The sequence below is a fragment of the Mustela lutreola genome, chromosome 16, assembly GCF_030435805.1.
Source record: "Mustela lutreola isolate mMusLut2 chromosome 16, mMusLut2.pri, whole genome shotgun sequence".
In the NCBI taxonomy this organism is placed as follows: Eukaryota; Metazoa; Chordata; class Mammalia; order Carnivora; family Mustelidae; genus Mustela; species Mustela lutreola.
The window spans coordinates 47,463,359-47,605,405 of record NC_081305.1 but is presented as its reverse complement, the minus strand read 5'-3'; the positions used below and the strand labels follow the sequence as shown (position 1 = coordinate 47,605,405).

General features: G+C 45.4%; 8 protein-coding genes across 24 annotated transcripts in view; 1 reads left to right on the top strand and 7 right to left on the bottom strand.

The window, feature by feature from the left end:
* The window catches only part of LOC131818129 (zinc finger protein 850-like), a 37,337-nt gene extending 10,101 nt beyond the window's left edge, over positions 1-27,236 (bottom strand). Inside the window, exons 1-3 of one of the 8 annotated variants that reach the window (XM_059152244.1) lie at positions 24,190-27,236; positions 21,629-21,755; positions 21,397-21,440 (exon numbers count right to left, since the gene is read on the bottom strand). In XM_059152244.1, coding sequence (XP_059008227.1) covers positions 21,397-21,440; positions 21,629-21,755; positions 24,190-24,282 — 264 coding nt within the window. In that variant the 5' untranslated portion in view covers positions 24,283-27,236. Of the gene's footprint in view, positions 1-13,555; positions 17,874-17,951; positions 19,047-21,396; positions 21,441-21,628; positions 21,756-23,858; positions 24,030-24,189 lie in introns of those variants that run through there. The other 7 variants (XM_059152246.1, XM_059152247.1, XM_059152248.1 and 4 more) reach the window with 7 other exon arrangements.
* Positions 27,237-35,608: 8,372 nt separating this feature from the next.
* On the bottom strand, positions 35,609-39,021 carry LOC131818180 (zinc finger protein 252-like). The gene is given in 2 exon segments (XM_059152425.1): positions 35,609-38,078; positions 38,081-39,021. Coding segments are annotated over 2 exon segments (1,398 nt in total). The 5' UTR covers positions 38,808-39,021; the 3' UTR covers positions 35,609-37,407.
* A 6,225-nt stretch (positions 39,022-45,246) lies between these two features.
* On the bottom strand, positions 45,247-48,435 carry LOC131818204 (zinc finger protein 92-like). Its single transcript, XM_059152467.1, has 2 exons — positions 48,197-48,435; positions 45,247-45,831 (listed from the first exon to the last, which is right to left on the bottom strand). Exons 1-2 carry the CDS (start codon positions 48,227-48,229, stop codon positions 45,487-45,489), a joined length of 378 nt encoding a protein of 125 aa, XP_059008450.1. The 5' UTR covers positions 48,230-48,435; the 3' UTR covers positions 45,247-45,486.
* A 9,728-nt stretch (positions 48,436-58,163) lies between these two features.
* LOC131818140 (zinc finger protein 345-like) lies at positions 58,164-85,431 on the bottom strand. 3 transcript variants are annotated; one of them, XM_059152280.1, is made up of 4 exons: positions 85,210-85,431; positions 82,492-82,618; positions 61,844-62,656; positions 58,164-61,628 (listed from the first exon to the last, which is right to left on the bottom strand). In XM_059152280.1, exons 1-4 carry the CDS (start codon positions 85,240-85,242, stop codon positions 60,328-60,330), a joined length of 2,274 nt encoding a protein of 757 aa, XP_059008263.1. In that variant the 5' UTR covers positions 85,243-85,431; the 3' UTR covers positions 58,164-60,327. The 3 variants fall into 3 exon arrangements, with proteins under 3 accessions (XP_059008263.1, XP_059008264.1, XP_059008265.1); XM_059152281.1 differs by lacking the exon at positions 85,210-85,431 and adding an exon at positions 65,631-65,894; XM_059152282.1 differs by lacking the exon at positions 82,492-82,618.
* LOC131818207 (thymosin beta-4-like) lies at positions 80,192-80,428 on the top strand. The gene has a single exon (XM_059152471.1). It carries the CDS (start codon positions 80,248-80,250, stop codon positions 80,380-80,382), a length of 135 nt encoding a protein of 44 aa, XP_059008454.1. The 5' UTR covers positions 80,192-80,247; the 3' UTR covers positions 80,383-80,428.
* A 4,672-nt stretch (positions 85,432-90,103) lies between the features above and the next one.
* ZNF671 (zinc finger protein 671) lies at positions 90,104-115,346 on the bottom strand. Of its 8 annotated transcripts, none has more exons than XM_059152367.1 (8): positions 115,065-115,346; positions 99,718-99,811; positions 98,845-98,935; positions 98,464-98,509; positions 96,413-96,693; positions 93,834-93,960; positions 92,952-93,074; positions 90,104-92,022 (listed from the first exon to the last, which is right to left on the bottom strand). In XM_059152367.1, the coding sequence occupies exons 5-8, from the start codon at positions 96,644-96,646 to the stop codon at positions 90,815-90,817; spliced, it is 1,692 nt and encodes a 563-aa protein (XP_059008350.1). In that variant the 5' UTR covers positions 96,647-96,693; positions 98,464-98,509; positions 98,845-98,935; positions 99,718-99,811; positions 115,065-115,346; the 3' UTR covers positions 90,104-90,814. The 8 variants fall into 8 exon arrangements, with proteins under 8 accessions (XP_059008350.1, XP_059008354.1, XP_059008351.1 ...); XM_059152371.1 differs by having other exon boundaries at positions 96,497-96,693; positions 115,065-115,345; XM_059152368.1 differs by lacking the exon at positions 99,718-99,811.
* On the bottom strand, positions 104,965-106,257 carry LOC131818201 (ubiquitin-conjugating enzyme E2 G1). The gene has a single exon (XM_059152462.1). The coding sequence runs from the start codon at positions 105,961-105,963 to the stop codon at positions 105,451-105,453; it is 513 nt and encodes a 170-aa protein (XP_059008445.1). The 5' UTR covers positions 105,964-106,257; the 3' UTR covers positions 104,965-105,450.
* A 3,693-nt stretch (positions 115,347-119,039) lies between the features above and the next one.
* Positions 119,040-129,219, bottom strand: C16H19orf18 (chromosome 16 C19orf18 homolog). The gene is made up of 7 exons (XM_059152457.1): positions 128,918-129,219; positions 128,730-128,795; positions 124,785-124,850; positions 124,269-124,361; positions 123,504-123,606; positions 120,960-121,144; positions 119,040-119,358 (listed from the first exon to the last, which is right to left on the bottom strand). Exons 1-7 carry the CDS (start codon positions 128,997-128,999, stop codon positions 119,240-119,242), a joined length of 714 nt encoding a protein of 237 aa, XP_059008440.1. The 5' UTR covers positions 129,000-129,219; the 3' UTR covers positions 119,040-119,239.
* Between the last annotated feature and the right edge of the window lie 12,828 nt (positions 129,220-142,047).

Here is a 142,047-nt window from a genome sequence, read left to right as displayed (position 1 = left end):
TCAAGCAATCACACTGTAAATGTCTGTTGGCTTTGTTCAGTGATTTGTGGATTGGGCAGCATCCCATCTAGCAAGGAGAGGGCAGCTCTTAAGCGCTATAGAAAGGGAAAGTTTTAGGGGTGCCTGGGTGGCTCAGTGGGTTAAAAAGCCTCTGCCTTTGGCTCAGGTTATGATCCCAGGGTCCTGGAATCAAGGCCCTCACCCGGCTCTCTGCTGAGCAGGGAACCTGCTTCCTCCCTTCTCTCTGCCTGCTTCTCTGCCTACTTGTGATCTCTGTCAAATAAATAAATAAAATCTTAAAAAAAAAAAAAAAAGGGAAAGTTTTCTAAAGGTAGTGAAAGACCCTAGAGGACCCGCACCCAAGGACGCACTCACAGACCACTGGATGCAATAAGCAAGAGGATTTTATTCGGGCATGCTCGGACTCCCAGGGACACTTGACCATGAAATCCGCGAGGGATGGGTCAGTGTCTGAGAGCCCTGATCTGTTTCGGGAGTCCCTTAATATAGAATTTTACAGTCCATTACATCAGAGCCCTCACTTTTCTAGCCAGTAATTTCAAAGCATTACAGTAAGGCCTACACATAGGTAGCCAATCCTTTAAAACCAACCATACATTCTGGCCAGTCACCGTTCAGGTAGTGTACAGTAGAGGGTACGTGTTGAATTGCACGTTTCTAACCTTTATCTGTATTCGTGCTGAACCGCACGTCTCCAGCTAGCGTACGTGCTGAACCCTACGTCTCCGGCCTTGGTACGGGAGGCAACCCTTATCAATTTTACTTAGTAGTAGGGGAAATTCTTAACAGGGGAAGGGTATAACTTTATTTGATTACACAGCGAACGAGGGTTTAAGCAATTTTTCATTTCTTAGCAAAGCATTAGAAGCATTATTATACAGAAGCCAGAAACAGCTGGGTTAAACACAGATTTTTGCTATTCGTTATCCTGTTATGCTGCTTGCTGACTCCCTTATCTATGGTCAGCTGGCCACAGTTTCTTAGTTAGCATAAGCTGGTTATAAAAAGAATGTTAAAACTTATAGGCTATACTATAGTTCTGACCTGGGGTCCTTCAGTAGGACAAGACTACTATAAGCAGAAAAAAGGATTAGTTAAGGTGAAGTCACCTTACTGTGGAGACAGAGTCTTATTAGGAGAATGCCTCAACTTTTGGGTGACAGAGAGGGCCCATCAATGTGGCAGATTACCTTTGTGGTGCTGAGTAGAAAATTCCTGACTGAGCAGTGGAATCTGAATTTCTGGAGGAGGTTGAAAGTGCAATGAGCTCAGGTATTATGCCCTGGTTTGGTGACATGGCCTAGCTAAGTGACACTATTTGGGGCCCCTGGTTTCCTTTTTCACACCCTAAACATCTTGGTGACATTAAAGGAGGACGAGGGATGGTGAGTCACCTAGAATTATGGAGATAATGATGATGAGGCACATTTCTGGTTCCACACTCAACCTCTCTTGCTTATATAGTGACTGTGTTGCACCTGTTGAGAAACATTTTTATCCGTGTATTTCTTACTCCGTATTCCCAGGTATATTCATTGCCTTTTAAGAGACTGACATTATCTCAAACACAGAGGTAACTACTTAACTGATGCTAGTTTTGGTACCAAAAGTGTTTGGTACAAAGTGTTTGGTACCACAACACTGCCATTTTTAGTTGGAGCATGTGTGCGAAGGGAGAATCCAAGTCCACTGCTCTCATAGTCTTGCTGGGAAGTAACTCTTCTTTCTTCAGACACTGGCAGTGAAAGACACCCCCCCCCCGTCGTTAACTAATTAACTGCTCTTTTGTTGTGTAAAAGTGCCCCTCCTCCCCTTGCAATGAAAAGACCCCTCCCCCAGGGTTGAATTCAATGTAACTGCTCTTTTGCCTTTCTGTAACCGCTTGGCTTTTAGGGCATGACACTTGACTCCTGTTTGAACAAGATACCCTCTCCTAATAGCCGGGGTATGGTCACGTAGGCAAGGGGGCTGCATGGTCCCGTAGGTCACGTAGGCAAGGGGGGCTGCATGGTCATGTAGGTCACGTAGACAGGGGGCTGCATAGTCAGGTAGGCAGGATGTCTTTCTGCTGAGTAATAAGGTCAAACTTCCCCTCTTTGTTTCCCCTTCCCGCCCTTTTTCTTCGCGCGTGGGGGTCTTCCAGGGCCAATCCGCTAACACCAAGTATGCCTTTTTTCAAATGTTCAAATTGTCAGCCAATCGGCCCCGTCCCATCCGGGACTTGTTTGTACCTGTCTATAAAAATCCTGCACCACCCCAGCCAGGTGTGTTCAGCTAGCAGGAGCTGCTGACCACCCGCAGGCGCGTGCTGACCACCCGCAGGCGCCTGCGTAACAATAAAGAACCTCTTGCTGTTTGCATCCTGTGGCAGTGTTGAATTCTTGGGTAAGGGGATCCGCGGGTCGGGTCTTTCAGCAGTAAGTACTGTTGCTGGAGGAGCTGAAATTATTTCTAAAAAAATTGTGAAATACATATTTAGATGTTTAAAGACAGTAGCAGAAATAGATATGGGGAAACCCACATTCCATCTCCCTACACATCACTAAAGGCTAAAAACAGTTACCAGTTCACAGACCTTTTAGGAGAAGGCTTAGCAAATCTGAGAAAAGATAGAATCAAACGAGCATTCACCATTCTAGACGAATGTGCCTCACATAGTGAGGCTTTTATCTCCAACACATGATTTTTTCATTCCTAAAAACACTGAACTATGCTACTGTCAACCCGAAGGATAAAGAGCCCATTTTGTTTTGTTTTGTTGTTGTTGTTTTTTACAAGCAAACTGAGTTAATTCTAGAATAACAGTGGAATTCCAACTCAGGATAAGCGCACTATAGCAAACCAGGAACAATACAAAGAGACAAGAGGAAAGTCAGCTTTTATTAGGTCTTAGAAGATTGAGGAGGATAACTTTGAATAAATGTCCTTGAAAAACCGGAGATTGAGTTTTGACAGTGTTTCATTGTCTGCATACCAAGGTTAGTGTGTCCTTGCTTCCGCAAGGAGGTATCAATCTTTCTTTTATTAAAAGCAGAAGATTAAAATCCTCCCAGGAATGTATGCTCATTTGTCAAGATAAAAATTACCTTCCTGGGCGCCTGGGTGGCTCAGTGGGTTAAGCCCCTGCCTTCAGCTCAGGTCATGATCTCGGGGTCCTGGGATCGAGTCCCGCATCGGGCTCTTTGCTCAGCAGGAAGCCTGTTTCCTTCTCTCTCTCTCTGCCTGCCTCTCTCTACTTGTGATTTCTCTCTGTCAAATAAATAAATAAAATCTTTAAAAAAAAAAAAAATTACCTTCCTTCCTACTGCTGATTTTGCATGTCCTACCAGTGTGTTCCCTGTGGTTCCTTAATCCATTTTCAATGAATTATCTCATGATTTCCACATTACTTTAGAGAGACTTAAAAGAGGACATTTAGGGTACCTAGAGTTAAAATGAAAGGGAAATTGAAAATGTCATCTTTATTTACTGTTCTAACAAATATGCATTGGGGTTTTCAGGAACTTGGGTAGATGCATGGGAGAAATGCAGGCACAAGACAAGCAGTCCTAGGGATGCCTGAGTGTCTCAGTTGGTGAAGTGCTTGCCTTAGGCTCAGGTCATGATCCCAGGGTCCTGGGATCGAGCCCCTCATTGGGCTCCCTGCTCCAGGAGGAGCCTGCTTCTCCCTCTCTCTCTACCTCTTTTCCTGCTTGTGCATGTTGTGTCTCTCTGACAAATAAAATATTAAAAAAAAAAAAAAAAAAAGACAAGCAGTCCTGTGTTCCTGTGGCACTCATTATGTTTAAGGAAAACACAGGAAACAAAAGCAGAAATACTGAGTTAAACCGCATGGTAGGTTGTAGCAGGAGCAATGGAACAAGGAGAGGTAATGTTGTGAAAAGGGGATTGGATGGAAGAGGCAATAAGGAAGCCCCACTTGGCAGAGCCTTGACAGACAGGATCACAAGTGGGCAGAGAGGCAGGCAGACAGAGAGAGAGAGGAGGAAGCAGGCTCCCTGCAGAGCAGAGAGCCCGATGTGGGGCTCGATCCCAGGACCCTGGGATCATGACCTGAGCCGAAGGCAGAGGCTTAACCCACTGAGCGACCCAGGTGCCCCTAGGCATCCCATTTTTAATGAAGGAAATGAATGTGTTCTGAGGAATTTTGCTGCTGAGGTTACAAGCTCCTGCTGCTGTAGAGCAGGTAAGTGTGAGTGGAGGAGTATCAGGTGCCCATCCCCAAGATGCACAGGAAGGAGATGCAGTGCTATATGTCTGTCTCAGCCAGAGGCTTCTTGAAACACTCACTCTGCGACTACCCCCAGAGTCCCTGAGTCAGTATGTTGTCTTGTGCAGTGAGAATGAGCATTTCTAATGAGCTGGGGTGCAGCTGATGGAGAGGGCAATGCAGAGATGAAACCTTGACAAGAGGGTTTTTTGGGGGGGAAGGCCGGGCGGCCTCCCTCCAGACTCCAGTAGAGGGCGGCTGGGGACCTACAGACTGTGATGAGTGGAAGAGCCCAGGCTGCTAATGCACACCTGCAGAGGGTCCCTGTGCTGAGTGGAGCAGACTGAAGCCTTAAAGGACTGGAGTGCCAGGGTCGCCACTGGGGAAGACTCCACGGGAAGCCACCCTCCACCCCCCTTTCCAGCTTCCTATTGAAATCAACAAGCAGGACATCAGATGCAGGTGACTCTGATGCCCTACCCCCTACACAGGCAAACTGAAACCTAACCTAACCTCCAGCAAATTCTTTTAAATGTCTCAAATGGGGGCGCCTGGGTGGCTCAGTGGGTTAAGCCTCTGCCTTCAGCTCAGGTCATGATCCCAGAGTCCTGGGATCAAGCCCCGCATCGGGCTCTCTGATTGGCGGGGAGCCTACTTCCCCCTCTATCTCTGCCTGCCTCTCTGCCTACTTGTGATCCTGTCTGTCAAAATAAATAAATAAAATCTTTAAAAAAATGGGATGCCTAGAATGTCGGTTTTCTGTTGTTTTTTAACAGATTACTACTCCTCTGTGGACACAGAAAATGAAAAGTCACTAATCACTCTGCTGTGGAGAACGAAGGAGAACAATAAAGTTCCTTACAACTTCCACCCCACTGACAAGTACTTGGGAAAGGCAGGACAACCTTATTCTAGCAACTCAACTCTCTCAGGGTAGTACTTTCCTAAAGGAAAAGGACACCTTAGCTTGACCTTAGCCAGAACTCCAGGATCCTGTAGGTCTTCTTTAACATATGAAAATCTCTTTGGAAACTTCCTTTAGTTCTACCCAGCACCCCCCCCCCCCATGATTAGCAATCATTCTCTAAACAAATAGCCCACTGATACCCATCGGAAGGGTCTCATGACTAAGGTTTTAGTAGAAGTACTAAATGAGATCCTCACAACAGCTATCCCTCAAGGTCCTGGAAACCTTGCTAACAAGATTCTAAGAGACTAATGCTATACCCAAACTTAAAAATATGAGTTACCCCTCATAATCCCAGTGCAACTCTTTCTGACCACAGGTTCTGTTCTGTACTTTAATAAACCACCTCTGTCTTCCAGAAGACATCTCAAGAATTCTTTCTTGACCACGTGATCCCTCACCCCAACATTTCTTTTCTTTTTTTTTTTTTTTGAGATTTTATTTATTTATTTGACACAGAGAGAGAGCACAAGCAAGGGGAGCAGTAAGCAGAGGGAGAAGCAGGCTCCCCACCAAGCAAGGAGATGGATGTGGGGCTCCATCCCAGGGTCCTGACCCAAAGGCAAACCCTTAACTGACTGAGCCACTAAGGAGCCCCTCACTCCAACATCTCACCCAACTCTATGTGATGCAGAAAAACTATTTTTTAAAAAGATTTTATTTTATTTGACACACAGAGAGAGAGACGGCAAGAGAGGAAACACAAGAGCAGGAGAGGGAGAGGGAACAGCAGACCCTGCGGAGCAGGGAGCCCGATGTGGGGCTCCATCCCAGGACTCTGGGATCATGACCTGAGCCAAAGGCAGACTGCTGAGCCACCCAGGCGCCCCAGAAAAATAATTATTTGCAGTACAATATCCTTTTAGAATTTCTCTGGCACATGGAAGGGTTGCTCTGTGTGTGTGAGGGGCTCTTTGTTCAAATATGTTCCTATGTCACAAAAATCCAAGTTTGGTTGCACATGGCTCCAAATCCAATACTCAACAGACAACTACTGACTAGAACAGTGTATGAGCTTTAATCAGGAGACAGGCCACATGGAGAGAAGGCAGACCACTGTACAAAGGTCAACTCCAAAGTTGTTTGGCCTCACCCAAACAGTTTTTATTTTTTATTTTTTGGGGGGTTTATTTACTTATTTGAGAAAGAGAGAACACAAAGCTGGGGTAGAGGCAGAGGGAGAGAGAAAGAAGCAGGATCCCTGCTGATGGTGGACTCTATCTCAGGACCTGGGATCATGACCTGAGTTGAAGGCAGATGCTTCACCGACTGAGCCACCCTGGTGCCCCAGCCAGGGGTTTTTAGAGGAGTTTGGGGCAGTTAAGTAGTAAAGGGTGTACACCTGTCCTTAACACTTCTCAACTACATGTAGACTCCATGATACTACCTATCGATGTCATCACAGTGCTGGTAGGCTGGTTCCTTCCTTAGTGCCTAGAGATTGTGCAAGAGGGTCTGTTCTGCTTTGTGGCAATCACAATGCTCAGCTCCTTCTATGAGAGAAAACATGAACTATAGATAAACGAGAAAGGTTAATCCATCATGTGGGCTAAGGATGCTTCTTTAACCTTAAGATTACTAGGTTGGCCCAAGGGCCTGAGATGAGTCCACATATATATACTGTTTTCTTCGGACTAAAAGAGGACCTTGGCTGCCCCCATTTTGACTTCAAACTTTCTAGTTGGGTTCTTTCCAGTCTGTCTCTTGACAGACGGAAGACCCTGCTAGCAAGGCATCCCCTAATGGGAACCAAAACTATCCCCTTGAGCTCTAAGAATTGTCCTGAGCCAGCAAGTGCCCCACCCATGATTGACTCCAGGAGTGATCTGACTTTCACTGCCTACCTGCATGTACCACCCACCTTTGGTCGAAAATTTCCTTATACAAACCTGAAGCTACTTTTGTCACTTTGGAGTCAGTCTTTGAGAGGTGAGTCCAGGGATCTTCTCTGCACCGGCCTCACTGAGAGAGATTCCTTCCCCGTTTCACCACCACCTCTCCCTCCGCCTTTGGACTTGGTCACAAGGGAGAGGCCAAACCTAGTCTGTTCCCGACCCTCAGGGTAGGTGCTCTTGCACCCCTATGCCCCGATAGTACAACAAAGTCAAAATGAATAAGGGACAGGTGGTGCCTGGTGGGGATATATAGACAGGGGGCTCCATGATCAGGTTCACAGAAATCCCAAAAATGTGGAGATGTAAGGAAACCAGAGAAAAGGGAACACTCCAGACTTCCCTGCCCTAGGTGCCTGAGGGGGATGACAGTCTCCTGTGATCCCAGAAAATAACCAGACCCTAAAAAGAAGTAAGCCACTAAAGATGTTATCACTAGTCCTTAATCAGTGGTGCTGCCAGTAGAGAAGTCAAAAAGATTTAAGTTCCCTGGTTAGCTTTCTATAAAAGACCAACCCTAAAAGCCCTCAGTGGCAACCCAGTCGGGATCCCTCTCGCTCCTGAGAGATTTTTCCGTATTCTTGCTTAATAGACTTCTACTGCTTTACTCACTCTCCCTTTCCGGAGATTCATTCTTCAATTCCGTGAGACAAGAGTCTCTCTCTCGGGCTTCAATTATTTGTTGACCAACCTGCTCCTGAGGCTTTTTTCCCTTAAGATAATCGTGGACAACCTCATCTGGGGAGTTTAGTCCAGACTTCTACACCCTGGCACCGCCAGGAGGCGCCAGAGTGGTCCTGCTGCCGCCAGAGTAATGGAGGACTCTCCTGAAGACGGGGCTGAGTCCCTGAGGGGCCTGCCGGCTCAAGAACGTCAATGGTCCTGGGAAGGCACTGCCTTAAAGATCAGCGGTGGGAACTTCGGCTCCAGAGAAAGTACGGGAACTCAGCCCAGAGGGTCCTTCCTAAATCTTCTACCCAGGGTGCTGATCCCCTCCAGGCCTCTCCTTTGCCCCTGAGCCACCCTGCCCTCCTGCCTGGTATGATTGTCCTCAGGATATCCCACCACGATCTCCACACTCAGCCCCTTTCTCACTGACTCCCCAAGATGACATCGCGCTCACAGGAAGGTCCGCAGAGGAAAAGGCCCCTACAGTTCCCATACTAGCACTCAACCTGGCTACACTCTTCCTTATGAGCCAAGATGGACCTCGCCTGGCCTTCCTTTTCTTTCCTTTCCTTTTCCCTCCCCTCCCTCCTCTTTCTTTCTCTTTTTTTCCTTTTCTTTCCCTCTTTTCCTCCCTCCCTCTCTTCCTTCTCTCTTTCCTTTCTTCTTTTCCTATCTCTCCCTCCCTTTTGCTCTATCCTCTCTCCCTTCCTTCCTCCCTCCCACCTTTTTACTCCTTCCTTTCCTCCTTTCTTTTAAAAAATAAAATTGCTAGTGGGACGCCTGGGTGGCTCAGTGGGTTGAGCCTCTGCCTTAGGCTGAGGTCATGATCTCAGGGTCCTGGGATCGAGCCCCGCATGGGGGGGGGTCTCTGCTCAGTGGGGAGCCTGCTTCCCCCTCTCTCTCTGTCTGCCTCTCTGCCTACTTGTGATCTCTGTCAAATAAATAAATAAAATATTTTTTAAAGATGCTAGTAAGTTAAATGAATTTCTTTTAAGCAATTGACATTACAGCCCACGCATTAAGAGCCTTAAAGAGATTTACACCCTTCCTCCACTCTCTTGCATAGCTGGCAAAAGTCAGTGCCAAACTTCTAGAGTCCCAGAATTAGCACACGTTGGGTGACATGGTCCCCTACTGTAGCCACTTAAGCTCTAGGTGAGAGGAGCTGAAACTGGTCAGAGCTCAGGTGGCAGCTTCATGCTGAACCACGAAACGACCTTCCTGTGCATCCCCCAGCCTGCAGCTACAAAGGATCTGACATGCAAGCCCTCAGGTGGAAGGGTGAAAGTGGATCAGAACAGGCAGAATGTAAAGGCAATAGTTCAAACAAACGGCTGAAGTCACCACCTGGAGGTAACAAGCAAAAGGTGCACCAACACTGACCCCAGATCTATTCTGAGACAGGCCCCATCCCACCTGGCTCCCAGCCCTTCCAGGATAGGGGGCTGGAAATGACGCCAGCGTCCCCCCCGCCCCAAGGCCCAGGAGTCTTCCCCTGAAAAGCTGTCTGGAAACACAGTCCCAGGCTGTGGTGAGATGCGCAGAATATAGACTTCTTGGGGACCAGCAGTCAACTATTACAGAAAGAGAAGGAGGGCGCCTGGGTGGCTCAGTTGTTAAGTGTCTGCCTTTGGCTCAGATCATGATTACAGGGTCTTGGAATCGAGCCCCACAGCTGGATCTCTGCTCAGCAGAGAACCTGCTTCTCCTTCTCCCTCTGCTGCTCCCCCTGCTTGTGCTATCAAATAAATAAAATCTTAAAAAATATATAAAATAAAGAGAAGGAAATGAATCATTTGTTTGGTGCACCAGGGTGAGAAGTTCTTTCAGTCCACTGGGTGGGATGGAAGGAAGCAACTCTGAACCAGGTGGGTGTGCCTGGCAACATTGTCATTACTAGGTTGAGAACCAGCCAGATTTTCAGCCACCCATCAGGCTGTTTAAGGAAGTCCCTCCCCTCAGACCCGTCAGGATTAAAGTTTCCTGCCTATGAGCTCCTGCAGACCTCCAGTCAGCTCCCACGCCCCACAGTGAGCAGTTTTCCACCAAACACCCAAATACAGTTATTCAGCACCTTTTTCTGAGAATATCCCACTCTCACAATGGGAGAATTTACACTCTGGAAAGTGGCAAAAACTACAAAGTGGGGATGAAGTTTTGTTTTCCTGAATGGCTGAAGAAAATTATGACATAAGAATGCACCCTAGACTTAAATCCGTAAGGTATTTTGGGCCATGACATTGTGGACACAAAAAAATCTGAGGATGGCACAAAACAGACTCATACATCAGTGGAACAGAATAGAGAGCCCAGAAATGGACTCTCAACTCTAGGTCAAGAAATGGGCAGAGAACAGGAACAGACATTTCAGCAAAGAAGACATCCAGATGGCCAACAGACACATGAGAAAGTGCTCCACATCACTTGGCGTCAGGGAAAAACAAATCAAAACCACAATGAGATACCACCACACAACAGTAAGAATAGCTAAAATTAACAAGTCAGGAAATGAAAGAGGTTGGTGAGGATGTGGAGAAAGGGGAGCCTCCTACACTGCTGATGAATGCAAGCTGGTGCAGCCACTCTGGAAAACAGCATGGAGGTTCCTCAAAATGTTGAAAATAGAGCTGCCCTATGACCCAGCAATCACACTACTGGGTGTTTACCCTGAAGATACAAATGTGGTGATCCGAAGGAGCATGTGCACCCAAATGTTTATAGCAGCAATGTCCACAATAGGCAAACTAAGAAAAGAGCCTAGATGTCCATCAACCGATGAACAGATAAAGATGTGGTATATATACACAATGAATACTATGCAGCCATCCAAAAAAAAAAAAAAAAAAATCTTGGCATTTGCAACAAAGTGGATGGAACTAGAGGGTATTATGCTGAGTGAAATAAGTCAGTCAGAGAAAGACAATTCCATGTGATCTCCCTGATAAAAGGAATTTGAGAGGCAGAGTGAGGGGGGGTGTGGGGGAAAGGGAGAGAAAAAAATGAAACAAAATGGGACTGGAGAGGGAGACAAACCCCAAGAGACTCTTAATCTCAGGAAACAAATTGAGGGTTGCTGCAGGGGTCGGGGTGGGGGGAAAGATGGGGGGCTGGGTATTGGACATTGGGGAAGGTGTGTGCTATGGTGAGTGCTGTGAATTGTGTAAGCCTGATGATTCACAGACCTGTACTCCTGAAGCAAATAATACATTCTGTTAATAAAAAAAAAAAACTAAGATTCCATATGAAAAAAAAATTTGAGGAACAATACTGAATACCCTTCCAGTATTACTCTGACTCCACAGACAAAAATGTCGCACCATGTGAATGAGGAAGATTCCATCATATACCTTCATTGCATGCATGTATTATTTGAAATTGAAAAAGGAACTAGTCATGGGACACCTGGGTGGCTCAGGGGGTTAAGCCTCTGCCTTTGGCTCTGGTCATGATCTCAGGGTCCTGGGATCGAGTACCGCATCGGGCTCTCTGCTCAGCAGGGAGCCTGCTTCCTTCTCTCTCTCTCTCTCTCTCTCTGCCTGCCTCTCTGCCTCCTTATGATCTGTCAGGTAAATAAATAAAATCTTTTTTTAAAAATATCTTTTTTAAAAAGATTTTATTTACTTGACACACACAGAGAGAAATCACAAGTAGGCAGAGAGGCAGGCAGAGAGAGAGGGGGAAGCAGGCTCTCTGTTGAGCAGAGAGCCCTATGAGGGACTCGATCCCAGGAACCTGAGATCATGACCTGAGCCGAAGGCAGAGGTTTAACCCACTGAGCCACCCAGGCGCCCTGTAAATAAATAAAATCTTTAAAAAAAAAAAAAAAGGGAACTAGTTATAACTCACTTCAAAGAAAATGGGCAAATGATATGAACAGAAATTGTATGACAGAAGACATACAGGTGGTAAATAAACACATAAAAAAAATGCTGAAAGGCAGAAATCCCTAGGAACTGCAGTTACAACACAGCACCACACATGTGTTAAAAGGGCTGACATGAAAGACTGATCTGAGTACGTACTGTCAGGGACGGAAGAAACTGCACCTCTCACATATGTGGGTGGGAATGCGGTGGTGAAGTTTTTTTTTTTTTTTTTTTTTTTTTTTTTTTTTTTTTAAAGATTTTTTTATTTATTCACTTGACAGACAGAGATCACAAGTAGGCAGAGAGGCAGGCAGAGAGAGAGAAAGGAGGAAGCAGGCTCCCCGCTGAGCAGAGAGCCCGATGTGGGGCTCGATCCCAGGACCCTGGGATCATGACCTGAGCCGAAGGCAGAGGCTTTAACCCACTGAGCCACCCAGGCGCCCCGGTGGTGAAGTTTAGATTCCATTTTGGCCCTTGGCCCTTTCAGGGAAATGTTAACACTCACCTGCCTGTGACTTAGCGAATGCACGTTGAGTTTTAACAGAAGAGAAATGAAACCTCTATCCGCGTAAGGAACCATAATGAAAATATATAGAGGGATTCGTTTGTGTAAGTGAAACACTGATAGTAACCCAAGTGCTCCCAACAGATGAAGAGATCGATAGTGTATCCAGAAAAGAAAACAGTACTGTTGACTGAAAGGGACACATATGTAAAATGACCTCAGAGCTGAATGACCAAAGTAAAAAGGTGAGAGGGTGTCTGGGTGGTTTAGTCAGTTAAGCCTCTGCTTTCAGCTCAGATTGTGAGCTCAGGGTCTTGGGATAAAGACCTGCATAGGCTCCCTACTACCGAGTCTGCTTCTCCCTCTGCCCCTCCCCCAGCTCATGCTAACAAGCAAAATCTTAAAAGGATGGAAATCCAGCTTGAGAAGGAATGGTTTATTTATTTTTAAGATTTATCCATTGTCAGAGAAACAGAGAGATAGAGAGAGCGCACAAGCAAAGCAGGGGGAGCTGCAGACAGAAGAAACAGGGTCCCCGCTGAGCAAGAGAAGCCCAATGCAGAGCTTGATCCCAGGATCCTGGAATCATGACCTAAACCAAAGGCAGATGCTTAACCCACTGAGCCACCCACACAACCCAAGGAATGGTTTATAGAAGGCCTTGGGGACACAAGCAAGACTAGGGCAACCTTAGCAGAAGTAGGACTCCACACCACCTCCACCAGTAAGACTTGCTTTTATAGCCCTGGAGGCTGGGGTGTACCTGAGAGACAACCAGGGAGGAAGATGATTCAGAACACGTGTCTGCCATAGCTATACAAGACACTAAGAAGAATGCTCCCTAAGTGGGGTCACAAAGTTACACCCTTGGACTCTGAAATCTCCCGTTTTTGCCATTTTCTGGCCTAAACCACAGTGGCCTTGACATGTAAGCACCACAGAGGACAAAATAATTCAGAGACCTTTGGATTATTTTGACAATGTGTATCTGAAAGTGGAGAATTTCTGTGCACACTGATCCTTCCCAGCCAGTCACTACAACATCTGAGGGCACACTTTAAGATATACATACCGCTTAGGTGGCTAGTGTCTCCTCTACTCCCTAGTTACCCAATCGTCTAGATTACCAATTACAGTCCCCCTGCCCCTGTGCAGCTCCAAGTGGAAACTGCACAGCTGGTCACAAGACTCCTGTGAAGGATGTGGGTAGAGATTCCACTCAACAGTGCCCGGCAGCCTGGGCTATCAGCTATGGACAAGCAAAATATTGGTTTCCACAAGCACTGGAGAAGGTCTCAAGTGCTCCCTCTTCACGGTGACCTCTGGGCACACAAAGCTTCCTGGCACCCAGATCACAAAACCTAGGTGTAGATCTGAGGAGGCTGTATTAGCTAGAACTGATGTAACACAGTACCACACTCTGAGTGACCAGACAAGAGAAATTTATTTCACCCCAATCTGGAGTCTTGAAATTGAACATAAGGTGTCAGCCGGGTTAGTTTCTTCTGAGGCCTTTCTCCTTGGCTTGCAGATGGGGATGCCATCTTCACAATCACCCAGGTGTGCTTGTACCCTCATCTCCTCTTCTTATGACACCAGCCATACCGCATGAGTCCATCCTAATAACCCACTTCAACTTCATGATGTCTTTGAAGATGCTATGTCTAACTATCGTCACGTTGAGAGGTTGGCGGGGGGTTATAACTTCAAAATGTGAATTGTGAGTGCACATTCAGCCCATCAGATAGGTTTTAGAGTTAATGCAAATTAAGGCCCAGGTTGGAGAATAGTAATGTATGCAGGTAGGTAATATCCATTCTGGGACACAATTAACATGGAATGCAATGAAATCTGCTCACTCCTACATGTGGGGAGCCCAATTCTGATTTCAAACCACTCCTTAGAATGAACACAACACCGAAAATTACAGGTAATTAAATAAAAAGGACATATTAATGCATAAAAATTTCCTCTGGAAATGCAGATTGGAAATTGATTGGAAATGCAATTGAAATTGCAGCTTGGAAGCTGCAAAGATTTATCAGAAGCATTATAAGACCAACAACTCCCTACGAGATTTAGTCTTCCTGTGCAACTAACTGCCCAAAACATAGATCAGGTGCTGATGGTCAACACTGGGTTACATGCATGACCAAAATCAGAAGGAAATGAAGAGACCAAATTACCTGTAATTTCCATCAGCAAATGACAAAGGACAGCAGCACTGTTAAGCATGTTGGGTGGTGACTGATCTACATTATTGGGACCATCCAGGTGGCAGAGATGAAATGACTTCTGCCATGCAATCTGGCAGTGACTTCTAGCATTAACTTCAGACACATCAGAACACAATATACACCTTCTGAATTTTTTGCCAAAAGGCTGAACTTATGCAAAGTCATTCCACTGTAGAGATTCAGGTGAACAAAGTTCAATTCAGGAAGGTGGCTTCCTCAAAAAGGTTCTTCTCCAGAGTAAATATTCTAAAGAAGGAAATGTTACATTTTATGCTATTTTTAACTCTTTCTGCAGTGTGAACTCTCAAGTGTGGAATGAATAGATAACCAGCTAAAGGAATTGTGTCATTCACCTACTCATGAAGCCTTGCTCCAGGGCTAATTCAGATTTTCATGAAACGTTATCTATGAATTATCTCCCAAGACATCACATGCTAAACCTACTGCATTAGAGGATAGGGGTTGAACATACCAATTTTTGTGAACATAAACATTCAGTTCATAATATTGCCCATAAGGACTCGATTTCCTGTGTATTTCCTCAGGTTGAAGGAGACTAAAGATTTAGCAAAAAGATTCCCCACAACACCAGCACCCCTAAGGCCTGTTGCTACTGTGAACTCTGTGATGATGACTAAGAGCACCATGACTCATAAAAGATTTCCCACATTAGCTGCAAGCAAAAGACTTTTCTCCTATATGAATTCTCTGGTGTTTTATGAATGTCGACTTACACTTCCAAGATTTCCCACATTCACTACACTTATAAGGCTTTTCACCTGAGTGAACCTTTATGTGTACATTGAGGCTATTTCTTCTGACAAAGGACTTGCCACATTCACTGCACTCATAAGGCCTTTCCCGAGAGTGAACTCTCTGGTGAGAACGGAGGACAGAACGAGCAGTGAAAGATTTCCCACACTGACTGCAATCATAAGGCCTTTCTCCAGTGTGAAGTCTCTGGTGATCACGGAGGACAGAACTAGAGGTAAAAGATTTCCCACATTCACTACAATCATAGGGACTTATTCCAAGGTGACTCTGACGATGATACCGGAGGGCACAGCTATGACTAAAAGATTTCCCACATTCACTGCACAGGTAAGGTTTTTCTCCTGTGTGAATTCTCTGGTGTTGAATGAACGTTGACTTATAGTTCAAAGATTTCCCACATTCATTACATTTATAGGGTCTTTCACCTGAGTGAACCTTGATGTGTACATTAAGGCTATTTCTGTGGAGAAAGAACTTGCCACACTCATGGCACTCATAAGGCCTTTCTCCAGTGTGCACTCTTTGGTGAGAACGGAGGGCAGAACTAGAGGTAAAAGATTTTCCACATTCACTACATTCATAAGGCCTTTCTCCTGTGTGTAGTCTCTGGTGAGAACGAAGGACAGAAGTAGCTGAAAAAGATTTCCCACATTCACTGCACTCATAAGGCCTTTCTCCTGTGTGAATTCTCTGGTGTTGAATGAATGTTGACTTACACTTCAATGATTTCCCACATTTATTACACTTATAAGGCTTTTCACCTGAGTGAACGTTTAGGTGCACGCTCAGGCTATTTCTTCGGACAAAGGTCTTGTCACATTCAGTGCACTTATAAGGTCTTTCTCCAGTGTGGACTCTGTGGTGATAATGCAGGGCAGAACTTGTGGCAAAAGATTTCCCACATTCACTGCACTCATAAGGCCTTTCTCCAGTATGAAGTCTCTGGTGATCACGGAGGACAGAACTAGTGGTAAAAGTTTTCCCACAGTCACTGCATTCATAAGGCCTTTCTCCAGTGTGAACTCTCTGGTGAGAATGAAGCACAGAACTAGTGATGAAAGATTTCCCGCATTCACTGCACTCATAAGGCCTCTCTCCTGTGTGAATTCTCTGGTGTTTAATCAATGATGCCTTACACTTTAAAGATTTCCCACATTCATTACACTTATAAGGCCTTTCACCTGAGTGAACCTTTCTGTGTACTTTGAGGATATTTCTTCGGAAAAAGGACTTGCCACATTCTGTGCACTGATAAGGTCTCTCTCCTGTGTGAATTCTCTGATGATACCGTAGGTCAGTCCTAGAGATAAAAGATTTCCCACATTCACTGCAAGCATAAGGCCTTTCTCCTGTGTGAATTCTCTGGTGTTTAATGAATGTTGACTTCAACTTAAATGATTTCCCACATTCATTACAATTATGAGGTCTTTCCCCTGAATGAGCCTTTATGTGTACATTCAGAGTATTTCTTCGTAGAAAGGACTTGCCACATTCACTGCACTCATAAGGCCTTTCTCCTGTGTGAATTCTCTGGTGTTTAATGAATGCTGACTTACACTTCAAAGATTTCCCACATTCATTACATTTGAAAGGCCTTTCACCTGAATGAAACTTTATGTGTACACTGAGGCTATTTCTTCGGAGAAAGGACTGGCCACCGCACTCATAAGGCCTTTCTCCAATGTGAAGTCTCTGGTGGTAATGGAGGACCGAACTACTGGTAAAACATTTCCCACAATCACTGCACTCATACTGTCTTTCCCCTGTGTGAGATCTCTGATGATATGAAAGGGCAGACATAGACGGAAAAGATTTTGTACAGCAACGACACTTATATAAACGTTCTCCAGACTGAACCCTACGACTAATCAACAATGAGCTCCCACTAAGGGATTCTGCACACTCGCTACAAACATAACTCTTTCCTCCACTGTGCCATCTCTGGATATGAAGGGGGACAGATTTGCCACTGAAGGATTTCCCACATTTGCTGCACATGTACTGCGTAGACCCACGCTGAGTCTTCCTATGTTCATTCAGGGTTGGTCGTTGCCCAAGGGATTTTCCACATGGACCAAACTCATGATGTCGTGCTCCAGTATGGTATCTCTGGTGTATGGCAAATAAGGACTTGTACCTGAAAATTTTCCCACATTCACTGCACACAAAGGACTGTCTACCAAAGTGGACACCCTGCTCCCGAGTATCCGTGTGTTTGGGACCAAAGGCGTTCTCGCATCTACCCCTAGCGCCACGACTGCTTCCGCATTGTAATGTGGCCCTGCACTGGGAGATTCTGTGTGGCTTCTCCACAGTACAAGTGGCCTCTTGCCCCAGAAGCCCCAAGCCAGACAGCAAGTCCTTCTCAACCTCTCCACAGGTAAAGGGCTTTCCTGAACTACCGGATCCCCAGCTCTTGACAGCAGAGGCCCTGTCCACACGGCTTCTGAATGGTTTTGTTCCCGCGGGCTGCTCCTGCTGCTGCTGCTGCTCCAACTTCACACTGAAAGAAAATCGTTTCCCGCAGGCCCCACACCTCAACCGTTTCTGGCTGTTTTCTTTCCCCTGGAGCTCAGCCAAGTGGAAAATGTCTCTCAAGACGGGACCGCACATCTCACAGGGGTGGGTCTTCTGGGAAGACAGAGCAGCCCTGGGCGTCCAGGTCCGTGAAACGCCTACGGAAGCGCTCTGTGCAAAGGGGGCCTCCTCATCCTCTGCTCCACAGCAGCAACCTGAAAGCAGAGAAACGTTGGTGAAACACGTGCTGGCTGTAGCGTGGGGTGAGCCCATCACACATGCACCCGACTCACCTAAGCAGGATGTACACCATGCTTTTCCAGACAAAGGAGACAGAATTCATTTGAAAGACAGGTAGCTGTGCACGACTGGGCACAACCAGTCAGAGTACTGTGGAGAGCACACTAGAAGGACAGAAAACTAGGGTATGACACAAGGAAGACAGCCAGAGCCTACAGCTTATTCTTTGCCCAACGGTTTGTGTAGGTCCATTTCTGCTGCTGAGATTTGGCTGAGTAGAGGCTACAGGAATATCCCACCCCAAGAAATTTACTTGTGGTCAAGGACAGTTGAGGACATGTGAATATGTCATGGTAAAACTTTCAGGGGTGAATGCTGAACCACATGGAAATAGCAGTGAGAGATACGGGTGCCATGTGGAGGCCCGAGAAGCATTAATTACCCCTATACTGGACATCATGGAAGTACCAAAGGGTAGAATTCAGAAGTCCACAAACTGTCAATAGTAAGGAAGGAAAGACAGAAATGGGGTGTGGCCATCTGCGTAGACACCGCAGTCAGGTTGAAGAAATTGAAGAAACTCAGTATGATCTGAACACGGTGCTGGTATCACACTTTTCCCAGCTGCCATCCACCAGAACCAGGTTCCCTATGAGCCCACCTGCTCATGCGTGGAGCACGTCCATGCTATGTATGACACACAACGGACTCTTCCCTGGAAGCCTTCCTGAGCAACCAAAGGGTACCAGAAGCATACCAATACTGTACGAAAACGGGCCAAGGGGACCGCCAGCACTGTCCTAGAGCTACTCAGGACACAACAAAGAAAAACATCCTATGCGACTGTTGGCAGCAGGAAGGTGGCAAAGCAGAAATCATCCCTCACCCCAACAAAAAATCAGTTCGACAGCTGTCTATGAGTGGCCTTAGCCTGAAGTGCCCAAGAGCCCATTAACACTGACTAGAACACAGCAGACCATCAAAGGGGGCACAAGCACACAGAAAGACGGCTGGAGACTGTGTTAGCACAGACATGTGCGACGTGTGAGAAATTAGGCCTGGGCTGGCTCCATCCGGCGCAGGGTGGGTGCGACTGCGGCCCCTGATCACACAGCCTCCAGCTTCCTGCTCCACAGGGGACACTGGAAGCGAGTTAACCCATGTCTGAAGCCAAAGCAATTTGAGAAAGCGAGTTAACCCATGTCTGAAGCCAAAGCAATTTGAGAAAGAGGATCAAGCTGAAGGCAGCACACTTGTGGTTTCAAACTATACTACAAAGCCAGTGTTTTCACAACACTAGGGCACGGGCATCCAAACAGACCAGTGGAACGGAATGAAGAGCCCAGAAGTAAAGCAACACGTCTACAGATGACTAATCTTTGACAATGAGGCCAAGAATCAACCCTGGGGAAGAATAACCTCTTTCATACTGCTGTGGTATCTGACTGTCCAAATGAAAACACAAGGATCCTGGGTCTCCTGCTTGCAGCACTCAAGGAAATGAACTTCAAATTGATTAAGGACCTACACATAGGATCTCAAACCCTAAAATTCCTAGGAAAAAAACATAGGGAAAAGCCTCTGTAACCTTATTCCTGACAATGCTTTTTTGAGTGGGACATCTGAAGCACACACAACGAAAGCAAGCACTCACAAATACCACTACACCAAATTGAAAAGTGCAACTTTTCAGGTGCACCAGAGCCAATGAAACACACCAGAGAGTGAAAAGGATGTACATGTGACTTACACGTGCTCACAATCACCAATCATCAGGGAAACGAAAACCAAAACCACAAGATATCACCTCCTACCTCTTACAATGGCTATTACCAAAAAAGACAAGAGGTAACACCCTGGTCAGGATGTGCAGAAAAAGGAATACTGGAATACCGTTGCTGGGAATGTATACAGGGAAGTCTGTATGGAAAATATTAGGGACACCCAACAAAAATTGAAAATACAACTACCACACAGTCGACCACTGCCATTTCTAGGTATGTATTCTAAGGACACAGAATCCGTATCTCCACAACCTACCCGAACAGGAACATCCACTGCAGTACTATTCACAAAGCCAACATATGGAAACATTACTGTGTGCCAGTGTTTATACTGACAAATCGGGGGCAACCGCCCAGCTCAGTCCATAGAGTACACAACTCTTGATCTCAGGTGGTGAGTTCAAGCCCCATAGCGGGCATGGAGTATATCTTTAAAAAAAAAAAAAAAAAAAAAAAAAAAAGAATAAAAAAATAAATTGTTTCTAGATAGAGAAATAAATAACATGACAAAAAAACATTTAGTACACCCATGTGCAGGAATAGTCAGCCATAAAACTGCAGGCAACCCTGCCACTTGCCACAAACAGATGAATCCGAAAACAAACAAACAAACAAACAAAAAAAACACTCTAAGTCAAATAAGCCACACAGCAAAACACAAACCCTGTATGTGGATACAGGGTACAAACCCACTTATGTGGATATATATATATATATATTTTTTTAAGATTATTTATTTATTTATTTGACAGACAGAGATCACAAGTAGGCAGAGTAGGCAGAGAGAGAGAGAGAGAGGAGGATGCAGGCTTCCCACCAAGCAGAGAGCCCGATGCCGGGGCTCAACCCCACGACCCCGGATTCATGACCTGAGCTGAAGGCAGAGGCTTTAGCCCACTGAGCCACCCAGGTGCCCCTATGTGGATATTTATTAAGAAAAGAAAAAAGTCAAACTCAAAGAAACAGAAAGGAGAATGCCACAAGCTAAAGACTGAGGGAAATGGGGAGATGTTGGTAAGGATACAACTAACATTCACAAGATAACTTCTGAGGCTCTATCATACAGCACATTGACTACAGTTGCCAATATTCTATGGAACACTTGAAATTTGCTATTCGGGTAGATATTAAGCTTCAGAACCACCAACAACAGAAAATGTAATTGTGTCAAGCGATCCTGGACTGATCAGGTTCATTTTGTTAGTAATTTCATAATGTAAGGGCACCTCGATGTCTGGGTCTAGAGATCAAGGCCTGCCTCAGGATCCCTGCTCAGCATAGTCACCACGAGTTTCTCTCAGTCTGCCCCTCCCCCTGGCTCTCCCTCACACACATAACACACACTCTCTCTCTAATAAATAAATAATTAAAAATTCATAATGTATATCAAATCATTATGTAATATAATTTCAATAATACAATTTTATTTGTCAATCATATCTCACAAGGATGAATGGAGGGTGGCAGGTAAAAAAGCGATTTAACACCACAAAAAGAACCATACAGGGCAGTCTTGAGAAGTAACCCATGGTACACATAAGCAGTAAACATGCCCATGCCTCCAATTTCAGGCACAGGCAGGCAATGGAAATGTCACCCCAAGGAAGGGTTCAAAACCCAGGCCACAGAAATGGCACCGATCTGAACACAGAGACCAAGCCAGGGAGAGAGCAAGCAAGGTGCATTCCATCAGCCTCAATGCAGGACCACTGACCTGCGATCTTAGCCGATCAGGGCTCAGCACAGCGGGTACTGGGGCTGCGGGCAGACAGAAGGGCACACCAACAACTCAGGGCCAGCAACAAAAGCAACTGCCCAGAAAGCTAGGGAAGCACCCAGTGAACAGTCCACACCAGAGAAGCACAAACCCTCCCCTGGAGAATGGAAAAGGGGAGTCCGCAGGATACAGAGTCCAGGGCAGGTCAAGGGGACGCCGAGGGCCTTACCCAGTGACGATACAAGTGCAAAGTTCTCCAGCATCACATGGTGGTACAGCCGTCTCTGAGCCTCATCAAGAAGCCTCCACTCCTTCCAGGAGAAGTACACGGCCACGTCCTCAAAGGTCACACCACACTACCACGAAAGGAAAACATGGAACCCTGAGCATTCTCTCTCTGAGAACTCACCAGCCAACCCACACACCCACCCCAGTCTCTCCTGCCAGCCCAGCTCCCCTCCTCAGATAAACACCATGTCCTGCTGTTCCTAATGCTGCTCTCCTCTCACCTTCCCACCAATCACTGTTCAGTGCTCAGCAATAACACACAGGGGACACATGGAAGCAATGTGGCCTGCAAGTCCCATCCCCCTGCCAGGATATTCCCATGGAGTTTCCCAGGGCAAGCCCTTAAGACCGCCAATTATAGTCCCTGCTCTGCGGGGAAGTCTTCAATACCAGGACCCTGAGGCCCTTAGCTCACACTTCCTCTCCAGGTCTACATGATTCTGTAGACTATACTTCTGATGTCTTCAGACCCCACAGATGAAAAAGCTCACACCTTCCAAAGGATTCTCGCTTGATTCACACTTGTCCTTGTCACTTGACAACCAAAGGATGTGTGACAAACACAAAGAGGTTCTACTACCACCCCTATATGACCATGTATCCCAACTGAGGGAAAGCCTCAAATGCTGCTGAGAAGCCTCCTCACCTGCCTCTAATCTTCCCTCCAGTATCACACTCACAACCAGTGTCAACCTAGAATGTTCCCATGTCATCGTCTACTCCCCTACTACCCATGCTGGCCCTCCACAGTTGGGAACCAACCATCCACTATTGGACCTTTCTGAAAACAACCAGCCCTAAGGACCTCTCTGCCAGGCACAGAAAAGCAAACATGACATTTGCCCCAGACCATTTCTGGCAGGAAGACTCCGAAACACTCTGGATGCCATAAAAACTGACCACAAAATTCTGGTGAATTCCTAGAACACTGAAGAGAGAGCAGCTCCAGCCTCTCAAATACTCGCAGGAGGGGCCGCCTGGGTGGCTAAATGGGTTCAGCATCTCACTCTTCATCTCCACACAGGTCTCCATCTCATAGTCCTGAGTTCAAGACTCCTGTTGGGCTCCACACTGGGAATGGAGCCTACATAAACAAACAAACACAATCCCCCCCCATGTCCTCAGCTATCACTTGTCCCAGCATCCCACGGAAGGCTTGTCCATGTATCTGCCAGATCACTGCCTCTCTCCTTCACCTGTGTTCACAACGCCCAGCAACCCCGACCACGAGTTGAGCAGGAAAACCACTCTTCAGCACATGTTACTAGGTCCCTCTGACCTACTAGGAGCATTGCCATGACACTCTGTGATCCCAGTCTCCACCTTGGTCCACACAGCAGCCATCACTTTTCAAACTCTCCATCATGAATCTTTCCCCCAGTTTCCCAAAATTTCCTGTCCAGCTGCCCACTTGATGCCATCACTTACCATTTTCTGAAATATCTAAGTCGCCTAATACAGTGGAAACACGTTCGGACACTCCCAAAGATAAGCAACTTACTGTTAACTTCCATCAGGTTGATGGGACTTTCCCTCCCTTCAGTTGCTAAACGGTGAAAATTAATGAGGGGAAACCTTCCTAAATTGGGGTCGGGAGGTTGCACTGGGGGCAGCTCAAACACTACCATAGTGGGTGGTATCACCTGCGGGTCGCACAGAAAGAGATGGACTTGAACTTATTTGGGGATACTACTTCAATACCCCCCCCCCCCAATGACAGCCTTTTCATGATCGCCTCGCCCAAGAGCTCAGCCAATGAGAAGCCACTATACTTTAACCTTCCAGTTTAGTCCAGTGGACTCGGAGTACACAACAGCTTTAGCTCCTTTCCTTAAGCGGGGGCGGGGAGACGACCTCTCTCTTCTCCACACTGGCTACTGCTTTGACTCGGATTCTTCAAGCGTCACCGACCAAAAGCCCCGGGGTTCCCCTCACTCCCCCCCCGTTCTCCTCTCCCTTGCGAAACCCACAATTCGCCTCAGCCCTTCTCCGAAAACAGACCAACAGGAGCCGGTTCTCCAACATCCAGGGTGGACACGGTGGCGGTCGGGCCACTACCAACGACAACCGCTAGTCCCTCCTGCTGCGCGTCCTGCCTGCGCGCTCACCCCCGGCGGCGGCGCTTCTCCGCGGCCCAAGAAAGCCCCCTGACACCCGCCACCTCCCCTCACCGCCAGCAGACACGGCCTCGGCAGGCAGAGACGGCGCCGGTCTCACCCGCCGCGCCGCACCCTGCTCCTGACAGAACCAATGCAGCCGCGGCGTTCCCCGTTGGTGGCGCGAGCCCCCTGCCGTCCCCTGCCCCGGCGGCACTTCAGCCCGTCAGCCCGGAGCCCGCGCCCGCACTCAGCGCGCCAGCGCTCCCACACGGGCCCCGCCCACCGGCGCCTCATTGTCGCGGACACCCGGGCCTGGGCCGCAGGGCCGCGAGCAGGTGCTCCACTCTCGAGCCTTCGGTCTGGGTGGGGGGCGGCGGGGAGGGCCCGGGGGACGAGCGTTTACCTCAGCCGAGTCCCTGGGCGGGGCTGCCGCTATCGGACTCTGTGGGCGAAGCGGAGCCGGGAGCTGAGGGAGGGGAGCGGACACCCGGGCCATTAGTCTTTGTCTAAGCCCCGGTACGCGGCAACTCGAGAGATGTCACAGAGCCTCGTGCCCCCAGTCTGTCTTGGAGGAAACAGCCTCCCCTCACGTCTTCTCCACTAATCACCCTTCACAAAGTGCGTTTCCGAACCCTCCCAAGTAAACAAACGGGAGAGAGGCCGAACGCCGTAATTGGCAGGAAGTCCCGCCCTAGCGGATGCGCACGCCTAGAAATGTCCCGTCCTGTTCTCTCATTGGCCCCTTGCTTTGTCGTCAGGGCCGACGGTCTTCCGGGTTTTGTGGCTCCCAGAACTTGGGCGGTCTCAGAAAAGGGGTCTTCTACCCTGGAGTTCGGCGCTTCGGTCAGGTCTCACCTTGAAGGATTCCGGAAAGTTCTGCCCCTCCTCAGAGGTACCGGACCGCATTTGGTTCTGATTTAAGGCGGAGAAGACTCCAGGAAGGCCAATCTTCTTCCAAAGGAGAAAACCGTTACGTTAGATACTCCCGAATTCCGTGGCTGAGGTAAATGACAAATCATCCCTTGAGGCGCCTCTGAAATAAATGAGTCTCTCTGTCTACCTGGAAAGTTGTTGTTGCTCTTCATGCTTGCATCCTTCAGCGCGTTAGTCAGTTCATAGTTCGTTAGGAACTTAGAAACCTTCCTGTTAAATCATAAAACTTCAACACGGTGCATTCTGAGGGGCTTTCGGCGCTATTCCTGAGTTTCTGGGTTGGGCAGCACCCCGTCCAGCACGCAGAGGGCAGCTCCAAAGCGCTACAGAAAGGAAAGGTTTTTAAAGGTAGGACAAGGGCGCCTGGGTGGCTCAGTGGTTTAAGCCGCTGCCTTCGGTTCAGGTCATGATCTCAGGGTCCTGGGATCGAATCCCGCATCGGGCTCTCTGCTCAGCGGGGAGCCTGCTTTTCTCTCTCTCTCTCTGCCTGTCTGTCTACTTGTGATGTCTGTCAAATAAATAAATAAAATCTAAAAAAAAATATAAAGGAATAAAGGTAGGACAAGAACATCATAAATAGAAAAAAGGTTAATGTCAGATGAGGTCACCTTACTGTGGGGACAAAAGACTCATTAGGAGAAGCCATCCTCTATCTTTGGGGGATGGAGGGCCCATCCATGTAGATTACCTTTTTGGTGCTGACCGGTGTATTCCTGACTGAGCAGTGGAAACGGAATTTCTGGGGAAGTCAAAAGTGCAGTGAACTTCGGCATTATGCGCTAGTTTGGTGACACGGCCCAGCAGAAGTGACTCCATTTGGCGCCCGTGCTTTCCTTTCTACGTCCCATACAGGTGCATGTCAGGGAGGAACGACAAGGGATGGTAGGCTGCCCCGAATGATGTGGTCAGTGACGTGGTCAGCCTCTGGTTCCACACTTAGCCTCTCTTACCTGTATCGCGATTGCGTCCCATCTATGAAGGAACACTTTTACCCATATATTTCTTCGTCCATAGTCTCAGATATACCCAGTTCCTTTTAGGAGTCCGATATCATCCCAATCATAGTGCAACTTGACCAATGCTGTTTTTGGTACCAAACACATGTTGCCATTTTCAGTTGGAGCCAGTGTGCAAGGGGAGAATCTGAGCCTGAAATGAAGGTTTGTCTGAACCCAATGATCTCACCTTCTTGTGGGGAAGTGACTCTTCTTTCTTCAGGCACTGTAGCAGTGTCGCTTAACAACTGAAGTTATCTCAGAAAACAGTGGTGAAATGCACATTTTGGAAAGCAGTTTCTAACCTTTATCAAGTTGTTTAAAGACAGTGGCAGAAATAGCTACGGGGAAACCCATATTTCATCTCCCTACCCATCACTAAAGTCTTAAAAAATGCTATGATCTCAGAGAACTTTTAGAGAAGGCTCTAAAAAGTCTAAAAAAAGACGGAATAAAATTGAGAACGTGACTCTGCTAGACCAATATACTTATTCATTTTGAGGGCTTCTGTCTCCACAATGTAACTTTTTCATTCCTGAAAATATTAAGCAATGCTGTCATCCTTAAAAAATAAATGGCCACTTATTTTACTAGTAAACAGGATTTTATTCAGGAATTGACAGGAATTTTAACTGGGGATAGGCACAGTAGGGCAAACCACAGGAAAGTCTGAAGAAACAGAAGGAAAGTCTGCTTTTATTAGGTTTTAGGAGACTGGGGAGGTTTGCTTTCAATAAAAGTTCATTGAAGGGGTACCTGGGTGGCTCAGTGGGTTAAAGCCTCTGACTTCAGCTCAGGTCATGATCCCAGGGTACTGGGATCGAGCCCCGAATCAGGCTCTCTACTCGCCAGGGAGACTGCTTCCCCCCGCTGCCCTGCCTTCCTCTCTGCCTACTTGTAATCTCTGTCTGTGAAATAAATAAAATCCTTAAAGAAAATAGTTTCATTGAAGACCAAGAGTTTCCAGTTGTGACAGTTTTCCATTGGCTCTCTGCCCTGGTTAGGGTGTAGTTGCTGGGGCAAGGGGCATTCATTCTTCTTTTTGTTAAAAGCAGGAGATTAAATTACTACTGTGAAAGTTTCCTCCCTTGTCAGGATAAAAATAATCTTCCTTTTTCCTGCTAACTAACCATTCCTGCCTCTGTGAAAGTTTCATTTTACTTTATTTATTTTTATTTATTTTTTTAAACTAAATTCAATTCACTGACATGTAATATATTGTTAGTTTCAGAGTTAGATTTCAGTGATTTATCAGTTTTTTATAATAACCAGTGCTCATTATATCACGTGCACTCAATGTCCATCACCCAGTTGCCCCATCCCCCACCAGGACACCTTCATTTTATTTTATTTTATTTTTCTAAAGATTTTATTTATTTATTTGACAGAGAGAGATCACAAGTAGGCAGAGAGGCAGAGAGGAGGAAGCAGACTCCCTGCTGAGCAGAGAGCCCGATGCGGGACTCGATCCCAGGACCCTGAGATCATGACCTGAGCTGAAGGCAGCAGCTTAACCCACTGAGCCACCCAGGCACCCTATTTTATTTTTTTAAAGGATTTTATTTATTTATTTGACAGAGAGAGATCACAAGTAGATGGAGAGGCAGGCAGAGAGAGAGAGAGAGAGAGAGAGGGAAGCAGGCTCCCCACTGAGCAGAGAGCCCGACACGGGACTTGATCCCAGGACCCTAAGATCATGACCCAAGCTGAAGGCAGCAGCCCAACCCACTGAGCCACCCAGATGCCCCGACACCTTCATTTTAAATGTGGTTTCCTTTACTAATTTTAAGACTACCATGGAGAGAGAAAAGGACATTTAGGGTACCCGTAAGAATTAAAATGAAGAGAAATGGCTATGTCATGTGTATTCACTGTTCCCACAAACGTCCACTGAGCACATACTGGTTTTTTAGGAAATTTGTTCGATGCATGGGAGAAATGCAGGCGCAAGACAAGCAGTCCTGCCTTCAGATGCGTTGTATTATGTTCAAGGAAAACACATGGAACATGAAAACAAAAGTTCAAGTTTACATTCAATGTTAAAATGTGGCAGGTGAGGAGCACCTGGGTGGCTCAGTGGGTTAAGGCCTCTGCCTTCGGCTCACGTCATGATTCCAGGGTCCTGGGATTGAGCCCCGCATCAGGCTCTCTGCTCAGCAGAGACCCTGCTTCCTCCTCTCTCTCTTTGCCTGCCTCTCTGCCTACTTGTGACCTGTCTGTCAAATAAATAGATAAATAAATCTTAAAAAAAAAATGTGGCAGGTGAGATAGAAACAAGAGAGGTGATTTTGTGAGAAAAGAGATGCACTGGGCAGAAAGGAAGACCTCGTTAATAAGAGCACCACTGAGCAAGGATGAGTCCTTCGGGTTTTATTTTTATTTGTTCTGGGTTTTGTTAAGATTTTATTTATTTATTTGACAGAGAGAGAGAGAGACAGCAGGAGAGGGAACACAAACGGGGGCAGTGTGGGGCACCTGGGTGGTTCGGTGGGTTAAAGCCTCTGGCTTCGGCTCAGGTCATGATTCCAGGGTCCTGGGATCGAGCCCCGCATCGAGCTCTCTGCTCAGCAGGGAGCCTGCTTCCCTTCCTCTCTGCCTGCCTGTCTGCGTAGTTGTGATCGCTCTCTGTCAAATAAATAAAATCTTAAAAAAAAAAAAAAAAAAAGCGGGGGCAGTGGGAGAGGGAGAAGCAGACTTCCCACAGAGCAGAGAGCCCAATGCGGGGCTCTGTCCCAGAACCCTTGGATCATGACCTAAGCCAAAGGTAGAAGCTTAGCAACTGAGCCACCCAGGCACCCCTGTTAGTTCTGTTAAAAGATGAAGTGAGCTACATGAAAATTTCGAAGAGCTTATTTGAGCAAACACCAAAACCATTCAGGTAACAGCGAACCAAACTAGGGAAAAGGCTAATCTGTAAAGGGAAGACCGTGAGGCGCTTGGGTGGCTCAGTTGGTTAAGTGGCTGCCTTCTGTTCAGGTGGTGATCCCAGGGGCTTGGGACTGGAGCCCCTGCATCAGGCTCCCTGTTCAGTGGGGAGCCTCCTCCCTCTCCCTCTGCCTGTCTCTGTAGGTGGTAGAACATCTGAGCCACTGGCATCTAGCGGCCTCTTTGCTGATTTGCAGTTCCAAGCAAAAGAAGCCAGTGGCTAGGTGTCTTCCTGGGGCCTCTCTGCCCTGGAGACCCTGGAACTCCAGCCCTTTAAGCCTTTACCCTGCTTGGCTCACTGCAGAGGCACTCAGCAGGTGTGCATGAGAACCCTTCACCCTGCTGCTCCTCACAGTCTGTAGGTCTACAGAGTCCCTGTACTGGAGCATGGAGGGAGGCAGCCTGGCCTTCCCGGAAAAACCTGTTTTCAGTTTCACCTCTGCCCTCTCCATCAGCTTTACCTCAGCTCATTAGAAATGCTCATTCTCAGTCCACAACAGAGACCTCTTGACTCAGACACTTCGGTGGTAGCCCAGGAATCAGTTCTTTAAGATGTCTCTGGGTAAGATAGACAGACAGTTGAATGTTCCATGCTCTCCTTGCGTTCCTGAAGAAGAGAAGTATTGATTGGAAAGGAAAATGAGCTTTATTGGGAAGGCTGGCCATGTGGGGAGAAGGTGGACTCTTGGACAAAGGCCAACTCCAAGGTTTCATCCTCATCCAGGGGATTTTAAAGGAGTTTAGAGCAGCTTACCAGTAAGGGGAGTACAGCAGTCCTTAACACTTTTTGACTACATGCAGACTCGATGGTACTAGCTATAGATGTCATCGCAGTGCTGGGAGATTGTGCAATGGGGTCTGGTTCCTTAGTACCTGGGGGTTGTACAAGAGGGTCTGTTTTGCTTAGTGGCATTTGGAAGTCCCCAGCTGTTTCTAGGAATGAATGTGTGGTCTATAGATAAATAGAAAAGTTAATCCATCATGTAGGCTAAGGATGCTTGTTTAACCTTAAGGTTACTAGGTTGCCTGGGGGCCTGAGTTGGCTTCACCCATACACACTATTTTTCTTAGTACAGAAGAATCTCAGCTTCCCCCAGTTGGAGCTCAAACTTTCCAGGCAGCTTCTTCTTTCCAACTTGTCTGTTGACTCAGATGAAGACCTCGCTGGCAAGGCATGCACTGATGGGAACCAAAACTACCCCCTCAAGGACTTTTTGCCCTGAGCCAGCAAGTCCCCACTCATGACTGACTCCAGGACAATGATCTGTTTGACTTTCACTGCCTTCCTGCGTGTACTCACCCACCTTGGCCCCACATTTTCCTTCTACAAACCCGGAAGCATTCTCCGCTCATTGGAGACAATCTCTGAGCGGTTTGGCCATTGTCTTCTCTGTGCTGGGCTTGCTGAGATGCCTTTTTGCTTTACCACCTCTGCTTTCTCTGTTTGGATTTCTGCACCAGGAAGTGGCCAAACCTAGTCTGTCTGGGACCCCCAGGATAAGTGCTCTTGCACCCCTGTGCCCCAACCCCTACAACAAAGTTGTAATTTGTTTGGGTTTTTTTTTTTAAAGATTTTATTTATTTGAGAGAGAGAGAGCACAAGCAGGAGGAGGGCTAGTGGGAGAGGGAGAGGCAGACTCCCCACTGAGCAGGGAGCCCAAGGCAGGGCTCTATCCCAGACACCCAGATCATGACCGGAGTCTAAAGGCTTAATTGACTGAACCACCCAGGTGCCTCAAAGTCATAATTTGTTGAAAAACCTGCACCTGACATTTTCCCCCATTAAGATAACTGTGGACAACCTAATCCTCTGAGTTTAGGCCAGACTTGTACTCACATCAGCACCAAAGCGGTCACAATGGTGCATGCAAGAGGAACAGAGGACTCACCTGCAGACTCTGCTGTGTCCCTGAGGGGCAAAGGAGGGCCAGGGTAGAGCACTGACTTAAGAATTGATGGTGGGGTGTGCCTGGGTGGCTCAGTGGGTTAAGCCGCTGCCTTCGGCTCAGGTCATGATCTCAGGGTCCTGGGATTGAGCCCCGCATCAGGCTCTCTGCTCAGCAGGGAGCCTGCTTCCTCCTCTCTCTCTCTCTGCCTGCCTCTATGCCTACTTGTGATTTCTCTCTGTCAAATAAATAAATAAAATCTTTAAAAAAAAAAGAATTGATGGTGGGAACGTCCTCTCCAGTGAAGTACAGGTACTCAACCCAGATGGCCCTTTCAGTAACTTCCAAATGTCTCCTCTGTCTCTGCCCTCCAAACTGGCATCAGGCCCCGCTGCAGGCCCCTTCCTGGCATGTCCTCCGAGATGAGACCATGATCCCACATGTGTCCAGGGGTGGGAGGAGGAGTTAAGGCTTCCACAGGTTGCCACACACCTAACCTATGGACCTTCTTACTTCTGGTAGAGGCCCTCCTTCAGGTGGAGAGGGACTCCTGAATCCACCTCCGATCCTCTGGGTGAGGCCCACCGAGGAGAGAATCCCCATCTTTTCCGGGACAGGCCCCACCCCACCTGGTTCCCAGTCCTTCCTGGCCGGGGGAGGCTGGAGGGGCCCAGTGCCCTCAGCCCCTCCCTGGCCCCAGCCCACTTTCCCTGAGACAGATGCCTGGGAACACAGCCCACAGTGGCAGCGAGATGCAGGAATGTTGACTCTTTGGGGACCCGCAGCCAACTATTACAGAAAGAGAAGGAATTACATCACTTGGAGGCTGAGGTTCCATGGTGAGAATCTCCGAAGAAGTGACTCTGAACTGAGTGGGTGGACACGATAACCCTGTTGCTACTAAGGTGAGACGAAAGCTCACCAGTCACCAGTCTGGATGTTCAGGGACGTCCCTCCCCTCTGGCCTGTCAGGGTTAACGTCTCCTGCCTGTGAGGCTCCTGCAGACCTCCAGCCAACTCCCAGCCCCCACAGCCGCTGTATGTCTCGCCTTGTCACATCTCCTGCACATGCCAAGGTTTAGTTTTCCTCCAAACACCCAAGTACAGTTTTTCAGCACCTACTCTGAGCACATCGCTCTCACCATGGGAGAATTTACACTCTAGAAATTGGCAAACGCTACAAAGCTGGGATGGATTGTTTTTCTGAATGCCTGGACTTAGAAAATGATGACATAATGGAATGAATGTGCCCTAGACTTAAACATGTAAGGTGTTTTGGTCCAGGACAATGGGTAGGCCACAAAAACCTAATGTACTTAATGAAAAAATAGCCTTTTAGTATTACCATGACACTACAGAGAAAAATGTAACACCAGGTAAGAATGAGAAAAACTCTAACATTTTTTTGTTTTTGTTGTGTGCCTGGCTTATTTGTAATTGAAAAAGAACTGGCCAGGGCGCCTGGGTGGCTCAGTGGGTTAAAGCCTCTGCCTTCAGCTCAGGTCACAATCTCAGGTTCCTGGGATCGAGCCCTGCATCAGGCTCTCTGCTCTGTGGGGAGCCTGCTTCCCCTCTCTCTCTCTGCCTGCCTCTCTGACTATTTGTGATCTCTCTCTGTCAAATAAATAAATAAAATCTTTTAAAAAAAAAAAAAAAAGAAAAAGAAAAAGAACTGGCCATAACCACATCAAAGAAAGTAGGCAAGTGAAACAAACAGCAATTGTATGAAAGAAGACATACAGGTGGTAAAGAAACTCATGAAATAATGGTGAAAAGTCAGAAATCCCTAGGAAATGCAATTACAACATAGTACTGCACACATACTAAAAGGGCTGACATTAGACGTCCTATGAAGTACTGGGAGCGGCTGGAAAACTAGAACTCTCATACACACCTGGTGGGAATGCAACAGCGAACAGTTTGGAACTCATGGCACCCCTTTGGCACTTTCAGGAAAATGTTAACACTCGCCTACCTGTGCCTAGTCATTGTGCTTTGAGTTTTAACAGAAGTGAAATGAAACAGTTATCTGCATAAGGAACTGAAAGACCCCTCCCCGGGAAGATAGATAAGATAACTAACCGCTTGTTTGCTTTTCTGTAAGCTTGTTTGCTTTTCTGTAAACCGCTGGCTTTTAGATACCCGGGAAGATAGATAGGATAACTAACCGCTTGTTTGCTTTTCTGTAACAGCTTGGCTACTAAGGCATGACACTTAACTCCTGTTTGAACAAGATACCCTCCCCTAATAGCCGGGGCATGGTCACGTAGGCAAGGGGGCTGCATGGTCATGTAGGTCACGTAGACAGGGGGCTGCATAGTCAGGTAGGCAGGATGTCTTTCTGCTGAGTAATAAGGTTAAACTTCCCCTCTTTGTTTCCCCTTCCCGCCTTTCTCTTCGCGCGAGGGGGTCTTCCAGGGCCAATCCACTAACACCAAGTATGCCTTTTTCAAAAGTTCAAACTGTCCACCAATCAGTTGCACCCCACCCAAAACTTGTTTGTACCTGTCTATAAAAATCCTGCACCACCCCAGCCAGGTGTGCTCAGCTAGCAGGAGCTGCTGACCACCCGCAGGCGCGCGCTGACCACCCGCAGGCGCCTGCGTAACAATAAAGAACCTCTTGCTGATTGCATCCAGTGGCAGTGTTGGATTCTTGGGTAAGGGGATCCGCGGGTCTTTCAGAACTATAATGAAAGTATATAGAGGGATTTGTTTGTGAAAGAAAACACTGGAAAATAACCCAAATGCCCAAACAGATGAAGACATCAATAGTGGTATACATCCAGAGAAGAAAACAATACTGTTGAATATAAGGGACAGACCTGCAAAATGACCTCTGAGCCTTCAGACCAAACAAAAAGGCTGAAAAGTCCACCTGGCGGAGAAATGGTTTATTTATGGAATTTGGGACAGAAGATGATCTTGAGCAACCTTAACAGGAGTAGGACTCCGTACCACCTCCTCCAGAAAGATCTGCGTTCTTAGCCCTAGAGGCTGGGAGTACCTGGGAGACTACCTAGGAGGAGGATGGTTCAGAACAAGTGTCTGCTAGTCCTTCAGGATTCCAACAAGTATGCTGGCTGGGAGGGGCCACAAAAGCTACATCCGTAGAAGATAAATTCTCCTTTGTCTTTATCCTTTTTCCTCCTGCACCACTATGGCCTTGACATGTAAGCACCACAGAGGACAAAAGAATTCAGAGACTTGGATTATTTTATGACAGTGACCTCAGCCAACCAGGATATGTGTGTGTGAAAGTGGAGAATTTCTATGCACACTGATCCTTCCCAGCCAGTCACTGCAACATCTGAGGGCATACTTTTTTAAGAAATACATACCACTTAGGTGGCTGGTGTCTCCTCTACTCCCTAGTTACCCAATCATCTAGATTACCAATTACAGTCCCCTTGCCCCTGTACAGTTCCAAGTGGAAACTGCACAGCCAGTCACAAGGCTCCTGTGAAGGATGTGGGTAGAGATTCCACTCAACAGTGCCCGGCAGCCTGGGCTATCCGCTGTGGACAAGCAAAATATTCTTGTTTCTACAAGCACTGGAGAAGGTCTCAAGTGCTCCCTCTTCACGGTGACCTCTGGGCACACAAAGCTTCCTGGCACCCAGACCACAAAACCCAGATGTGGATCCAAGGAGGCTGTATTAGCTAGAACTGATGTTAACATGGTACTACACTCCGGGTGACCAGACAAGAGAAATTTATTTCACCCCAATCTGGAGTCTCGAAATTGAACATGAGGTGTCAGCTGGGTTAGTTTCTTCTGGGGCCTCTCTCCTTGGCTTGCAGATGGGGATTCCGTGTCCGCCCATGGTCATCCCTGGGTGCCAGATTCCTCATCTCTTCTCAGAGCATCAGCCATACTGCATGAATCCATCCTAATAACCCATTTCAACCTCATCATGTCTTTGAAGATGCTCTAACTGTGGTCATGTTGTGAGGTACTGGGGTTACCACATTAAGTGTAGGGTATAGAAATCTCCCCATAACAAAGGTCTTGAGGTTTTTTTTTAAAGTGAAATGTATCACTTTTTTAAAAGACTTTATTTATTTGACAGAGATCACAAGTACGGAGAGAGAGAGAGAGAGAGGAAGCAGGTTCCCTGTTGAGCAGAGAGACCAGTGTGGGGCTCGATCCCAGGACCCCGGGATCATAACTGGAGGCAAAAGCAGAGGCTTTAACCCACTGAGCCACCCCGGCACCCTGGTCTTGAGTTTTTTTTTTTTTTTTTTTTTTTTTTTTTTTAAGATTTTATTTATTTATTTGACAGAAATCACAAGTAGATGGAGAGGCAGGCAGAGAGAGAGAGAGAGAGAGAGAGGGAAGCAGGCTCCCTGCTGAGCAGAGAGCCCGATGTGGGACTCGATCCCAGGACCCTGAGATCATGACCTGAGCCGAAGGCAGCAGCCTAACCCACTGAGCCACCCAGGCGCCCTGGTCTTGAGTTTTAATACAAATTAAAGCCCAAGTTGGAGAGCAGAACTGACCTATGTATTACTTATTTGCAGACATCCTCTCTGAGACACAGTAAGTTTGACGTTGCAATGAAATCTGTTCACTCACTGGCAGAGCCCAATTCCAACTTCAAACCCTTCGTCAGAGTGATTTTAACACCTAAGACCAATGGTAATTGTAAGGACCTATTTAGCAAGACCCTTTCATTAAAGTTAAGCTGCCCCTGCTCCCCTTCCCCCAGGGGACTTACTTAAAAACAAGTCCCGGAAACCAGCTCCAGGTAACAAAGCCCAGATACATGGGTGGGTCAGGCCAGGTGGAGACATCGGTCAGTGGGGGGTTGCATACTGTCTCCCTAGCTACTAACGAGTATGGTCCCCGGCCCTTTGGGAGCCTTTTTGGTGCCAATCCTAATTAAGGTGTGATAGGCTGGTTCAAATGTCTACTAGGGTAAACTGTAATTCAATTGGTCACCTAGCATCACTGTGGAGTTTCCTGTATGTGTTAAAATCTCATTGGCCACCTCTGGGTGGCCAGGCCCCACAGCATGGCCTTTGCCCTTAAAAGGTAGTCTGTGTGGGGCTAAAAAAAAAAATCTTTTTTTTTTTTTTAAAGATTTTATTTATTTATTTGACAGAGAGAGATCACAGGTAGGAAGAGAGGCAGGCAGAGAGAGAGAGGAGGAAGCAGGCTCCCCGCTGAGCAGAGAGCCCGATGCGGGACTCGATCCCAGGACCCTGAGATCATGACCCGAGCCGAAGGCAGCGGCTTAACCCACTGAGACACCCAGGCGCCCCAAATAAATAAAATCTTAAAAAAAAAAAAAAAAAAAAAAACAACTAATCGCAAAACAGAGAAGGGTCGCTCTCTCTTGTAAGAGGTGCAGCCCCCAACGTTCAGTTAGATTCTTGACGCCTGGCGCAAAATAAAGCTTTGCTTGACCTTTGCTTTGTATCAGTCTCACTCCTTTAACCACGGACCCATTATTGGGGCATAACAGTAATTAAACACAAAGGCCTTTAATGCATAAGCGAGAGCAACACACAGCACCCATTTCTTGCGTTACTGACTTAGAAGCTGCAAATATTTATCACAAAACTCAGGAGACCAACAAGGTCCCTAAATCACTTAGTCTTTCTCTGCAAAACATCATCCAGAACTCAAGAGGTATGGAGGGTCAACACTGGGTCATATCCATGCACTAACTTAGACGGCACTGAGGAGATCTCAGTACACATCATGTCCACCAGCGAATGACAAAGTGAAGTGGTCAGCATCACTAAGCCGGGTGGTGACAGATGTTCATTATTGGGACCATACAGATGACAGAGGTGAAATGACTTGTCACAAAATCTGGCAGGGACTCCAGCAATGACCTTGGACACATCAGAACATACAATACAACTTCTGAACATTTCCCAAATAGTTGGAATTTCGGGAAGTAACTCCGCTGTGGATGTGCAGGTGAACAAAGCTGAATTCAGGAAGGTGGCTGCCTCGTAAGGTTCTCTGCAGCATAATTACACGAAAGAAGGAAATACCATGTTCTCTACCATTTTAAAGTCTTTCTGCAGTGTGAACTCTCAAGTGTAGAATGAAGACAGATGTCTGGCTAAAGGACTAGTGTCCTTCAGCTCACCCATGTGGTCATGCTCCGAGGTGACCTCCGATTTTTATGAAAAAGTATTTTGCCCAAAACATTACCTACACTATTCACGTGTTTCTTAGCTCAGGCTGCTCTAACAAAATACGATATACAGGGTGGCTTGTAAGCAACAAAAATTTCTCACTTCTGGAGGCTGGCTATCTCCCATTACATTCTCCATATAGCCTGGTTTTGTCTCATAAGGACCAGCTTCCTGATTTATAGAAGATCTCAAAGGGTCCTCACACAATTGACAGGGGAAGCAGGCTGTCTCAGAATACTTCCAATACATTAACACCATTCATTAGGAATTGACATACATGATCCATTCTAGTTATCAATTACCTCCCAAAGACATCATCTGCTACTCCTACTGCATTAGAGGACAGGAGTCAACATAGCAACATTACAGAACAGAACCCTTTAGTTCATGTTTTCACCCACCCAGACTTTATCTACTGTGTACTTTCTCATGCTGAATGAGACTGGAAATTTAGCTGAAAGATTCCCCACCTCCTAAGGTCTTTTTCCAGTGTGAACTCTGTGATGATAACTGAGCGCACCATAACTGAAAAAAAAAATTCCCACATTCACAGCAAGCATAAGGCCTTTCTCCTGTGTGAATTCTCTGGTGTTGAATGAAGGCTGACTTGTACTTCAACAATTTCCCACATTCATTGCACTTGTAAGGCTTTTCACCTGAGTGAACCTTTATGTGTACATTCAGGGTTATTTCTTTGGAAGAAGGATTTGCCACATTCACTGCACTCATAAGGCCTTTTTCCAGTGTGAAGTCTCTGGTGAGAATGGAGGAGAGAATGAGAAGTGAGAAGTGAAAGATTTCCCACATTCACTGCACTTATAAGGCCTTTCTCCAGTGTGAACTCTCTGGTGATCACAGAGATAAAAACTACAAGTAAAAGATTTCCCACAATCACTACAATCATAAGGACTTACTGCAAGGTGACTCTGACGATGATACCAGAGGGCACGGCTAGAACTAAAAGATTTCCCACATTCACTGCACAGATAAGGTTTTTCTCCTGTGTGAATTCTCTGGTGTTGAATGAACGCTGACTTATAGTTGGAAGATTTCCCACATTCATTACATTTGTAAGGCCTTTCACCTGAGTGAACCTTGATATGTACATTGAGACTACTCCTTCGGGAAAAGGACTTGCCACATTCGCTGCATTTGTAAGGCCTTTCACTATTGTGAACTCTCTTGTGAGAACGAAGGTGAGAAGCAGTGGTAAAAGATTTCCCACAGTCACTGCACTCATATGGCCGTTCTCCAGTGTGAACTCTCTGGTGGGAATGAAGGGCAGATTTCAAAGTAAAAGATTTCCCACAATCACGGCATTCATGAGGATGGTCTCCAGTGTGAATTCTCTGGTGTTCAATGAATGTTGACTTACACTTCAGTGATATCCCACACCATTACACTTGTAAGGCTTTTCACCTGAGTGGACCTTTAGGTGCACGCTCAGGCTATCTTTGGACACAGACTTGCCACATTCACTGCACTCATAAGGTCTTTCTCCAGTGTGAACTCTCTGGTGATCACGGAGGACAGACCTTGTGGTAAAGGATTTCCCACATTCACTGCACTTATAAGGCCTTTCTCTAGTGTGAACTCTCTGGTGACAATGAAGGACAGAACTAGTGGCAAAAGATTTCCCACATTCACTGCACTCATAAGGCCTCTCTCCTGTGTGAATTCTCTGGTGTTTAATCAATGTTGACTTACATTTTAAAGATTTCCCACATTCATTACACTTATAAGACTTTTCACCTGAGTGAATCTTTATGTGTACTTTGAGAATATTTCTTCGGACAAAGGACTTGCCACATTCACTGCATTCATAAGGCCTTTCTCCTGTGTGAACTCTCTGGTGTTTAATCAAAGTTGACTTCCACTTAAAAGATTTCTCACATTCATTACACTTATAAGGCCTTTCACCTGAGCGAATCTTTACATGTACTTTGAGGCTATACCTTCGGACAAAGGACTTGCCACATTCACTGCACTTATAAGGCCTTTCTGCTGAATGAACTCTCTGGTGAGCACGGAGAATCAAACTAGTGGTAAAACATTTCCCACAATCACTGCACTCATACAGTCTTTCCCCTGTGTGAGTTCTCTGATGATGTGAGAGGGCAGACATAGAGGGAAAAGACTTTGCACAGCAACAACACTTATATAACCATTCTCCAGACTGAATCCTATGATAATCAACACAGAGCTACTGCTAACAGATTTTGCACACCCGCTACAAACATAACTTTTCCCTCCACTGTGCCATCTCTGGGGATGAAGGAGGACAGACTTGTGGCCTAAGAATCTCCCACATTTGCCGCACGTGTACTGCCTGGATCCACTGTGAGTCCTTCCATGTTGACTGTGGGTTGACCTCTGCCAAACTGATTTTCCGTATTTCCCAAACTTACAATGTCTTTTTCCAGTATGGTATCTCTGGTATATGGCAAATAAGGACTTGTACCTGAAAATTTTCCCCCATACACTGCACACAAAGGACTGTCCTCCAAGTGGACACCCTGGTCGCGTGTATCTGTGTGTTTGGGACCAAAGGCGTTCTTGCATCCTCCCCAAGCGCCACGACTGCTTCCACGCTGTAATGTTGCCCTGCACTGGGGGATCGTGTGTGGCTTCTCCCCAGTACGAGTGGCCTCTTGCCCCAGATGCCCAGAGCCAGACAGTAAGTCCTTCTCAACCTCTCCACAGGTAAAGGGCTTTCCCAAACCATCGAATCCCCAGCTCTTGACAACAGAGGCCCTGTCCACACGGCTTCTGAATGGTTTTGCTCCCACGGGCTGCTCCTGCTCTAACTTCACAGTGAAAGAAAATCGTTTCCTGCAGGCCCCACACCTCAACCGTTTCTGACTGTTTTCTTTCCCCTGGAGCTCAGCCAAGTGGAAAATATCTCTCAAGACAGGACCACACATCTGACAGGGGTGGGTCTTCCGGGAAGACAGAGCAGCCCTGGGCGTTTTGGTCTGGGACACACCTATAGAAGTGCTCTGTGCAAAGGGGGCCTCCTCATCTTCAGCTCCACAGCAGCAACCTGAAGGCAGAGAAATGCTGGTAAAACATGTGCTGGCTGTAGCGTGGGGTGAACCCATCATACACGCATCTGTCTCACAGGGGCACAAGTGTATAAGATGCTTTTCCAGCAAAGGAGATGCAATTCATTTGAAGGAGTGCTTGCTGTACATTACTGGGCCCCAAAAGTTGTTGAGAGCACACTAGAAGGACAAAAAACTAGGGTATGACACAAGGAGGAGAGCCATGGTTTAAATCTTACTTCTTGTCACACAAGTTTGTGTAGGACCAGTTCTGCTGGCATTATTTGTCTAAGTACAAGGCTGCAGGAATAAATAAATCTGATGATCTTCAATGTCAGTTTAAGGACATGTGAAGGGGGTGCCTGGGTGGGTCTGTCTGTTAAGCATCTGCCTTCAGCTCATGTATGATCCCAAGGTTCTAGGATTGAGCCCCACATCAGGCTTGGGGCTCACAGGGAAGCCTGGTTCTCCCTCCCTCTCTCTCTCTCTGCCATTCCCTTTGCTCATTCTCTCTCAAATTAGTACATAAAATCTGGTTTACGAAATTTAAAAAAAAATAAAGATGTGAGTATCTCATGGTAAAACGTTTGGGGGTGAATGCTGGGGTACACACAAAGCAGTGAGAGTAAGAGGTGAGACACGGAGGCCTGAGAAGCACTGATGATGTCGTGGAATTACCACTGGAGTCGAACCCAGAATCCACAAACTGTCAACAGTAAGAAGGAGAGATGGAGGTAAGATGGGGCCATCAGCATTCACACCAAACTCTGGTTAAACAAACAAAGGTGCCCAGTATGGTCTGAAAACAGTGCTGATATCACACATTCCCCACTTCTATTCCCCAGTGAGTATATCTGGTCATGCTGGAGTATGGCCATACTATGACACACAAAGGACTCCTCCCTTTAAGCCTTCCTGAGCAACTACAAGATGCCAGGAAGATAGAAATAATGAAGGAAAACCAAACTGTCCCAGAGCTCGGGACACTTCAGACACAGGAAAACATCTTATGTGACTGACGTCAGCAGGGTGGGATAATAGAAGATACCATTCTTTTTTTTTAAGATTTTATTTATTTTTTATTTGTGAGAGAGACAGAGAGAGAGCGAGCACGCACGAGTGCACAAGCAGGGCAGAGTGGCAGACAGAGGCAGAGAGAAAAGCATATTCCCTGTAGAGCAAGGAGCCCAATGCAGGACTTGATCCCAGGACCCTGGGATCATGACCTGAGCCAAAGGCAGCAGCTTAACCGATTGAGCCACCCAGGTGTCCCTAGAAGATACCATTCTTCACCCCGAAAAAAATCAATTCAACTGTTGTCTCTGAATGGCATTCCCTCAGAGGGCGCAACAGCGTCACTAAGACTGAGCAGTACACAGTGGAGGTTAAAAAGGCACAAGCACACAGAAAAGACGACTGCAGACTGCTACCAGAGACATGGGGGGTGGCTAAGAAATAAGGGCTGAGATTATCTCTGTCAGCCACACGGTGCGTGCTATGCAGACCCTGCTCAGCAGAGCCTTCAGCTTCCTGCTCCACAGGGGACACTGGAACACCTGCCACCAAGTCAACCAAAGCCTAAAGCCCAAGCAATATTCAGAAAGATCAAAGCTGAAGGCAGCATATTTTAGATTTCAAACTACATTACAAAGCTACTGGATTCAAAATAATAGCACACTGGCTTAAAAAGAGTTCAAGGGAACAAAATATAAATTCCAGAAGTAAACATTCGTATATACAGTCAACTAATCTTTGGCAATTATGCCAAAGGGATATATGGGAAGAATAATCTATTTAATAATGTTGTGAAATCGGGACGCCTGGGTGGCTCAGTTGGTTAAGCGGCTGCCTTCGGCTCAGGTCATGATCCCAGCGTCCTGGGATCGAGTCTCACATCGGGCTCCTTGCTCAGCAGGGAGCCTGCTTCTCCCTCTGCCTCTAGCCTGCCACTCTGTCTGCCTGTGCTTGCGCTCTGTATCTCTCTCTCTCTAACAAATAAATAAAAAATCTTTAAAAAAAAAATAATAATAATGTTGTGAAATCTACCCAGAGTCCCAGGGGGCACATTTGGTTGAACTTCAACTTCAGTGAGGTCAAGATCTCAGGGTCATGAGAGCAATCCTGCATCTGTCAGCTTAGAGCCTGCTTGGGACTATCTATCTCCCTCTCCCTCTGCCTTTCCCCGCCATTATCTCTGTCTCTCTGTAAAATAAATAAATGTTTAAAATACTGTTTTGAAGGGCACCAGGGTGGCCCGCTGTTGAGCACCTGACTCTTGGTTTCACCTCAGGTCATGAACTACCAGTTTTGAGATAAAGCTGGCACCGGACTCCACGCGCACTGCTGAGTCTGCTTTGGATTCATTTTCCCTCTTCCTCAGCCCCTCTCTGCTTGCTCTCTCTCTGAAATAAATAAATAAATAAATCTTTAAAAATAGTAATAAAATATTGCTGTGAAATTTAAATATCTAAATGGAAAAACAATGAAACTTGATCCCTATCCTTTAATACACATGGAAATGAAGTTGAAATTGACTAAATACTTAAACATACGACCTTTAACCCTAAAACTCCTAGAAAAAAAAAAAAAGCCCCCTTAACCTTATTCCTCCCAGTGATTTTTTTTTTTAAGATTTTATTTATTAATTTGACAGAGAGAAATCACAAGTAGACAGAGAGGCAGCCAGAGAGAGAGAGAGATAGGGAAGCAGGCTCCCGCTGAGCAGAGAGCCCGATGCGGGACTCGATCCCAGGACCCTGAGATCGTGACCTGAGCCGAAGGCAGCTGCCTAACCCACTGAGCCACCTAGGCGCCCCTCCCAGTGATTTTTTGAATAGGACATCTAAAACATACTCAACAAAAGCAAAAAACTACAAGTACCACCATACCAAATTGAAAAGTTGTGTCACAGCCAGTGACACCCACAAAAATGAAAAGGATTTACAAGTGGCTAACACATGCTCACAATCACAAATCTTCAGGTAAATGAAAACCAAAACCATGGGAGCCTAGGGGGCTCAGACAGTTAACTGTCTGCTTTTGGCTCAGGTCATGATCTCGGGGTCCTGGGATCAAATCCGATGTAGGGCTCCCTGCTCACTGGAGAGTACTACCTCTCCCTCTATCCCTCCTCCCCGCTCATGCTCTTGCTCTCTCAAGTAAGTATCTTAAAAAGCCAAACCAAAATACCACAAAACCACAAGATATCACCTTGTACCTATTAACATGGCTATTACCAAAAAGACAAGTAACGTGCTGGTGAGGACGTGCAGAAGAAAATGACATTGGAATACTACTGCTGCTGGGAAGGTCAAGAGGGAAGTCATTATGGAAAATATGAGGGAGGGGCGCCTAGATGGCTCAATGGGTTAAGCCTCTGCCTTCAGCTCAGGTCATGATCTCATGGTCCTGGGATGGAGCCCCGCATTGGGCTCCTTGCTCAGCGGGGAGCCTACTTCTCCCTCTCCCTCCGTATGCTTACTTGAAATCTCTGTCAAATAAATAAATAAAATCTTAAAAAAAAAAAAAAAAGAAATATTAGGGAGACCCACCAAAATCTGAAAATATAATTGCACTACAGTCTACCACTGCCATTTCTAGGTATGTATTCCAAAGAAACAGAATCAGTATCTCCACAACCAATCCGAGCATGAATATCCACTGCAGTACTATTCACAAAGACAACATATGGACATATCAGTAGATGTGTATGAGCGTTTAAAGCGACAAAGAAGGGATGCCCTGGCTAGCTTAGCTGGTAGGGCATCCAACTCTTGATCTCAGGATGGTGAGTTCAAACTCTAGACTGGGTATGGAGTCTATGTAAGAAAACAAAATAAAAAAAAAATAAATTGTATTTAAATGAAAAAATAAAGAGACAAAGAACAATTAGGACACACGCGTACATGGGCAGGAATATTCAGCCATAAAAAAGGCAACATTGGCCTTTCCACAGACAAACCTGGAAAACATTATGCAGGGCTAAATCAGCCCCGCAGCAACATACAAACCTTGTATGGTACCACTTATATGAGCATTCCTTAAAAGAGAAAGAAATCAAACTCACTGATACAGAAAATAGAAAGCCAGAAGCTAAGGACTGAGGGAAGTGGGGCAATGCCAGTCAGGGATACACACATCCACTGACAAGATGAGTAAGTACAACAGGTTGATTATAAATGTTAGTATTGTATTCTATACTTGAAATTGGCTAACAGGGTAGATACTAAGTTTCTGAACGACCACCAACAAAAAAAGTAATTATGTCAAGTGACTGTGTGTTTTAATTTCACTTTGTTAATAATCCTATAAAGTAGGGGTGCCTGGGTACTGCACTAGTTCTAGCACCCCACTCATGGTTGTGGCTCAACTTGTGATGTCTGGGTTGTGATACTGAAGCCCCGCCGCAGGCTCCACTCTCAGGAATGTCAGCTTGGGATTTTCTCTTCCTTTCCCCTCCACTCTACTTGTGCACATGTGCACATAAACTCTTGTGCTCACTCTCTCTCAAATACATGAATAAAAAAGAAATTAGGGTGCCTGGGTGGCTCAGTTTTTGAGCATCTGCCTTTGGCTCAGGACATGATCGCAGAGTCCTGGGATGAAGCCCTGCACTGGGCCCCTTCCTTCTCCCTATCTCACTCGCCCTGCTTGTATTCCCTCTCCTACTTTTTCTCAAAATTAATAAATAAAATCTTAAAAAAAAGAAAAAGAAAGAAAGAAATCTTACAGTAATCTGTTTAAAAAATTTTTTAAAAGATTTTATTTATTTATTTGACAGACAGAGATCACAAGTAGGCAGAGAGGCAGGCAGAGAGAGAGGAGGAAACAGGTTCCCTGCTGAGCAGAGAGCCCGATGCGGAGCTCCATCCTGGGACCCTGGGATCATGACCTGAGCCAAAGGCAGAGGCTTTAACCCACTGGCCACCCAGGCGTCCCCTTTTTTTTTTTTTTTTTAATTACACTAATCTCAATGTATATCAATTTATCATGTAATCAAATTTCAATAATATAATCTTATTGGTCAATCATACCTCAACAAAGCTCATGGGATAGGGGCAGGTGGAAGAAGAGATGTAAACACTACTAAAAAAACCAAACAGGACAGGGGCACCTGGGTGGCTCAGGGGGTTAAAGCCTCTGCCTTCAGCTCAGGTCATCATCCCAGGGTCCTGGGATCAAGCCCCACATTGGGCTCTCTCTGTGGGGACCCTGCTTCCTCCTCTCTCTCTGCCTGCCTGTCTGCCTACTTGTGATCTCTGTCAAATAAATAAATCAGGGGCACCTGGGTGGCTCAGTGGGTTAAGCTGCTGCCTTCGGCTCAGGTCATGATCTCAGGGTCCTGGGATCAAGTCCCGCATCGGGCTCTCTGCTCAGCAGGGAGCCTGCTTCCTCCTCTCTCTCTCTCTCTGCCTGTCTCTCTGCCTACTTGTGATCTCTCTCTGTCAAATGAATAATAAAAAATCTTTAAAAAAAAATAAAAAATAAAAAATAAATAAATCAATCAATCTTCAAGAAAAAACCAAGAACAATACAGGGCAGTCTTGATTAGTAACCCATGGTTCACATAAGCAGTAAACATGTACATGCCTCCAATTTCAGGCACAGGCAGGCACAGGGAAATGTCACTTAAGGGAGGGGTCAAAACCTAGGCCATCGATGAGTCATGGACCTAGATACAGGGTCCCAGCCAAGGAAAGGGCAAGCAAGGTGCATTCCATCAGCCTCAATGCAGGACCACTGACCTGCGATCTTAGCCGATCAGGGCTCAGCACAGCGGGTACTGGGGCTGCGGGCAGACAGAAGGGCACACCAACAACTCAGGGCCAGCAACAAAAGCAACTGCCCAGAAAGCTGGGGAAGCACGCAGTGAACACAGTCCACACCAGAGAAGCACAAACCCTCCCCTGGAGAATGGATAAGGGGAGTCCGCAGGATACAGAGTCCAGAGCAGGTCAAGGGGACGATGAGGGCCTTATCCAGTGACGATACAAGTGCAAAGTTCTCCAGCATCACATGGTGGTACAGCCGTCTCTGAGCCTCATCAAGAAGCCTCCACTCCTTCCAGGAGAAGTACACGGCCACGTCCTCAAAGGTCACACCACACTACCATGAAAGGAATACATGGAACCCTGAGCATTCTCTCTCTGAGAACCCACCAGCTTTGCAACCCACACACCCACCCCAGTCTCTCCTGCCAGCCCAGCTCCCCTCCTCAGATAATACCAGGTCCTGGTGCCTCTAATGCTGTTCTCCTCTCACCTTCCCACCAATCACTGTTCAGTGCTCAGCAATAACACGCAGGGGACACATGGAAGCAATGTGGCCTGCAAGTCCCATCCCCCTGCCAGGATATTCCCATGGAGTCTCCCAGGTCATGCCCTCAAGATAGCCAATTATAGGCCCTGCTCTGCCGGGAAGTCTTCAATACCAGGACCCTGAGGCCCTTAGCTCACACTTCCTCTCCAGGTCTACATGATTCTGTAGACTGTACCTTTCTCATGTCTTCAGACCCCACAGATGAGAGCCCACACCTTCCAAAGGATTCTCCCTTGACTCACACTTGTCCTGGTCACTTGACAACCAATAGATGTGTGACAAACACAAAGAGGTTCCACTACCACCCCAGTACTCCCATGGATCCCAACTGAGGGAAAGCCTCAAATGCTGCTGAGAAGTCTCCTCGCCTACCTCTAATCCTCTCTGCAGTACAACACTCACAACCACTGTCAACCTAGGATCCTCCTACACCATCTTCTACTTCTCTGCTGCCCATGCCGGCCCTCGACACTCAGGAACCAACCATTCTCTACTGAACCTTCGTGAAAACCCCAGCACTAAGGGTCTCCTTGCCAGGCACACAGAACCACAAATCACATTTGCCCCAGACCTTTTCTGGCACGAAGACTCTGAAACACCCCAGACACGGTAAAAGCTGACCACAAAATTCTGCTGCAGCCCTAGAACACGGAAGAGAGAACAGCCCCAGTCTCACTGTCATCTTGTCTCAATTTTCAATGTCCTCAGCCATCTCTTCCAATCATCCCAAGCAACCTTGGCCATCATCAGCCAGATCTTTCTCTCTCCTTCACCCATGGTGACAATGCCGGACCACCACCACCACATGCTGCCCAAGACAACCATTCTTCCACACAACGTAGTAGGATACTGAACCTACTAGCAGCTTTGTCATTACACTCTGTGTTCCGTTCCTAAATGTGATCCAAATCTCCACCCGGGTCCACATCACAGCCATCACTTTTCAAACCCTCCATCGGAAACTTTCCCTACTGTCCCAAGCTTTGCCATCCAGCTCCCTAGTTATTCCATGACTCACACTTCTCTGACACATCTGAGATTGTAAACAATGTCAAAACAATGTAGGACATCCCCCAGAAAAATCAACCTACCTACCTTTAATCCAGTTAATGGGAGCTTCCGTTCGTTCAGCTACTAGGAACTGTGAAAATCACTAACTGCAAACTTCACTAAAATGGAGTCAGGAGGTTGCAGCAGAGGGAGCTCTCAGGCACTGTCACAGTGATCAACGGCAAACGGAAGAGGAAGACAGTGACTTGACCTGGAATGGGCACACTCCTTCACTAGCACAGATCCAGAAAGACAGTCTTTCCCGATCACCCACCCAACAGTCAGCCACCGGGAAGACACGACTCCTACCTTACTCCCGTCGCCTCAATGTTGGTAACAGCCTTCCCGACTTCGCCCCTTCCCCCATAAAAAGCATGACCTCCCTCCTCTTCTCCGCACTGGCTACTGCTTTGACTCGGGTTCTTCGGTCCCAATCGCTGTTCCCTGTCGCTCCCACAGAAACAACATCTCTGCGAGTAAAGTGTCTGCAGTTTTCTCTTCAAGCGTCACCGACCAAAAGCCCCGGGGTTCCCCTCACTACCCCCCCCCCCCGTTCTCATCTCCCCTGCGACACCCACAATTCGCCTCAGCCCTTCTCCGAAAACAGACCAACAGCAGCCGGTTCTCCAACATCCAGGGCGGACACGGCGGCGGTCCGGGCCACTACCAGCGACCACCGGGAGTCCCTCCTGCTGCGCGCCCTGCCTGCGCGCTCACCCCCGGCCGCTGCGCTTCTCCGCGGCCCAAGAAAGCTCCCTGACACCCGGGTTAGACCACCTTCCCTCACCTCCAGCAGACACGGCCTCGGCAGACAGCGACCGCGCGGGCCTCACCCGCCGCGCCGCACACTGCTCCGGACATAACCAATGCAGCCGCGCTGTCTCCCTCTGGTGGCGCGGGCCCCCTGCAGCTCCCGTCCCGGCGGCCCCTCAGCCCCGAGCCCGCTCCCGGACACAGCCCGCCGGCGCTCCCACACGGGCCCTCGCCCACCGGCGCCTCCCTGTCCCGGACACCGGGGCCTGGGCCGCAGGGCCGCGAGCAGGCGCCCCGCGCTCGGGCCTTTGGGGCGTGGGGAGGGGGGCCGGCGAGGACAAGCATTTACCTCAGCCGAGTCCCTGGGCGCGGCCGCCGCCATCGGACTCCGTGCGCCGGCAGCGGGCCGGAGGGGAGCGGACACCCGGCCTGAACTGTGTGCGGCGGGGACCACGCCTCCCGTCGCGTCTTCACGACCAGTCACCCAGACCCTGAACCCGCGTTCCGGAACCTGAAGAGAAGAGCAGACGCTAAGAAAGATAAATACATACACAGCAGGGAACGTAGACGGAAGTCCCGCCCCCAGCGCATGCACCCGCCTAAGAGTGCCGCGTCCTGTTCCCTCATTGGCTCTGCGTTCTCCCGGCAAGGGCTCTTCCGGGTGGTGTGACTTCCAGAGCTCCCGGGTCTGGGGTTGGGCGTCCTCCACCGGGAATAAGGGAGCTTTGGTTTCGTGGCACGCTTAGGGATGCTGGGAAGTGAGGCTCCTACCCACAGGGACTTGCGTTGCTCCTCGTCAAAGGCGGAAAAGAGCCCTTTTTTCAGACTCTATGACGGTCAGTTTCCCAGGTAGAAAACTATTATTTTAGGTGCTTCCAGATTCTTTTACTGATTTAAATAGGATATCATTTCGTACAGCGCTTCCAAAAGAAATGGCTTGTGCGTAGCTAGAAAGATGTTGTTCATTGAATACTTCCACCCTGAAACATTGAGTCAGTTTTGGACTGGTTAGGAAGAATTCAAAAAAGTTCCTGTTAAAAAACAAAAATTCAGGGGCGCCTGGGTGGCTCAGTGGGTTAAGCCTCTGGCTTCGGATCAGATCATGATCTCGGGGTCCAGGGATGGAGCCCCACATCGGGCTCTCTGCTCAGTGGGAAGCCTGCTTCCCCCTCTCTCTCTCTGCCTACTTGTGGTCTGTCCGTCAAATAAATAAAATCTTTTTTAAAAAATTTAGCCCAGGGACGCCTGGGTGGCTCAGTTGGTTAAGCAGCTGCCTTCGGCTCAGGTCATGATCCCAGGGTCCTGGGATCGAGTCCCCACATCGGGCTCCTTGCTCGGCAGGGAGCCTGCTTCTCCCTCTGCCTCTGCCTGCCTCTCTGTCTGCCTGTGCTCACTCGCTCTCTCTCTCTCTGACAAATAAATAAAATCTTTAAAAAAAAAAAATTTAGCCCAGTACGTTGTAAACTGTTGGCTTTATTCATCCATTTGCGGATTGGGCAGTATTCCATCTGGCAAGTAGAGGGGAGCTCCAAAGCACTACAGGAAAGGAAAGGTTTTTAAAGGTTGGACAAGAATATCATAAACAGATAAAAAGGGATTATGTCAGATGAGGTCACCTTACTGTAGGAATGAGAGAGTCTTGTTAGAATCCCTCATCTTTCTTTGAGGGGGTGGAGAGACCCCATCTATGTAGATTGTCTTTTTGGTACTAACCAGAAAATCCCTGAATGGGCTCATAAACGATTTCTGGGGGAAGTTAAAAGGGCAGTGTGCTTTGGTATTATGCCCTGGTTTGATGACATGGTCTAGCCGAAGTGACTGCATTTGGGCCAATGGTTTCCTCTTTCACACCCCTTAGAGGTCTGTTGACATTTAAGGACAAGGATGGTAGGTCACACTGAATTTCAAGGACAGTGATGCAGTTAGCCTCTGGTTCCACACTAAAACTCTCTTGCCTGTATTATGATTGTGTCCCATCTATTGAGGAACATTTTTTTTTTTTAAGATTTTATTTATTTATTTATTTGACAGGCAGAGATCACAAGTAGGGGGAAAGGCAGGCAGAGAGAGAGAGGAGGAAGCAGGCTCCCTGCCGAGCAGAGAGCTCCATGTGGGGCTCGATGCTAGGACCCTGGGATCATGACCTGAGTCAAAGGCAGAGGCTTTAACCCACTAAGCCACCCAGGCGCCCCAATTGAGGAACATTTTTTTTTTAAAGATTTTTATGTATTTGTTAGAGAGAAATTGCACATAAGCACAGGGAGCAGCAGGCAGAGGAAGTAGCTGAGCAAGGAGCCCAATGAGGGACTGGATCCCAGGACCCTGGGATCATGACCTGAGCTGAAGGTAGATGCTTAACCAACTGAGCCAACACTTTTATCCATATATTTCCATGTACTCAATTCCTTTCAGGAGTCTGATATCATCCCAAACATAGTGCATTTTAACCAATGCTGTTTTGGGTACTGAACACTTGTTGCCATTTGCAGTTGGAGCAAGTGTGCAAAGGGAGAATCTGAGCCCTAAAATAAAGGGTTATATGGGGGTGCCTGAGTGGCTCAGTGGGTTAAGCCTCTGCCTTCAGCTCAGGTCATGATCTCAGGGTCCTGGGATTGAGCCCCACATCGGGCTCTCTGCTCAGCGGGGAGCTTGCTTCTCCCTCTCTCTCTGCCTGCCTCTCTGCCTGCTTGTGATCTCTTTCTCCATCAAATAAATAAATAAAATCTTTTTTCTTTTTTTAAAGGGGGTTATATGAACCCGATGAACTCACCTCCTTGCTGGGAACTGGCTCTTCTTTCTTGAGGCACTGGCATTAGTGTCACTTTAGGAATTGAAGTTATCTCCAAAAACAGTGGTGAAATGCACATTTTGGGAAGCATTTCATAACATTTATTGAGCTATGCACATTTTGGGAAGCATTTCATAACATTTATTGAGCACTTCAAGACAGTGGCAGGGTAGCTATGGGGAAAGCCACATTCCATCTTCCTACACATTGATAAAAGCTTAGAAACAATCATAATCTCAGAGTACTTTTTAAAATATATTTTATTTATTCATTTGACAGACAGAGATCACAAGTAGGGAGAGAGGCAGGCAGAGAGAGGGGAGGAATCAGGCTCCCTGCGGAGCAGAGAGACGGATGCGGGGCTTGATCCCAGGACCCTGGGATCTTGACCTGAGCTGAAGGCAGAGGCTTTAACCCACTGAGCCACCCAGGCGCCCCTCAGAGTACTTTTAGAAGAAACCTTAAGAAGTGGGAAAGGATAGAATCAAACTGAGCACGTGACTCTGCTAGACTAATGTGGCTGGTCATTCTGTGGCTTTTATCTCCAAATTTTGACCTTTTCATTCTTGAAAGTATTGAACAATGCTGCTGTCATCCTTCAAAGTAAACAACCAGTCATTTTACTAGCAAATTGAGTTTATTCAGGAATGACAGAAGAATTTCAGGACAGCAGGGCAAATCACAAGCAAGTCTGAAGATATAGAAGGAAAGTCAGCTTTTATGAGGGTTTAAGAGAAGCATGGAGAGGTTTGCTCTCAATAAAGGTTTATTGAAAAAAATGAATTTCTAGTTGTGACAATGTTTCATTGGCTGTGTGGTGGCCCTGGTTAGTGTGTGGTTGCTGGGGAACCATCCTTTTGGTTCAAAGCAGATTAAATTCCTACTGAGAAAGCAACCTCCCTTGTCAAGTAAAAATAATATTGCTATTTCCGGCTGCTTATTCATTCCTCCCTGTGTAAATGCTCCATTTTATTTTTTTAATAGTTCTTATTTATTTATTTGGGCGAGAGAGAGAAGTGGGGGAGGGGAGAGGGAGAGACAGGGGCTAGATCTCACGATCCCAAGTTCATGACCTGAGCCAAAATCAAGAGTCAAATGCTTAAGACTGAGCCACCCAGGTGCCCTATTAAAGGTCCATTTTGAATGTGGTTTCCTTCACTAATTTTAACACCACTTTGGAGACTTAAGGAGGAAATTTATGATACCCAGAACAGTTAAAATGAGAGGGAAATTGAAATGTCATGTTTAGGGGCACCTGGGTGGCTCAGTAACCTGGACCAGTTAAGTGTCTGCCTTGGGCTCAGGTCATGACCCTGGGGTTCTAGGACCAAGCCCTGTGTCAGGTTTCCTGCTCAGTGGGGAATCTGCTTCTCCCTCTCCCCCACCCCTCCCCCTGCTTGAGCTCTCTCTCTCTCCCTCTCTCAAATAAATAAAATCTTAAAAGAAGAAATCTTCTTTTAAGATTTTATTTATTTATTTGAGAGAGAGAGGTCACAAGTAGGCAGAGAGATAGGCAGAGAGACGGGGATGCAGGCTCCCCGCTGAGCAGAAAGCCCGATGCAGGGTTCGATCCCAGGACCCTGAGATCATGACCTAAGCTGAAGGCAGAGGCTTAACCCACTAAACCACCCAGACTCTCCCCCTCTCCCTCTCTCAAATAAATAAAATCTTAAAAAAAAAAAAAAGAAAAGAAATGTCAAAAAAAAAAAAAAGAAAAAGAACTGTCATGTTTATTCACTGTTCTAACAAATGTGCACTGAGCACATACTGTTCTAACAAATGTGCACTGAGCACATACTCGTGTCTCAGGAGCTCTAGTATAGGAGAAATTCAGGCACAAGACAAGCAGTCCTGCCTTCAAATGCCTTGTATTATGCTCAAGGAAAACTCAGGAAAAAGGAAAGCAGAATTACTGTTATAGTCTATGTTAGAATGAGGTAGGTACAATGGAAACAAGGAGCACACTTGCACACTTGCTCCAACTGCAAATGGCAATGATTTTGTGAAAAAAGGAGTCCAGGTATAATAACCAACTGGGCAGAAAGGAAGCCCTCGTTAATAACAGCATCACTGAACAAGGATGAGTCCTGCAGTTTTTATTTTTATCAGCTGAAAATTTCAAAGACCTTATTTGTGCAAACACCAAATGCATTCAGATGGCTCCAAACCAAATTAGGTAAAGGCTTTTGTAGACCAGAAGGGAAAGCAAAGCAATACGTTATGTGACTGCCTATTGCTTAAGGAATTGTCTTACTTGGAAAACCAGGTGACTGTTTTGTGTGTATGTGTTTTAGGTAGGCTCCATGCCCAGCACGGAGACCAATGTAGACAGCTTTGCATGACTGGGCATTTGTAGGTCTCACCATTTACGCACTTACAAGACTTTGCTCCAGGTTGGGTTTCAGTTTGCCTCTGTAGGTGTAGAGCATCGGAGCCACTGGCATCTAACGGCCTCTTTGCTGATTTGCAGTTCCAAGCAAAAGAAGCCAGTGGCTGGTGGCTTCCTATGGCCTCTCTGCCCTGGAGACCCTGGGACTCCAGCCCTTTAAGCTTTTACCCTGCTTGGCTCACTGCAGAGGCACTCAACAGGTGTGCTTGAGAACCCTTCGCTCTGCTGCTCCTCACAGAGTCCCTGTACTGGAGCGTGCAGGGAGGTAGCCTGGCCTTCCCGGAAAAACTGGTTTTCAGTTTCACCTCTGCCCTGTCCTCTCCATCAGCTTTACCTCAGCTCATTGGAAATGCTCATTCTCAGGCACCTGGGTGGCTCAGTGGGTTAAGCCTCCGCCTTCTGCTCAGGTCATGGTCTCAGGGTCCTGGGATCGAGGCCCACATCGGGCTCTCTGCTCAGCAGGGACCCTGCTTCCCCCGCTCTCTCTGCCTACTTGTTATCTGTCAAGTAAAAATCTTTTTTTTTTTTAAAGATTTTATTTACTTATTTGTCAGAGAGAGAGAGAGAGAGAGAGCAAGCACAGGCAGACAGAGTGGAAGGCAGAGGCAGAGGGAGAAGCAGGCTCCCTGCGGAGCAAGGAGCCCGATGTGGGACTCGATCCCAGGACGGTGGGATCATGACCTGAGCCAAAGGCAGCTGCTCAACCAACTGAGCCACCCAGGCGTCCCTGTCAAGTAAAAATCTTTAAATTAAAAAAAAAATGCTCATTCTCAGCCCACAGCCGAGACCTCTTGACTCAGACACTTTGGTGGTAGCCCAAGAATTAGTTTTTTAAGAAATGTCTTGATAGAATAGATGCAGAGTAAAATATTCCATCTGCTAGTTGTGGTTCCTGAAGACAGGGCACTTATCTTTGTCATTTACATGAATCTCTTCTATAGTGGCAGGATTTCAGAACAGAGGCTGCAAAATTTATTAGCACACGTTTATTCTCTTAATTAAAATGTAGTGTTTAGAATGTCTGATTGTCGGGGCACCTGGGTGGCTCAGCGGATTAAGCCTTTGCCTTCAGCTCAGGTCATGATCCCAGGGTCCTGGGATCAAGCTTCCCCCTCTCTCTCTGCCTGCTGCTCTGCCTACTTGTGATCTCTGTCAAATAAATAAATAAAATCTTAAAAAAAGAAGAAGAATGTCTGATTGTCTGCTATTAATGGGTTACTACTCCTTTATGAACATTGAAAGTGAAAAGCTTCTAACCACTCTACCTGGTACAGAAAAACAATGTTTGCAGTATGGTATACTTTTAAAATTGCCTTTTCATATGAATGGATTGCTCTGTGTGTGTCTGTGTTCAAATACCTGTTTCCAAAATCCAGTTTTGGCTGCCTAGCACTTCAAAAGTCAATACTGAAGAGACAAGTGGTGATTGGAAATGATCATAATCTTTACTCAGGAGGCTGGCCACCTAGGGAGAAGGTGGGTTCTCATACAAACGCCAGCTCTGAGGTTTCTGCCTTGCCCGCGGGTTTTTAAAGTTAGGACAGTGAACCAGTATAGGGAGTACATTGGTCCACAACATTTCTTGACTACATACAGATTCGATGGTACTATCTATAGATAGGATCACAGTGCTGGGAGGTTGTGCAAGGGGTCTGGTTCCTTAGTACTTACAGGTTGTGCAAAAGGATCTGTATTGCTTTGTGGCATTCACAAGTGCTCAGGTCATCCTAGGAGAGAATGCATGATCTACAGATAAACAGGTGAATCAATCATGTAGGCTAAGGTGCTTGTTAAACCTTCAAGATTAATAGGTTGGCTGGAGGGCCTGAGGTGGCTTCACCCATAGTTTTTCTTACTATTAAACTTTCTAGTCAGGTTCTTCTTTCCAGCTTGTCTCTTCACTCAGATGGAAGACCCTGCTGGCAAGGCATCCCCTGATGGGAACCAAAACTACACCCTGTAGCACTAAGGACTGCCCTGAGCCAGTAAGACCCCACCCATGACTGACACCAGGACAAGGATCTGTTTGAGTTTCTCTGCCTACCTGCAAGTACCCACTTACCTTGGCCCCACATTTTCCTTCTTTAAACCCGGAAGTATTTGGAGCACTTTGGAGTCAGTCTTTGGGAGGTTAGTCCACTGTCTTCCTTCCATTGTCCTCACTAAGATTCCTTTCTTAGCCCCATTTGTTCCTCGGCCTCTGGATTTTGTCATGAGACAGGGACCTAACCTAGTACAATTGGTGCACTAAGGGTAGGTACTCTCGCACCCCTGTGCCCGGACAGCACAACCAAGTCATAATTTGTGGACAAACTCGGGCCTCACGTTTTTCCCTTAAAATGATCACGGACAACCTAATCCGCTGTTTATTCCAGTCTACACCCCGTCACCCTCAAAAGGCGCCGGAGCAGTCCTGAAGGTGCACACGGGAGGAATGGAGGACTCACCTGCGGACTGTGCTGTGTCCCTGAGGGGCACGGATGGCCAGAGCTCTGGACAGAGCACTGCCTTAAGGACTGATGGTGGGAACTTCGCCTCCAGCGAAGTATGGGTACTCAACAACTTCGAGGTGTCTCCTCTGTGCACCACCCCTGCCTCCCAGCCGGTACCAGGGCCTCCCAGCCCGCACCAGGACCCCCCGGCAGACCCCTTCCTGGCATAGCCTCGGAGATGAGACCATGATTCCGCGTGTGTCCGTGGGGTGGGAAAGGCCTCCGCATGTTCCCACACGCCCCCCTTAGGGACCCCCTTCTTTCTGGTAGAGGCCCTATAGGGCCTCGACTCCTCTACTTTGAGTGGAGAGGGAGGCCAGCCCTGATCCGGATGTTCCGGGTGAGCCCCCACCCCCGCCGCCGGGGCGGAAATCCCAGTCTTTTCCGGGAGAGGCCCCGCCCCACCCGGCTCCCAATCCTTCCTGGCCCGGTGAGTGGCGGGAGACCGGAAGTGGCCCAGCGCCCGTGCCCCTTCCCGCGCCCAGCTGGCTTCTCCGTGAGACAGCTGTCCGGAAACACATCCCAGATTGGCTGCGAGATGCACAGAAGGTCGACACTGGGGACCGCAGTCAACTACTACAGAAAGAGATGGAATTAAATCACTTGGAGGCTGGCGTTCTACGGTGAGAATTTCTTCCAGTGTCCTGGGTGGGATCGGAGGATGCGACTCTGAACTCAGCAGGTGGACACGAAAACCTTGTCGCTCTCAGGTGAGACCGTCCAGACAGATCACCAGTCACCAGTCAGGGTGTTCAGGGACGTCCATTCACTCTGGTCTGTCAAGATTAACGTCTTCTGCCTGTGAGGTTCCTGAAGACCTCCAGTCAGCTCCCAGCCCCCACAGCTGCTGTCTGCCTGGCCTTGTCACGTCTCCTGCACACGCCAAGGTTTAGTTTTCCTCCAAACACCCAAGTAGTTTTTCAGCTTCTCAGCACATCCATTCTCACCATGGGAGAATTTAGTTTGTAAATAGGCAAATACTATAGAGTGGGGCTGGATTTTTTGTATTTCTGAATTCTGCACGTAACAAAGTCCCGACGTGATGGTAAGAATGCACCCTAAACTTAAACGTGTGTTTTTTGGCCATGACAGTGCAGGATACAAAAGTACCAGAGGAAAAATAATGAATAGCCTTCCAGTACTCAGAAACAGTTACTCCATGTAGAAAAATGATGATCAATCTATTTAAAACCCAGGACAACTCCAAAATAGCGCTACTAAAAAACCATACCCTTGAACTCTACACCAAAACTAATGTGCTGTATTAGTTTTGGCTAATTGCATTTAAATAAAATTAAATAAAATACTCAACTTAGTAAATCTGAAGATCAGATTGTCTCTACTGAACAGCATCCAAATAGAATGGGAATCAAAGGGCCAGAAAAGTTTTAAAGGCAGGACAAGCAGGACAAGGACGTTATGAACACACAAAAAAATTATTTTGGCAAAGTCACCTCCTTTTAGGGGAAAGTGGAGACTTCTTAGGAGGATTACCTTACCACCGGGACCAGGAAACTTTAGACTGACTGAGGAAAACTGAAAAATTGCAATTACATTAGCTATCAAGTCCCGGTTTGGCGATACACTTGTAGCAAAGTGACTCCATTCCAAGCCTGTGGTTTTCTTTTAAACATGTCTTTGTTTTACTGTCTTATTTGTAAATGAAAAGGAAAATAACTGTAACTCACATACAAGAAAATAGGAAAATGATGTTAATGGAAAAGAAATAAAAACGATTTCCAGCCGGCAAGTAAGACATTAAAAATGCTCAAAATCGGGACGCCTGGGTGGCGCAGTTGGTTAAGCAGCTGCCTTCGGCTCAGGTCATGATCCCAGCGTCCTGGGATGGAGTCCCACATCGGGCTACTTGCTCCGCAGGGAGCCTGCTTCTCCCTCTGACTCTGCCTTCCACTCTGTTTGCTTGTGCTCGCTCTCACTCTCTCTCTCTCTTACAAATAAATAAATAAAATCTTTTTAAAAAAAAATGCTCAAAATCGTGACTCCTTCAGGAAATGCAATCAAAACTATACTACACAGTTACTACGTTGCGCAAAATTAAAGGATGGCCACATCGAATATTGGCAGGGTTGCAGAAGAAGTGGACTTTTCATCCACTGCTGATGCAAATGCAAAAGTGAACAATCATTTTGATTGCAGTGCAGTTTTTTCAAAAGTTAATATTCACCTGTCCTATGACTCAGGTACTGAACATTAAGTTACTGTTAATTTTAGCTAATTAAGTTAACAATTAAATTGTTCTTTTTTTATTTTTATTTTATTTTTATTTTTTTAAATTTTTAAAAAAGATTTTATTTATTTATTTGACAGAGAGAGATCACAAGTAGGCAGAGAGGCAGGCAGAGAGAGAGGAGGAAGCAGGCTCCCTGCTGAGCAGAGAGCCCGATGCGGGACTCGATCCCAGGACCCTGAAATCATGACCTGAGCCGAAGGCAGAGGCTTAACCCCCTGAGCCACCCAGGCGCCCCCAATTAAACTGTTTAGTTAATTTACTAAATTGTTAATTCAGTTAATTTACTAAATTGTTAATTTAGTTAACTGTTAATTTAGTTAATTTAGTTAAGTTACTGTTAATTTTATTTTTCAAAAATAAAAACAGCTTACATCTATATAAAATTACTGACACAAATGTTTTTGACTCCTTTATTTTCAACAGGCAAAATCTAGAAATAACTTAAGTGCCCATAAAAAAGATGAACCAAGTAACAGCGGTATATGCCAACATAAGTGAGCAACTTGCAGAACATCACTGATGAAAAACTAATTACATACCACAAAGGAAATCACAGAGGGGTGGGGAAGAGTAAACAGTTCATTCCAAATATATAAATAACAAAAAGTGGATGGTTCCCATTGTAAAACAAATTACAGTGGTTCCCCGGAGAGGTGGGTAGGGTAAGTAGAGATTGTAGTAGGCCAGAGGTAAATAAAGCATGACATATATGGTCATTATCAGGATTATGATGGTGGCAGATTCATATCCTTGTCAAAATTTATCAATTGTACACTCCTTTTTTTTTTTTAAGATTTTATTTATTTATTTGACAGAGAGAAATCACAAGTAGATGGAGAGGCAGGCAGAGAGAGAGAGAGGGAAGCAGGCTCCCCACTGAGCAGAGAGCCGGATGACCTGAGCCGAAGGCAGCGGCTTAACCCACTGAGCCACCCAGGCGTCCTCAATTGTACACTCTTAAATATATGCAGCTTATTAGCATCTGTAATTTAAACCTTTATATAGTTTTAAAAAATTGGCTCAAAATAAAAATAGATCTGGCAACCTTATGCTGACAGTACCACCCTGTTCCATGTCCTCCGGGCTTCAGTCTTACCTCAGTGTCTGCAGACACAGGCAGCAGTGAAGGATGGTTCGGCTGGTGTTAACAGGAACATTGCCTGGATCTTAAGGGCCACATCAACAAACTACTGACTCCCCCCAGTCCCTTTTACTCTCTTGTATTCCTCTGTGTGTAGTACTGACCTGGACATGGAGAACACACGGGCTAAAAGGATCGCCAATAGCTTCCAATTATTTTCTCTGACAATGACTTTACCTACACAAGATAAATATGCCCGGAGATCCTGAGATTTGTGTACACACTGATCCTAGTCATTGTCACAGAAACTTGTCTGGATCCATTTCTAGAAGAGGCACATTCCATCCAGTTGGCTGCAGCCTCCTCCCCTTCCTGTTAAGTGTTTCTGTACCAATTATGGTTTCTCCTGCCCACTGTGGTCTTTCAACCAGTGACCCAAGCCCAGTGGGTTGTGGACATCAGGGCACATGGCTGCTTGTAAAGCCGAGGTTAATAGTGCTGACATCCCCTGTGAGACCCCCTTCGAGTAGGGAAGAAATTCATGTCACTGGCAGAAGCACTAAGAGTCTCATATCTGCTCCCTCCTGGGGCTCATCACTGAGGCTCCTAAAACACACGTCATCCAGACATGAAACGAAAAACAGAAAGCCCCGCAGATTTTGCTAGGAGGCTGTGAGGCAGCAATCAATGCAAATTTAGTCCAAACTGGCAGGCTACTGGCACAACCTGGCTGGCTCAGTAGAGCTTGATTCTTGATCTTGGGGTTTGAGCCCCAAGTTGGACATAGAGTTTACTTAAAACAAAACAAAACTGGCAAGCTATTTCCTGCCATCCTCCACTTTCTCCTCAAGCACAGCTAGTTTGAGACTCTTAGAAGTTTACCATTTGATGCTTGTTGAGCCCAAATCTATTTATAAACTACTCCTCCACACAGTAAGTAGAACATTCATGATTAAAGACTTAAACAGTAAGGCCTTGATTATCATTTTATCCAAATCAATGTGGAGAAGACAGTTCTCCAGTTTGTGACTTGGAAGCTGGAAAAACTCATCACAAGTATCACATGCGACCAACACGTTCCTGAAAAAAGGTAGCCATTCTCTGTAAGCTGCCGGCCAAACTCATGATGTTCTCTGGGTCATCACTGATGCAAGTCCATGACATGAAGGTATTCAAGGAAGAGGGAAAGCTGACCCCAAAAAGACCTCAAGTTACTGCTAATCTGCTCCAGTTCTAAGAACAGAGGTCAACTTCTCTGAGTATACTGGGGTGAGGACTGATGTGCACTGTGCGGACCTACCAGTTGGCAGAGGTGAAAGGGTCACAGAACTGTCAGTTACAAAAATCTAGAGAGCTCTCTGGACAATTCAGAAAATGCGACATGGCCACACATACTTATAAGATAAATTTAAGGAATTTCCCCACCGTAGAAGATTCAAATCAGGCAAAAGTCTCCTCAAAGAGTTTTCACCAGTGGCATTATGCTGAATAAGGAAATTGCATATTCATTATAGAACCATGCCTTTCTCTAGTGTGAACTCTCCAATGCTGAGAGAGGTTAGATTTTCCCCTAAACGATTTCCCACATTCACTGCACTCATAAGGTCGTTCTCCAGTATGAACCCTGTGATGGTAAGAGAGAGCAGTACGAGTGATAAAAGATTTCCCACATTCACTGCACTCATGAGGCCTTTCTCCAGTGTGAACTCTCTGATGATAATGGAGGGCAGTACTACTTATAAAAGATTTTCCACACTCACTGCATTCATAAGGCCTCTCTCCTGTGTGAATTCTCTGATGATAATGGAAGCTGGAACTAAAAGTAAAAGATTTCCCACATTTGTTGCATTTGTAAGGGTTTCCTCCATTATGAATTCTCTGGTGTATTGAGAGGGAATGTTTTTGTCGAAAGGATTTCCCACATTCACTGCATTCATAAGGCCTTTCTCCAGTGTGACCTCTGTGATGATACCTGAGTGCAGAGCTTGAAGTGAAAGATTTCCCACATTCACCACATTCATAAGGCCTTTCTCCTTTGTGGGATCTCTGATGATAACTAAGGGCAGAGCGAGAGGTAAAAGACTTCCCACATTCACTGCACTCAAAAGGTTTTTCTCCAGAATGAACTCTATAATGATACTGGAGTTCATACCTACAAATAAAAGATTTCCCACATTCATTACACTCATAAAACCTTTCACCTGAATGAACCCTTAGGTGCATATTGAGGCTATTTCTTCGGGTGAAGGACTTGCCACATTCACTGCACTCATGAGGCCTTTCTCCAGTGTGAACTCTGCGATGATACTGAAGAGCACTATGAGTGCTGAAAGATTTCCCACACTCACTGCACTCATGAGGCCTTTCTCCAGTGTGAACTCTCTGATGATAATGGAGGGCAGTACTACTTATAAAAGATTTTCCACACTCACTGCATACATAAGGCCTTTCTCCTGTGTGAATTCTCTCATGATAATGGAAACTGGAACTACAAGAAAAAGATTTCCCACATTTGTTGCATTTGTAAGGGTTTCCTCTACTATGAATTTTCTGGTGTATTGAGAGAGAATGTTTTTGTCGAAAGGATTTCCCACATTCACTGCATTCATAAGGCCTTTCTCCTGTGTGACCTCTGTGATGATACCTGAGTGCAGAGCTTGAAGTGAAAGATTTCCCACATTCACCGCATTCATAAGGCCTTTCTCCTCTGTGGGATCTCTGATGATAACTAAGGGCAGAGCGATAGGTAAAAGACTTCCCACATTCACTGCACTCAAAAGGTTTTTCAGGGGCGCCTGGGTGGCTCAGTGGTTAAGCCGCTGCCTTCGGCTCAGGTCATGATCTCGGGGTCCTGGGATCGAGTCCCGCATCGGGCTCTCTGCTCAGCAGGGAGCCTGCTTCCTCCTCTCTCTCTCTCTCTGCCTGCCTCTCTGCCTACTTGTGATTTCTCTCTGTCGAATAAATAAATAAAATCTTTAAAAAAAAAAAAAAAAAGGTTTTTCACCAGAGTGACTTCTATAATGATACTGGAGTTCATACCTACAAATAAAAGATTTCCCACATTCTTTACACTCATAAGGCCTTTCACCTGAGTGAACCATTAGGTGCATGTTGAGTCTATGTCTGCGGGTAAAGGACTTGCCACATTCACTGCACTCATAAGGCCTTTCTCCAGTGTGAACTCTGTGGTGATAATGGAGAGCAGTATGAGTGCTGAAAGTATTCCCACATTCACTGCACACAAAGGACTGTCCTCCAAGGTGGACACCCTGGTCCTCTGTATCTGTATGTTTGGGACCAAAGGCGTTCTCACATCCTCCCCAAGCACCACGACTGTTTTCACGTTGTAACATTGCCCTGCACTGGGGGATCATGTGTGGTTTCTCCCCAGTACAAGTGGCCTCTTGCCCCAGATGCCCCGAGCCAGACAGCAAGTCCTTCTCAACCTCTCCACAGGTAAAGGGCTTTCCCGAACCACCGGATCCCCAGCTCTTGACAGCAGAGTCCCTGTCCACACGGCTTCTGAATGGTTTTGCTCCCGCGGGCTGCTCCTGCTGCTGCTGCTGCTCCAACCTCACACTGAAAGAAAATGGTTTCCCGCAGGCCCCACAACTCAACCGTTTCTGGCTGTTTTCTTTCTCCTGGAGCTCAGCCAAGTGGAAAATGTCTTTCAAGACGGGACCACACATCTCACAGGGGTGGGTCTTCTGGGAAGACAGAGCGGCCCTGGGTGTCCCGGTCTGTGAAACGCCTACAGAAGCGCTCTGCGCAAAGGGGGCCTCCTCATCCTCTGCTCCACAGCAGCAACCTGAAAGCAGAGAAACGTTGGTGAAACACGTGCTGGCTGTAGCACGGGGTGAGCCCATCACACATGCATCTGGCTCATCTGGGCATGAGTGTATGGCAGGCTTTTCCAGACACCAGAGATGGAACACAGTTGAAGGAGTGGCCGCTGAGCACTCCTGGGCCCCTAAGGCCAAAGTATCGTGGCACGCGCACTAGCCAGAAGAATACAAAACTAAGGTATCACACAAGGGAGAGAGCCAGGATCTACAACTTACTCTCTGTCCATAGCTTCCTGCTGGCCTGTTTGTTGGCTGAGTAGAAGACTGCGGGAAAATCTACTTACAAGAAATTTGCTGCTGTTCAAAGTCAATTTAAGCATATGTCAACATCTCATGGCAAACTGGCCAAGTGTGGATGCTGGGGTACACAGAAAGGAAAGAGCACTGGGAGAAATGGGTGAGATGTAGCAGCCTAAGAAGCTCCGATTAACCCCGCAATGCAAGTCATGGAATTACCAAAGGAGTAGATCCCAGAAGTCCACATATTGTCAACAGTGAAGAAGGAAAGACAGAAACAGGGTGTGGCCACTGGCAATCAAACCAGACTCTGGCTGAACAAAGGTGCCCAGTATGATCTGAACACAGAGCTGATATCACACCTTTCCCAGCTGCCATTCACGAGAAACAGGGCCCTGTGCCTGTGAGCCCACCTGGTCATGCTGGAGCATGTCCATGCTATGACACACAAAGGACTCTTCCCTGTAAGCCTTCCTGAGCAACTACAGGGTACTAGGAGGATTAAAAATACTGTAGGAAAGGGAGTCTAGGTGGCTCTGTTGGCTATCTGACCCTTGATCACAGCTTAGGTCTTGATTGCAGGGTTATGAGGTCAAGCTCTGTGTTGGACTCTGTGCTGGGCTCTGTGCTGGGTGTGGAGCCTACTTAGGAAAAGAAGAAAAAGAAAAGGAAAGGGAAGAAAAAAAAAGGAAAGAAAGGAAAAGGAAAAGGAAAGGAAAGGAAGGAATGGAAAGAAAAGAAATACTGGAGGAAAACAGGCTAAGTGGATGGCCAGCACTGTCCCAGAGCTACTCAGGATACAAAGGACCCAGAGAAGCACCCTATGTGACCGATGTCAGCAGAATGGTATTAGTGGAGATACCATCCTTCACCCCACCAAAAATGAATTCAAGAGCTGCCCATGAATGACATTAGCTTCAGAGGGATCAAAAATCCAGTTAAAACCAATTACTACACAGTGGGGGATAAAAGAGAGCACAAGCATGCAGAAAGGACAGCTGGAGACTTTATTAGCAGAGATGTGGGGACGGGTCAGAAGGGCTGGTTCTGTCTGTATCAGTTACACCAGGCAGGTGCTACTGTGGTCCCTGCTCAGCCGACTCACGCCACCTTCCGCATAGGGGACACTGGCATTCTATGCCACTGAGTTGACCAACATGCATCACTGTCATGGACCCAGTGGCTATAAATCTCCTGCATCCGGCTCCCCCTGCTCCAGAGCTGCTGCTGTGCACCTCCAGGACAAGGACCGTGACTGCGCCCCCCCAAAGCTGCATGTGTCCTGGGCCCCAGATATTCACTCCAGACCCTGACCCCCAGTTGCATCGGGTCCACTGACGACTCAAGGGAGTGGAAATACCCTCTAGATAGGCTAGCCTGATGCCAGGACCTCACAGCCACTGGGTCTCCATGCACACACAGACACCCAACTTCATGGCTGCAACTCACAAAGCAAATGAACACGACTGAGTTGTAATCAGTGTTCCAGGGCCCAAAACTGCTGTCACTCTGAAAAAGCCCACACACCAGACCCTCTTCTGGCGGCTGCTCCATGAGTGCCAGCCCATCAGATGCCAGGGCCGCTGCCACCACCCCAGGGTACCCAAGATTCGGACTCGGCACTGGCCTCAACTCTGCCACGATACTCTCCTGGAAAAAAGCCACCAGGCTTTCCTCAGAAGTCTCCTCTGCTACTTTGGACACTGCAGCCTTGGCCATAAGGCTCTCTCTTCCCGAGGCCTTGCCGGTGCTGATGGGGGCCAGAGAGTTTGTCGTTGGGCCCTCCCCAGGTCCAGAATGGCCATAACCCATGAGGCTGACACCCTTGCACCCACCTGTCAGTGAAGGACCCTCCTGACCAAAAGTACCACAAACTCTGGAAGGAGCGACCACATCATCAAATGTGCAAACATGAACGCAAGGATGTAAGAAACAAAAAATCAAGGAAACAACACCATCAAAGGAATACAGTAATTCATCAGAAAACAGAGTCAAGGAAATGGAGACATGAGACCTATCAGACAAAATTCAAAATAATTGTTTTAACAAAGTTTAGTGAGGCACAAGAAAACACAGGTTGGGGCGCCTAGGTGGTTAAGTAGGTTAAGCCTCTGGTTTCAGCTCAGGTCATGATCTCAGGGTCCTGGGATTGAGGCCCACATCAGGCTCTCTGCTCAGCAGGGAGCCTGCTTCCCCCTCTCTCTCTGCCTGCTGCTCTGCCTGCTTGTGATCTCTCTCTCTGTCAAATAAGTAAATAAAATCTTAAAGAAAAAAAGGAAAAGAAAACAAGGGTAGACGACTCAACAAAAGAAGATAGAAAATAAACAAAATAAACTGTTCAACAAAGATACAGAAATCATAGAAATGGGGGCGCCTGCGTGGCTCAGTGGGTTAAAGCCTCTGCCTTCGGCTCAGGTCATGATCCTGGTATCCTGGGATAGAGCCCCGCATCGGGCTCTCTGCTCAGTGGGGAGCCTGCTTCCTCCTCTCTCTCTCTCTGCCTGCCTCTCTGCCTACTTGTGATCTGTCAAATAAATAAATAGAATCTGAAAGAAAGAAAGAAAAAGAAAGAAAGAAAGAAAGAAAGAAAGAAAGAAAGAAAGAAATTGTAGACACGAACAGAGTGGGCTGGCCAAGGATGCAGTGAAAGGTAGTCACTGGTGGTCAGATGCGGCTGAGCGGAGTGAGCAGCAGACTCACCGGAGAGTTGAATGCTGGAGGCATGCCTTCATCCAGGTGCCTGGATGCCCCAGGGGCTGTCCTGCAGAGGTCCCAGACATCAGCAGAGAGGAGCAGCAGGGTGTGCAGTCACGCCACACTCTATACCCGCAATACAGGAGAGTTCCGGGTGTGCCCACTCTCCAAAAGGAGGGTCAGATATAAGCAGTGACACGTGAATCAATTAATGGTTGGCGACAGTCCACCCAATCACTGATGGGGCTCCTAATATGAGACCACAGGCAGCTGGGAAGACATCAAAATACGAGGACATGGAGCACTACTAGAGCATAATACATAACTGTACAACACTGAATCCTCTTAATGCCACCTCTCTCTTAAGAAGTAGGATGGCAGGTAACGAGTGGGACAGAAGACTGTTTCTGTCTTTCTAAACAGACTATCCTTAAAATGAACTGGTCTTTGTAGCAGAACTGTTTGACTCATTTTTTTTTTTTTTAAGATTTTATTTGTTTATTTGAAAGAGAGAGCATGAGAGGGGAGAGGTCAGAGGGAGAAGCAGACTCTGCTTCTGCTGAGCAGGGAGCCCAATGAGGGACTCAATTGTGATACCCCAGGATCATGACCTGAGCTGAAGGCAGTTGCTTAACCAACTGAGACACCCAGATGCCCCTCAACTCATTCTTTATGTTCGAAAACTTCCCACAGGGCTGCACCAGCATAACCAGCCTGGGCTTTTGAAGTCTCTTCTTACCAGTTACCAGAGTGACTTATGTGACCTTCCACTGTTGGGACTTGATTGGGTGAGTATTAAACTCATCAGGCACGATTCAACCAACCAGAACCAAGATGGTATGTGTATTTGTTTTATGTCTTAGGTGTCTAGCTCTGAGAGATCAACTAGATGGAAATGCTGGAGATCCATTTCATTTGCAGCGAAGATGCTTTGCTTTGCTTCTGTCAAAGGATAAGGACTATGGAAGGCTTAAACCACAAAAGTTTAGTTTCGTTGTACTCTTGTATTACCCTTGTTTTCTGAGGATTCAAACTTACACCTATTCCATCAGAAGAAACATTTCAATAAAATGTCATTTGAATATTAACTACTAAAATCATCTGATGACTTTCTTTTTTTAAAGGTTTTATTTATTTATTTGACAAAGAGAGATCACAAGTAAGCAGAGAGGGTGGGGGAAGCAGGCTCCCCGCTGAGCAGAGAGCCCGATGCAGGGCTTGAACCCAGGACCCTGAGATCATGACCCAAACCGAAGGCAGAGGTTTAACCCACTGAGCCACCCAGGCACCCCCATCTGATGACTTCCTTATCCTCTAACTAAAAGTTATTCATTTGAGATGCTGTTTGATTAGAATCAAGGTCCCTTTTATATTTATGATACAGGTGATGGAAATCATCCCAAAGCAGCTATTTTAGAATACATACAGGGGCAGCTGGGTTAAACGTCTGGTTTTGGCTCAGGTCATGATACTAGGGTCCTGGGATCAAGCCCCACATCGGGCACTATGCTCAACGAAGAGTCTGCTTCTCCCTATCCCTCTGTCCCTCCCCTCTGCTTATGCTCATGCATGCTTTCTCTCAAATAAATAAAATCTTTAAAAAGAGGGAGAGGATACATGTAGAGAAATGACTTTAACTAGTATAATATAAACTACACAATAAAATGGAAATTTCATATATTTGCAAAAATTCTGTGTTGGTAAAAATTAACTTAACCTCCGGTATTAAATGTTTACATTAAAAGAAGATGGTGACACTGTCCGATTAAAAAAACAGGGGTAAAGAGGAAGAGCCCAAGATGGCAAAGGAGTAGAAGACCTTAGATTTGTCTGGTCCCAGGCATTCAGCTAGATAGCTATCAAATTATTATGAACACCTGTGAACTCAACTGGAGATCTAAGGAAAGAACTGCTGCACATCCACAAATAGAAAAGCGACCATTGTCTGTGAGGTAGGAGGTGTGGAGAAGGGAATCCGAGGTAATACATCAGAAGATAAACCATGAAGGTAGGATGCCTCTGGAAGCGGGCCAACGGAAAGTGATATATCAGAAGTATACAAAATCAGAACGTTTAGAAGGCTGTTCCAGTGAGGGATGTCCCTGCATAAAAGGAGCTCAGGTGGCGAGCAAGGTAGAATCCTAGGTGGGACAGTGTAGTCTCAGGATTCCCGGGGGTCACAGAAAGAACTGGGGTGCCTGAGTGCAGCAGAGTTCCCAGGCACTGGAGTGGGGAATCCGGCTGCAATCAGGGAGCCCAAGAGTGGGGTCTCACTCAGTGCTTCCATAAACCATGAACTGCCACACAGTGGGGCAACCACTCTCTGAGCAAGGACTCAGGAAGCAGCAGAGCCCTGAAGAGATCCCTCTTCCTCTCACCGAGAGGAACAGCATGCATGCACACCACAGGAGTCTATAGGGTTTGGAGACTCTGAGCAAGGTCACAAGTGCTTAGTCACAGGCTGGGTGAGCACAGAGTGTGGCTAGAGACCAGGGAAACAGGAGTCATTGCCTGCTTTTCCCTGAGGATGCACTGAGGAGTGGGGGGCATGAGGTTTCAGTTCTGGGTCTGGAGATTGGGAAGCCACCATTTTCACTGCCATCCTCTCAAGCTGCAGGGAAAGCCTTCAGGGAACAAAAGCCACATAGAGCAATCCAGAGCCCCTGACTTAGCCATGCCTTCTGACAAGGCGGTGCAATTCCTCCCAGGGCAGACACCTGAGAATCAGTGCAACAGGCCCCTCCCTCAGATCAGCAAGTTTAATGATCACACAGAACTGCAAAACTCCAGCACTAGGAGAAAACGGTGCATAGAATCCATGATATTTTCTTATCATTCCTTAGCCTTTAGATTTTACTTCTCTTTTCTTTTTCCTTTGAAACAATTTATTTTAGCAACTCTTTTTTAAAAGTCTCTTTTTATTTTCATTCTTAGAGTTACATTCTATCCACTCACTGTATTTAATTTTATTTTCGTATATACATTTTATTTTCTTTACAATTTTGCGATGCAGTTTCTTCTAACAAACTTACCAAAATACACATAGAATCTAATGTATTGCTCTCTTCTCTTTACTTGTCTGATTATATTCTTTTTTTAAGTCTTTTTAAATTTTCATCCTGATAGTTACATTTTATTCCTTCAATGTGTTTAATTTAATTTAATTTAATTTAATTTTATTTTTTTTTTAAAGATTTTATTTATTTATTTGACAGAGAGAAATCACAAGTAGATGGAGAGGCAGGCAGAGAGAGAGAGAGAGAAGCAGGCTCCCTGCTGAGCAGAGAGCCCGATGCGGGGCTCGATCCCAGGACCCTGAGATCACGACCTGAGCCGAAGGCAGCGGCTTAACCCACTGAGCCACCCAGGCGCCCTAATTTTATTTTTGTATAATAAGTTTTTCTTTCTTCACAGTTTTGAGATGTAGTTTCTTCTAACAAAAAGACCAAAATACACGCAGGATATAGTGTATGTCATCTTATCTGTTTATATTCTTTCCATCTTTTTTTAAAAAAAATTGTTTTTTTAAAGTTTTATTTTACTCTTTCATTGATTTTGATTTTTTTTAAATTTTATTTCTGTACATACATGGTTTTTGTTCCTTACACTTTTGCCATCTAGTTTTCTTTTCTTTTTTTTTTTTTTTTAAAGATTTTATTTATTTATTTGACAGAGAAATCACAAGTAGATGGAGAGGCAGACAGAGAGAGAGAGGGAAGCAGGCTCCCCACTGAGCAGAGAGCCCGACGCGGGACTCGATCCCAGGACTCTGAGATCATGACCTGAGCCGAAGGCAGTGGCTTAACCCACTGAGCCACCCAGGCGCCCCTCTTTTTTTTTTTTTTAAAGATTTTATTTATTTATTTGAAAGACAGAGATCACAAGTAGGCAGAGAGGCAGGCAGAGAGAGAGAGAGAGAGAGAGAAGCAGGCTTCCTGCAAAGCAGAGAGCCCGATGCGGGGCTCAATCCCAGGACCCCGAGATCATGACCCGAGCCGAAGGCAGCAGCCCAAACCACTGAGCCACCCAGGTGCCCCACCATCTAGTTTTCTAACAACCAAAATACACACAGGATCCAGTGTACCTCTCTGTTCTATTCACCTGTCTGATTATATTCTCTTTTACTTTTTATTTTTTATTTTATTTCATTATATTTTATTTTTAAAGATTTTATTTATTTATTTGACAGACAGAGATCACAAGTAGGCAGAGAGGCAGGCAGAGAGAGAGGAAAGGAAGCAGGCTCCCTGCTGGGCAGAGAGCCCAATGTGGGGCTTAATCCCAGGACCCTGGGATCATGACCTTAGCCGAAGGTAGAGGCTTTAACCCACTGAGCCACCCAGGTGCCCCTCTCTTTCACATTTTAAAAATGTTTATATATTTTTTGGTTTCGGGTCTCTTCTGATTTGTTTAGTGTATATTTCTAAGGGGCTGTTGTTGTCATTTCAGTATTCTGTCCTCTCGTTCATCTAGTCTTCTCTGGACAGAATGACAAGATGGAAAAACTCACCTCAAAAAAAAAGAACAAGAGGCAGTACTGATAGCCAGGGACCTAATCAGTATGGATATAAGTAAGATGTGGAACTAGAGTTTAGAATAACAATTCTAAAGATACTAGCTAGGCTTGAAAAAAAGCATAAAAGACACTAAAGAATACTTTCTGGAGAAATAAAAGAACTAAAATCTAGTCAAGTAAAAATCAAAACGGCTATTGAGATTCAATAAAAAATGAAAGTTCTAAGGGTGCCTGGTTAAGTGTCTGCCTTCAGCTTAGGTCATGTTCCCAGGGTCCTAGGATCGAGCCCCACACCCGGCTCCTTGCTCAGTGGGAACCTGTTTCCCCCTCCCCCTCTGCCTGCTGCTGCTTGTGGTTGTACTTGCTATCTCCCTCTGTCAAATAAATAAAATCTTAAAAAAAAAAAAAAGGAGGTTCTAACTGCTAGAATAAATGAGGCAGAAGAATTAGTGATATAGAAGACAAAATGATGGATAATAAAGAAGCTGAGAAAAAGAAAGATATACAACTACTGGATCTCAAGGGGAGAATTTGAGAGAAAAGTGATACCATAAAGTGAAACAATATTAAAATAATTGGGATCCCAGAAGAGGAAAGAGAGGGGCAGAGCAGAAAGTATATTGGAGCAAATTATAGTAGAGAACTTCTCTAATCTGGGTCCATCCAGGAAACAGGCATCAAAGTCCAGGAGACACAGAGAATACCCCTCAAAATCAATAAAAATAGGTCAACACTTCAGCATATTAATAGTGAAGATTGCAAACCTCAGAGACAAAGAGAAAATCCTGCAAGCATCTTGGGGACAAGAGGTCCATAATCTTCAAGGATAGAAACATTAGATGGGCAGCAGACCTACGTACAGAGACCTGGCAGGCCAAAAAGGACTGGCATGATATATTTAGGGTGGTAAATGAGAAAAGCAGGCAGCCAAGAATACTTTATCCATCAAGGATGTCATTCAGAATAGAAGGATAGATAAAGAGCTTCCAGGATGAAGAGAAACTAAAAGAATTTGTGGTCACTAAACCAGCCCTGCAAGAAATATTAAAGGGGATCCTTTAAGTGAAGAAAAAGCCTAAAAGAAACATAGACCAGAAAGGAACAGAGAAAATATGTGGAAACTGTAAATATTCAGGTAATAAAATGGCACTAAACTCTAATGTTTCAATAGGTACTCTGAAGGTAAGTGGCCTAACTGCCCCAATCAAAAGACACAGGGTACCAGATCAGATAAAAAAGCAAGACCCACTGATATGCTGTGAGCAAAAGATTCATTCTAGGGACGCCTGGGTGGCTCAGTTGGTTGGACGACTGCTTTCAGCTCAGGTCATGATCCCGGAGTCCTGGGATCGAGTCCTGCATTGGGCTCCCAACTCCACGGGGAGTCTGCTTCTCTCTCTGACCTTCTCCTCGCTCATGTTCTCTCTCACTGTCTCTCTCTCAAAAAAAAAAAAAAAAGATTCATTCTAGACACGAAGACACCTCCAGAGTGAAAGTGAAGGGGCAGAAAACCATTTATCATGCTAATGGACATGAAAAGAAAGCTGGGGTAGCAATCCTTATATCAGACAAATCAGATTTTAAACCAAAGTGTAATAAGAGATGAGGAAGGTCATTATAATATAATTAAAATGTCTATCCAACACGATCCACCAATTGTAAATTTTGTGCCCTCAAGATGGGAGCAGACAATTATATAAACTAATTAGTAACAAAATTAAAGAAACATTAATAACAATACAATTATAGTAGTTTAACACCCCACTCACTGCAATGGGCAGATCATCTAAGAAGATCAAGAAGGAAACAGTGGCTTTTAATGACGCACTGGACCAGATGGACCTCAAAGATATATGCAGAACATTCCATCCTAAAGTAATAGAATACACATTCTTCTCGACTGCACATGGAATATTCTCCAGAACAGATCCATTCTGGGTCACAAATCACGTCTCAACTGGTACTTAAAGATTGGGATCATTCCCTGCATATTTTCAGACTACAATGCTTTGAAATTTGAACTCAATCACAAGAAGAAAGTTGGAAAGAACTCAAATACAGTGAGGCTAAAGAGCATCCTACTAAAGAATGAATTAGGTCAACAGGAAATTAAAGAATTTAAGAAATTCACAGAGACAAATGAAAATGAAAACAGGGAGCACCTGGGTGGCTCACTGGCTTAAGCCTCTGCCTTCAGCTCAGGTCAGGATCCCAGGGTCCTGGGATTGAGCCCCGTATCAGGCTCTCTGCTCAGCAGGGAGCCTGCTTCCCCCCACCTCTCTCTCTCTGCCTGCCTCTCTGCCTACTTGTGACCTCTGTCAAATAAATAAATAAAATCTTTTAAAAAGAAATGAAAATAGAACTGTTCAAAACCTTTGGGATGCAGCAAAGGCAGTCTTAGGAGGGAAGTATAGAGCAATATAAGCCTTTCTCAAGAAAAAAAGAGAGGTCTCAAATACACAACCTAACCTTACACCTAAAACAGCTGGAGAAAAAGAACAGCAAATAAAGCTTAACCCCAGCAGAAGAGAATTAATAAAAGATCAGAAACCAATGAAATAGAAACCAAAAGAACAGTAGAACAGATCAACAAAAGCAGGAGCTGGTTCCTTAAGCAAATTAGTAAGATTGATAAACCCTGGCCAAACTTACCAAAAAGAAAAGAGAAAGGACCCAAATAAATAAAATCATGAATGAAAGAGGAGAGATTACAACCAAGACCGACAAAATACAATTTCGCAAAGAAATGAATGCATTCCTAGAAATGTATAAACTACCAAAACTGAAACAGGAAGAAACAGAAAATTGAACAGTCCCATAACCAGAAAAGAAAATTGCAGCAGGAATCAAAAATCTCCCAAGAAACTAAAATCCAGGGCTGGATGGCCTCCCAGGGGAATTCTATCAAACATTTCAAGATTTAACACCTATTCTTCTGAAACGGTTTCAAAAAACAGAAATGGAAGGAAAACTTCCCCACATCTGACTCTCTCCTCAGCAGGGAGCCTGCTTCCTTCCTCTCTCTCTGCTTGCCTCTGCCTACTTGTGATCTCTGTCAAATAAATAAATAAAACAAACAAACAAATAAAATATTTATTTATTTAAAATAAATAAAAAATAAATAAACAATAAAAAACAAAAACAAAACAATGACAACAAAAAACAAGACCCAACTATGTGCTGTGGATATTTGACTCACTTCAGCGTTAAGAACACAAGAAGGCTAAAAGTGAAGGGAGCAAAAAATGTACTTCTTGTAAATGGAATACAAAAAGCAAGCAAAAATAGCAATACTTTTATCAGATAAAATAGACTTAGAGATAAAGTCATAACATAAGGATAAAGGAGCTAATGTATCGAGAGGATGTAACAACTACAAGTGTATATATGCACCAAACATCAAACTATGGAGCACCTAAACACAGGAAGCAAATATTATCAATCCAAGGCAGATAGACAGTAACAATGTAATAGTAACAGAGGGCCTTCAAGGCACCTGGGTGACTCAGGTGCCTTGATTAAGCGGATTAAGCCTCTGTCTTCAGCTCAGGTCATGATCTGACCATCCTAAGATCGAGCCCCTCATCGGGCTAGCTGCTTGACAGGGAGCCTGCTTCCTCCTCTCTCTCTGCCTGCCTCTCTGCCTACTTGTGATCTCTCTGTCAAATAAATAAATAAAATCTTAAAAAAAAAAAATAAGAGGACCTTCAATATTCCCCTATCAACAATGGGTAGATTATCCAGACAGAAAAGCAAGAATACTTTGTATTTTAACTATACTTTAGATCAAATGGACTAGTAGGTATATAGAGAATATTCAATTCAACTGCAGAATAACACACATTCTCCTCAAGGGAATACAGAAAATTTCTTAGGAAAGATCGTATGTTATAAATCATGAAACCAGTCATAACAAATTTAAGAGGAATCACATCAGTTATCTTTACTGACCACAGTAGCATAAATTAGGAATAAATAATAGGAGGAAAGCTCAAAATTCAAAAATATGTGGATATTAAACAATGCAATCATGAAAAACAAATGGGCCCAATTAAAAAAAATCTTGAAACAAAGAAAGCAAAAACACAAAATAATAAAGCTTATAGAATACAGCAGAAGCAGTTCTAATAGGGAAATTTAGAGCAATAAAGCCCTACATTAAGGCAAAGGTATCATATAAGCAAATTTATAGCTCAAACAAAACAAAAGAACAATTTAAGGCTGATGTTAGCAGAGGGCTAAGATCATAGAGGGCTGCAAAAAGCTTCAGCTCTAGGGAAAAATAGTATCTAGCCTTCCTTTATACTTTTATTCTTTTCTTTATTTAATTTTTTCAATTCTTTACCTTATTAACTTTTTTGCATTTCTATTTTTATACAGATATTTTTCACATTTATTTATTTATTTAACTTTCATTGTATTTTTTATTTATTTATTTGACAGACAGAGATCACAAGTAGGCAGAGAGGCAGGCAGAGAGAGAGAGAGAGAGGGAAGCAGGCTTCCTGCGGAGCAGGGAGCCCGATGCGGGGCTCGATCCCAGGATCCTGAGATCATGACCCGAGCCGAAGGCAGCAGCCCAAACCACTGAGCCACCCAGGCGCCCCTATTTTTTCTTTCTTATTTGGGAATCTAGATACTTTTAACAACCAGACCAAAACAAACACGGAATCTAGTTTGGTGTTGTTATTGTTTTGTTTTTCCTTTTTCTTTCTTCTTTTCTTTTCTGCACAAAATGACAAGATGGAGAAATTCACCACAAAAGAAAGAACAGGAGATGGAGGTAGTACTCATGGACAGTAATTTAATCAATACAGATACAATTAAGATGTCTGAACTAGAATGTAAAATAATTATAAGGATACCAGCTGGGCTTGAAAATAGCATAGAAGACATTAGAGAATTCCTTATTGCAGAGATAAAAAAAAAACTAAAATCTAGTCAGCCCAAAATTAAAAATGCTACAACCATGATGCAACCCCAAGTGGAGGCCATAAAAATGAGGACTGAAAAATGAGAGGAGTCAATCAGTGATACAGAAGATATAATTATGGAAAAGCATGAAGCTGAAAAGAAGAGGGAAAGAAAGGTAATGGACCACATACTTAGACTTAGGGAACTCAAGAGCAAATTATTAAAAGGTGATGACACTTTTAACATTGGAGTCCCAGAAGATGAAGAAAAAGAAAAGGGGGTAGAAAGTTTATTCAAACAAACTATAGCTAGAAACTTTCCTAATCTGAGGAAAGACACAGACATCAAAATCCAACAAGCACAGAGAACTCCCATTAAATTAAAAGCCAGGACACCTTGGTGGCTCAGCTGACTAAGCATCCAACTTTTTTTTTTTTTTTTTTTTTTTTAAAGATTTTTTTATTTTTATTTATTTGTCAGAGAGAGAGTGAGCGAGAGCGAGCATAGGCAGACAGAGTGGAAGGCAGAGTCAGAGGGAGAAGCAGGCTCCCTGCGGAGGGCAAGGAGCCCGATGTGGGACTCGATCCCAGGACGCCGGGATCATGACCTGAGCCGAAGGCAGCTGCTTAACCAACTGAGCCACCCAGGCGTCCCAGCATCCAACTTTTGATTTCAGCTCAAGTCATGATCTCAGGGTGGTGAGATTTAGACCTGCACTGAGCTCAGTGCTGGGCATGGAGGCTGCTTAAGATTGTCTCTCTCCCTCTCCCCTCCTCCAACCTATTTTTATAAAAAATAGATAAATTCAATAAAAGCTGACCATCATCAAGGCATATTATATGTCAAGTTCAAAAAATACACAGGCAAGGAAAGAATCCTGAAAGCAGCAAGGGAAAAGAAAAGTCATTAACCTTCAAGAAGATAGATCAGGTTTGCAACAGACGTGTCTACTGAAATTTGGCAAGCCAGAAAGCCATGGAACTATTCAATGTGCTGAAAGGGGAAAATATTCAGCCAAGAATTCTTTATCCGGCAAGGCTGTCATTCAGAATAGACAAACAAAACAAAAACTAAAGGAGTTCATAACCACTAAACCAGCCCTGCAAGAAATTTTAAAGGGGATTCTTTGAGTGGAGGAAAATAAACAAACAAAAACCTCCCCACCAAAAAAAGCAAACAAAAAACCCCCCAAAAGCAAAAAAGACTAGAAAGGACCAGAGAACATCACCAAAAACACCAACTCTATAGACAATACCATGACACCAAATTCATATCATTCAATAATCACTGTAAATTTTTTTAAAGATTTTATTTATTTATTTGACAGATCACAAGGCAGGCAGAGAGAGGGAGAAGCAGCCTCACTGAGCAGAGAGCCCAATATGGGGCTCAATCCCAGGAACCTGGGATCAATTCACTGTAAATTAAAATGGACTAAATGCCCCAATTAAAAGACTTAAGAATGGATTTAAAACAAGATCCATTAGGGCGCCTGAGTGGCTCAGTGGGTTAATCCTCTGCCTTCAGCTCAGGTCATGATCTTGGGGTCCTGGAATTGAGCCCCGCATCGGGCTCTTTGCTCAGAGGGGAGCCTGCTCCCCCCCCACTCTCTGCCTGCCTCTCTACCTACTGGTGATCTCCCTCTCTCTGTCAAATAAATTAAAAAATAAATAAATAATAAAACAAGATCCATCTATATGCTGCCTAGAAGAGGCTCATTTTAGACTAAAGACACCTGCAGATTGAAAGTGAGGGGATAGGGGCACCTGGGTGGCTCAGTGGGTTAAATCCTCTGCTTTCAGCTCAGGTCATGGTCACAAACCTTTCCAAAAAATAGAAATGGAAGGAGAGCTCCAAAACTCATTCTACAAAGATAGCATTACCTTCATACCAAAATTGGAAAAAGACCCCACTAAAAAGGAGACTTATAGGCCTATATCATGATGAACAGGAATGCAAACACTCTCAATAAAATCCTAGCAAATCAGAGGCGCCTGGGTGGCTCAGTCAGTTAAGAGTCTGTCTTCAGGTCAGGTCATGATCCTGGGGATCCTGGAATCGAGCCCTGTGTCAGGCTCCCTACTCAGCGGGGAGCTTGCTTCTCCCTCTGCCTCTGCCGATACCCTCACTTATGTTTATGTTCTCTCTGTCTCTCAAATAAAGATCTTTTTCAAAAAAAAAAAAAAAAACTAACAAATCAAATCCAACATTACATTAAAGAATTATTCACTACAATCAAGTCGGATTTCTTCCTGGGCCACTATGAGTGGTTCAAACACTGCAAATCAATGCCATATACCACATTAGGAAAAGAAACGATAAGAGACATATGGTCGTCTCCATAGATGCAGAAAAAGCATTCGACACAATACAGCATCCTTTCTTGATAAAAATGCTCAACAAAGTAGGGATGGAGGGAACATACATAAACATCAAAAAGGCCATATATGAAAGAAACACAGCTAATATCATCCTCAATGGGGAAAACAGAAAGCTCTACCTCTATAGTCAGGAACAAGATAAGGATGTCCACTTTCACCATTACTATTAAACACAGTATTGGAATTGTTAGCTTTAGCAATCAGAAGACCAAAAAATAAATAAATACACAAATAAAAGGCATCCCAACTGGCAAGGAAGAAGTCAAAACCTCACTATTTGCAGACGACGTGATACTCTGTAGAAAATCTGAAAGACTCCACGAAAAAACTGCTAAAACCAATACATGAATTCAGAAAAACTGCAAGATACAAAAGTGATGTGCAGAAATCTATTGCATTTCTATATACTGGTTACTTCACCAGTAAAAAAGCAGCAGAAAAAAGAAATCAAGGAATTGATCCCATTTGCAACTGTACCCAAAACAGTAAGATACCCAGGAATAAACCTAACTAAAGAGCTAAAAGATCTTACTCTGAAAACTATAAACTATAGGACACTCATGAAAGAAACTGAAGAGGACACAAAGAAATGTCAAACAGTCCAAGCTCATGGATTGGAAGAACAAATATCATTAAAATGTCTCTACTACTCAAAGCAATCTACAAATTCTGTGCAATCCCTATCAAAATAGCATGTTTCACAAAACTAGAACAAATAATCCTAAAATTAATACGGAAACACAAAATTCATTAAATAGCCAAAGCAATTCTGAAAAGAAACAAAACTGGAGGCATCACAATTCCAGATTTCAAGCTATATTACAAAGCTATAGTCATCAAGACAACATGGCACTGGCACAAAACAGACACATAGATCAATATAGAACCCAGAAATGGACCAACAACTCTATGGTCAACTAATCTCCCAAAAGAAAGAAAGAATATCCAATAGAAAAAAGTCGATCCCTTCAAAAAATCCTGTTGGGAAAACTGGACAGCCACATGCAGGAGAATGACACTGGACCATTTTCTTACACCATACACACAAAAAAACAAATTAAAAATGGATGAAAGACCTAAATATGAGATAGGAAACCATCAGAATCCTGGAGGAGAACACGGGCAGAAACCTCTTTGACTCTGGCTATAGCAACTTCTTATTAAACACGCTGCTGGATGCAAGCCAAAGAAAAGCAAAAATGAACTATTGGGACTTAACCAAGGAAAAAGATTTTGCATAGTGAAGGAAACAATCAACAAAACTAAAAGGCAGCCTACAGAGAATGGAAGAAGATATTTGCAAACAACATATCTGGTAAAGGCTTAGTATCTAAAACCTATAAAGAACTTACCAAACTCAACATCTCAAAACAAATAACCCAGTTAAGAACCAGGCAGAAGGGGGCGCCTGGGTGGCTCAGTGGGTTAAAGCCTCTGCCTTCGGCTCAGGTCATGATCCCAGGGTCCTGGGATTGAGTTCCCGCACTGGGTTCCTTGCTCAGTGGGGAGCCTGCTTCTCCCATTGCCTCCTGTTCCCCCTGCTTGTGCTCATTCTCTCTGACAAATGGATAAATAAAATCTTAAAAAAAAAAAAAAACTTAAAAAAAAAAAGAAGACATCCAGATGGCTAAGAGACACATGAAAATAAGCTTAACATCAAACATCAACAGGGAAATACAAATCAAAACCATTATGATACCACTTCACACCTGAGAGAATGGTTAAAATTAACAACACAGGAGGGGCGCCTGGGTGGCTCAGTCAGTTGAGCATATGCCTTCAGCTCAGATCATGATTTTAGGGTCCTAGCATGTAGCCCCACATCAGGCTCCCTGCTCAGTGGGCTCCCTCTCCTCCCTGCTCCTGCTCTCTCGCTATCTCTGTCTCTCTCTCAAATAAATAAAATCCTTTTATTTTTAAGTGTCTAGAGGCGCCTGGGTGGTTCAATCAGTATCTGTGTTCAGCTCAGGTAATGACCTTGGGGTTCTGGGATTGAGCTCCGTGTCGTGCTTTCTGCTCAGATAGGAGTCTGCTTCTCCCTCTCTCTCTCTCTGTGCTCTCTCTCAAATAAATAAATAAAATCTTTCCAAAATATTAAAAAAAAAATACAGGAAACAACAGCTGTTGGCGAGGATGTGGAAATAGAGGAACACTCATGGACTGTTGGTGGGAATGCAAAACGGTGCAGCCACTCTGAAGAACACTATGGAGGTTCCTCAAAAAGCTAAAAATAGAGCTACCCTACAGGCCAGCAATTGTACTACTAGCTATTTACCCAAAGGATATAAAAATACAGGTAAGAAGTGGTATATGCACCCCGATGTTTAAAGCAGCATCAGCAATAACCAAGTAAGAGAGCCCAAATGTCCACTGACTAATGAATGGATAAAGAAGATGTGGTGTGTGTGTGTGTGTGTATACACACATATATACAATGGAATATTAGCCATCACAAAGAATGAAATCTTCCCATCTGCAACTATGTGGATGGAACTAGAGTATATTATGCTAAGTGAAGTAAGTCAAACAAAGATAGACAAATACCATATGATCTCACTCACTTATATGTGGAATTTAGGAAAGAAAAGAGATGAACATATAGGAGTGGGGGGAGAGAAAAAAGGAGAAAGGGAAACAAGCCATAAGTGCCTCTTAACGATACAGAACAAACTGAAGGTTGATGGCGGGAGGTGGGTGGGCAACAGGCTAGATGGGTGATGGCTATTAAAGAGGACACTTGTGATTCGGCGGCGGCTCCTGAGCAGACCAGTCTTCTCTCGCTCGTGCACCTCCCTCCGCTTCCTCTGCAACCATGTCTGACAAACCCGATACGGCTGAGATTGAGAAATTCGATAAATTGAAATTGAAGAAGACAGAAACACAAGAGAAAAATCCACTGCCTTCAAAAGAAACAAATAAACAGGAGAAGCAAGCGGGCGAATCATAGTGAGGCAGGTGCCACTGATATGCACTGTACATTCCACAAGCATTGCCTTCTTTACTTCTTTTTAGCTGTATAACTTTTAAGATGCAAAGAGGCTGGATCAAGTTTAAATGACTGTGGTCCCCTTGTTCTTATCAAAGAATCTGAGCTACTGACTGGGAAGTCAAACCTCCTATACATCGGCAGGGGAAGGAAAATAACTTGTATGCCGGCAAAGGAAGAAGCGGGGTGGGCACAACTAGTAGAAAAAGCTGGTCCAAGGTGTCTTGCGGGTGGTAAACTGCAGTTTAGTCAGAGTGCCATTTTTTTCTTTGAATGATTTTAAGTATTGGAGTGCACAATTTTTTAATATGCAAATAAAAAGTTTAAATGTAAAAAAAAAAAAAAAAGGACACTTGTTGCGACGCCTGGGTGGTTCAGTGGGTTAAGCCGTTGCCTTCGGCTCAGGTCATGATCCGGGGCTCATGGGATCGAGCCCCACATCGGGCTCCTTGCTTGGCAGGGAATCTGCTTCTCTCGCTACCTCTGCCTGCCTCTCTCCCTGCTTGTGTGTACTCACTTGCGCTCGCTCTCCCTCTCTCTCTCTGGCAAATAAATGAAATCTTAAAAAAAAAAAAGAGGACACTTGTTGTGATGAGCACTGGGTATTATATGCAAGTGATGAATCACAAAATTCTACTCCAGAAACCATTACTACACTGTATGTTAACTAACAAAATTTAAATTAAAAAAAAAGAGGGGGTGCCTGGGTGGCTCAGTGGGTTAAGCCGCTGCCTTCAGCTCGGGTCATGATCTCAGGGTCCTGGGATCGAGTCCCGCATCGGGCTCTCTGCTCAGCAGGGAGCCTGCTTCCTCCTCTCTCTCTCTCTCTCTGCCTGCCTCTCTGCCTACTTGTGATCTCTCTCTGTCAAATAAATAAATAAAATCTTTAAAAAAAAAAAAAAAGGGCTACCATATGGACTACCATTGCCATTTCCAGGTATTTACCCAAGAAAACAAAATCAGTATCTCCACAAAATATCTCCACTCAGAGATATCCACTGAAGTATTATTCACAATAGCAAATATATGGAAACATCAGTAAGTGTGACTGAGTGTTTAATGTGACAAAGAACATTTAGTAGACACACACATGCAGGAATATTCAGCCACATAAAAGAAAGCAAAACTGCCACTTGCATAACATGGTTGAACCTAGAAAAGACTATGCTACGTCAAACCGCACAGAAAAGACAGCTAGTGTACGGTACCACATATAGAGAAACTCTGGAACAAACAAACAAAAACCCCAGAAACAGACTAGAATGCCAGAAGCTAAGGACTGGGGCACAGGGGAAAATGGTCAGGGATACACACTTTCACTTACAAGAGGAGTAAATTCTGAGGGTTTAATGTTGAGTACAGTTGTTAATACTGTACTGTACACTTGAAATTTGGTAAGAGAATAGATATTAAGCTTTCTCACCACCAACAACAAAAAGGTAATCTTAACAAATGATACGTGAATTGATTACCATCATTTAGGTAATAATTTCATATTGTATATCGAGTCATCATGTAATATACTTGCAATAATGTAATTCTATTTGTCAATCGTATTTCATCAAAGTTGAAGGAAGGGAGGGCAGGTGGAAGAAGAGATGTAAATACTACCCAAAGAACCATACAGGACAGTCTTGAGAAGTAGTCCATGGTATACCTACACAGTGGCCCTGCCAATGCCTCCAATTTCAGGCACAGGCAGAAATGAGGAAATGTCACCCCAAGGAAGGGTTCAAAACCCAGGCCACAGAAATGGCACTGATCTGAACACAGAGACCCAGCCACAGAGAGGGGAAGCAAGGTGCATTCCATTAGCTTCACTCATGACCACTGGCCTCCGATCTTAGCCGATCAGGGCTCAGCACAGCGGGTACTGAGGCTGCGGGCAGACAGAAGGGCACACCAACAACTCAGGGCCAGCAACAAAAGCAACTGCCCAGAAAGCTGGGGAAGCACACAGTGAACACAGTCCACACCAGAGAAGGACAAAACCCTCCCCTGGAGAATGGAAAAGGGGAGTCCGCAGGGTACAGAGTCCAGGGCAGATCAAGGGGACGCTGAGGGCCTTACCCAGTGACGATACAAGTGCAAAGTTCTCCAGCATCACATGGTGGTACAGCCGTCTCTGAGTCTCATCAAGAAGTCTCCACTCCTTCCAGGAGAAGTACACGGCCACGTCCTCAAAGGTCACACCACACTACCATGAAAGGAATACATGGAACCCTGAGCATTCTCTCTCTCTGAGAACCCACCAGCCAACCCACACACCCACCCCAGTCTCTCCTGCCAGCCCAGCTCCCCTCCTCAGATAATACCAGGTCCTGGTGCCTCTAATGCTGCTCTCCTCTCACCTTCCCACCAATCACTGTTCAGTGCTCAGCAATAACACGCAGGGGTCACATGGAAGCAATATGGCCTGCAAGTCCCAAACCCCTGCCAGGATATTCCCATGGAGTCTCCCAGGTCATGCCCTCAAGACAGCCAATTATAGGCCCTGCTCTGCTGGGAAGTCTTCAATACCAGGCCCAAACCTGAGGCCCTTAGCTCACACTTCCTCTCTATGTGTACATAATTTTGTAGACTGAACCTCTCTCATGACTTAGGACCCCACAGATGAACACCCACACCTTTCTGCTCCACAACAAAGGATCCTCCCTTGACTCACACTTGTACTTGACACAAACAAGTATTTGTTTGTTTAACAAACACAAACAGGTTCCACTACCACCCCAGTACTCCCATGGATCCCAACTGAGGGAAAGCCTCAAATGCTGCTGAGAAGCCTCCTCACCTACCTCTAATTCTCCCTGCAATACGACACTCACAACCACTGTCAACTTAGTATATTCATAGACCCTCTTCTATTTCTGTGCCACCCATACTCTCCCTCAACAATCAGAACCCTCTACTCCAAACTGAACCTCTGTGAAAACCCCAGCACTAAAGGTCTCCCTGCCAGGCACAGCGAACCACAAATGACCACATTTGTCCAGACCTTAACAACCAGCAAGACTTTGAAACACCCCAGGCACTGTAAAAACTCATCATAAAATTCTGTGAAGCCATACATCATCGAATAAAGAGCAGGCCCAACTTCACTCTCGGCAAAATTACTCTTGCGTGTTCTAGCTATCACTTGTCCCATCATCCCAAGCAAGGCTTGTCCATGTATCTGCCAGATCACTGCCTCTCTCCTTTACCTGTGTTCACAATGCCCAGCAACCCCAACCACGTGCTGAGCAGGAAAACCACTCTTCAGCACACGTTACTAGGTCCCTCTGACCTAAGAGGAGCATTGCCATGACACTCTGCATTCCCTTCCTAAATGTGATCCAAGTCTCCACCCTGGTCCACACAGCAGCCATCACTTTTCAAACTCTCCATCATGAATCTTTCCCCCAGTTTCCCAAAATTTCCTCTCCAGCTGCCCATGTGATGCCATTAATCACACTTCTCTGAAACATCAGAGATTGTAAACAATGTCAAGACAACTTAGGTATCCCCAAAGACAGTTAACCTACTGCTGACTTCATCAGCTGATGAAAGCTTTCATATTTTCTGCTACCAGGACCTGTGAAAACTAACAATGGAAAATATCACAAAATGGTATCAGGAGGTTGCAGGCTTGAGGGGAGATCTCAAACAGTATCACAGTGATCAACTGCAGACCAAAGAGGAAAAGACAAACTTGGCCTTATATGGGACACTCCTTCATTACCCCAAACCCAGAAAGACAGTCTTTCCCGATCACCCACCCAACAGTCAGCCACCGGGAAGACACGACTCCCACCTTACTCCCGTCGCCTCAGAGTTGGTAACAGCCTTCCCGACTTCGCCCCTTTCCCTTAAAACGCACGACCTCCCTTCTCTTCTCCACACTGGCTACTGCTTTGACTCGGATTCTTCGGTCCCAATCGCTGTTCCCTGTCGCTCCCAGAAACAACATCTCTGCGGGTAAAGTGTCTGCAGTTTTTTTTTTTTTTAAGATTTTTATTTATTTATCAGAGAGAGAGGGGGAGAGAGCGAGCACAGGCAGACAGAATGGCAGGCAGAGGCAGAGGGAGAAGCAGGCTCCCTGCCGAGCAAGGAGCCCGATGTGGGACTCGATCCCAGGACGCCGGGATCATGACCTGAGCCGAAGGCAGCCGCTTAACCAACTGAGCCACCCAGGTGTCCCTCTGCAGTTTTCTCTTCAAGCGTCACCGACCAAAAGCCCCGGGGTTCCCCTCACTCCCTCCGTTCTCCTCTCCTCTGCAACACCCACAATTCGCCTCAGCCCTTCTCCGAAAAGAGACCAACAGCAGCCGGTTCTCCAACATCCAGGGCGGACACGGTGGCGGTCCGGGCCACTACCAGCGACCACCGCAAGTCCCTCTTGCTGCGCGCCCTCCCCCGGCGGCGGCGCTTCTCCGCGGCCGCAGAAAGCTCCCTGACACCCGGGATAGACCACCTCCCCTCACCGCCAGCAGACACGGCCTCGGCAGGCAGCACCGGCGCACGCCTCACCCGCCGCGCCGCACCCTGCTCCTGACAGAACCAATGCCAACCGCGCCGTCCCCCGTTTGTGGCGCTGGTCCCCCGCAGTCCCCTCCCCGGCGGCTCCTCAGCAGGGAGCCCGCGCCTGCACGCAGTCCGCCGGCGCTCCCACACAGGCCCCCGCCCACCCGCGCCTCCCTGCTCCCGACACCGGGGCCTGGGCCGCAGGGCCGCGAGCAGGCGCCCCGCGCTCGGGCCTTCGGGGTCTGGGTTGGGGGGCCGACGGAGAGGGCCCAGGGGATGAGCGTTTACCTCAGCCGAGTCCCTGGGCGCGGCTGCCGCCATCAGACTCGGTGGGCCGGCAGCGGGCCGGAAGGGAGCGGACACCCAGGCTCAACTGTGTGCGGCAAGGAGGCGCCGCTCCTCTTGTCTTCAGCGTCAATTACCCAGATCCCGAACCGCGCTCGGGAACCTGAGGAGACACACAGTCCTATCCTGGAACTACAACCCAGCTGGAGGGGATGAGGCCGGAAGTCCCGCCCCCAGCGAATGCGCACGCCTAGAAAGGCCGCGTTCCGCCTTGGGTACTGAGACTCTTGGTGTAGTGTGGCTCGCAGAGCTCGGGGTTTCCAGTAGGGCGTCCTCCACCTGGAATACCCCAGCTTTGGTCACGTGGCACCCGGAGGGATGCTGGAAAGTGAGGCTTCTACCCAGGATTGGCTTAGCTCCTTGTTAAAGGCGGAGAAGAACCCTTCTTTCAGATTCCATAAAGCTCAGTCAGCTCGCAAAGAAAACTATTCTTTTAGATGCTCTCAAATACTTTTACTGGGGTAAATGACGATATGTATCTTTTCGTCCGGCTTTTCAGAAAGAAATGAGTCTGTGCATAGGTGAAAAGATGTTGTTGCTCCTCAGATATTTGCACCCTGAAACATTAGTTTTGGACTTGGTTAAGAAGAATACAAAAAATGCCTTGTTAAACAAAATTCAGCCCAGTACACTATAAAGGTCGGCTGGTTTTATCCACCGATTTCTTAATTGGGCAGCCTCGCATCTAGCAAGTAGAGGGCAGCTCCAAAGCGCTACAGAGAGGGAAATGTTTTTAAAGGTAGGGCAAGAATACCATAAACAGAAAAAAGGAGTATGTTAGATGAAGTCACCTTATTGGGGGAAAATAGTCTTACTAGGAAAATCCCTCATCTTTCTTTAGGGGATGGAAAGGGCCCATCCCTCTGGCAAACTACCTTTTTGGTGCTGACCAGAAAATCCCTGACTGAGCTTGAAAACTAAATTTCTGGGGGAGGTTGGAAATGCATTGAGCTTAGGTATTCCACCCTGGTCTGCTGACATGATGGAGAAAAAGTGGCTCCGCTCCACTTGTGGCCTGTGGTTTTTTCTCTTCCACACCCCATACAGTACACGATGTTGAAGGACAAGGAATGGTAGGCCACCCCAAATGAAGTGGTCAATGACGCCGTCAGCCTCTGTTTCCACACTAAAACCCCTATCGCCTGTACAGTGATTGTGTCGCATCTATCAAAGAACACTTTTACCCCTATATTTTTACTCCGTATTCTCAAATGTACTTAATTCCTTTTAGGAGTCTGACATCATCCCAAACATAGTGCAGCTTAACTGATGCTATTTTTGGTACCGAACAGGTCTTGCTATTTTCAGTTGGAGCAAGTGTGCAAAGGGAGAATCTGAACCCTGAAATGAAGGGTTGTCTGAACCCAATGATATCACCTTTTTTTTTTTTTTTAAGATTTTATTTATTCACTTGACAGAGAGAGATTACAAGTAAGCAGAGAGGCAGGCAGAGAGAGGAAGGGAAGCAGGCTCCCTGCTGAGCAGAGAGCCGGACATGGGGCTCAATAACAGAACCATGGGATCATGACCTGAGCGGAAGGAATAGGCTTTAGCCCACTGAGCCACCCCATGATCTCACCTTCTTGCAGGGAAGTGATACTTCTTTCTTCAGGTACTGGTAATACTATTGCTTTAGTACTTGAAGTTGTCTCAGAATAAAACAGCAGCGAGATACAGACTTCAGCTGTTTAAAGACAGGGGCAGAAATAGTTATGGGGAATCCCACATTCCATCTCCCTACACATCAGTAAAAGCTAAGAAATGGTTATAACCTCTGAGAACTTTGAGAAGAAGGTTCTAAGAAGTCCGAGAAAAGACAGACTCAAACAGAGCATGTGACTGCTATACCAATGTGCTTGATCATTCTGAAGCTTTTATCTCCAAAATATGGTTTTTTCATTCCTGAAAACATTGAGAAATACTGCTGTCAATCAACCAGGGTGCCTGGGTGGCTCAGTGGGTGAAGGGTCCAGCTCTGGATTTTGGCTCAAGTCAGTCTGACTTCTGATGCTTGGCACAGAATAAAGCTTTGCATAACTTTCTCTTTGTCTCAGTCTCGTTCCTTTGATAACAGACCCCAATACTCTGATGCTTTTTACTAGAAAAGGGGTGGGGGGGACCGCCAAGGAATCACATTCTTGGCTGACATCCCGTTTGTCTTTGATTTGCAATCCACTTAGCATGGACCTACAGACTCCAGTTCTCACATTTATTTTCCTTCCTGTTTCTGAGTACATCCCTTATGCATACCCAACCCAGGGATGGCCTGGAAACCAACCTATTAACAAAAATCCTTCCTCACCAGCCTCTGTCATCTTGCTTCCTGTGCACTAAGTAAAAAAAAAAAAAATTTTTTTTTTTTTTTTTTTTTTTTTTTTTTTAAGTAGGCTCCACACTCAATGTGCGGCTTGAACTCTGAGATCAAGAATCACATGCTTGGGACGCCTGGGTGGCTCAGTTGGTTGGACGACTGCCTTCCACTCAGGTCATGATCCTGGAGTCCCGGGATCGAGTCCCGCATTGGGCTCCCAGCTCCATGGGGAGTCTGCTTCTCTCTCTGACCTTCTCGTTCATGCTCTCTCTCACTGTCTCTCTCTCAAGTAAATAAATAAAATCTTTAAAAAAAAAAAAAAAAGAGGGGCACCTGGGTGGCTCAGTGGGTTAAGCCTCTGCCTTCGGCTCAGGTCATGATCTCAGGGTCCTGGGATCGAGCCCCACATCGGGCTCTCTCCTCGGCAGGGAGCCTGCTTCCTCCCCTCTCTCTGCTTGCCTCTCTGCCTACTTGTGATCTCTCTCTGTGAAATAAATAAATAACATCTTAAAAAAAAAAAAAAAGAATCACATGCTCTACCAACTAACCAGGCAGGAGCTCCCTGCTTAGTCACTATTACTTGAATTAGAATCAGGGGTCATATTAAATATCCCATCCTCATCATGAACTGGAAACATTTCACAAGTATTGTACCTGAAAACACTTTAAAGACTCCACAGAACATACTCATGGGAGGTTTTCTTAAAAGCGAAAGATGTAACATACCAAGAGAAGAAAATGCAGGGCCATACTGGGGGTCAAACATCCACGCAGTTTCCCGATTTTTATTCACACACTCTTGTGATTCACTCCCAGACTACACCACAAATATGTGAGTGATGAACACTGGCTTCCAGAGTCAGAAGATTCCAGTAGGAGTTTTTATGCCTCTCTGGTAACACAGTCAAACCAAACAATCTAACCATTATGCCAGTTGGAAACCATCAGCAATGGAACTGGGACAAGGTGTGGTCGGGAAATTTTTGGATATTAAACAACACGGCCCCGATCTTAGCATGTGTCTTAGTGGTAAAGACAGATACTCAGAAGTCCCTAGAAATAAACCTGGAACTTTTTAGTCCAATTTCAAACCAATTCTTAGATGAAATAAATGCACACTATATCAGAATGTGGGGAATTCTGCTAACGTAGTAATTACAGGGAAACTTACAAAATGACAGTATTAGGAGTTCTCATATAAATAACATAGTCCACCTTAAGAAAATAGGAAAAAGGCAAATTAAATCCTCCAGGCAACCTTATAATACTCCACTGTCTCTTCTTGCTTTGGGGGTAGTCCTGCCTCAGTGGCAGCATAAACTGGCAACTCAGGAAAGCTGTTTCTATACCAAGAACATTGATTAAGTTGGGAAACCTGGGTGACTCAGTCAGTTGAGCATCTGCCTTCAGCTCAGGTGGGGATTCCAGGGTCCTAGGATCAAGTCCCTCATCAGTCTCCTGGCTCAGCAGGGAACCTGCCTCTCCCTCTGCCTGCCACCCTCCTTGCTTTGTGCTCTGACAAATAAATAAATAAAACCTTAAAAAAAAAAAGAATATTGGATAAGTCACAAAAGCCACATCCCTGGAATCCCAGATCTCCCGTCTCTCAATCCACTTTCCTGCCGCCACAGCAAGAGTTCTGACCTGAAGCATCTATGGCCTAAGGGAATCCACGAAATATTTGGGTTATTTGTCCTGCAAGGGATCTTGGCCAGAGGAGACAGCTCTGGAAGTCCTGAAAATTTCTCTATCTTCTCCTGCTCAGCCACGATACGGGAGTACTATGAGCAGGCGCCTGTTGTGGGGAGCCCTCCCAGGGTGCTGCAACCACTCTGACTCCGTGTTAATCGCGCTTTGTTCCTGTATCCATTATGGCCCCAACCTGGCTCCTGTAGGTCTTCCCACCAGTGACTCCCACCTACTTAATTCTGAACTCGGACTTCTTGCCAGGTACCAGAGGCCAGACTCTTCTTAATAGCGTCTGGGGATATGAAACATTCCATGGGGACAAGGGACCAAACTCACTCTGCTCTCAGATGCAATGGAGGCTGTCACAACCCCCTTCCTACAGTTACTTAGGAACTCACGAATTGAAGACTGCCATGACAGGTCTCCCAAAGCTCCTAAGGCTTTCCTAGAAGACTTTGGGTAGCAACACAAATTAGGTCAAACCTGGTGTGACAGCTTTTCTCTACCATCATCATGTCCTGAAACATGGAAAACTGGGGCCTCCCATAAACTTTATCCTTTCATGTTTGCAGAACACAGGTGTGTCCTCAACACACTCCACACAATGAGAACCCTCCAGATTAAAAGCAGCTCAAAGTGGGGCGCCTGGACGGCTCAGTCAATTAAGTGTCTGCCTTCAGTTCCGGTCATGATCCCAGGATCCTGGGATCGAGCCCCATGTTGGGCTCCCTGCTCAGCGGAAAGCCTGCTTCTCCCTCTCACTCTGCCCCCCCACCACCACACTCAGACCGTCTCTCTCTAATAAATAAATAAAATCTTGAAAAAAATAAAAATAGCTCAAGAATAAGCCCTTTATTATTGCACTCACACATGAGTGATGTGAGGTATGTGCTTCCAGGGCTGAAGGCCGTGAGACTGCACACATCCACAGTGAGCATCACACGAGATGAGAAAGTCCATGAGGATAAATCTTTGCAAGCTACCTGGAAAACCCATCTTGTGTGCTGATTTTTTCCATGCCTAACCCAGACAAAAGTAAGGAAATGAGCCCCCCCCCATGTACCATGGAGGTTGATCATGACTCCTTCTAGGGACTACGGAGACAGCACAGGTCCGCCTGCCTAAGCATGCTGGAGTGACCGACACGCACCGCAGGACTTGGGCAGATGGTAGTAGTGGGATGGCTTTTAGCACTGACAAAGGGCCTTGACAATTTACAATGCACATACAGGTCCTGATATCACTGATGTATCAGGCACTTACAAGGAGCCTCCCCCGCGCAGAGGTTCATACATGTGAGGTACCACTTCTGAATGACGGCACCCTCACAAAGCCTACTCTCGCAGCTCCTCTCTGACGAGAGCTGCTACACTGAACAAGGAGATGGCACATTCCCTGTACCGCTGAGGCCTTTGTCTGGTGTGGATTTTCCAGGGCTGGATAAAGTTTGGTCCGTAGTAAAGGCTGTCCTAGGTCTGCTGCCAGGAATTTGCAAATGGATAATAAGTTGGGGTAATGGCTAAAGGATTTCCCGCAACTGCTGTGGTATTAAGGCTTTTCTCCAGTATGAATTTTCTGATGGAGAACAAGTGTGTGTTTGCGGATAAACTCTTTCCCGCATTTGCTGCACACGTAGGGCCGTTCTCCAGTATGAACTTTCCAGTGCCGAATGAGATTTGGCCTTTGGGTAAAGGCTTTTCCACATCTGCTGCACTCATAAGGATTCTCTCCAGAGTGAACCTTCTGGTGCTGAATGAGTTTAGAGATGCAGCTAAATGCTTTCCCACATCGGCTACACTCATAATCACTGCTGTGAATTCTCCAGTGTACATTAAGGTGGGAACTTTGGCTAAAGGCCTTCCCACATTCACTGCACTCATAAGGCCTTTCTCCAGTGTGAGTCCTCTGGTGCAAAACAAGTGTGTGTTTGCGGCTGAATTCTTTCCCACATGTACTGCATACATAAGGCCTTGCCCCTGTGTGCACTTCTTGGTGTCTAATGAGGTTGGACTTACTACTAAAGAATTTTCCACAATTTCTGCACTGGTCGAGTCTTTTACCAGTGTGAACTCGCCTGTGTTCAATCAGGCCAGAGACCTGTCTAAAGAATTTCCCACATTCACTGCACTCATAAGGTCTTTCTCCAGTGTGTATGGTCTCGTGTTTAAAAAGGTCACAGCTTTGGCTAAATAATTTCCCACATTTGCTGCACTCATAAGGTCTTTCTCCAGTATGGATTCTCTGGTGCCGAGTAAGTGTGTCTTTGCGGGTGAACAATTTCCCACATTCGAAGCACCTGTGATGCTGCTGTCCAGGGTGAAGGGCTCCCCCAGGCCTCGTCCTCTTGTGGGGCCTCGTCCTAATATGGGAGACCTGGTGCTGAAGAAGGTCTGAGGTGGCTGGAAAGTCCCTTCTACCCTCACTGTGTGTACAGGTCTTCTCTGGCACATGGAATCCGCAGATTTTTGCAGAGCCGCTGTCCTCGTCTCTTCTGAAGGGTTTCTCTGCAGTGTGGTGCTGATGGACGTTTGCCCTGAGCCCAGGAGGCTTCCAACAGCCCCCACCACTGTGTGGTTCCAGCCTGGCTTCCTCCCCCTGGTATTCAGTCAGGTGTAAGATTTCTTTCAATATTGAGCCAGATCCATCCCAGGGATAGAGCTTCAGACCTGCCACCGGAGTCCTGACCGGTGACACTCCTTCTAAAGAAACACTCTGCTCAGGGGACGTGGCCTCATCCTCCACCGCAGACCAACCACCTGGAAGCAGAGAAGTACTGCTGACATGCATGTCACACTTACTGGGAAGGGTGACCCCATTGTTAATATGTATGCGACACATCTGGGAGTACCTCAGTAGGACCGTTTATAGGACAAGAGAGGTGGGGAAGGTTCAGGAAGGGGTTGCAATGCAGAATTGGGTCTCCAAAAGTCACTGAATGAAGGGAGCCATCTGAGGACAAGGATATGTGGACAGAGTACAGCAAGTGGCTTCCAGTAGGTCTCTGGCTGTGGAGATGGGGAAGTGCTATGCAGAAGGGCACGTGCAAGCCCAGGAAGACCCACTAACAAGTGTGTATCTGGGGCTCAAGGGTTACTTATTTATTTATTTTTCTTTATTTTTTCCTTTATTTATTTATTTATTTATTTAAAGATTTTATTTATTTATTTGACAGAGAGAAATCACAAGTAGATGGAGAGGCAGGCAGAGAGAGAGAGGGAAGCAGGCTCTCTGCTGAGCAGAGAGCCCGATGCGGGACTCGATCCCAGGACTCTGAGATCATGACCTGAGCCGAAGGCAGCGGCTTAACCCACTGAGCCACCCAGGTGCCCTCCTTTTTTTATTTAAAGATTTTTATTTATTTATTTGACAGACAGATCACAAGTAGACAGAGAGGCAGGCAGAGAGAGAGAGAGAGAGAGAGAGAGAGAGGAGGAGGCAGGCTCCCTGCTGGGCAGAGGGCCCAATGCGGGGCTTGATCCCAGGACAGGGCCTGGATGCCGGGCATATAGAACACGGCAGGGGCCTAGAAGCAGACAGGAGATAAGCTGCAGTATCAAGAATGGGGAAGGATGGGTAGAAATACGGTGTAGCCAGCAGCCTTGAAGCCCAACACTGGTATGAAAAGTTAGTACTGCTAGTTTTGAATCCAACCTTGATATCATGCCCTTCCCTCGCATCCTCTCACCAGGTCCAGGTCCCTTCCAAGTCTTCCTTTCTGTGGCTGGAGCCATATCCACCTGGTCAGCTATCCGAGGATCTGCCCTCTGCTCCAGTGGGGTGACTAAGTGCGATCTGGAGGATGTAATTCCTAAGAGAAACAAATGACAGGTGAGCGGACACTACTGGACAGAGCAAGGCATCCTATGATACTCCGTAAGTTAAAAAAAATTATTACCAAAACAAAACAAAAAAACACAACCTTGGCAGTGGGGTGGGGGAGGGCACCTGGGTGGCTCAGTTGGTTGAGTGTCTGACTGGGTTTCAGCTCAGGTCATTATCTCGGGGTCGTGGTATCAAGCCCCACGTTGGGCTCTGCACTCAGCATGGAGTCTGCTTGGGATTCTCTCCCTTTCCTTCTGCCCCTTGCCCCACTCATGCTCTCTCTGTCTGTCTAAAATGAATAAATAAAATCTTTACAAAAAATTTTTTTAAACCTAGAAGGAGGGTTTTGGAGGAACTGCACAAAGATACCCATAAGTAGTGACTACTTGAGTACCTGTAACTCCTGGTACAATTAAGCTCCAGAAAATGTCCCCTACAGAAAGGAAGCAGAACCTTAGGCATAGCAGTGCCATCATTCTGGACAGATTCACCAGGCCCCCAAAAGGAGCACAACTATGGGATCCATTGGGCAAACCACACCTCATGCCTCTCAACCCTTCACTGCAAGGTTTTGGGACTGGCTCGCTAGGAGATGAGAACACTCCGTACAGCGCAAACCGGGCGCCCACAGCCGCTACTCCAGGAAACCTGGCAAGGAAGCAGAGCTTATGACCTGCCCATGGGAAGGACAGAGCAGACCCTGGAGAAAAAGAAAAAGCAGATGGGATTGGCATGCAGACCTTACCCAGTGAGGCTAAAAGTGCAAAGTTCTCCAGCATCACATCCTGATATAAAAGTCTCTGAGAATCATCAAGGAGCATCCATTCTTCCCGGGAGAAGGACACAAAAACATCCTCAGAGATCACACAGACCTGCAATGACATGGCCAGCACAGTCCAGGAAGTCTCTTGACTGAGTATACCCACTCTGTCTACTCACAACAACGTCATGCTCACCCTCTTCCCCCCATGCCAGCCAATCCCCCCGGGGGACCCTAAATCATGCCAGGACATAAGCCCAGCTCCCTGTTCTCATGGAAGCCCCTGGGAATGGGGTGCAGGACTATCAGTTCCCACTCACTCCTATCGTGCACATCAATTCTCAGACCACACCTCTCACGCAGCTTCTGTTACTCACTACGACTCTTCTCCCCCATACCAGAGACAGCACACCAGACTCCTCACATATCGCTCTGCACACAGCGTGGAGAGAATCCTTGGCAATACCAAGCATTTAACTGGGATCCCATCCTGCCCCAAACCTCCAGTGGTCCCAACTGCCAAAGGAAAGCCCCCAGTCCTGCTTGAAGACCTCCTGATCTGGACCTTCTCTTCAGTCTCAGGCACCCAGGACTATACACATATTTCAGGTACCCTCAGCCTTCTTCCAGTTCTCCACTGCACACTGTTATAGTTTCCTGCAGCTGCTGTGACAAATCATTACCAGCTCTGCAACTTATGTCAACACAAATTTTTCTTCTTACAGTTGTAAAGATTATAAATCCAAAATGGGATTCACCAGGATAAGATCAAGATGTCATCAGGATCGTGTTCCTTCTGGCAGTTCTACAAAAAAATCTTTCTTCATCTTTCCCAATTTCTCAAGACCTTCTGCATTCCTTGACTCCCTGCCCCTTCTTCAACTTCAAAGTCAGCAAGTATTATCACTCTGACCTGTTTACTTCCTGAAATCTTCTCTGACTCTATCCTCCTGCAAATACATTGGGCCCAGTGGTAATCTCTTCATGTTGTTAATATACTTAATTTAATCACACACATTAAAATCCCTTTTGCCACATGAGGTAACACAGCCAGAGGTTCAAGGGATTAGACTATGCGTAGCTGGGGTGCCTGGGTGGCTCAGTGGGTTAAAGCCTCTGCTTTCTGCCCAGGTCATGATATCAGGGTCCTAAGATCAAGTCCCGCATCTGGCTCTCTCTGCTCAGCAGAGAGTCTGCATCCCCCCTCCCTCTGCCGACTCTCTGCCCACTTGTGATCTCTCTTTCTCTGCCAAACACATAAATAAAATCTTTAAAAAAAAATGTAAACTAATGTTAAAAAAAAAAAAAAAAAGAACGTGGATGGGGTGGGAAGCCATTATTTTATCTATTATACACATGCTGTGCCCTCACAGTCTGACCTTCCTATCCCCAGCTAATCCTCTGAACATCCATTTGACAACTGATGTTGCCCGTTCGGTTGAGGGCTGCAGCATGTTCACAACTTTGAGTCTTCTCTGCCTCCCCCCCACCTCCCACAAAGCACTTTGGTAAACAAAACAGGCCTGAGTAAAGTAACAGAAAATACAACCTGTTCTGCCCCCTTCATAGCAATCACCGACATAGTTCATCAATACTCATCGGAACTACAGGCCTAGTCTTCTTGGATCTCCTGCGGTGTGACCACATATAAATATAGCATTCTTCCAGTTATAAAATAAGCCATGGGGTGAAAAGTATAAGAAGTACAGTCAATAATACTGTAATAATTTTGTACAGTGACTACACTTATCTTGCTGAACATTCATAACGTATTTAACTATTAATTCACTACTGTTAAAATTAACAAGGGAAACCTCACTAAAATGGACTTGGGAGGCGCGGGAAGGGGGCCTTTCAGATGCCTGACCACTCAGCGGCATCTGCAAACACAAGAGGAGACAGACCTTGCACATGGAAACCACTATCCTATACCATAAGGGGGAAAGCCTTTCCTCAACCTCGTCCCAACAGCCAGCCAATGAGAGGATCACAGTTCTCAGCCCAACCAACAAGAGAGGATCACACTCAGCCCAGCCAATGAGAGAGGAGCACAGCTCGCAGCCCAGCCAATGAGAAGCAACTATCCTTCAAACTCCCAGATTACTTCAGCGGCCTTTTTGTAAGAATCTTCCCAGCTTCCCCCTTTCCCCTAAGAAGCGGATTACTCTCCTCTGTTTGGGAGACTTGCAGATGGTTTTGCCATAGTGCACACCTCTGCAACAACCAGCAGAAGTCAAACCACAACCACTGCAACTGACCCGGAGCGACAAGAGCCAGTAGAAAGCGCCATCTTCCCGAAATTCTGTGCCTGCTTCCCATCTGGGCCAGTCAGCTTTCCTACCGCCTTGCCTGCCTCTAAGTCTCAGCCAATGTGATGGTGCCAGCAAGCTCTAAATCAATAGCCTTTGCTTGTTCCCCACTGGGTGGGCTTCTTTTATCTCCACCCCCGCCGCCACCAGCACCCAGCCCTCCACCATCTTCTATAGTCTGCAGCAGGGGAGCCTGCCGAGCCCACTCCAAGTTCCCATGGCTCCTGTCACCCTCAGAACAGAGGCTGAGCTCACCCTTTTGGCTTCGATCCTGGCCCTCTGCTGTCTCCACCCGAAAGGAATGAGACCTGTGGTGTGTTGAACAGAGCTCAGCCTCACCTCCAAGCGCCTCGACCTGCCTACAATGGGTTTCTGTCTCTGGGTCCTGTTGGGGAATCTCTCCACGTAACTGCTTGTTTGGATTGAGTTCATGTCTTCAGGGCCCACAGACTCAATTCCGTGGACGGAATGAAGGAAGACGAATCCCATCTGGAGGAAGGTGAGCACAGAGCCATGAGTTCAGTCCTTCCTGGAGCCTGTGGATAAAACAGGCTGGACAATGGCTGGACATGAAGATGCTAGTGTACCCGTTGGTCAATCTACACCCCTAGAAACCAACATACCACATGGGGCTCTAATAATCTTACAGCGCAGGGGCAAAAAAAGCAGTAGCCAGAATAGCCACCATGATGGCTGCCATTTGGACCTGGACCTTGTCATGATGTCCAAGGTGTGTGAAGACCTCCACTTGTGGTGCAAGTGAACTGTGGGCTGTCTTCCTTGTCTCTTTCATTGTCTCCTCTGCGGTGGGGGTGGGGCTCCAGAGTTTTGTGATCCTCCTCTGGAACCAGGTCACATTCACTGGCTTCACCCTGATGTTCTGAGGCAAGTTCGCTACCTCCTTCCCTGTCTTTCTGAATGTCATCAGTGGTCTTCACATCACAGCATCCCCCATCCCTGGACCCAACCCAGGAAACTTCAGGACCCCCTCCTAAATCTGAGGACATTAGGCTCTACAAGAAAGTGTGCTCAAGACAGGACTTTTCCAGCATGTGACCTCTGGTGGGGGCTGGGGTGGGACAATGACCTTGACACTGCTACCTCTTAACCACTAACCTTTGTGTGCTTGGCCAGCATCAGCCCAATGGCCTTATGCAGCTGACTTGTAGGGCCAGGGGCGGGAAGGGTGCTTCTGTGCCACCAGCTGCACAGGCTTAGCCAAGTTACTAGGATGTTGATTTTAGAAGAAGCAATACATTTTAAAATCCTTTTTTTGAATACTTCTTCCCAGGATGAGAAAAGATTTGGAAGCAGCTTGGATAACTGTGCCCAGGCTGGCAGCACAACTAAGTGCAGTTCACACCTGTTTTGCTGACTGTGTTGGGATAGAGGCTGTAGAGTCCCCTGGGTCTCCTGGGATTGCCCGAAGGGGATCAATCTCAAAGCTAAGCACATCCAATCAGTGCCCGTGACTTTCCTCCACAGCTCAAAGGGCCTCTGTGCACATTTCCGTGCTATAGCTTTGGTCATGTTAGAGAGGCAGAATTTAGCATTCCCTTGATTTCCTGCACACGGGTTTCACACCATTTGACTTAATCTGAACGCTGCCCTCTGGTGGGGCGGGGGGAGGGTGCTCCATGATCTCTGACTAACCATAGTTCCCAGCAGTCAGTCTCCTCTGCCTGTGGGAATCCTGCCTTAACTCTCTGAGCAAGTCTCCCAGGTTGGCCCACCTGCCTCCCAATACACAGTCCTCTCTGAAAACAAACCAACAAAATAAAACAACAGAGCCACCACGAAGATAACTCCAGAAGTTCTGTTGTGATTGAAGCACAGACAGAAAAAGACCCCTTCTCCTGGGCCATCACTGGCGGGGAGTTGCCACCTCACAAAGCAGAGCCTTCTGGGTATTGTAGTAACCACCACTCTTGAGGAGCTCAGGAAGGAAGCCAGGGTCATCAGCAGGTAGAAGTTGAAGGTACCATTTACTGAAAGCCCAAGGTATGCTGAGCCTGCCAGTTGCTCCCAAGCCATATTTTGCACTCCACACCTCCTCTTCAAGTCTCCAGCCGGTGGACCATGTCCTAAGCCATGAATGAACGGTCTCTGGCTATTTCAGAGGTTCAGGATTTGTATATCCCAGCCTCACCCTCCTAATCGTTTTTAAAGATTTATTTATTTGCGAAAGAGAAAAAAGAGAGAGAATCCACAAGCAGATTGTCCACTGAGCATGGAGCCCAACCTGGGGCTCAATCCCAGGACCCTGAGATCATGACCTGAGCGAAAACCAAGAGTCAGACACTTACCCCACTGAGCCACCCAGGTGCGCCTCACGGCTCCTAATTTGGGACTCTGTGATACAAAATAAAAAATGAAGACAAAACTTCCCTGGCAGGGCGCCTGGGTGGCTCAGTGGTTAAGCCGCTGCCTTCGGCTCAGGTCATGATCTCAGGGTCCTGGGATCGAGTCCCGCATCAGGCTCTCTGCTCGGCAGGGAGACTGCTTCTCTCTCTCTCTCTCTCTGCCTGCCTCTCCGTCTACTTGTGATTTCTCTCTGTCAAATAAATAAATAAAATCTTTAAAAAAAAAAAAAAAAAACTTCCCTGGCAGACCTCTGTGATGATATTTACATGTTCCTCACAAGTAATGCTACATTCTTTAAAATGACAAGAAAAAATAGTACCTACATCTCCGTGATGTTATATGTAAATGAACCTCATCACCACAAAACAGAGCTCTCATGCACCCATGAGGTGGAAATGAATCCAGATTGCCTACCTGCAGAGTTAAAGACAGTATCTATCAAAACCCATACCCATACCCAGACTAACAAGTAGCCTTAACAGGAATGGTTAAAAATTTTACAGGATGGCATAGTGTGTACAATCTGTGACATTCAAAATTATTCCAAGAGAAAAGTTATCAAACATCAGAATGCTGTTATACATTTTGAGTAGCCCACTGCACAAAGGTTATATTATTCTAAGCAAAGTAGTTCAAGATTTACAATTTAAGAAATATTTTTTCCTTTGGAATAAATGGTAGCTAAAGGAGGACATCATTTAAAATTTTGTAGCACACTTCTTCTAGATCTTATGTTCAAATTCAGAAATGTTGAACTTGAATTATAACCAATCATGTGGTGTTTGGGTTCAAATTGGCAATGCAATCTGGCAGATGGCATCTGACTTCAGGGCCTGAGCTCTAGAGCGAATTAAGAGTACCTCTCTAAGCCTCCATCTCCTCATTGCTGACATGGGGGAAACAATAGCATCTAAAACACAGGGTGGTTGGGGTTCTTGCCTGGGAAACTACAAGCTATCTTTTGGTCATTCTCCCAACACCACTTGAAACCCTTCACATTGGAAGAAAGTAACTCCTGACCACCCACACACACCCCCTTAATCTGCACTAATGATTCAGAAGGTTCTGTGCGCTCGTCTCCAGTGGGAACCAGAAACTCACCCCTCAAACCTCTCCAACTGTCCTGAGGTAAACTGGGCCTCAGGGAGTCTCTCTAGTCTATGGATGCTCAGACTGAATTCCTGACCCGCACTCACCAGGTTCCATGTCGAAGAAGTTCATGTCCTTTAATACTGAAGACCCAAGGGAGTACTGTACACTTCCAGGGAGAAAAAGTGAAACCACCAAATTCTATGGAAAATACCACACCATTTATTTAGGACACCTTTAATTTCTCTCAGCAGAAGTGTTTGTAAGTTTCAATAATGAAGTTTTCAGTAATATTCAGACAACTTTGTAGTTTTCAATAAAGTATTTGGAAATGAATATTAATGTTAATGAAAGAAATTAAACATTTGATATTCATTACTAAGAATTTTATTATTTGATGGTATAGAATTGATCTGTAAAATTTTATAATTCAGTTGTGTTCTACACATTGTTGACCACTAAACTAAAGTTCAAATCACATCTGTATCTACCTCCTACATGTGTACTTACAGATTTATGTAAGAGAACCTACACATAGCACTGTTATTCACTTATGCTAGTTATTTTTCTGCACAAATTGATGATTTTTCTTAAGCTGCTAATATGTTAGATAACACTCTTTGTCATCAAAAATTAAAGCAACCTGGCATGACTGGAATACATCACTCTTGGTTATAGTGTACAGTACATTTTATACACTGCTGAATGTTATTAATACAGTCTTACTGCTATTTCTGTCTATATTTGTGAGGTTAGTTCTAGCAAAAACTTCAGATGAATTAGAACTGTCTTTACATTCTACTATGTGTTCGATGAATTCCTAAATTTAAATGTGTATATATTTTCATAGGTCTGATAGCCACTTGGGTTCCCCCTTCCATTGACCACTCGTATTTTGTCCATTTAGACGAGTCTTATTTCTTGCTCTGATTAATACGATTTCTCTGTATGGACTATGTGTTGATCCCTTCACAATGTTAGACATTGGTGATACCCTCTCTCACCTTTTTTCTAAATTCCAGTATAATTAACAAAGTGTTATATTAGTTTCACATGGGCAATCTAGTGATTCACCAATTCTACACATTACTCAGTGATCATCCTAAGGGTACCCCTTTTTTTTTTTTAAGAGATTTTTTATTTTATTTTTAAAAATATTTTATTTATTTGACAGAGAGAGAGGGATCACAAGTAGGCAGAGAGGCAGGAAGGGAAGCAGGCTCCCTGCTGAGCAGAGAGCCCAATGCGGGGCTTGATCCCAGGACCCTGAGATTGTGACCTGAGCCGAAGGCAGAGGCTTTAACCCACCAAGCCACCCAGGTGCCCCCTAAGGGTACTCTTAATTCGCTTCAGCTTTTCCACCCATCCCCCACCCACCTCCCATCTGGTAACCACATTTGTTCTCTACATTTAAGGGTCTTGTTTTCAGTTTCATTTTTTCTCATGTCTGTTTTTTTTTTTCCCCTTAAATTCCACATACAGGGGCACCTGGGTGGCTCAGTGGGTTAAGCCTCTGCCTTTGGCTGGAGTTATGACCTCAGGGGCCTGGGATCGAGCCCCACATTAGGCTCTAGTCTCACATCGGGCTCTAGCCCCACACTGGGCTCTCTACTCAGTGGGGAGCCTGCTTCCTCCTTTCTCTCTGCCTGCCTCTCTGCCTACTTGTGATCTGTCGAATAAATAAATAAAATATATATTTTTAAAGATTTTATTTATTTATTTATTTGACAGGCAGAGATTACAAGGAGGCAGAGAGGCAGGCAGAGAGAAAGAGAGAGGGAAGCACCAACCCATGCGGGACTCGATCCCAGGACCCGGAGATCATGACCTGAGCCGAAGGCAGCGGCTTAACCCACTGAGCCACTCAGGCGCCCAATATATAAAATATTTTTTAAAAATTCTACATATGGGGGCGCCTGGGTGGCTCAGTGGCTTAAAGCTTCTGCCTTCGGCTCAGGTCTTGATCCCAGGGTCCTAGGATGTAGCCTCGCATCAGGCTTTCTGCTCGGCGGTGAGCCTGCTTCCCTCCCCCTCTCTCTGCCTGCCTCTCTGCCTACTTGTGATTTCTGTCTGTCAAATAAATAAATAAAATATTTAAAAAAAAATTTTTTTTAATTCTACATATGACTGAAATTATATGGTATTTGTTTCTCTGATCAGTATCACTTAGCAGTGGACCCAACCACAATATCCTATGTGGCAAAGTTTCATTCTTTTTTACAGCTGAATAATGTATCCTTTGGGGATATATATATCACTTTCCAGCTTGCATTCTCACCAACAGTGCAGAAGGGATCCTTTTCTTCCACAACCTTACCAACAGCTGTTGTGTTTTTGAATTTGGCCATTCTGACAGGTGTGATAGCTCACTGTGGTTTTGATTTTCATTTCCCTGACAACTAGTGATTTTGAGATGGGTCTGTTGGCCATTTGGATGTCTTTGGAGAAATGTCTGTTCATGTCTTCTGCCCATTTTTTAACTAAATTATTTGGTTTTTGGTGTTGAGTTGTGTAAGTCCTTTATATATTTTAGATATTAACCCTTTACTGGACATATCATTTTAAAATATTTTCTTCCATTCAGTAGGTGGTCTTTTTGCTTGGTTGTTTTCTTCACTCTGCAAAGACTTTTTATTTGAATGTAGTCCCAATATTTTATTTTTGTTTGTTTCCCTTGCATTAGGAGACCTATCTAGAAAAATGTTGCCATGGTCCGTCAGAGAAATTACTACCTGCGCTTTCTTCCAGAATTTTTATGGTTTTAGGTCTTCCATTTAGGTCTTTCACCCATTTTGAGTTTATTTTTGAGTATGGTGTAAGAAAGTGATCCAGTTTCATTGTTTTCCATACACCTGTCCAGTTTTCCCAACACCATTTATTGAAGAGACTCGCTTTGAGTATCTGTGCTTCCTTTGCTGAAGGCTAATTGACCATATAATGGTGGGTTTATTTCTGAGCTCTCTGTTCTGTTCTACTGATCTATGTGTCTACTTTTCTGCCAGTACCATAATGTTTTGAATACTAGAGCTTTGTAATAGATCTTGAAATCTGAGATTGTGATACCTCTAGTTTTTTTCTTCTTTTTCAAGACTGCTTTGGCTACTCGGGTCTTTTATAGTTCCGCACAAATTTTAGGATTATTTGTTCGAGTTCTGTAAAAATGCTGTTTTGTATTTTAACAGGGATTGCATTAAATGTGTAGATTGCTCTAGGCAATAGGGACATTTTAACAATATTTGCTCTCCCAATTCATGAGCACAGAGTATCTGTCATCTTCACTTTCTTTCAACAGTGTTTTATACTTTTCATAGTGCAGGCCTTTTTCCTCCTTGGTTAAGTATATCCCTAGAAATTTCGTTACTTTTGGTGCAATTATAATTAAGATTGTTTCTTAATTTCTCTTTATGCCACTTCATTATTAGTGTATAAAAGTGTAATGGATATGTATCCTGTGACCTTACTGAATTCATTTATCAATTCTAGCAGTTCTTTGGAGGAGTCTTTTGGGTTTTCTATATAAAGTGTCATATCCTCTGCAAATAGTGAAAGTTTTACTTCTTCCTTAAACAATTTGGCTGCCTTTTATTTTTGTTGTCGGATTGCTTTTTTTAGGACTTCCAGTACAATGCTGAATAAAAGTGGTGACACTGGACATCCCTGTCTTGCTCCTGATCTTAGGGGGAAGCTCCTAGTTTTTCACCATTGAGTATTAGCTGTGGGTTTTCCAAAATGGCCTTTTATCATGTTGAGGTATATTTCCTCTAAAACTACTCTGTTGTAGATTCTTATCAGGAGTGGATGTTTATTTTGTCAAGTACTTTTTCTACATCTATTCAAAGGATTGTGTGGTTTTTATCCTATTTCTTGTTGATATGATGTGATATATGATATGATATATGATAAAGAACCCGCTTGCATCCCAGAAATAAATTCCATTTGATCACAGTGAATGATACTTTTAATGTCTGGTTGGATTCAGTTTGCTAGCATTTTTTTTAAAAGATTTTATTTATTTATTTGACAGAGAGAGATGACAAGCAGACAGAGAGGAAGGCAGAGAGAGAAGAGGAAGCAGGCTCCCTGCTGAGCAGAGAGCCCGATTCGGGGCTCAATCCCAGGACCATGAGATCATGACCTGAGCCGAAGGCAGCGGCTTAATCCACTGAGCCACCCAGGTGCCCCCAGTTTGCTAGAATTTTCTTGAGAATTTCTGCATCTATGTTCAGAAATATTGGCCTGTAGTTCTCTTTTTCTGTAGTGTCTTTATCTGGTCTGAGTACCAGAGTAATACCAGCCTTGTAAAATGAATGTGGAAGCTTTCCTTCCTCTCCTATTTTTTTAAATAGTTTAAGAAGAGTAAGTATTAACTCTTCTTTCAGTGTTTGGTAGAACTCACCTGAGAAGCCATCTGGCCCTAGACTTATGTTTGTTGAGAGGTGGTTTTTATTTTTTTCTTTTTAAAGATTTTATTTATCTGACAGAGAAAGAGCACAAGCAGGGGGAGCAGCTGGCAGAGGAAGAGGGAGAAGCAGGCTTCCCAGCTGAGCAAGGAACTTGACATGGGGCCTGATCCTGGGACCCAGGAACATGACCAGAGCCACCTAGGCGCCCCATTGCAAGATTTTTATTATTGATTCAATTTCATTGCTGGTAATCAGTGTGTTCAAATTTTCTATTTCTTCCTGATTCAGTTTTGGGAGGTTATATGGTTCTAGTAATTTATCCATTTCCTCTAGATTGTCCAATTTGTTGACATATGTTTCATAATATTCCTATAATCCTTTGTATTTCTGTGGTGTTGGTTTTTTTTTTTTTTAAAGATTTTATTTATTTATTTGACGGAGAGAGATCACAAGTAGGTAGAGAGGCAGGCAGAGAGAGAGAGGAGGAGGAAACAGGCTCCCTGCTGAGCAGAGAGCCCGATGCGGGACTCGATCCCAGGACCCTGAGATCATGACCTGAGCCGAAGGCAGCGGCTTAACCCACTGAGCCACCCAGGCGCCCTGTGGTGTTGGTTTTTATTTCTTTTACAATTTTGATTCTATTTGAGTCCTCTTTTTTTTTTTTTAATTAGTATGAGTCCTCTTTTTAATTTAATTTTATTTTTGATGAGTGTGGCTAAAGGTTTATCAGTTCTATTCACCTTTTCAAAGACGTAGCTCCTGGTTTCATTGATTGTTCTGTTTTTAATTTCTATTGTATTCCTGCTCTAATTTTTATCATTTCTTTCTTTCTACTGGTTTGGGGTTTCTTTAGCTCTTTTTCTAGCTCCTTTAGGTGTTAAGGTTAGGTTTGAGATTTTTTTTTTTTTTTTTTTTTTAGTAAGTGAAAAGAGTTTAATGAAGCCTCAATGGTTTAAAGGAAATTAAATGGAAACTTTTAATCCTAATTGTTTTTCATCTGACATGCTTTAAGGAGTCTTTTAAAACTGATAAGAAACAATGAATAGGGAAAGAAAACCTGCTAAAATCTTTGAGAATTTACACGATTCTTGTCCTACTACAAGAGAGCATTATTTGGTACAAGGTGTATTGGTGGATGTACATGAATGGTATATATATTATCCGGATCATGTTGTGCTATGTACAGGTCTTTACAAGTCTTCCTGAAGGCTAAAACAGTTCATGAGAATTCAAACTGCGCAATCCCCTGTAAGTTGGCACTTGTTAGGCTCTTGTCAGCACGGTACTGGCTTGTTCTACTGCAGCCCAGCTCCAGCCAGTGTCCGCCAACTTGTTACAACAGAAGTCCAGCAATAGGTGGGTAGAGTGCAGGAAAACAGTGCCATGTTTCTCAGTTGGAGACCCTGAAATAATGAAGTTATAGCTGTTGAACAAATGTCACTCGAAAGCTGTCTCTTGGCTTTTTCTTACACAGCGGGCAACTTTCCTTTTGAATTCTCCATTTCTGTCTTCCCTCCACTCTTTCGCAGCATCAACGTTAGCAGGTGAGTCTCCATTAGGGTCTGCCAGCATTGAAATGACACTAATCATGATGGTTTCCACAGTGTGAATAGGGAGCCAGCGTTCCTCTGGCTTTTCATAACCGTATTTATCTTCCCCGGGCTCATGAAGAATGGAAATGCATACATCACCATTTTTATCAACATTTGGGTGCCAGATCTCTGTAATGAATTTCATTTTAGGAGGCCGGAGGGGATAATCTTTTGGGAAAGTGAGATGAGCCTTAAAAACACCACCTTCATAAAGTGTGTCAGGGGGACCAATGATAAGGACTTCCCACCGGTAAAGATCATTGTCATCTATTAAACCTGCTGAAAAGCCTTCCACTGGATTTTTGTTGAGTTCTGCCAGCTGTCTCCGCAGCAGCAGCGCCGACTGCAGCTCCGTCATCCTCCCGCCGAGGGCCCGGGCCGGCGCCGGGGCTTCCGGGAGGCCGAGGGCGGGCTGCGGCGGCGCCGGGAGCCGGAGGTGCTGAGGAGGGCGGGCCCCCGCGACGGGAGCGCCGGAGCAGGGGCAGGCCGGGCCGGGGCGGCGGGAGCAGCGCCTCGCTGCCGGCGCGGGTCCGCTCGGCTCGGCTCCGCACAGCGCCTCACGCCCGGAAGGGGAGGGCGCCCGGGCGGCCGCGGCGCGCACTGGGACTCCGCTCGCCCGCTTCCCTCCTCAGCCCGCCCGTCGGCCCCGCCGGTGCCTCTAGGTTTGAGATTTTTCACGCTGCTTGAGGTAGGCCTGTATTGCTATAAAATTTCCAATTAGGACAGCTTTTGCCACATCTCAAAGATCTGAGACTGCTGTGTTTTCATTTTCATTTGTCTCCATGTATTTTTTTATTTCTTCTTTGATTTCTTGGTTGACTGATTCATTGTTTAGTAGGATGTTATTTAACCTCCATGTATTCATGTTCTTTTTTTTTTTTTAAGATTTTATTTATTCATCTGAGAGAGACAGAGAGCGCACAAGCAGAGGGAGAAGCAGAGGGAGAGGGAGAAGCCGACTTCCTGCTGAGCTGGGAGCCCATCATGCGGCTCCATCCCAGGATCTTGAGATCGTTACCTGAGCTGAAGGCAGATGCTCAACAATTTGAGCCACCCATCTGTGGCTTTACAGACTTTTTATGTATTTGTGTTCCTGTATTTGTCTTCTTTACAGGTTCTTTCTTGTGGTTTATTTCTAGTTTAATAGCATTGTGGTCAGAAAAGATGCATGGTATGACTTTAATCTTTTGGAATTTGTTGAGACTTGTTTGGTGGCCTAGCTTGATCTATTCTGGGTAACATTCCACATGCAATTGAGAAGAATGTATATTCTGTTGTTTCAGGATGAAACGTTCTGAATATATGTTAGTTACATCTGGTCCAAAGCATCATTCAATGTCACTGTTTCCTTGACTTTGTTCAGATGATCTGTCCACTGATGTAATTAGGGTGTTAAAGTCCTCTACTGTTATTATATTACGATTAGTTACTCCTTTATGTTTAACTGCTTTATGTATTTGGGTGTTCACACGTTGGGTTCATAAATAATTAAAATTACTATATCTTGCTGCTGGATTGTTCTAATTATACAGTGCCCTGCTTTGTCTCATTACAGTCTTTGTTTTAAAGCCTATTTTTTCTGACATAAGTATTGGTACCTTAGCTTTCTTTCCATTTCCATTTCCATGATGAATGCCTTCCCATCCCTTTCCTTTCAACCTGCATGTATTTGGGGTCATAACTGAGCCTCTTGCAGGCAGTGTATACATGGGTCTTACTTTTTTACCCAATCCATCACCTTATTTCTTTTGATTGAAGCATTTGGTCCATTTACATTCACAGTAATTTTTGATAGTTACTGCCATTTTGTTACTTATTTTGTAATGATTTTTGTAATCCTCTGTTCCTTTCTTCCCTTGCTTCCACTCTCATTGTCTTCTGGCTTTTAGTGAAACACAGAGATTTCTCTCCCCTCCCTTTTTTGCATATCTATTACTGGTTTTTGATTTGTGGTTTCCATTAGGTTTGCATATAATATTTTATCCATATAACACTCTATATTAAGCTGATAGTCACAAGTCTGAACCCATTCTTTTTTAAGATTTATTTATTTTACAGAGAGAGAGAGTGTGTGTGTAAGCTAGAGAGAGAACAAAAGCAGGGGGAGTAGGAGAGGGAGAAGTTGGCTTCCCACAGAGCAGGGAGCTTGATGTGGGACTTGATCCCAGAACCCTGGGATCATGACCTGAGCCAAGGGCAGATGCTTAACAACTGAGCCACCAGGCGCCCCTTCCTCCACCCCACATTTTAAGTCTATGGTGCTGTACTTTATATCCTATTGTGAATCTATTTACTGATTTTTATAGCTATATTTAATTGTACTGCTGTTGATCTTCCTACTTTTCTTACTCCTGTTTATAGCTTTTCCTTTCCACTTAGAGTCCCCTTCAACATTTCTTCTAGGGCTGATTTACTGCTCGTGTATTCCTTATGAAGAAAAGTTTCTGTCACGCCCTGCAGTGCGATGTCACTTTTCACCAGAACCTGGTGCTTCAGTAGCGTCTCCTACATGTGTTATGTGCACCCTACTGTTGTAGCTGAGCCCCTTTTGCCTTCAGTTAAGCCACTTGCAATGGCTCTCTCCCCGTTGCTGGCAGGGTTTGGTCCCTGTACTGTTAAAGGGGCAGTGTGGGGCAATCCTGGGTTTGAGTTGAGTCAGACCAGGCATCTGAGTCAGATTCAGGCACCAAACAGCAAGACACTCTGTGTTGTCCTGAGAGGCTTTCACTGGTGGGTGCAGCCTGCAATCAGCCCAAATGCCTGCCCCCAACCCAGTGCTGGGGCTGCAGTCAAACTCTTGTGTGTGCTTATCTTCCCTTCTCCCCAGGACAGAAGTCACTTTGCAATGGTGCTACCCCTGTCCAGACCACCTGCACACTGCCACGCTTGAGGCGCCGCTTCTGATACAGTCCCACAGAAAGCGTGTTGGAGGGGAAGGGATGGGACTGCTGGAGAATGCAAGCATGTTAGCAAGGTCTGTGCTGTTCCGCTTGTGGGAGAGGACCCAAAGTCACTTTGGAGAACTGCAGAGCGGGGTCCACAGGAGAACCTGGCACACACGGTACTAGCAGGGTTTTCACTGCTCTGCTGTGGCAGGGGACCTGCAGCCACTTTGGATGGACTCCAGTAAGGCTGGATTACAGAGGGTGGGGCATGCCAATGCCAAGCGAGGTGAAGAGGGTCCATTCTGCAGTGGTCCTGCAGGCGTACATGTTTCTAGCCTAGTGGTGGAGGTGAAGGAAATGGCACATGACAACTCTTTTATTCTTTGAGAAGTCACCTAAAAATCCCTGCCCCTCAAGCACGTGTTCTGAAACCAGAAAATAAATCTTTCCGTATACATACGGCATTTTTCCAACTGCTGCCTCTATGCTGTATCTCAGTGGAGCTGTTTTTATGCATCTCTTCATGGGCAGGGACTCCATTTCCTATCACCCTTCAAAGCCACCAATTTTTTAAAGGTCCAGGTATTAAGCACCCTGATTTTAAGAACTCAAGAAGTTAAGCCCTTCTGGCTTTCAAAGCCGAATATGATGGGTATTAAGTTTCCCAGTGTGAGTTCCTGGTGCCCTGGGTACCTGGTGTGGGGTCTGCTTCTCTCCATTCTCTGTGCCTGCAGTGTCCCTCCCGTCCACAGATAGTCTTGTGGGTCAGTTTGGTTCCCTGCCCTTCCTACCCTTTTTGATGTGGCCTCTTCTCTACATTTACCTGTGGGGAATCTGTTATCCCAGTCTTTGGATTGTTTTCTGGTTTATTTACACTAAGGTATATATTACCTAAGTATCCATGGGACAAGGTAAGCTCAGGATCCTCCTACTCTGCTATCTTCCACAGAAGAAAAACCTCTTTCAGTGTCTCTTAACTCTTAAATTTTGGCTGTCTGAGCTTTATGAAATAGAAGTCGTCAATTCTAATAGCAATGTTTATCCATATTCCATCTGTCTTATCTTTTCAGCTCTATATTCAAATCACCCTTGCCTGTTTTACAAAACGATGCTCCCAGTTTATTCTCTACTGCTTTCCCTTATGTCTTTACTTTTTGGTAACTTAAGTGTTCTGTAAAATTTCAATATCTGTGTTTTTGCTGTTACAGACAATATATTCTGTATAATTCAATTTTAAACTTACTGAAATTTATTTTATGCCCAGCATTTAGTTTATGCTGGTGAATATTCCATGTGTAGGTGAGAAGAATGTGCATTCTGCTGAAATATGGAGCAATGTTTTATGCGTATCTATTGAATCAAGTTAGCCGATGATATTGGTGGTGTCTTCTATATCCTTACAGTTTTGGGGTCTACTCTATTAATTAATAATTTGGGGGGCTGCTAGCTGGCTCCACTGGTAGACCACGCACCCCTTGATCTCGGGGTTTTGAGTTCAAGCCCCACTTTGGGCATGGAGATTACTTAAAAAAATAATAATAAAATTAAGGGGCACCTGGGTGGCTCAGTCAGTTAAGCCTCTGACTCTTGGTTTCCACTCAGGCCGTGATCTCAGGATCAAGGAATCAAGCCCCAAGTCAGGCTCTGAGCTCAGCTGAGTCTGCCTGAGATTCTCTCTCCCTTTCCCTCTGCCCCTCCCACTTGTGTGTGCTTTCTGTCTCCTTTAGGAAAAAATAAAAATGGAAAAAAATATTTTTAAAGAATTTTTGAAGGCTTATTCTTATGTACAAATATATTTAGCATTCTTACATTTTCTTGATTAAATTTTGGGATCGAGCCCCACATCGGGATCTCTGCTTGGCAGGGAGCCTGCTTCCTCCTCCTCTCTCTCTCTCTGCCTGCCTCTCTGCCTACTTGTGATCTCTGTCGAATAAATAAATAAAATCTTTAAAAAAAAAATTTTATCTAATATTTTAAATGTCCTTATGTTATCTTTGGTAATATTACTTTCCCTAAAGTTGACAATTTCTTATATTAATATAATCACTCCAACCCTCTTCTTAGTATTTGTGTCTTACTTCATTCCACTCCTTTTAGCTTTTCTCTATTTTTGTAATGAAGGATCATTTATTACAGACTGCACAGAGTTTGCCTATGCATTTAATATAGTATGACAATCTATTTATAATTCAAATATATAAAATATTTAAAGTAAAAAACTGAAAAGAATTGTGGGTACAAACGTGTAAGTTACTTGCTCTTGCCTATTCTCTCAGAGAGAAATTGGAGAATAACTATATAGGTGATATTAAGAATACAATATTCAGGGGTACCTGGGTGGCTCAGTGGGTTAAAATTCTACTTTCGGCTCAGGTCATGATCTCAGGGTCCTGGGATCGAGCCCTGCATCGGGCTCTCCACTGGGTGAGGAGCCTGCTTCCCCCTCTCCCTCTGCCTCCCTGCTTGTGATTTCTCTCTCCATCAAATAAATAAAAAGGTTTTTTTAAAAAATAGAATATAATATTCAAAAAAAAGAACATAACATTCACAAGATAATCATTTTGGGTTTTTATCACTGAGCATTTAAACACATTCACTAAGGCAAAAATAAAGTCACAACACAGATGAAAAGTTTTCTGAATTCTCTATGAACATAGGTGTATTTACCAGGTCAGTGTGATACTGTGATTCACAAGAAATATATATTTGATCTTTGTCCCTGTTTCTGGCACAGAGCTTCTAAAACCATTGGAATTTCCTAAATGATGAGAGAAAAGATGTCTTTTCTTTTGTTAAAGAGGTGACTTTTGGAAGGCATCTAAGTAAGGATGAGGGTTGGTTGCCAAGAGAACCAACCATATGATTGGAGGGTTGGAAGTTTTAGTCTTACCCCTGACCTCTGGAGATCTGAATGGCTGGAGACTGAGTTCAATCAATCATTAACTGCTGAGGATTTAATCAATCATGCCCATATAATGAAACCTCCATAAAACCCCAAAGAGACAGGGTTCAGAGAGCTTCCGGGTTGGTGAACAAGTGGAGATTCAGGGAGAGCAGTGTATCAGGAAAGAGCACAGACGCTCTGTGCCTTTCCACATACCTCACCCTTCATATGGCTATTTTTGAATTATATCCTTTTACAATAAATCATTAATCTATTAAGTAAAATGTTTCCCTGAGTTCTGTGAGCCACTCTAGTAAATTAATCAGACCTGAGATGGCTGGGGGTCATTGGAGCCTCCAGACTACAGCAAGTTGGTCAGAAACAAGAGATGAGAACATGGATGTGTGACTGGTGCCTGAAGGGGGAAGTGCAGTCAGTCTTAGAGGACTAAATCCTTAACCTGTGAGATCTGACAGTATTTTCTGGTAAACAGTATCAGATTTCAAGTGAACTGTAGGATACCAAGGTGGGTCAGAGAATTGGGACTTGGTTTGGGTAAACCCACCCCTACATACTAGAATTGGTGTGGTCATAACCTTTTTATTTTTTTAAATATTGTATTTATTTATTTTTAGAGAAAGCACACAAGCAGGGGGAACAGCAGAATGAGAGGGAGAAGCAGGTTTTCCATTGAGCAGAGAGCATGATATGACACTCCATCCCAGGACCCTGGGATCATGACCTGAGCCCAAGGCAGATGCTTAATCAACTGAGCCACCCAGGTGCTCCTGGTGTGGCCATAATCTTAAGCAGACTTTCACAAATAGGGTTCCATAAGAGAACTGATTTCAGTGAATATTGTCTTAAAAACCCCATGGAAGGGGGACGCCTGCATAGCTCAGTCAGTTAAGCATCTGTCTTGGGTTCCGGTAATGATGGATTGAGTCCCACACTGGGCTGCCCTTGAAAGTCTAACATTACTTTTCTTCCTGTCATTTCTCTACAGATTTATTGTTCTTTGTTGAAAATGCTACAACAGGGGCACCAGGGTGGCTCAGTGGGTTAAGCCTCTCTGCTCAGTGGGGAGCCTGCTTCCCATCCCCTGCCTCCGCCTACTTGTGATCTCTCTCTCTCTGTGTCAAATAAATAAATAAATAATCTTTTAAAAGAAAAAAAAAAAAAGAAAGAAAATGCTACATCAACTGGAATCCTGAGCCACCATTTTGAGCTACTTTTGATTTAGGTTTCTCCCATCTGTGTTGCACACATCAATAAACTATTTTTCTCTTGTTAATGTGCTTCTTGAGTCCCAGCCAATAATGTATAAACCTGACTTGTACACTGAAACTAACGCATTCTGTGTCAACTATATTTCAATTTAAAGAAAAGGGGGGTGGGAACCTGGGTGGTTCAGTGGGTTGGACCTCTGCCTTCAGCTTGGATGATGATCTCAGGGTCCTGGGATCGAGTCCCACATCGGGCTCTCTGCTCAGTGGGGAGCCTGCTTCCTCCTCTCTCTCTCTCTCTCTGTGTACTTGTGATCTCTCTCTGTCGAGTAAATAAATAAAATCTTTAAAAAAAAAAAAAAAAAAGTCCAAGCTAAGACAGTTACAGGTGGAGTTGTGCCTCCACTATACTCATAAAAATCACATTTAGGCCATGTAAACAGAAACATCTCTTGGGTTGGAACAACTTGTATTAGAGGAATGTTTTGGGGCTTTTTTGGTTTTAATTTTTTTATTGTGTTACATTGGTCACCACACAGTACATTATTAGTTTTGCGGTTTTTTTAAAAGATTTATTTATTTATGTATTTATTTGACAGACGGAGGTTACAAGTAGGCAGAGGCAGGCAGAGAGGGGAGGAAGCGGGCTCCCTGCCGAGTAGAGAGCCCGATGAGGGGCTCGATCCCAGGACCCTGGAATCATGACTTGAGCTGAAGGCAGAGGCTTTAACCCGCTGAGCCACCCAGGTGCCCCACATCATTAGTCTTTGATGCAGTGTTCCATGATTCATTGTTTACATATAACATGTAGTGCTCCACGCAATACCTGCCCTCCTTAATATCCCCAACAAGAGGCTAACCCATTCCCCCAACCCCCTCCCCTCTAAAACCCTCGGTTTGTTTCCCAGTATCCATAGTCTCTCATGATTCGTCTCTCCCTCTTATTGCTTCCCCCACTTAGAGGAATGCTTTGGTAGGACTCTCCTGTGAGGCAAGATCCCCCCAATGAGTTTGTCCATGGAAAATTTTAGTAAAAAACATAAAGAGGCTAAGACAATCTATCATACGGTATTTGAGGTATTTTAAGTCCTTGGCAAGACTGAATGAAGTAGAATCACTGCTAGCACTGGAGGAACTTTTCAATGTGTGTTTGTTTCTCTTAGGACAAGTTGTTCAAAAGTAAAGGTGAGGTCATTAGACTGTAGCAATTTTGCAGCACCCCAACCTTGGTGGGTCACTATCCCAGGCCAGGATCTGAACGCCCAAGAGCCTTCTCTTCATGCAGCCCGACAGAACCTTCTCAAATGCCAGGGCTCCTTCTTTCTGGTGCAAAGTGTCAGGAACGCGCATGTTTCTTCCCCTACTACCCTCACCCCAAGGGACAGTTCCTTCATTTCACACCAGGGACCATTTAAAATAACATACTAAAAGGGCACCTAGCTAGCTCAGTCGGTGGAACTCAGGACTCTTAATCGTGGGGTCCAGGCTTGATCCAAGCTCCAGCCCTATGCTGGGTGTACAGATTAATTTAAAATCTTTAAAAACAAAAATAAAAATAAATAAAATAATATACCTAAGACTGCTACCCCTAAATCTGATCTCCAGGCCCTGGCCTAGTCCAGACCACGATTCTCACCCTGTGGCTATCTCGAAACCCAGCCCATTCTCCCGGAACCCTACACCTTCCATCCCTGGTCCCCATGGGACACGTCTACCCCAAGACATCTCAGAATCAACCATGTCCAAAATTCAATTTATGATCCCTCTGAAACCTCCCTACCTTGCCCTCCTGATTTCCATTTTCACAAGACATTCATGAAAAACAAAAGAACAGCACAAATAAAGACTTGGTTTTACACTCCTCACTATCAATCACACCCACATCTGATGCAGTAACTGCCCGTTGGTTCTATTTTTAAAATCTATCCGGATTCTGACCACTTCCTCCCTCTCTTCTGGCACTACTCTGGTTCACCCACCCTCAGAACATTCTTGGGAGTTCGCTGCACCAGCCCTCTCACCGGTCTCTAAGAATCCACATTCACGCCCCAACCTAATCTGCTTTGCTCTGTGGAAAAACGTGGCTACTTTTTTAGTCCCCAATGACATCAAGTCCTTCTTCTACTCAAAATCCCTACAGCTCCCAGAGTCCTCACAATGAGAATACAACTTCTCAGGAAAGGCGTGCTGCCCGCCTCACGCTCCGTCCCCTGAGGGCAGAATCCTCCCGCCTCAGGCCCTCTGCAGCCCCCGCCCCGCCAGCCCCTCAGCCCGGAGCCCGCTCCCGCTCGCAGCCTGCTCCCGCATGAAGCCAGCCGGCGCACACACATGCGCCCCCGCCCACCCCCGACTCCCTGTCCCGGACACCCGGGCCGGGGCCACAGGGCCGCGAGCTGGCACCCCGCGCAAGGGCCTTCGGGGTAGGGGTGGGGCGGCGGGGAGGAACGGGGGGACGAGCGTTTACCTCAGCCGAGTCCCTGGGCGCGGCCGCCGCCATCCGAATCGGTGGACGAAGCGGAGCCCGGAGCGGCCTGGGTCTAGGTCGGGGAAGCAAACAAGTCTTGCCCCAGCCGCGGGGCCACGGTGGGTGGACGTCGCCAACCCCGAGCCTCCGACTAGTCTGTGAAACGGCGACGACCATTCCACCTCCGGCCTGAACAAGCAATCAAACCCCCCGGCTTGAGCAGATGCTAGCAAAAAGCGACCAAACGCGCGGGGAAGATACCGGAAGTCCCGCCCACCCGCCTTTCGCACATACAGAAACGCCCCTCTCCCGGGCCTTCCTTGGACTGCGGCGCTTAGGTTTTTGGGTAATGTAGTTCTCTATGAGCCAAAGCTCCAGGTTCGTGGCTCTGGGAGGAGGTTCCTGGGAAAGGCGAGGGACCACTGCGAAGGGCGTGGTCAGTGGTACGCCCTATTGCTCCAAGGTGTAGTGGGACTTCTCTGCTGGGCCGGGGCCCGCATCTGGATTTCGTGAAGTATGCTCTGGACCAATCACAGACATGCTTGTAGACACATTATTTCATGTGTTCCCCAGAGCCACAAAATCAAACGGATACACACCACCACTAAATCTTTCTCTGTCCAGTCATATCTGAGAGCTAATAACTATTACCTTGCTGGTTTTTAAATACATATAGAACGGAGCTTTAAGATCAGTTTTGCGAAATTTAGTTCTGGTTAGGGACGCCTAATTCAAGAGCCCCTCGGCGCCAGAGGACACTGGGAAACAGAGGTTCTAGGTCCCAAGGGGAACTTAGCTCCTTCCGAAAGAGGCCGCACTTAGGTTTCTGGAGGGTCTGACTGCAACTGAGCACCTATTTGGAGACATGTTTTTTTAGAGTCCAGGAAGTTCATCATGCTCTCAGAAGCTAAACATATTCTTTCGGGTGCTCCCAAAGGCCACAGATCGAAATGCACAAAGTTTTCCAGTTAGTCACAAAATGTGTCCACTGTACTGTAATTCAAATGCATGCGCTCTGAAGAATTAGCCACTACTAGCAAATGAACCGTGTATGTACAGCGACAAGAGGGAAAGTACTCCAGATAGAGGCATGACAAGGAAGATGGAGGAAGATGTGCTACCCTGAAGCAAGAGTACACATATGGATCTGTGTAACCTACGATGTCGTGTGGTGAGCATTTATCCATTCACGTCTCTTATTCACTGTCCTTATATTCACTTCCTTTAAGATCTGACATTGATCTCAAAAGCAGAACAATGAAAGAAATACTATTTTGATACAGGACAATGTCTGCAGTGTTCACGGGTGGAGCAGGCATGTGAAGTGTGCTCTGAATCCCAAAATGGGGACGCCTGGGTGGCTCAGTTGGTTGGACGACTGCCTTCGGCTCAGGTCATGATCCTGGAGTCCCGGGATCGAGTCCCGCATCGGGCTCTCAGGTCCACGGGGAGTCTGCTTCTCTCTCTGACCTTCTCCTTGCTCATGCTCTGTCTCACTTTCTCTCTCTCAAATAAATATTTTTAAAAAATGAATACCAAAATGTAGGGGTATCATAAACCCATGATCTCATCTCTTTCCAGAAAAGTGGTTATCATTTCCTCTGTGATTACAGGCAGTATTCTGCATGAGGAATTGATATCTCAGAAAAAGTTGTAAAATGCAAATTATAGAAAGCTATTAATTTTTGTAACTGTGTAAGGTGATGGATATTAACTAGAGTTGTTGTAACCATTTCACAGTGTATACAAATATGGAATCATTATGCTGTACACCTGAAACATAATGTTTCATAATTATACCTCAATTTGTAAAAGGATTTTATATATTTGTCAGAGAGAGAAAGAGAACACAAGCAGAGGGAGCTGCAGGCAGAGGAAGAAGTTCAGCAAGCTCCGGCTGCGCAACAAGCCCAATGAAGAACTGGATCTTGATCCAAGTCAAGCAGACTGAGCCACCCAGGTGCCCCTGCTGTCTCCTGGGCCACCTGCCCCACACATAACTCCTCCCTGGCTGCGCCACCAAGGCAGGTGCAAACTGTTGGCTGAAAAATTCTTTGGACCATCCCAATTCCTAATATATATCGCACTATTCCTTTGTCATGTTGTCTATTACAATTTTTGTTGTTATAATTTTTTTATTTTATGAAAGATGGAAACTGAAAGGAAGAGTTGGGAAGCCTGGGTCTGGCTGGCTTCAGTTCACCCTCAAATTAAACAAAATCGGTTTTTTTAACAGTTTGTTTGAGATCTATTTCACATACCACAACATTTACTCTTTTTTAAAGAGTACAATCCAAGTGTGGTGGAGGTTTTTTGGTTTGTTTTTTTAGTATATTCACCAGGTTGTACAACCATCACAACTATCTAATTTTTTTAAAGATTTTATTTATTTATTTGACAGACAGAGATCACAAGTAGGCAGAGAGGCAGGCAGAGAGAGAGAGAGAGGAGGAAGCAGGCTTCCTGCTGAGCAGAGAGCCTGATGCGGGACTCAATCCCAGGACCCTGAGATCATGACCTGAGCCGAAGGCAGCGGCTTAACCCACTGAGCCACCCAGGCACCCCGACAACTATCTAATATTTAAACATTTTCCTTACCCCAAAAAGAAACCCCACACCCGGGGCACCTGGGTGGCTCAATGGGTTAAAGCCTCTGCCTTTGGCTCAGGTCATGATCCTGGGGTCCTGGGATCGAGCCCCACATTGGGCTCTCTGCTCGGTGAGGAGCCTGCTTCCTCCTCTCGCTCTGTCTGCCTCTCTGCCTACTTGTGATCTCTGTCTGTCAAATAAATAAATAAAATCTTAAAAAAAAAAAAAAAGAAACCCCACACCCATCAGCAGTCCTTCCCTTTTCTCCCCTCACCCAGTTCCTGGAACCACTTATCTACTTTCTGCCTCTATGTATTTGGTTCTTTTGGGCATTTTGGATAAATGAAATCAGAAAATTTGTGACCTCTGTGTCTAACATACTTCATTTAGCATAATTTTTTCAAGGTTTTTCTATGTCGTAGATGTATCAGTATTTCTTTTTTTTTTTTTTTAAAGATTTTTTTATTTATTTATCAGAGAGAGAGAGGGGGAGAGAGCGAACACAGGCAGACAGAATGGCAGGCAGAGGCAGAGGGAGAAGCAGGCTCCCCGCTGAGCAAGGAGCCCGATGTGGGACTCGATCCCAGGACGCTGGGATCATGACCTGAGCCGAAGGCAGCTGCTTAACCAACTGAGCCACCCAGGCGTCCCTCAGTATTTCTTTCTTATAGCTGAAGAATATTCTGTTATATGGATAGACCCCCCACTTTATCTTTTTGTCAGTTGATGGACTGCTGGGTTGTTTCCACTTCTTTGCTCTCATGGGTAACACTGCTGTGAACATTTGTGTGCAGGTTTTTCTGTGTATGTGTGTTTTCGGTTCTCTTAGACCTAACCCTAAGAGTGGAACTGCTGGGTCATGTTGAGCCTCTCTGCTTCACTTTCTGAGGAACCATCAGACCGTTTCCAAAGCACTGACCTGTTTGGAGTCAGTCTTGACTCCTGTATTCCCACAGCTCTCAGCAGCTCCCGGCTGACAGCGCCAACCATAACTGGCCACACTTGACACCTCCCTACCTGCAGCCCCTTTTTCCCCACCGGATCCCAGGTCCTTAAAAACAGGGATGATGTTAATCCATTAGCTGCATGTTAGTCCAGTGTCAAATCTATTTGGATATTCTCAGCTTTCCTTTGAGGAGATTGGGCACAAGGTACCACAACTGACAGATAATATCCCTGGAAAAGTTTTGTATCGTGAAAGTAGTTCCTTGGCTTGGTCTGAGAGACTGCCCAAAGAAATTGTTCATGCTTCTGGTTAGGAGCAAGAAAAGAAAATCCTAAAAAACATAAATAAATAATTTTGAAACAAAGGGGAAAAAATCCTGACAGTCTCTCTTTTGTACTCAGGAAGTTGGATTTTATCTTTTTCAATATGTTATAATTATTAATGGACTATGAGAGCTAAGAAGTAAGACTCACTGCATATATGGATTTATTTTCGGTTATATACTTCTAGTTTTCTTCTTTAGAGTGCTCTGGACAGAGCTCTCGAGGAGTAAGTCCTGCTCAGGTCCCCAGTCGCGGGTCGTCCCTGCAGCTGTGGGCTCCATGCTGGCTAGCATGTCCTGCATCATTTTCGTTTGCTCTCATAGATCCTCTGAGAATATACCGGGCATAGAATTCCCCATTTTTGTTCCCTTTAATAAATTTTGCTCTTTCCTCAATCTCTTGTTTTCCGCATGCTTTCTTCTTTTGGATCTAATAACTAAAATACAGATATAATGTTATTGAGGTACTAGTAAATGAGGAATAGACAAAAGGTGAAAGGAAAAGTATGGAAAAATAAAGTACAAAGAGTAGAATTTTCAAGATAAAATGAATGTTTTTCGGGGCGCCTGGGTGGCTTAGTGGCTTAAGCCTCTGCCTTTGGCTCAGGTCATGATCTCACTGTCCTGGGATCGAGCCCCACATCGGGCTCTCTGCTCAGCGGGGAGCCTGCTTCCCCCTCTCTCTCTGCCTGCCTCTCTGCCTACTTGTGATCTCTCTCTATCAAGTAAATAAATAAAAATCTTTAAATAAAAAAAAATGAATGTTTTTCATCTGAAAAGCATGGTGAAAACGGAATTTAAATTTATTTAACTCCCCCAAATAAAGTTATTTTCCCACATCTTATAAATGCTTTATAAATTCTCAGTTAAAAAAAATAATGTCGGCTGATGAATGGATAAAGATGTGATGTATATACACAAAGGAATATTACTCAGCTATAAAAAAATGAAATCTTGTCATTTGTAATGACATGGATGGAGCTAGAGAGTGTTATGCTAAGTGAATTAAGTCCATCAGTGAAAGACAAATATATGATTTTACTCATATGTGGAATTTAAGAAACAAATGAGCAAAGGGGGGAAAGAGAGAGAGAGAGAGAAGGAGAGAAGCAATCCAAGAAACAGACCCATAGAGAGCAAACAGATGGCTACCAGGAGGAGGTGGGGGGGGCGATTAAGGAGTTCACTTGCTGTGATGAACATTGGGTGTCTTATGGAAGTTCCAAATCACTATATTGTACACTTGAAACTAATAGTACCCTGTATGTTAACTAACTGGATTTTAAATAAAATTTTTTTAAAAAGAATACAGAAAAGCTATACTTCAATGTAAGGAAAAGACATTGAAAAAGTATTTCCTAAGGGTAAACAAAGACATTGGTGTCAGTAAGCATCACTGGTCACTGCACTACTGGCCTTCCGGCCTGTCTCTGACTCCTGTGTCTGGGGTTGTGAGAGAGGAGATCCACACACCGGAAGACTGGCACGGCTGAATCAGACAGTGCACTCAAAATATTTTGGCTCTAGAATTTTTGTAAGAAGCTATCTCAGAGCTTCTACAAAATCAGGTTTATGTGAACACATATGCTGGCTTCTCCTCACAAAGATTTGCGGGCATGGTGAGTACCTCTCCTACAAGTGTCCATTCTGGGGGTCTGGATCCTGTTCCCACATCAGATGGAGGCAGACTATGCAAGAGAGACATCTGTCTCCCTGTGTTCTAGACTCAGGAATAGTGCCACCCTGAGAAGTGTGTTTAAAGGAAGATTTAGTCTGGGGGAAGTTTGGTCTCCTGAACTCTGCTCTTGGTCCTTGGAATTGCCCCACAAAAGGAACCGAGCAACCCAAGGCTGTTTTCCCCTCTGTGCAGTTTGATGAGAACACTTCATTTCTGCAGATGTGGCTGTAAATATTCACCTTCATTACCTCAAACTCCACTAAATCCCTCTTCGCTTTGCCTCTGGAAACGAAACCATGAGGGCCCGCTCAGCTTTTGTGTGAGTTCGCATCTGACAGGACAAACTGGCCCTGTGTTTACCTGAGTGAATGAACTTCTCCAGCTCCTCCTCATTCTCTGGAAGCAGGTAGGCGGACTCATCCAGGCTCTCTCTCTCAGAGTCCTCACCCACATTGTCGACGTCGTCGTCTCCTCCCAGGAATGGTACGCTGACATTGTTATAAAGCCACACCAGTTGCTGTCTTTCCTCCGCGTGCACCAGCCGACTGGAGAAGAATGTGCATGAGCTTAAGAGCGCAGCTTTCACGGGGAATCATTCTACCTTAATCCTGCGACTTTTGCTTGAAAAGCAATCACTGTACCTGGCGGTAGGCGCGGGAAGGAGGCAGAAACAGACACTCTCCAGTGTGTGCTGACAGGCAAGAAAGGATGTAGCTCAGGGCCAGGACTAGGTGAGGTGAATAAGGAACTCATGTGGAGTACAACAGAATATAATAATATCTTCTTTTTAAACTACATAATATCTTTTTTTTTTTTTAAGATTTATTTATTTATTTATTTGACAGAGAGAGATTACAAGTAGGCAGAGAGGCAGGCAGAGAGAGAGAGAGGAGGAAGCAGGCTCCCTGCTGAGCAGAGAGCCCGACGCGGGACTCGATCCCAGGACCCTGAGATCATGACCCGAGCCGAAGGCAGCGGCTTAACCCACTGAGACACCCAGGCGCCCATAAACTACATAATATCTTAATGCAACATTTTACAAAAGAAAAAGGAATGCCAAGAGATCCGTGACGAACAAAATATCAACATTTTAAATAAAGTCCAGGCAGGTATTACTGATTCTTCCTTTTGCTCGCTCTCCGGTGTGGCTTGGTGCAACACTATTACTGATCCTGTATTTAAAATGTTGGCATTTTGGGTGCCTGGGTGGCTCAGTGGGTTAAGCCGCTGCCTTCAGCTCAGGTCATGATCTCAGAGTCCTGGGATCGAGTTCCACATCAGGCTCTCTGCTCAGCAGAGAGCCTGCTTCCCTCTCTCTCTCTCTGCCTGCCTCTCCATCTACTTGTGATTTCTCTCTGTCAAATAAATAAATAAAATATTTTAAAAAAATAAAATAAAATGTTGGCATTTTGTTCATCATGGATATTTTTTTTAAGTAATTGTAGATTTTATAAAGTACTGCATTAAAACATCATTCATCCTGATGACTGAGTGTTTTGGCACCCTCTTAAATTTTGTATCTGAGGTGAGTGCCTTGCTCACTCCACCAGGTCCAGCCTGGGCTAGGCTTCTGCCTTCGGCTCAGGTCATGATCTCAGGGTCCTGGGATCGAGTCCCCCATCGGGCTCTCTGCTCAGCAGGGAGCCTGCTTCCCTCTCTCTCTGTCTGTCTGCTTGTGATCTCTGTCTGTCAAATCAACAAATAAAAATCTTAAAAAAAAAAAAAAAAAGGTGAATCCCTATGTATATGTTTTTATGTATTTTTTTAAAAGATTTATTTGTTAGGGCACCTGGGTGGCTCAGTGGGTTGGGCTGCTGCCTTCAGCTCGGGTCATGATCTCAGGGTCCTGGGATCGAGCCCGGCATTGGGCTCTCTGCTCCGCAGGGAGCCTGCTTCCCTCTCTCTCTCTCTCTCTCTCTGCCTGCCTCTCTGCCTACTTGTGATCTCTGTCTGTCAAATAAATAAATAAAATCTTAAAAAAAAAATTTATTTATTTAGGGTGCCTCAGTGGCTCAGTCAGTTAACTTTTGCATTGGCCTGAATGGAACTGGAGGGGATTATGCTGAGTGAAGTAAGTCAAGCAGAGAAAGACAATTACCATATGGTTTCACTTATATGTGGAACATAAGGAATAGCACAGAGGACATTAGGGGAACGAAGGTTAAACTGAAAGGGGGAATCAGAGGGGGAAATGAACCGTGAGACACTATGGACTCTGGGAAATAATCTGAAGGTTTCAGAGGGGGAAGGGGTGGGCAGAGTTGCCTGCTGATGGGTATCAGGAGGGCATGTGTTGTAATGAGCACTGGGTGTCATACGCAAACAACGGATCATGGAACACTACATCAAAAACTAATGATGTACTACATGGTGACCCAAATAACAAATTAAAAAATAAATAAAATTTTTAAAAAATTTTTAAATTTTTGGGGCATCCGGTTGGCTCAGCTGGTTAAGCAGCTGCCTTCGGCTCAGGTCATGATTCCAGGCCATGATTCCATGAGCCCACATCTGGTTCTCTGCTTGGCGGGGAGCCTGCTTCCCCCCTCCCTCTGCCTGCTGCTCTACCTACTTGTGCTCTCTCTCTGTCAAATAAATAAATAAAATCTTTAAAATTTTTTTAATTTTTAAATAATCAGCATTTTCATTTAAAAAAATATAATGCTTTTCAATATATTCTATCCTACTAAAATTGTATTCTGTCCTAATTGTTTTTTTCTTCATTTACATTGTGACCCAACATGAGTACAGTCCATATTCTGAAAAACATAGGTGGGGAGGTTTAGAATGACAGTAATAATTTAGTGATTTTAAGAATTATCATCATCAGCATTACTAAATAATAGCCTGGTTAATTTGTTATGTCTTACTTGAGGTTGGTAATGTTACTTAGTAAATACTTACTATATCACATAAGAAATCGCGATTCCACATACCAGGGCAATGGTAAAGGCTACACATGCAATTATAATTACTTGAACAAGAGCAGGTCTGTGCGAAATCAGTGCTAAAAATGGAAAGAACGGTTCACATAAAATTTCATTTCACTTGTGTCTATCAGTTAATATATTTGTTAACCATATTGTTATTTCAAAGGGGGATGGGAGACAAAATCCAAAGTACCATAAAAATAGCATCCTTAATTTTAAAAAATATGGAGGCTTGGGGCACCTGGGTGGCTTAGTGGGTTAAAGCCTCTGCCTTCCGATCAGGTCGTGGTCCCAGGGTCCTGGGATCCAGGCCCGCACCCGGCTTTCCACTTAGCAGGGAGCCTTCTTCCCCCTCTCTCTCTGCCTGCCTCTTTGTCTACTTGTGATCTGTCTGTCAAATAAATAAACAAAATCTTTTTAAAATAAATAAATAAATAAATAATATGGAGGCTAGATCGCATGGCCTGTGTGAACAAATACACTTTGAATTCCCATGGAAAGGTATCCCCAACTCTATTTGCCTCCTCTGCCTCTGGTCCTTTGCCAAAGCCCGGCTCTCACTCTGTAGGGATGCTGCCCAGATCACAGGATCCCTGACTCGGTCTAGCAGCACCTGCCAGCTCTGTGGCCGCAAGGACAGCAGCTTTAGTTTGGTGACTCAGGTGTTGCACGGATGGTGTCAGGGTGTGCGGTGCCGTGCTGAGAGGGTGTTAGAGACTGAGAACGCCATTCCCCCAACCTGCATTCCAGGTCTCAGCGCTCGCCGGTGTCGGATGTGCTCTGAGATTCCGGCTGCTCTTGCTGAGGTCAGGTGGACGACTCTCCCCCCTGCCTGAGACGAGAGAAGAGTTACTGTTCGCACAAACTGCACAAAACAGCAACTCCACGGCGAGTACGCTCTTCGGCTACTTGCAAAACTTCACACACCACGGAGATTACTCTTCACCCGCACTTGGCCGTCCCACCCCCGTCCCTTCCATGGCACAGAAAGTTCAGCAACTGAACGAAAAACGCCCTGAGCTTCACGCCTCAGTGAAAGCTCAGCCGAGCATGGCGGGAAGAAAGTGCGCTGGGAAAGGGCTAGCGGTGTCTTTGGTATTGAGGAGAGATGAGGGCAGCTCCCAGGAGGGCTAAGGGATAGGAAGATGGGTTTTGCTTTCTAAGATGGGAGAACAGACAGCGCTTTCATAGGAGGACGGGACTGATATTTAAACTGTGATATTTAAACTACAGGAAACGAGGAGGGACTTGTCACCTGTGCCTGTGCTTGTGCCAGTCGGTGGAGATGGACGGTGGTGCACTGGCTGGGGCCATCCTCGGCCTAGAAAGAAAGGAAAGCAAAGAAGGAGGGTGAGGTTGCAGGTGGATGGGGAGGGGGATGCAGATACTCTGTTTTGACTGCTTGGATTTTGCCAGTTAGGGAGGAAACAAGGCCACCCCTCAAGGCGAGCCTGAGGTAATCATGTTGGGGGTTTTCTAGAGCAAGAAAAATTGATATGAAAGTCCCCTGCAGAACAGGAGAGTAGGTGGGTTAGGGAAATGAGAAACACACACATACACACACACACACACACACACACACACACATATATTATTTAAAGGTTTATTTATTTATTTTAGAAAGAGAAAGAGGAGGGGCAGAGGGAGAGAGAGAATCTCCAGCAGACTCCCTGCTGAGTACAGAGCCCAAAATAGGGCTTGGATCTTAAGACCCTGAGATCAAAACCTGAGCCAAAACCAAGAGTCAGATGCTTAACTAACTGTATCACCCAGGTACCTCAAGAAACATATTTTTTAAAAAAGATTTTATTTATTTATTTGACAGACAGAGATCACAAGTAGGTAGAGAGGCAAGCAGAGAGCAGGGGCAGGGAAGCAGTCTCCCTGCTGAGCAGAGAGCCCAATGTGGGCCTCGATCCCAGGACCCTGGGATCATGACCTGAGCTGAAGGCAAAGGCTTTAGCCCACTGCCCCAAGAAACATATTTTTTAGTAGTTTCTTAGAAATTAAATTTCTGTCTATATTGACTATATTTTCTTATTTTCTGTATTTTTAAGGCATTTTATTTTTTTATTTTTTTTTTTATTTTTTAAAGATTTTATTTATTTATTTGACAGACAGAGATCACAAGTAGGCAGAGAGGCAGGCAGAGAGAGAGGAAGGGAAGCAGGCTCCCTGCTGAGCAGAGAGCCTGATGCAGGCTCGATCCCAGGACCCTGGGAACAATGACCTGAGCTGAAGGCAGAGGCTTTAACCCACTGAGCCACCCAGGCGCCCCTAAGGTATTTTATTTTTAAGTAATCTCTGCACCCAACGTGGGGATCGAACTCACAATCCTGAGACCAAGAGTTGCACACTCCACTGACTGAGCCAGGCTTTCCTATTTTCTGTATTTTTGAGGTTTTTCACATCTGAGGTTTTTTCACATCTGACAGACTGTCCCTCCCAGGGTTAGCTATTTCCTAAAGTTCATGGAAACCTCCCCTCTGAGCATGCCTTTGATATAAACTAACCAATCCAGAGCCCACAGCTCCAACTACCTCTCACACAACAAGCCAATGTTTCCCCTACCCTAAATATTCCCAGGGCCAGGTGCTGGACAACTAGAAACCACTCCTATAGCCCAGAGCCCACCGAAATCATTCCAACTATCCACTACTCTGTGTCCCTACCCCACTTCACTCTTTCTTTCCCATGAAAACACCAATAAGGACTCTGAGCCATGCTCCTCCCTCTTGTCCTGCTTCTAGAAATCTGTGAATATAATGTTCTTCCATCATGAACAATCATTTCTGTGTCTATATGTCTTATTATACCTGATTAAAATAAATCCCAGGCATATTTCAGTACTCTGGGCCAAAAAGTAAATACATTCTTTTTGTATTTATAAGGATTGCCAATTGCCCTCTGTAGAAGTTGCACTCTTTCCTTGCCTACACACAAGATATGAGATTATATACACTTGAAGCTAATAGGATGTCATACATTCATTATACTTCAGTTTTTAAAAATGTTATATTGGGGCACCTGGGTGGCTCAGTCATTTAAGAGTCCGACTCTTGATTTTGGCACAGGTCTCGATCTCAGGGTGTGAACTGAAGCCCTGTGCTGGGCTCCATTAAAAAAAAAGAAGCAAGTTTATTAAAAAAAAAAAAAAAAGAAGAAGCAAGAGATTATATTTCCCAACTCTTTTGCCAGTTTTTTTTTTTAAGATTTTATTTATTTGACAGACAAGAGATCACAAGTAGGCAGAGAGGCAGGCAGAGAGAGAGGAGGAAGCAGGCTCCCTGTTGAGCAGAGAGCCTGATGTGGGGCTCGATCCCAGGACCCTGGGATCATGACCTGAGCCGAAGGCAGAGGCTTTAACCCACTGAGCCACCCAGGCGCCCCTTTTGCCAGTTTTCTTAATGAAACATTTGCCCACTCTCAACATGATAGCTGAAAATTGGAATGAGTATTTCCCTTATTATGAGTTAGGCATCTTTTCATATAACCAAGAGCTAAGGGTTACAGAGAAAATTGGGAATCTTCCAATGATCTAAAACAATTCTGTCCTCTATCTCCATATTGGAACCTGCACTTGGGACCCAAAGCTTGGACGCACCAGAGGTCTCAGCAAACCTCTAGTGTAAGCTCATAACACCAGTTAGTTTCAAAGTAAAGATTAAAATGCAGGTCTCCTGATACCTTGGCAAGAATTCAATCTCTGGGCTTTGGCAGTAGGGGGATGAACAGGCAAGTGAGGTATTCATAGCTGAGCTTTAGAAAAGTTCCTAATGTGTTTGGGAGGGCTGCTGTATTGTTTTTAAGATTTTCTGTATTTTGGGCCAGCTGGGTGGCTCAGTAATTAAGCATCTGCCTTCAGCTCAGGTCATGATCCCTAGATCCTGGGATCAAGCCCCAGGTCAGGCTCCCTGCTTGGTGGGAAGCCTACTTCTCCTTCTTCCACTCAGCCTGCTTGTGCTCCCTGTCTCGCAGTCTCTCTCTCTTTCTCTCTCTCTGTCAATTAAATAAATAAATAAAATGTATTTTGAAAAAGTCTGTATTTCCTGATGCTTGGACATCTGTGCTATTTTCTAATCTGTTCTGAGTGGCATCATAACTAAACCAACCATCCACAGGGCACTCATTTTTCTGATTTGCAGAAAGGGCTGTACAGATTAGTGATGACCACTGTGGGGCGCCCTCTGGAGCCATATACCACAGCAGCTCTGGGAATGTTCCTGAATCCCAGGCACCATCCCAGATCCCTTGACTTACCATTACGCCCTGTGAATTGCTTGGGCATAATAGGTCTTGGAGCTAGAAAGCCGTTCAAAGGGATCAGAGAGAAGAGACAAGTTTAAGACAGATTTAGGAAAATAAAGAAATAACTTGGCATTAGACAAGGGAACCTAATAGCTAAGAAGGTAAATACTGTTAATAAATTTATTATAATGCCTCAAAGAAATATGTGGCTTAATCTGCAATTTGTTCTGTTTCTATCCAGCATTTCCTTTCATGAATATAGGGGGTTAAGAACATAATGCATTTGCTTTCTGATCTGTTTTTGCAGTCACATGAACTGGTTGAGGACCTGACAGATTTGAAGGGATCTGTGCTATCATCGGAAGGTCAGAGAGCCAGGGCCAGGGAGGGCCCCATGGCAATATCCTTTCCTCCTACAGAATTACAAGCTATTATATTGTGCAGATAGCATTTCCCTTGTACAGAATAGAAGTCATTTATAAGTACTATGTCTCTTCACAAAGAGTTACTGCCTGGTTCACCAATTGTCAGGGTCATTTTCTCTGTTTTGAGATAAACAGAGTTTTAGGACTTAAAATGCAAAGCATAGAAAACAGATAATTATAAAGAACATTTTATGCTTACTGTATCTGGATTCCTATGGTCTACCATCAGAATGTGCCCCCACATTACAATTAAAGCCATACAGACACATTCAAATGATCCTGAGGCAGGCAAATTTTCTGTGTGTGATGAGTGAAATGAAAGAGAGGCACAGTAATCCCTGAAAAGAAAGCACAGCTTACCAAGAAAGAATAATACCGGACTAATTTTCAAGCAATGCTTATCTAATTATATTACTGTATGGCGCATGCTCCTAGCAAATACGTAAGACAAGACACATTCATACAGTGAATAGGATGACCCCAGACTATGGTTCCCATTTCACCTAATGAGTAATACAATGACTTACCTCTGAGTCTTGAGAAAACAACTTCCTGCTTAGTGACATTTGTGGATGTTTGTGACTGTTTGTAGCCTTGAAAAGAAAACTTGTAGCAGTGAAATGTAATTACCCCTTCTTATTTCCCCTGAAACAAGTAAAAAAATAGTTGAAGTTACCCATTAAGTCTGTTGCTAGATCAACTGGTTGGAACTCACCTCCATAAGGCAAGCATAGAAGAAGTGGGCATTCTATTAAAAACAAAACTAGAAAGGTGAAAGAACTTTGAACCTTGTCCATCACTCCAAAACTGTTAGTCTTTCAGCATACGGATGAAAGGATAGATTTAGCTATAGCATAGTATCTGCCCTGTATTTATGAGGAACTAAGAAACTCTGCTCCCTACAGAATGTTTGGGTTCTGACCTGGAGTTACCAGTGTGAGGTCAGCTCACGTTGCCACATGGACTTCCTCCACGGAACCAGGTCAAACAATGGGGATACTAACAGGATGGGGCATGGGAAGAGGCTCATCTGTGGAGAACAGAACCAGGGCCCTGCCCTCGGGGAGTGTACAGACCAGTGAGGAGGCAGCAAAGATCATTGAAAATTCAGTGGGACACACAAGAAGCCAACAGAGAACACAGTAGGGCTGTGTAGTCAAAAGCCTAAATTCTAGTCCGAGTCTCTGGCTTCCTAAACCTTCCTGCTTGATCAGGTAACTTAAGCCTTGGGTTTCAGCTTCCTCATCTGTAAAAACAGGAGAAAGAAATAGCACCTACCTCACAGGACTATAGCAATGTCTGAATAATGTAACCCATGCAAAGCTCAAAAAGTGTTGGCACTGAGTGTTAGTTCTTGCTGGAAAACGGGAGAGCATCTGCAAAAAAGCAATTCAGTACACCTCCACCCTCTGGGTACTCTTCAGAACCATAGACCCCTTTGGCTGCCTCCAGAAATTTCTTTAAAGGAGATTAATTGAATCATCTCAAAATGTGGAAATGGAATTGAAAATAGCATAGAAGATTGTCCCTTGTACATGTCCTTTGTCAATCCAGTAGTTCTCAAAATACCCAAGGCAATTTTTGATTCACCTCTACCAATAACAATAGCAGACCAGATCTTCGGTTGCTTGTGAAGTCCCCTGGGATTAGAAACTGGTTCCACTTGCACTGTACCTAAAGGCCAGCTATCCTTTCTTTCTTTCTTTTTTTTTTAGATGTATTTATTTATTTATTTATTTTAGAGAGGAGGGGAAGGGGCAGAGGAAGAGGGAGAAAGAGTCTTTTTTTTTTTTTTTTTTAAAGATTTTATTTATTTATTTGACAGAGAGAAATCACAAGTAGATGGAGAGGCAGGCAGAGAGAGAGAGAGGGAAGCAGGCTCTCGCTGAGCAGAGAGCCCGATGCGGGACTCGATCCCAGGACTCTGAGATCATGACCTGAGCCGAAGGCAGCGGCCCAACCCACTGAGCCACCCAGGCGCCCGAGAAAGAGTCTTAAGAAGATGCTGCGCTAAGCACACAGCCCGACTTGGGCTCAATCTCATGACCCTGAAATCACAACTTGAGAGGAAACCAAGAGTCGGATGCTTAACTGACTGCACCACCCAGGTGCCCTGCAGCTACCCTTTCTGAATGTTTGTGAGATGACAAACCTAAATAAAACCCTCTAGATAGTTATACCCATATAGTGGACTATTGCCAGCTTCTTGCTTTACTCTTACAACACCCTTATTCCCATTCCTGTCCATAGCCTGATCCATATACAACACCCTCATTCCCATTCCTTTCTTCCTTCCATCCAGCTATACCTGGGGGATGATCCATGTAAGAACGTGGCTCCCATTCTCATTCTATGTTCTGCAATCTCAGAATTGCCATTCGGATCCACCTGGACAAGTTCATCTGCTATGTCTCTTTGGAGTTTTTGTTGTTGTTGTTGCTGTTAAGGAAGTTCCATGCCCAGCACAGAGCCCAAACAGGGTCTGATCTCATGAGCCTGAGATCAAGACCTGAGCCAAGAACAACAGTCAGAAGTGAGCCACCAAGGTGCCCCTTTGGATTTCTTTTTGGACTGTTAATTACCCTATGGGCACTGCTCCTGCTAGACTTGACTTTGAACTGTCAGGATCCCCATGGAGACTGCTTTCTCTGGAGCTGGTTTTAGGATATCAACTTCCCAATGGTTACTACTGCTTTGCCCAGTCCTTTCCCTTAGGTCTCTGGACACCTGGCTCTTCAAGACCTGTTCCTGAATTGACTCATGTATTCCATGCACCCCGCCCCGCTGGATGAATTGTGCCAATCCATCAGAATACCACTGTGGGTTGGGCTAATGATACTGACAGATGTGCAGATCAGATCAAGCTATGAAGATTAGGCCAAGAGATAAACGTCTTCCATAACATAACCAAAACCTTCTAACAGATTCCCTTAAATCCAGCAAGCCCAAACTGTTCTCTTGGCTTTCTCCCACAAAGTCGGGTGCCTGGTTTAGAACTGGGTCTTAGACCCTTGGCATATGCCTAATAGGAGTTTTCCTAGTTTTTCCCTTTATCAAAGTTTGCCAATCCCAATCACCTTTAACCTGGGTGGCAAGCGTTATCCATCCCAATCAGTATTTTTAATGATGTTGAGACATCGCAAAGTAGAATGTAATTTTTATTTTTTTTATTTTTTATTTTTTTTTAAAGATTTTATTTATTTTATTTGACAGAGAGAGATCACAAGTAGGCAGAGAGGCAGGCAGAGACAGAGGGGGAAGCAGGCTCCCTGCTGAGCAGAGAGCCCGATGCGGGGCTCGATCCCAGGACTCTGAGATCATGACCTGAGCCGAAGGCAGCGGCTTAATCCACTGAGCCACCCAGGCGCCCCTAGAATGTAATTTTTAAAGTTCTAATTGACATAATATTGTATTAGTTTCAGGTGTACAATGATTTGATATTTGTAGATACTGCAAAATGATCACCACAATAAGTCTAATTAACATCTATTACCATACAGTTAACAACATTTTTTTCTTGTGATGAGAACTTTTAAGATCCACTTTCTTAGCAACTGTAGCATTACATATGCAATATAATATTAACTTCAGTCACTATGCTGTACATTACATCCCAATGATGTATTCATTTTATAACTGGAAGTTTGTACCTTTTTACCCCCTTCACCCATTTTGCCATATTGTAAATTTTTAAACTTTATATTTTTCTGCTCCCTAAACACCCACGCAAATAGGCCGTGAGCACCCCACTCAGATGACCAGGTTCCCTAAGTGTTAAGACTGGTTCCTGCCTCAAGTGTTCCCCTTTGCCCTCCCCGAATATGTCTTATCAACATTCAAATGTATCAACAACATCCTCTCCCACCTATTCTTGTGTTCTCCATTCTGACCCCAAATAAAAGTACTTTCCCATGGATACTCACCTTCTGTGCCTACCTTCTTGGCTGAGCTCGCTCACTAGGTGCCCGCACTGAGCAGCCCCTCATGGGGTACAGTTGACTCCTGGTATTATAATCCTGTGGGTTTTGACAAATGTATCATGACATGTATCCAATCTTATAGTAGTACACAGCATAATTTTTGAGACATGCTGCTCCAAAACTCCTTTGTACTGCACCTCTTCATCTCTCCCTCCACCCTCTCTCGGGCAATCACCAATCTTCTTACTCTTTCTGTAATTTTGCCTTTTACAAAATCTCATATATTTGGACTCATATAATTTGAAGCCTTTTCAGATTGGCTTCTTTCACTTAGTAATATGTATTTGAAGTCCTCCCATGTCTTTCTCATAGCTCATTTCTTTTTAAAAGCTATTATTTTGTGGCCTTTTTTTTAAAGATTTTATTTATTTATTTGACAGAGAGAGATCACAAGTAGGCAGAGAGGCAGGCAGAGAGAGAGAGAGGAGGAAGCAGGCTCCCTGCTGAGCAGAGAGCCCGACACGGGACTCGATCCCATGACCCTGAGATCATGACCCGAGCCGAAGGCAGAGGCTCAACCCACTGAGCCACCCAGGTGCCCCTATTTTGTGGCTTTTTAAAAAAAGATTTTATTTGGGGCACCTGGGTGGCTAAGTGGTAAAGCCTCTGCCTTCAGCTCAGGTCATGATCCCAGGGTCCTGGGATCAAGCCCCGCATCAGGCTCTCTCCCTGCTCCGGAGGGAGCCCGCTTCCCTTCCTCTTTCTCTGCCTGTCTCTCTGCCTACTTGTGATCTCTGTCTGTCAAATAAATAAATAAATAAAGTCTTTAAAAATAATAATAATAAAAATAAATAAAAATAAAAAATATTTTATTTACTTATTTGACAGAGAGATAGAGTGCACAGGTAGGCAGTGTGGCAGCCAGAGGGAGAGGGAGAAGCAGGCTCTCCACTGAGCAGGCAGCCCGATTCAGGGCTCTATCCCAGTACCCTGAGACCATGACCTGAGCCGAAAGCAGAGGCTTAACCCACTGAGCCACCCATGTGCCCCTAAAAGCTATTATTCTGGATAATTAGTTTGGATGTTCTTAAATTTGCAGTTTAATTTAATGAAAACTCACATTTCTACTTTATTGGGTCTACTCATGCAAGAAGCACTTGTATCTCTTAATCATTCACATTTTCATTTATAGCTTGTGAAATGTATGTAAATATATTGCCATAGGATTTTCTTTCTTTTTCCCCTCAACATTAAAACGTTTGTGTGGGGGCGCCTGGGTGACTCAGTGGGTTAAAGCCTCTGCCTTCGCCTCAGGTCACGATCCCAGGGTCCTGGGACCAAGGCCCGCATCAGGCTCTCTGCTCAGCAGGGAGCCTGCTTCCTACTCTCTCTCTGCCTGCCTCTCTACTTGTGATTTCTGTCAAATAAATAAATAAATAAAATCTTTTTAAAAATATAAAAAATAAAACGTTTGTGTGTTTGCAAAACGGAATTTCCCCTTCATATAGCCCACCTGCGGCTGGCAGATAAGCAGACCTGTTCCAGTATTTGCAAACCACCCCCATGGCTAGTCCTCGCAGGGACATCAAAGGGTCTACCAGCCCTCAAACTTTCACACCCGCACCTGAGATCTGAGCACGGCCCACCATGCCAGCCCGCGATCACTCCCGCAGCCCTGGAGCGACCACCTGCGGACTAAAGGGAAAAGAGGACCCTCCCCGCGCACTTCCAACGGGGGAAGCAGGGCCCTGGGCCTTCCTCGCGTCGGCGCCCGAGCCTCCAGAGCCGGAGCCGGTGGACTACAAGCCCCAGAAGGCCACGCGGCCTGACCGCGTCTCCTAGGTAACCGAGCTGTGCCTGCCGCGAACCGCGCCCACCCCACTGCGAGGCTGGTGGACCGACTGCGGCCCCAGCGCGCCCCCGCTGCCGGGAGGCCTGTGGGCACCCGTCCCCGCGCCCTGGCGCGAGGTGAACTGGGGTCGGGGCCGGCGCCCGAATCTGTCCCGCGCCAGAGCGGGGCGGCGGGACGAGCGGGCGCGACGTCGAGGCGGGAAGGGCGGGCGGGTCCAGGAGGCCGCGCGCAGGGTCTGCTGGAGTGACGCCGGCGGTGCGGCAGGTCAGGCCGGAGGTTCCGCTCAAGGGTGAGTCTCCGCGCGCGGACTGTCGGGTTGTCTGGTCTGGGGCTCCCTGGGGGCGCTCCCCGCCGTCCGCGTCCCCGGAGGCCGACCTAGCCGGGAGAAGCCCCAGCACGCGCGAAGCTCCCCGGGCCCTTCTGGCAAGGACAGGGGCCCCGCGGCTTCCACTGGCCATTGTCCTCCGGGTGCCTTGGTTGTTTCCTCAGTGGAAGGGTCCCGCTGTTAGGCAGGTCACGTAAACCGGGTCCAAGCTTCTCGGCCAGGGCCAGGATCTTCTGCCGCTTTTGCACTTCTCTTGGCCTTCGGTACTTCCACGCCGACGATCTCGCTTTGGGGGCCTTGTCTGCAGGCGCAGGTGGAAGTGTTTCATGGCTTCTCTCCACAGCCTAGGCCCGTCGCGTGCCTTCCTGTCCCAGTTGTCTACATCAGCCCTTACCCCAGGCGGTAGCCACAGGGGACTTTGTAAACGCAGAATCATTCTGTCCTTCCTGACCAGAGCTGCTTGGGGGTTCCCAGAGCCCCGAAAGTATCATTCCAATGATACGCTGCAAGGGAAACACAGCTTTCTCACGTGGTTTTGGAAATGAAGATGTCCAGAATTAGGGTGTTTGTAACTGGGCTATTTATAGCATGACCTTACAAGACTTGCTTACATGCACTTACACACAGTGCATGTGAAAGAGCCCCTCGCTGCCCTGGGTTTGGGTCTTTGCCTCTTAACACGGCACTGGAAGATCCACTGAGCCATATGGCAGGCTCTGCCCAGTTCATCCCAAATTCCAAAGGACTAAACTCACAGCCTCCCAGATCAGCTGGTTTACTCACTGGACAATTATAACATCCAGTAAATAAACCAGGGCAGGGCGCCTGGGTGGCTCAGTGGGTTAAGCCGCTGCCTTCGGCTCAGGTCATGATCTCAAGGTCCTGAGATCGAGTCCCACATCGGGCTCTCTGCTCAGCAGGGAGCCTGCTTCCCTCTCTCTCTCTCTCTCTGCCTGCCTCTCTGCCTAACTGTGATCTCTCTCTGTCAAATAAATAAATAAAGTTAAAAAAAAAAAAAAAAACCAGGGCAAGTTCAGCATGAGGAAGTTCTTGAGCTTTGAGGTTTACTTTTCCAATTATTCAAAATCCAGATCAATCTCACCCATTATTCCCTCTACATGCTCTAATAAATCCACACTCCCAAGTTCTTCCCATTGGCTTGGTTTGTCTTCTCTGGACTGTTAGGACCCTTCTCTTGTCCTAATAACATGGGAGGGTGTTTAGAGACTGAGTCTGGTGATAACCCTAATGCTGGTTCGTCCTTTCATTCAACAGGCATTTGTTGAGACCTTGCTGTGTGCCAGACACTGCTTCAGGTCCTGGTGCTAGAACACTGAACAAGTGAAAAGCCTTGCCCTGTCAAGCTTGTATCTTGTAAGAGTGATGCAGGCAATTAAAAAAAAATAATAAAATAACAAGTTGGTTATATTGCATGCTTGAAGTTGATAGATGTTAAGAGTATTTAGACTAGAAGAGTAGAACTGGTAAAGCAATCAAGAATGGGCCATTTTATTTTATTTTATTTTTTTAATTTAATTTAATTTAAATAAAATAAATTTTATTTATTTTTTAAAAAGATTTTATTTATTTATTTGACAGACAGAGATCACAAGTAGGCAGAGAGAGAGGAGGTAGCAGGCTCCCTTCTGAGCAGAGAGCCCAATGCAGGGCTTGATCCGAGGAATGGGATCATGTCCCAAGCTAAAGGCAGAGGCTTTAACCCACTGAGCCACCCAGGCACCCTGGCTCTGCCATTTTAACCCACTGAGCCACCCAGGCGCCCCAGGCTCTGCCATTTTAAATAGAACCTCTTGGACTTGGACTTGCCTGTGCTGTGCTGTGTGCTGCTCCTGTGCGGAAGTTGAAAGAATGAGGGAAGTTATAACATGATGTGGTCTCCAGTATCGTTCCACAGACCTCATGTTGAGACAATCGTGGACAATTGAGATTGCAGTTCTTGTTCCTATATGCCCAATGGGCACCTACCTGAGATAAACCCAGGTATAACTTGAGGCAAAAGATCAGAAATACCAGAAACTGCTAGAAAGACCTGGATTGATACCTGAGTTGAACTAGTATGCTGGACTGGGTGGCTAGAGCAGGAGAGAGAGCTGAGCTGCGATAATAACACAACGAACTTCTGGAGTTTGCTCTTGCTTCTTCCCTGCCTTTGCCTTGTAACAGTGTCTGTGCCCCCAGCTGCAGTAACCCAATCTCTGTTCCAGGCTTCCTGAAGAGTGGGATCAAGGCAAGGCTGTGCTTATGAGTAGTGGAGAAACAAAGACCACATTACCTCAGGCAAGTGCTTGTCTGCACCACCTCCTCAAAGCTTGGGGATGGCAAATCACATTCCAAGGACTCTTACCTCATGAGGTGAGGAGTCATTGACCATCAGCTTTCTGATGCCTTGACCTCCCCTTCCAAGATCCATTCTCCCCACCCCTGAACTATTTATAGGGACCAGAATCTGATCCCATCACATGTATGCATAACAACTGATGGAGTAACTGATGGCCCCAGAGGAAATACACTTAACTGGCCAAAGTAATAAGCAGTTTTCTGAGCATTAACAATTTCAGGAAAAAACACACACTGCATTACAGATTCCATCAGAAGCAGATATATTAGAACAGATGGACCAAAATTTTAAATTAGTCTATTATTATTTTTTTTTTTTTAAAGATTTTATTTATTAATTTGACAGACAGAGATCACAAGTAGGCAGAGAAGCAGGCAGAGAGAGAGGGAGAAGCAGGCTCCCTGCTGAGCAGAAAGCCTGATGCGGGGCTCGATCCCAGGACCCTGGGATCATGACCTGAGCCGAAGGCAGAGGCTTTAACCCACTGAGCCACCCAGGCGCCCCTAAATTAGTCTATTAAATACATTTAAAGAAATAAGGCATGGTATTAGCAACAGGAAATGAGAATGCTAACACATACATATATATAAAGACATACCAAATATAAATATTAGGTATGTAAAACAATTAGTGAAATGAAGACACAGTAGAGGAAATAAATAGCAAAATGGACAGCTGATAAAGACATTAGCAAACTGGAAGAGCAACCTGAGGAAATGTCCAGAAAAAAGGAAAAGGAGTTAGAGAACATAAAAGAAAGGCCAAGAAATATAGACAATAGACATAAAATGTGCTAACATTTGAATAACAGGAGTCCTAAAAGAGAAATATTTTAAATCAAAAGGATGAAATTTTAAAAAATAAAGACATAAATTTCCATAAAGTGTTTAACACATGTCCCAGAATATGTCACTCAAAATTCTTTTATTATACTATTACATTTATAAAAATGTATAATATTTGTATATTGGTCTATGCTAATAATAACTATTACAATTACTAATGTGGTTTACCTTGTTTTTACTACAGACATAACACCATTTATACACAAGGTTACTCAAGACAAAGTCAGAAACATAGGAATTTGACTTTGGAAATAAGTAAAACATTTGCCAAAATTAACTCTCTGTGGGATGATTTATTGCCTCCTACTTCTTTCTTCTTTTAATCATAAATGGGAAGGGAGGCAGTTACTCCCTGGTAAACAAGGAAAACTAAAAAGAGGGAAATAAATGTTAAAACCTTAGAAAGGAAATACCAAGGCGTAGAATCAGAAGATGGACTTGTCTGGAAATACTTGATTGCTTCCCAAGGAAGCGGGCTAGAGTTGGTGAGCAGAGCACGCTGGTGGATTAGCGCCATGAGTGGATATAAGTGGCTGTGCCTGCACATAACTGTAAAAGACGTAGAAAAGACATAGAAAAAGAACAGTGGAAGTTCAGAAAAACTAAGCCCACTATGTGCTATAAGAGTCTTTTTAAATAAGATTTTTTAAAAAAAGATTATTATTTATTTGAGAGAGGTAACAGGAGTGGGATGAGAGGCAGAGGAGAAGCAGACTCCCCACTGAAAAGGGAATCAGACACAGGGCTTGATCCCAGCATTCCTGGATCATGACCTGAGCTGAAGGCAGATGCTTAACCCAACTGAGCCACCCAGGCGCCCCATAAGATTTTTAAAAAGTTTTGTTTATTTGAGAGAGAGAACAAGAAGGCAAGCACAAGTGGGGAGAGGAAGAAGCAGACTCTCTGCTGAGTGGGGAGCCTGACATGGTACTCAACCCCAGGACCCTGAGATCATGACCTGAGGCAAACACAGATGCTTAACTAATTGAGCCATCTAGGTAAGATGGCTTAAGACCCCCAGAAGGGTCTTAATCAAGGAGGTTTAACAAAAATCCAGGCAGAAAGAGCCTGATAGACAGGCCTGGCTCGTTCTGTTTTCTATATATACCAATCCTTGTGCAAGCCTCCCTATCATCATTCTGCTTCTTTCATTTCTGTTACCATTTGTCACTCAAACAAAAGTAAGGCTTTATTCATTGGCCTCAGATTTAAGCATATCACAGGCTTTTTAAAAATGACCTCTCATCTCTTGTGATGGTCTTTGAAATCCTTATTTTCTTCTCCCTATGCTTATATCCTCATGCAAAAATGTTTTGTTGTTCCTGTTCTTAAAAAAAAAAAAAAAAGAGTATCATAAAAAGACAAATTTCCCAGAATGTAAAACATTAAAGACATCCGATTAAAAGTCCCACAGACCGTGTCTTAATAACTTAAAAATATATTAACACAAAACTCAGCTATTCCACTCCTAGGTGTTTACCCAAGATAAATGAAAACTTGCATATACAAAAGCCTTGTAGAAGAATGTCTATAGCAGCTAGATTTATAATAGCTGAGAACTGGAAATGACCTGATGTTCATCAACAGGTGAATAGGTTAAGTAATGGTAGCACAATAACATAATGGAATGCTATCAGCAAAAAAAAAAAAAAAAAAACAACCCCCAAAAAGTAAACCACAGGTACATGCTACATTATGGATAAGACTCCAAAAACCCCCATGATGTTGAGCAAAAAATCTGGACACAAAGGTAAATGTATGACTAGAATGACTAGAATACGTGATTCCATTTATATGAAAGTCTAAAAGACAATTCTAATATGTAGTGACAGAGCAGACCGGTGGTTGCCCAGGGCTTGGGGGAGTGAGGTCGGGTAGAGATGAACTGTAGAGACATAAAGTAACTTTCTGGACAACTGAAAATACTGTTTTGATTGTAGTAGTGGTTACAAGAGAGTGTATGTGTGTATATATATATACATCTATATGTATATATATATGATTTTATTTATGTGTTTGACAGATCACAAGGAGGCAGAGAGGCAGGCAGAGAGGGAAGGGGAAGCAGGCTCCCTGCTGAGCAGAGAGCCCGATGCAGGGCTCGATCCCAGGACCCCGAGACCATGACCCGAGCTGAAGGAGGCTCAACCCACTGAGCCACCCAGACACCCCAAGAATGTATATATTTTCAACACTCATCAAACTGTAGCCCCCAAAGTAAAAGTCCTTAGCATACCAGTGGTGTTTAAAGCCTGGAGACCAAATGAGACTATCAGAGGTATAAACAGGTAGAAGTCAGAGTGCCCTGACAATAATGGGTAAGAGAAGTGGGAAGTAAACATCCAAGGTGGCCCAAAATGAAGGCTAGAATCAGGAGGGAAGTCCGGAGAGCCAGCTGAAAAACATGTTTTAAGGAGGAAATGATCCATTATCTATAATGCTATTTCAAGAAAAAAAACAGAATTGACCACTAGGTTTGGCAATGTGGAGGACATCTGGCAGTGAGGTAGCTTTGGAGAGAGTTCAAGAAAGAATGGAAAATAAGTAGGGACAGTAAGAAAATACAACTCTTAAAAAATTTGCTTTCTACAACAAAGCAGATTATGCAGGAACTACAAGGGAAAGTGGTACTGGGAGGTTTTCCCTTTTTTTTTTTTTTTTTCTCCTAAAGCATGTTTGCATGTTGGTGGGAATAATCCAGTACACAGGGAAGACCTGATGATATATGAGACAGGGGAAGCTGCTGGAACAATGCCCTTAAGTAGTAGGGAGGAGAGACAGGCTCTGGAGCCAGCCCAGTGAGTTCATATACAGGTGTCTCTGGGAAAGCATGGACACTGTGGAAGGTAGGTAGATGTCACGGCAGGCTTCTGCAGATTGCTTCTGTTCGCTCAGCAAAATAGGAAGCAAAGTCGTCTGCTGGCACTGAGCATGAGGGAAGGTTAAGTCAAGGGACTATTGGAAGCTTGATACCAAATAGCCAACCAGCTTAGGTAACAGGAGGTGAAGGTATTCCAGGCACTAGTAATGGAATAGTCCTACTGGTTGACAAAACCATGTGCAGAGGGGCCAAAGACCTGAGGTCAGGACATGGGAAGATCATCTAGACGGATGATAGAACCAGGGTGTTATGGTGGAGGTGGCTCTGGATGCAGTGAGACAGGTGCTAAAATCTTTGATATGTGGATGAGTGACCCATTAGATGACTGCAATGAAGGAAAGTAGGAGTGATGGTCTCTTGTTCCAAGAAAACAGAGCTAAGTTTTAGAGAGAAGGGAGGAACAATCTAGAAGGAACAAATGAGAAAAGTGGGAGGGAAAGGAGCCACCTTAAGAGATACTGCATAGGTGAGATCCCAGCTTCAATCATAGCAGGAAGGTGAGAGGGGAGAACTCATGGCTGAGTAAGAGTTCCACGTGGGCCCAACACAAGATTCCAGAGCTGACGAGGAGTTGAAGATCAGGTCAAGAGGGCAATAAACTGAGCTATACACGGGTTAGAATAAGGGAGGCGAGGGGGCCTGGGAGTCCTGACATCCAAACCACACTGTGCACATAAGGCTGTATGATAGGTGGTAGAAATGTGGGGATCCTTCCAGGAGGAAGCAAAAGTCTGAAACTTTCTCTTGATTTGTGATATGGGCTGGGCCACAAGAGGTACTTTTAGAAAAAAAAATTTAAAGAATATTAAGCTGGGGAATAGACAATAATTTGTCAAGATGTTTGCATAATATTGGATATGAATTATGAGATCCTTTGGGGTCCCTAAATCAGAGAAACTGGATTTGCTCCAAGTGTATTACATCGGGTATTAAAATACCATACCCATGTAGTGACAATATGACTTGATACATACTGCTTTCTCTAACAGAGATGCTGCTAATTCTATTCTAAAGGTCTTTGCACAAATCATGTAAGAAATCCATTGTTAGTTTACTCTTGTAACATTTATTGGGTGACCACTCTGCATTAAGCCCTGAGAGGTAGGGAAACAGGTGTGACATACCTATGTGAGTTCCAGCTACAGGCGTCAGATGGTGAACACAGCCTCCCCACACCAGTAGGCCACTTTCTCAACCAACAGGAGGGTCATGGGCCCTGCAAGAACTAGATGAACCTTTTGCATCCTAGATTTCCAACCCATAACCTTGACACCTATCCAAGAATTGCTGGCCTCTAATTATAGCCCTACTTTAGGAAAATACAGGAAATATTTGTAAATGGGAGAGAAGGGACCTAAATCCTCTTAACCATCTTGCCTTCTTTCCATTAGGAGCCACTCTTCATTCTAATGAATTGGTGAGCTTCCTTCCCTTTGAAGTCCCCCAATCAAGCAGTCTTCTCAGCTGGAGAAGAAAGAACACTTTGAGGGAGTGCATTTGAACAATCTGAGGGAGACCTTGAGAAATAGTGCTCCCATGTGCAATAGTGTCTCTTGCTGTGTGTGCCGTGAGTGCCACTTTAAACCCATCAAGCGACATTCCTCAGCATTGCCCATACCTCCGGTGAGTCTCCCAGCCATTGCTGTGCTGTAATCCTCAGGGT

Excerpts from the sequence above, each read along its gene's own strand:
- ZNF671 (XM_059152367.1), bottom strand. The coding sequence starts at position 96,646 with ATGGGATTCGTCTTCCTTCATTCCGTCCACGGAATTGAGTCTGTGGGC. Across the intron at positions 93,961-96,412 it reads CCAGGATCGAAGCCAAAAGG|GTCTGTGTGATCTCTGAGGA; the intron begins GTGAGCTCAGCC and ends ATGTCATTGCAG. Across the intron at positions 92,023-92,951 it reads TTGGAAGGGACCTGGACCTG|GTGGTTGGTCTGCGGTGGAG; the intron begins GTGAGAGGATGC and ends CTCTGCTTCCAG.
- LOC131818204 (XM_059152467.1), bottom strand. The coding sequence starts at position 48,229 with ATGGCGGCGGCCGCGCCCAGGGACTCGGCTGAG. Across the intron at positions 45,832-48,196 it reads CGCCCAGGGACTCGGCTGAG|TGTGGTGTGACCTTTGAGGA; the intron begins GTAAATGCTTGT and ends CTTTCATGGTAG.
- C16H19orf18 (XM_059152457.1), bottom strand. The coding sequence starts at position 128,999 with ATGGACAAGGTTCAAAGTTCTTTCACCTTTCTAGTTTTGTTTTTAATA. Across the intron at positions 124,851-128,729 it reads TGTTTTCTCAAGACTCAGAG|GCCGAGGATGGCCCCAGCCA; the intron begins GTAAGTCATTGT and ends CTTTCTTTCTAG. Across the intron at positions 121,145-123,503 it reads GCGATTTCTTATGTGATATA|TCGGCTGGTGCACGCGGAGG; the intron begins GTAAGTATTTAC and ends ATTCTTCTCCAG.
- LOC131818140 (XM_059152280.1), bottom strand. The coding sequence starts at position 85,242 with ATGGCGGCAGCCGCGCCCAGGGACTCGGCTGAG. Across the intron at positions 82,619-85,209 it reads CGCCCAGGGACTCGGCTGAG|TGTGGTGTGACCTTTGAGGA; the intron begins GTAAACGCTCAT and ends CTTTCATGGTAG. Across the intron at positions 62,657-82,491 it reads TGCACTTGTATCGTCACTGG|GTTGCTGCTGTGGAGCAGAG; the intron begins GTAAGGCCCTCA and ends CTCTGCTTTCAG.
- LOC131818207 (XM_059152471.1), top strand. The coding sequence starts at position 80,248 with ATGTCTGACAAACCCGATACGGCTGAGATTGAGAAATTCGATAAATTG.
- LOC131818201 (XM_059152462.1), bottom strand. The coding sequence starts at position 105,963 with ATGACGGAGCTGCAGTCGGCGCTGCTGCTGCGGAGACAGCTGGCAGAA.